This window comes from Acomys minous (assembly GCF_964271855.1).
Source record: "Acomys minous genome assembly, chromosome: 6".
Taxonomy (NCBI): Eukaryota; Metazoa; Chordata; class Mammalia; order Rodentia; family Muridae; genus Acomys; species Acomys minous.
Window position 1 is genome coordinate 113,917,893 of NC_140487.1, and position 134,081 is coordinate 114,051,973.

General features: G+C 51.2%; 5 protein-coding genes across 20 annotated transcripts; 3 read left to right on the forward strand and 2 right to left on the reverse strand.

Annotated features, from left to right (window-relative positions):
* The first annotated feature begins 2,735 nt into the window (after nt 1-2,735).
* On the forward strand, nt 2,736-10,064 carry SH2D5 (SH2 domain containing 5). Of its 6 annotated transcripts, none has more exons than XM_084786849.1 (9): nt 2,742-3,047; nt 3,393-3,473; nt 3,791-3,865; nt 4,631-4,777; nt 5,752-6,027; nt 6,156-6,330; nt 6,681-6,789; nt 7,275-7,434; nt 8,307-8,642. In XM_084786849.1, exons 1-9 carry the CDS (start codon nt 2,961-2,963, stop codon nt 8,508-8,510), a joined length of 1,314 nt encoding a protein of 437 aa, XP_084642975.1. In that variant the 5' UTR covers nt 2,742-2,960; the 3' UTR covers nt 8,511-8,642. The 6 variants fall into 6 exon arrangements, with proteins under 6 accessions (XP_084642974.1, XP_084642975.1, XP_084642971.1 ...); XM_084786850.1 differs by having other exon boundaries at nt 2,744-3,047; nt 5,752-6,003; XM_084786848.1 differs by lacking the exon at nt 8,307-8,642 and having other exon boundaries at nt 2,736-3,047; nt 7,275-8,299.
* Nucleotides 10,065-10,879: 815 nt separating this feature from the next.
* On the forward strand, nt 10,880-47,858 carry KIF17 (kinesin family member 17). Of its 11 annotated transcripts, none has more exons than XM_084785626.1 (15): nt 10,880-11,869; nt 18,457-18,603; nt 19,287-19,388; nt 21,673-21,862; nt 24,840-25,292; nt 28,059-28,171; nt 34,451-34,604; nt 37,156-37,703; nt 38,652-38,735; nt 39,996-40,213; nt 40,657-40,888; nt 41,260-41,518; nt 43,129-43,199; nt 44,744-44,864; nt 47,112-47,858. In XM_084785626.1, exons 1-15 carry the CDS (start codon nt 11,294-11,296, stop codon nt 47,288-47,290), a joined length of 3,447 nt encoding a protein of 1,148 aa, XP_084641752.1. In that variant the 5' UTR covers nt 10,880-11,293; the 3' UTR covers nt 47,291-47,858. The 11 variants fall into 11 exon arrangements, with proteins under 11 accessions (XP_084641752.1, XP_084641755.1, XP_084641756.1 ...); XM_084785629.1 differs by having other exon boundaries at nt 43,132-43,199; XM_084785630.1 differs by having other exon boundaries at nt 38,655-38,735.
* A 2,292-nt stretch (nt 47,859-50,150) lies between these two features.
* On the forward strand, nt 50,151-57,180 carry DDOST (dolichyl-diphosphooligosaccharide--protein glycosyltransferase non-catalytic subunit). The gene is made up of 11 exons (XM_084785638.1): nt 50,151-50,434; nt 50,554-50,664; nt 53,048-53,134; nt 53,782-53,885; nt 54,019-54,113; nt 54,483-54,576; nt 55,166-55,314; nt 55,728-55,875; nt 56,413-56,533; nt 56,620-56,726; nt 56,814-57,180. The coding sequence occupies exons 1-11, from the start codon at nt 50,275-50,277 to the stop codon at nt 56,961-56,963; spliced, it is 1,326 nt and encodes a 441-aa protein (XP_084641764.1). The 5' UTR covers nt 50,151-50,274; the 3' UTR covers nt 56,964-57,180.
* PINK1 (PTEN induced kinase 1) lies at nt 57,002-73,551 on the reverse strand. Its single transcript, XM_084785637.1, has 8 exons — nt 73,050-73,551; nt 68,101-68,364; nt 67,262-67,362; nt 64,710-64,892; nt 63,739-63,902; nt 60,585-60,712; nt 60,096-60,332; nt 57,002-59,004 (listed from the first exon to the last, which is right to left on the reverse strand). Exons 1-8 carry the CDS (start codon nt 73,434-73,436, stop codon nt 58,747-58,749), a joined length of 1,722 nt encoding a protein of 573 aa, XP_084641763.1. The 5' UTR covers nt 73,437-73,551; the 3' UTR covers nt 57,002-58,746.
* Nucleotides 73,552-84,018: 10,467 nt separating this feature from the next.
* CDA (cytidine deaminase) lies at nt 84,019-110,198 on the reverse strand. The gene is made up of 4 exons (XM_084788181.1): nt 109,995-110,198; nt 95,769-95,880; nt 88,081-88,138; nt 84,019-84,495 (listed from the first exon to the last, which is right to left on the reverse strand). Exons 1-4 carry the CDS (start codon nt 110,146-110,148, stop codon nt 84,379-84,381), a joined length of 441 nt encoding a protein of 146 aa, XP_084644307.1. The 5' UTR covers nt 110,149-110,198; the 3' UTR covers nt 84,019-84,378.
* Between the last annotated feature and the right edge of the window lie 23,883 nt (nt 110,199-134,081).

The following is a 134,081-nucleotide window of genomic DNA, read 5'->3' on the forward strand; positions in this document are numbered from 1 at the left end:
CTCCGGGGTGTGCTGGGCTTGGGAGGAGTCTTGTCTTTCTAAACAGTTCCATCCCTAGTACCTGGCTATGGGACCATCCGCTGCGCCTGTTTGGGAGCCCTATAGACTGTAAAGACTGTCGTGCTTGGCGGATAGTCCAGGGTTTGCCAGCTCCCCCTGTGGTATGTGTCTTTGGTCAAGCTGCTGGATAGCCCCAGTAACCTGAGTGGATGGATAGCTCGGCTATGTGGTGCAGAGGCCCAGTGACTGAAGTACAGAGTCAACCTGCCCAGTCCCCTGCTCAAAGAGAACCTTCTGGAAAACTAACCTTTTATTTAGTTCAAAGGGCTGAGATGGCCATTCAGTTGTTTCCAGGGTTTCAGTGAGCCCTGGTCTTCTCCTTGGTTTGAGACAGGATCAGACTGGAAGGGAGGCAGGAGAGGAACAAAGTTGCCGTTTCTGGGGAGGCTGAATATGAGGAGCAAGTAGAAGGACGAGGTGCTGGGAGAATGCTGTCCATCCTCTCTGTACTTCTAGCCACCCACCCCCCTCCAACCTCCCCACCCCACACACAGGGGACTAGGGGAGCTGGTCTCTCTGCGTGAGTATGAGGTGTACTGACCCTTGGCTCTCTCCCTCTTTACCTGGTTCTTGCCGGCAGTGTGCCGCAGGCAGGGAGTGAAGGGCTCTTGTCAGCTCTCTTTGTCTGCTTTGCAGTTGCTTTTCTTTTTACCGTCTCCCACCCCCTTCCTTGCCGGTCTCGTTGCCAGTTATGTGTCTTGTAGTCTTTGCCTGCTTGTTGTCTTCTGCCTGCACTGGTTGGTTAGAAACTGACAAGGCCCCTTCACTGCCTCCTTGGGAGCCCCAAGGGGGCAGGCAGCACATGGTGGGAGTGTGGTTTGCTTTCTGTAAACGTCAGATGTGCCATTGGGTTAGAGTAAAGGGTGAGTCAGAACACAGGTTGACAGCAGCCTAGCAGAGTTCTAGGTGGGCTCTGAGGGGATGCTGCAGCTTTTGTTTGCCACTCTTCCTGGCTCAGAGTTGTAAATGCCTGCTGGCCTCTGCTCTCTGGCTTGAGCCTGGACTTGAAGGTCACTGGCAGGCAGAGGTGTAGGGCCCTTCCTGGCTTCTAAGAGCATCAGTTCTAAGGCACCCAAGCCCCTCCCTTTCCAAGCACTCCTGCCACAGTGGCACTAATCCCTGCTCTCTACTGGGGAGTCAGAGCCTCCAGGCCACATTCCCAGCCTGACTTTCACAGTTGGTGACGGTCTCCAGGTGGTATAGCCTGGACAGGAAGAGTCTAGACTTCCCTGTTTTCCCAAGATCCCTTCCTGCCAGCAGGTTTGAGGGCCCTGGCATTACCCAGGGTTTACAGGTGAAGAAGTGAGCATAGCGAGATTAGGCAGCTGGCCCAAAGCCCCACAGAACTTGCACCCCGGTCTCTCTGACCCAAGCCAGTAATTGCAAGAAAGGCTGGTGAGATTAGGAGCGTCCTTGGGTCTGCAGGGACCCTAACAGAGGCCTGCATCCATTCTGAGTAGCTGGCCCATTGACGCATCTGTCCCACATGACCTCTGCCCCCTACCTCTGTGAATGTGGCTAAGGGTCAGAGAGAAAAAAAAAAAAGATGGGGGGCAAGGCCGGAGTGTTGTTTGTCGATCTCCTGGGCACTTGTCCCTCCTCTCCACATCCCACTTAGCACCAGTACCTCTTTGGGTGGGTTGTGGTTTTCATACCCTGCAAAAAAAAAAAAAAGGCGTTAGGATTCAGGAAGGGACTGGAGTGAGGCTGAGCAAATGATCTAGCAGCCTTTGAAACAGGTTTGTAATACCCTAGCTGTCCAGCTCCCAGACACCCCTATGTACTGTTCCCCTGCCCCCATTTTTATTCAAGTCTTTTTTTTTTTTTCCGAGACAGGGTTTCTCTGTGTAGCCTTGGCTGTCCTAGACTCACTTTGTAGACCAGGCTGGCCTCGAACTCACAGCGATCCGCCTGCCTCTGCCTCCCGAGTGCTGGGATTAAAGGCGTGCGCCACCACGCCCGGCAAGTCTTTTTTTATTATTTTTTAAGATTTATTTATTATTTGTACAGCGTTCTGCCCCTATATGTGCCTGCACACCAGAAGAGGGCACCAGACCTCATTATAGATGGTTGTGAGCCACCATGTGGTTGCTGGGAATTGAACTCGGGACCTTTGGAAGAACAGACAGTGCAGTTTAACCTCTGAGCCATCTCTCTAGCCCTAAAGTCTCCTTCTTAAGGCTGATCTTGAGTCATATGCAGCCTGCTGCTTTGGCAGACTACCTCAGGCCTCAGCTCACCTTTTTCTGTGGCTCCCTTCTGCTCTTCAGTGGACTCCTCCCAGATTGTCCTGTTTTCCCTATGAGACCTTTTTTTCTCTCTTGAGTTGGGGAGAGGGGGGGGTCTTGAATTGTCCAGACTAGCCCTGGACTCCTGGATTCAAAAAATTCTGGCCCTCCTGCCCCGGCTTCCTAAGAAGCTAGAGCTACAGGTGCCCACTTCCCTCTGGGCACTAAGAGCTGGATGCAAATTTCTACCAGCTTCCCCCACCACAGAGAGCCCAGCTCCAGCTCAGTGGCCCGCGAGCCTTGAGCCATCCTACTTCCGCCCCTCCCCCACACCCCCTCCTCCCCAGTGCAGCTTCCAAACATCATGAGCCCCCAGCGCCACCTGTTGCGCCTCTCCATTTTGCTACCTGTCTCACCTGTTTAAGACTTACTAGTTTCCCACCTTGCTCCCCAAGGATGCTGCTGCTCAGGAGCAGGCAGAATATATCTTTTGTCTCTGTCGTGCATGCGCGCAGGACATTGATGGGCACGTAGTGCATTTGTTGGTCGGCTGAATGAGTGAGTGAGCGAGCCCCTGACAGGGAGCCTTCAGCCAACTGCCTGAAATCCAACCTCTCCTCTGCTCTTTGTAGCCTTCTTCCGTGGAGCTTGAAGCTGGGCGCGCTGGGAACCATGCAGAGGGCTGGGGCCAGGGCCCGCAGGGCCTCCGACTGTGGGCCTGCACCTTACCGGCCCAGGTGCATTGCCAAGTTTTCCCAGGTGGGTGGGTGCCCGTCTTGTATGTTCTGGAAGGTAGTTGCTGCGGGGTGGCTGCTCCCTGGGGTTGGGCGGGGCGGGGGGGGGGAGGGGGACACCTGGAGCCCAGGGACCTGACTCCATCTGCTTTGGAGTGGATATGTGTACCTGAATGTCTGTATAGGCCAGAGGATGAGGCCCATGTGACCTGACCAGGGTCACCTGCTTAGAACTTGAGCAAAGAACACTGGCCTCCAAGGACAGTGCTTGGTCACTGCCCACAGCTTGCCTCCAGGGTGGAGTTTTGTGTGCGTTGTCATTATGGGCCTTACTTCCTTGTCTCACTTCTCCCCCATCACCACCAACTAGTACGTGGGATCCTTTCCCGTGGAGGACTTGGACACTCAGGAGAGCGTGTGCCTTGTACAGCAGCAGCTGTGGGCCCTGCAGGTGAGGAGCTTGGGGAACATGGCTCAAGGTTGGGCACCATGAATATTAACCTTGGGTGGAACTCTGAGGGTACATGAGGCCCAGGGGGGAGGGGTCGGCAGCGTCTTCTGAGAGGTGACCCGGTGACTTTCAGGCTAAAGTAATCTTCCTAGATGCCTGGGGACGCATGCCCCACTTGTCATAGCATACCTGGGGATCTGCCACCCAGGCCTCTGTCAGACCTGACTGAGAAACCTTGACGAGGAGCTCTGTGGCAGGACTACACAGGGCCAGGCCTGAGAAGTGACATCTGCCTTTGCCAACTTTCTTCCCCTCAGGACTGTCCCCGACGCCGGGCTGTCATCCTGAAATTCAGTCTTCAGGGTCTCAAGATCTACAGTGGGGAGGGCGAGGTAGGAGGGGGTAGGAGGGGCTCCGGTAGTGAGGAACAGATGGGGTGTGGGCTGCCTGCAGTTTACACCATGGCCCCCTAGGACAAGCTCAGACAACAGTTGCTTACCTGGCCCTGCAGAATCTTCTCTAGAGGCCACCTCCTGTCCTAAGCTAATGGGGGGGGGGGCGGGAACGGAGGGACATCCACTCCATGAGATTTTCCAGTGCCCAGCATTGGCCAGTGGCTGTGGACAGCCATGAGCTAGAGATGGTAGGGAGGTTCTTGCATGCTTACCTGTCCCTCCCTGACTGCATATTGCACAACCAATATGGCTGCTCGTTGACTGCCCGGCCCAATGGGGCAACCCACAGCTGCAGGCTTCTTATATAAGGCCGAGGGCTGGGCATGGTTGTGCTGTGGGGGACTGTTAAACACATGGAAAGCGAGTGGCAGAGCTGGGATTTGAAGTCCCAGCATCCTACCCCAGAGACCAGGTGTATAACCCCAGGGCCTGCTGCCACTCTGTGTGGTTCCAGCCAGAGATCACTGGGTCACTGTTCTGTCTCTCAGTTCTATAACTTGGGGTGGCCCTTCTGACCTACCTGTCTGCAGCAGGCCCAGGGCTGTGAACGCTGAGGGCCGGGGCTTGGCAGGCCTTGGGGGAAGAAGGAAGGGTCTCTTCACCACAGGAGGTGGGTGGCCTCTGCCAGACATGCTAGGGACCCTCAGGCCACTGCCACACAGGTGAGTGTCTGAGGCCTGCTGTCACTGCCACACCTCACAGGTGCTCCTGATGGCCCATGCCCTGAAGCGCATCCTCTATGCCACCTGGTGCCCAGCCGCCTGTCAGTTTGCTTTTGTTGCCCGGAACCCACGCAGCCCAGCCACCAAGCTCTTCTGCCACCTTTTTGTGGGGAGCCAGCCTGGAGAGGTACCTGTGACCCAGACCTTTGTTGTCCTCAAGTGGCAGGGGTGAATCCATGCCTTCACACTGGCTTTTGGCTCTTTTCTCCTAGGACTGTGTGTAGCAAGTCATCACCTTTGACATTCCCTGGCTGGGGGCAAAACTAGCAAGGACTCTTCTCTGTTGTAGAGTGCCTGCCTGCCCTCTTCCGGGCTACTTCCCATCACCCTTCAAAGCCCAGCCCACCTGTGACTTGACAGACACTTGAGTCCTTTAACAGCAGGGGCTGGGTCCAGGTTTTGAGCTGAGTCCCTAGGTGGCCCTGTCTAGACCTGTGTAGTGGATGGGGTAGGTCATAGGCAAGGTATACTAGAGGTCAAGGCTGGTGTGGTCACGTGAATGACTGTGGCCCGCAGTCATTTAGTGAGTTCCGGCGTTTGGTCTCAACCTCTGGGTGTGGATCCTGGGTGACAGGCAGCTGAAACTGATGGCTCCAACATGCAGGGTCTGGATTATGTTGAGTGGTGGGGTCCGTGTTCAGGCCCCACACAAGTGCTGTGAGTCTTCAGGGCCCAGTCTCACTAACTCCTCAGAGGGGTTGTGGGAAGGCACGGACAGGGAAGCAAGTGCACATGTTCTGCCCTGAGGTCCAGGGCAGATCCAGGGCCAAGGCTCTTAGCTACTCCAGCTGGTGGTGTGGCAGGTCTGAGCACTGGGAGGATGGTGTAGACATCAGTGGGCACAGGGTGGTGCTCTCTGCTCCTAACGTGATGCTTGCCACAGAGTAGTTTAGTAGTAAAGTGACTAGAGGAAGCTGGTAACAGAGGCTGCGTGGGGTGAGATTTTGAGGGCTAATTAGTTTTCCCAGGAAGTTTGGGAATAGCACCTGGGGACAGCACCTGAAGTTAAGGGGCCATTTGCAGCCCTGGAAAGTAAGCTGGAACCCAGGGCACCTCCCAGGAGGCTCATGCTGCGTGCTGAACCCACCCCTCTTGTCCTAGGTCCATATCCTACACCTGCTGCTCTGCCGCTCCTTCCAGCTTGCTTACCTCTTGCAGCACCCTGAGGAGAGGGCACAGCCTGAGCCCTGCCCGGGGCCTGTGGAGGACATGTCCCCGAAGCCGCTCTGTAGCCCTGGGGCACCCCCTGCCCTGGTGCGAGAGCCCTTCAGCCGGGATCAGCTGTCCGAGAACGTCCACGCCCTGGTCTCCTTCCGACGGCTTCCTGCAGAAGGGCTACTGGACAGTAGTGGGGTACACAATGCCCCCAGTCAGGAGGTGGATGGGGGGGAAAAGGGTCAAGGGCTGAGGGGTATGGTGGAGGGGTGGGCTTCTTGCCAGGTTCACCTGGCCTCAAACAGACAGGTCTGAATCTGCCTGCCCATGGGCCTCTCTTGGTGCCCTAGAAGGAGCTGCCGGAGTCAGAGGGCCGTGGGGGCACCCGTCACACTCGCCTGGGAAATCCCTACTGCTCTCCCACGCTGGTGCGCAAGAAAGCCATCCGCAGCAAGGTGATCCGCTCTGGAGCCTACCGAGGCTGCACCTATGAGACACAGCTGCAGCTGTCAGCCCGGGAGGCCTGTGAGTTGGAGGAGGAGGCTGGGGGGGGTGGGGGGGAGGGAGGGCCGTGCGTCCATGTTGGTTTTTGAGGCTGTGACCTCATGCTCTTGTACCACCCTCCTCCCATGGCCGCCTGTGCATGTGAAGGGTGCATCAGGCTTGAAGGCCTGTGCGGGTGATTAAGCAGTTGTGTATGGGCTTTTAGCTGGGGACTGGAGGATTTCTGCTAAGGGACCATATATGTGGCCGTTGGGCTAAGGAAGGGGCGTGGTGGGGGGACAAACTACAGGACAGGGGTGTGAGGCAGGGAGGGGTAGGTCTGGCTGGGGGAGGTTCTGCTATGCTTCCTTTGAGATCTGTGGTCTTCATAGTTCCAGCTGCATGGGAGGCATGGCCCCGAGGCCCTGGTGGCACCTCGTGCCTGGTGGAGAGTGAGGGTAGCCTGACAGAGAACATCTGGGCCTTCGCTGGCCTCTCCAGGTAAGGGAGTTCTGCCCCGGCCCAAAGTTCAAGCCCTTAGGTTGGGTTTAAAAACGTGAGGTCGGCTCCTTGACACCGGTGCGCAGGGTGCATCGGCAGCACAGGCAGAGTGTACGTGGACGTTAACTGGTAAGTATGTGGTGCTCCCAGCCCAGGTGACCTCAGGTCATGGACTTCTCCTCCTGAACCTCAGTTTTCCAGAATATAAAACAGGGCCAGGGAAAGAAGCTGGTAGGAGACACAGATGAAACCCTCCGGGCTCTGGCATGTCACTGCCTGTCTTCCTGAGGTTCCTCAGACCTCTCCTGACCAGGGCCTTGAAGTCAGCAAGTCAGGTCCCCAGAGGCCATGAGTTCCTGCAGCTAATGTCCACTGAGTAGCCACTCTGGTTCAGAACTTCTGAGGGCATATGTTCAGGCCTGACCAGGACAACAGTCTGAGTCTAGGGAGAGGCTGGTGGCCTTAACCTTGGCTCTCTCCCCTAGGCCCTGTGCTCTAGCCCTACTGCGGAGAGATGTGCATGGGGCCTTCCTGCTGTGGCCAGAGCCAGGTACCAGTGGCCAGTGGAACCTGTCTGTACGGACCCAGTGTGGTGTGGTGCCTCACCAGGTCTTCAGGAACCACCTGGGCCGGTATTGCCTAGAGGTAAAGACTGTGGGGTTAGCATACGGGCTTTCCTGCTGCTGCTTTCATTTCTTGGACTTCTTTTTAAGATTTATTTATTTATTATATATACAGTGTTGTGCCTGCAGGCCAGAAGAGGGCACCCTATCTCATTATAGATGGTTGTCAGCCACTGTGTGGTTGCTGGGAATTGAACTCAGGACCTTTGGAAGAGCAGCCAATGCTCTTAACCTCTGAGCCATCACTCTAGTTCTTACTCTGCACTTTAACTATCTTTGAGCTCCTGAACCCACCTCACCTTCTGTTTCCCCCACTGGGTGCTCTTTGGCCCCACCCACTCCTGTCTCGTTGGCCCTGCTAGCTCTACTTCTGTTCTTTTTGGTTTTTGTTGTTTTGTTTGTTTGGTTTTTGAGACAGGGTTCATCTGTGTAGCCCTGGCAATCCTGGAACTCACTCTGTAGACCAGGCTGGTCTGAAACTCCAAGATTGGCTTGCCTCTGCCTCCTGAGTGCTGGGATTAAAGATGCCACCACACCAGCCTTCACTTCTGTTCTTGATGGCTGTTGAGGTTCTCTCTCTAGAAGTGTCTTTCAGAGGTTACCTCGAGGAGAGCTGATCCAAACCCACACAGCCTCTGAGTCGCTGGTTTCCAGGACTGGGCTGGCAAGGCTTTTTCATGGCACCTGTACTTCCAAGCCAACTGCCTCAGGCCTGCCCAGGCTGGGAAGAGCGAGGGCATGGTGACTGGTTCCACGGTTATCACACATTCTACCTGTCTGAATTTACCCCCCTGCTTTCCATGGGGGGTATGATGGGAGACCAGGCTGGGAGTGGGGTACTGGTATATGGCATGAACTATGGGGGGACCAGAGCTAAGCACCCCTTCTCCCTAGCACCTACCAACGGAGTTCCCCAGCCTGGAGGCCCTGGTGGAGAGCCACGCCGGGATGGAGCGCAGCCTCTTCTGCCCGCTCAGCATGGGCCGTCTCAACCCCACCTATGAAGAGCAGGACAGTGGTCCCGAGGGCAGGCTCCCACGGACTCTGCGGCCCCTCAGCCATGCCAAGTCCGAGGCCGAACTGCAAGGTCTGGGCTAGGACGCAAGCCCTCAGTCCCTTGTGGGCCCAGCTTTGCCTTGGCCCCTGGTGTGCAGCGGTCACTCTGCCTTTCTTGCACCCCACTCACTGGTCACCAGCTCCAAGCAGGTCAATCTGCCCCTTGATCGGTCTTCCATCATTTCTTTGCCCATGGGAGAGGAGCCCTGAGGTTGGAGTTGGAGATAACAGGACCTCTCCCAGGGACCTGGGGCCAGCTGAGATACCAGGACGAACAGGTTAGAGCCAGGGCTCTGGTAACTAGGCCATTGCCAGCTTCCCACTGTCCTCCTTGTGCAGAGGCTTTCCCGGCAGTTCATGGATGTGGGTGCAGCTTCTGCTGCATGGGGAACCCCAGACAGAGAGCTCCCCATAGGGAACCGGATGCTTAGGGAGTTGTAGATGTACGACCCTCAGCTCATTTCCTGGAGTCACCCTAAGTGAGCCAGCAGTGAGAAAACCACAGTCAGTTTAGTGGCTACTTTTGGAAGCCACCTCATGCTGGTATTTCCAAAACACAGTGCTGACCATTGGGCATGGCTGGCCCTGGTCACCTCAGCCACAAGTCAGCCCTACTTGCAATGAACACTACAACTAATGCCCACAGAGGGGCATGGCCTTAGCAGTGGACGGTCCAGGGACACATTGTAGAGGAAGACAGTGGCCCAACCAGTGAATGACAAATCCAAGTGTTCCTTAAATCAACCCCGTAGAATATATGAATCTACTCAAAAGAACAGACTTCTTAGGCAGTGGTGGTGCATGCCTTTAATCCCAGTAGTCGGGAGGGGAGGCTGTGAGTTTGAAGCCAGCCTGACCTTACAGAGCAAGTTCCAGGACAGCCAGGGCTACACAGAGAAACCTTGTCTCAAAAGAACAAACAAGAAAACAGATTTCTTTTGGATGCTGAGATGCAGGCATGGGTGAAAGAGGATGTCCTTGTTCAGTGCCTTGGATGCCACAGGTTTCAGTGGAAGCCACAGGTTTTGGGTTTTGGATCCCGTGGGAAGGAGGCAGCTTCTACAGAGCAGAGGAGACAAACCTGGGAATAAGATGGCAAGCCAGGACTGGTGCTTTCATCTTCCAGCATGTCCCCCTTGCAAGTGCCCCCAAACTAGGATGAGTCCTTAGCTTAGGACATTGCCATTTCTTCCAAGTCTTGGGAGGGATGGAAAGAAAGCTGTGAGACCCTTTCACAGGAGACACCACCACATCGAGACTGGGTGGTATTCCTTCCGTGGTCATGTCCACTGGCATGCCCACTCCGTGAGTAGGGCCTGGCCCCCATGGGAGCAGAGGGATTAGCAAATCATTAGTCCAACCTCCGAGAGTAACATCTTAGGGAACCTAGTAACTAGTTAGCCTAGACTTCAGGCCAGTGCTCCTCTACAGGAGGGTGTGTTCACGGTGTGAATTGCCAATGTGTATAGTACCAGAAGATGTTCAACATGCCCACAGGACCAGCCTTCCCTGTGCCCTTTAGCATTTCTTCCAAAGCATTTATTGATTGCATGGTACAAATGGCAGAGTCTGGAGCCCATGTTCAGATTGTGTCAGGCCATAGTTTTGTCTTTGCTCAAATCATCACCACAGCTCTACTGTGTGGACCTTGAGTCAAATAAAACACATTTCTTCAGTCTGTTGTAGAAGTTTCTTGAGTAGCTAGGTCTTCATCAGTGTTTTCCTGTTTTGCTTTTGTTTGCCAAACATACTGCAGTGGGTATGGGATTATGGTGAGCCTGCCTGAGGTCCTGGCCACAAGGGCCCAGAACGGTCTGAAGGGATTGGCAGGTGAGGCTTCATAGAGAGGTCTTTTAAGAAAAGATTGGAGGACTGGTGAAATGGCTCAGTGCATTTTGCCAAACCTGCTGACCTGAGTTTCATCCCCTGATCCCACATGGTGGATGGCAGAAGCCGTTTTCTGCAAGTCGTTCTGTGACCTCCACATTCAGAGCACGTTTGTGCTTCTATGCAAGCGCGTGCACACTTGTAATTTTTAAAAATCCAGACTATGATAACTTGGCCCTGCTTACTGCCTCAGCAAAGCAGCAGGTGCTTTTCACAGCCCGGGTCTGCGAAAAACCTGACCCCCTACAGCTGACACAGAATCCTCTAAAAGATGATCCACAAAGTTAGTTCATTTGTAGTCACTCGTGTGTGTGTGTGTGTGTGTGTGTGTGTGTGTGTGTGTGTGTGTGTTTTAATGTTAGTTTCCCCTACTAGTGTTTCTCTGCAGAGGGACTCGTGGGAGCATTGCAACTGGGTGGCTGGCGGCTTAGACTGGACCAGGAGGTTAGGCTCTGTGGCCTTTCCAAAAGAAAGACTAACTCCTAAAGTTAAAAAAAAAAACAAACATTTATTTCTGTGTGGGCCCACTTACAAGAATTTTTTTTTTCCACCACGTTGGCCCCAGGAGTAGAATGCATACAGGCTGCCAGCCTTGACAGCAAGAGCTTTTCACTATCTGAGCCATCTTGCTGGGCCAGTTTTCGTGTCTTTTAAAATCTGGAGTCTTAAGATTGGCCCTGTCATCAGGAAGCTTCGCACTGTCAGAAGGCTGTGGATAGGGGACAAGTCTTTGTCACCTTCTCAGTCTCTGACCCCTGAAGGAGGTGGAGTCAAGCGTGGGCTCCAGGCCATCTTATTTCGGCTGCTGAACCACTCTGAGCTGGAGCTGCGAGGCCTGAGAGAGAAAGCAAAGGGGACAGGGCTGTCCCTACTACTGGGAGCATCCCAGGGGGCCAGCTAGCCTCCTTCGCACTTCCCATTCTTCGGTCCGCCCTGTGATGTCACGGACGTTGCCCGGCAACGGCGAACGCCGAGAAGGCGTGCACGAGCGCGAGCGTGGCCCGCCCAGCTCTGGGGCTCAGGTCGTGCGGCGGCGCCTGCAGCGCGGATCCCCCGTTCCCCGCCCGGGCCCGGCCTCAGGGACGGGCGAGCCCGGGCGCGGGAGGCGGCGGCCCGGGCTCCAGCCCGGAGACTTGTCCGCCGAGCCCCTGCTGCTCCCAGCGCGCCCCGCGCGGAGTCCCGGCCCCCTGCTGCGGGCCCGCCCCCGCCGTCAGGCCCCGCCCCTCGCGGGCTCTGGCTCCACCCCCTGGATCAGGCCACGCCCCCGGGGCGCTCGGGGCGCCATGGCCTCGGAGTCGGTGAAGGTAGTGGTACGCTGCCGGCCCATGAACCAGCGCGAGCGGGAGCTGAGCTGCCAGTCGGTGGTGACGGTGGACAGCGCGCGCGGCCAGTGCTTCATTCAGAACCCAGGAGCGGCCGACGAGCCCCCTAAGCAGTTCACCTTCGATGGCGCCTACTTCATGGACCACTTCACCGAGCAGATCTACAATGAGATCGCCTACCCGCTGGTGGAGGTGAGGGCGCCCCGAGACTGCAGGGCCAGGCTCGGGGCTCCCCAAAGGTGGAGACGGGATAAGTGGGTTAGCCCAGCTCCTGCCGCCCTAGCCAAGCGAGAAGGCTCCGGGCACAGGTGGATAGCGGGCAGGTTAGTCTGAAGGCTAGTCCTAGCTGTAGACACATGGGACCTGCCTCCATTGGACCGGGCGCCCCAGATGACCCACACTCCCGTCCTTTGCAGCGTTTACCACAGAACACCAGACCCAAGGCCCCTCAGCTCCCGCGCCCCGCCCCCCTCCTTCAGCTGCCCACCCCCACGCCCCGCCCCTCATCCTCTGCCTTCATTTCAGACCTGCAGGATCCTGAAAGCTCCAGCCATTTCCCTCAGCCTCCTTCCCTCCCAAGAGACGCAGGGTTCTTCTCTGACAGGTGGTGGTTTTACAAACTTTGCTCCCATTTCAGCAAAACTCTGAGCGCACTCTCCTCTTGACAGTAGTGGAGGAAACACCTGTCTTTCTTTCCGAAGAAGGAACAGTGTGGGATTTCCGTGTGCTCCCTCTGTCACTTCGAACTTGCTCCATGATCTGAGGTTCGAAGAAGTCCCTGCCGCAAAGAAACCCATTTGGCTTCTTTGACCTAGCATTCCCAAAATATTTAACATGGACGCTTTCTATTTTGACTGGCAGGCCCTTTTAGCTGTTGCACCTCTCCTGCCTGTTGAGAGGGTTGATGTGTTCTGAAGCCTACAGCCTGCCTGGTGCTGAGCCAGGAGTAGATGCATCCTTAGAGTCTAGGGTCAAGTGTGCATCTCTGCCCTGTTGAACTCTGACCCCACTTCCAAGGGGCTCTGACTGAGGATATAGACCTCAAAACGCATGGTTCCCTCTCAGTACTCAGAGGACAAGGGACAAGGGACAGCTCCCCCAAGGGGACAGTCCCAGGCTCTGAGGATGGCTCAGTTGTCCATCTGCTGACCCCGCTTTCTAGGCTAGAAGGGAAGGATCTGAGAGGTCATCTGATTCAGTCCCTCTTGTTTGAACGGTCATCAAAATGGAAGGCCAGCTGTTGCTCGCATGTCACAGTGGCTGCGGCTCATGCTTCCCAAGCAGCCTGTTCCACCTTCGCTTCTCTGTCTCCAGAATGGTCCACCCACTCAGAGGCCTCCTGGGAATTCTCAGCCCTAGCTCCGTCCAAGGACCTTGCCTCTCATTGTCTAGAGTTGGCACCTTGAGGATTGTGCAGTGTCCGTCCCAGTGACAGGCCTGTTGGACACTCCCCCAGACCTCAGATTTGACCTCCGTCCATTCATTAATCCATTTGCCCATCCACGAAATGAAACATGGGGAGGGTGTGTGAAGGAGACAGACTTACCCTCATCGAGCTCAAGGTCAGAGTTCAGCTAAGCTAACAGCTAGCAATCAGTGGCAAGTGGGAGGGCAGCCCTGGGAGGCCAGCAAACCTTGGAAGGGAAGGAGGGGCGAACAGAAAGGGAAGTCTAAGACGAACCTCACAGGAGGCCAGGCAGGGAGCTGGAAGGCTGTGGGGGAAGAGACTGGCATCAAGCGTTTAATCTTTACCAGAAGAGCAAGAGTCGTGCTTGTCAGAGAAATGACTGAGGCCAGAGGAGTCATGGAGCAAATTAGAGACAGTCCTAGTTCCCTGGGTCCAGTTTCCATGTTCCATCTCCCATCAGAGGCCCTGGCTGCTTGAGCGTGGAGCAGGTGCACCATTGAGACCAGGGGCTGCATACACGACAGGTCTGCTCACTTCCTCCCTTCCCAAGGGCTTTCTAGCAGGTAGCTTGGGCCATACGCCCAGCCTCCTCCCTTCTAGTCCTATCCCATGCTGCCCTAGTGCCTCAAATGCCACTTTCTGCCTTTCTCTCCCCCCCTCACCCCACCCCCACCCCATCCCTTCAGTCCAGGCTCTGCCCTTCATCTCTTGCCCCCTGAAACTTCCTTCTCCACACCCACCCTTGACTGACTCGCATCCCCTCCTACCTGGTCCAGCTCCCCAGCCCCCACCCTTTTAACCAGCAGCCTCCTGACTTCCAATCTACCCCAGGACCACATACCCACAGCCTCTGTCATGCCCAGGCTGAGAAGGGGCAGGGACAGCCATAGAAGGCTCACCCAGGGGGGAGGGACATTTGGGAGGGCGCATCCGGGAGACATGGTACAGTTCAGGACAGGTATTTTCATTTTAACTGATGGAAGGAAATACGTGGCGTGTCTGATCCACTATTGTGAGGATTATGGCTGAGAAGCACACCAGGTTACAGCCCCTTGCTCGGCTTGGGGTGCAGTTCAGGGGTGGGAGCCCTTGCCCAGCCTGTGTGGTACTCTAGGTTTGATTTCAGTACGGGGTAGAGAGGAGATATCAACAGTCAATTTCATTAAGAAAAGCACTAATAAAGAGCTGGGTGAGGTGGCGGCACACCTGTAATCCCAGCACTTGGGGAGGCAGAGGCAGGCTGTTCTCTGTGAGTTCAATGCCAGCCTGGTCTACAAAGCCAGCTCAGGCTACACAGAGAAACCCTGTCTTGAAAAACTAAAACCAAAACCAAAACAAAACAAAAACACTAATAAGTTTCATAATTCAATAAGATAGAATGGGATGGCAATATACAGTGACCAAGTGGCAGACACTGGGGACCTAGTCCACATGTGCTTGTTCGCTGGGACGCCCCTCTGCCAAGGGTATCAGTTACTGTGTGAGACTTTTTTTTCCCCTAAGACAGTGTTTCTCTGTGTAGCCTTGGCTGTCCTGGACTTGATTTGTAGACCAGGCTGTCCTCAAACTCACAGAGATCCTCCTGCCTCTGACTCCCTGAGTGCTGGGATCAAAGGTGTGCGCCACCACTGCCTGGCTCCTGTGTGAGACTCTTTTGAAATCTTTGTTTCATCTCAGAAATATACCTAAGGTTGTTTCCTACTTAACCTAAGGGCAGTGCTGTCCTGTAGAACATTCTGGAACAATGGAAATGCTCTGTGTTTGCACTTACCAGTTAGGCACCCACTAGACATAGGCGGCAAGTGGCACAGGAAAGAGGCTGGTGCCTTGAGGAACTGAAACGTATTACTTTTTTGTCACTGTGGGCCAGATACCTGAAAAAAGCGGGGAGGGGGAGGCTTATTGTGGCTCACTGTTTCAGGGTTATCAGTCCAGCAGGATGAGGAGCCATGGCGGTATCAACAACAGCAATGACTCCTCACACAATAGATCAGCCGGCCGGCCATGGGCCAGAACTGGCGAGTGTGCTAAAAGCTTCAAAGGCCTATCTCTAGTTACCTGCTTCTGCCAGCTCAGCTCCTGAAGATTCTGCAGGACCCCCAAACAGTGTCACCCCGCAGGAAACAAACACTCAAGACATAACCTGTGAGGAGCACTTGAGTCAAACCATAACATTTTGTTTGATTGTTTGGTTTTTCAAGATAGGGTTTCTCTGTGTAGTCTTGGAACTCACTCTGAAGACCAGACTGGCCTGGAACTCAGCTCCTGAGTGCTGAGATTAAAGGCATGCCTGGCTATAATAATTTTTAATTAAGCTAAATAAATAAATAAAACTTTTATATTGCAGACTTGAGCCACATGCATAGTTTTAGCTCCCCCAGTGGTGGCCTTTTAAAAACTAAAAGAAATGAAGTAAAACCATAACACAGTTAATGCAGTGTATCTCTATAATAAAAACAATTACAGATATTATGCCTAATGACTAATAGTTGGTACTTTATGTTCTTTAATTATATTAAGACTGTGAAAAGCTAGGCGTGGTGGCGCATGCCTTTAATCCCAGCACTGGGGAGGCAGAGGCAGGAGGATCTCTTGAGTTCGAGGCTAGCCACAGAGCGAGTTCCAGGACAGCTAGGGCTACAGAGAGAAACCCTGACTTGGAAAACAAAAAACAAAGAAATTTGAGGCCAGTCTGAAACCAGAGAGAGTAAAGACGGGCTGGGTAGGGATATGGCCTTGTTGATAGCATGCTTGCCTAGCATGCACAAAGCCTTGGCTTCAACCCCAACACTCATAAGCCCCCATGGAGGCCTTTGCTCTGGAAAGTGCACTGGAAAGTGCTTGGAGAGGTTATCAATAGCTCAAGGTCATCCTCAGCTACTACTGATATTGATGTCATTTTTGGCTGCATGAGATATTGCGTCCCCCCGCCCCTATAAGACATATAGTTCAGTGATAGAGCTTGCCTAGCGTGTGTGAGATCCTGTGAAAATGAAACTCAGTCCCCCAAGGTGCACTAGGACCTTTCCAGCATGGCTGGTGGCTGCCCAGGAGAATGGATCATCTGCTGTGTGACTGCCAGCGTTCCTACAGTGTCCTTTCCCTGGGCTCAGGCTACAGTGACATGCCCCAAACTGCTTCATCTTTTCCAGAGGGGCCATGTGCCTCCCCGCTTCAGCATGTGGGATGGAGAAGCTGAGGGTCCAGGTTGGGCCTCTCTCTGCAGCTGTTTCTCCCTACTTCAAAGGACCCCTTAGGGGCTGCAGGTCCTTGCTCATTTCCACTGCAGAAAAGGAAGCTCCTGTCCTCTGAGGCAAGTAGGGAGCTTTGAGTGGGTACCAGCCTTCCTGAGAATCCCGGCTCTCAGGGATTCCTGCTGAGCACTGTTTGGGTCACGGATTTTTTTTTTTTTTTCAGTGAAAAGGTGTAGGTATCACATAGGCGCTGGGGCCTGGGAACAGGTTTCTGTGCCTGCATTCTAACATAGGATGCTGTGTCACTTGCCTGTCTTGCTGTGACAAAATGTGGCAGAAGCAACTTAAAGAGTAAAGGGATTGCCCGGTGTGGTGGCGCACGCCTTTAATCCCAGCATTCGGGAGGCAGAGGCAGGCGGATCGTTGTGGGTTCGAGGCCAACCTGGTCCAGGACAGCCAAGGCTACACAGAGAAACTCTTGTCTCAAAACACCGCCCCCCAAAAAAGAATAAAGGCATTGTTTGCCTCATGGTTTAAGGGTTCACGGTCCATTACAAGGAAGGCATGGAGGTAGGAGCATGAGGCAGCTGTCACCTTCATCCCTCAGGACACAGAGACACATGAACGCTGCTGTTTAGCTTTTTTCTTTTATTCAGTCTGGGACTCCAGTACATGCGATGGTACTGCCTGTGTTTAGGGTAGTTCTTCCCACCTCTGTTAACCTAACCTTGACCATCCCACCTCTGTTAACCTAACCTTGATCATCCCACCTCTGTTAACCTAACCTAGATACCCCCTCCCAGACATGTCAAGAGATTTGTATCCATGGTAACTCTAAATCAAGTTGATAATATCAACTGTCACGGGTGCCCCATAGTAACCGGAGAGCTCTAAGGGCAGGGACTGTGGTTACCTTGTTACACTGCTCTCCCTCTAACCTGAACATGGTTCCTGACAGAAAAGACAGCCAGTACAGGGTGACTAAATGCATCCAAGAGTGAAGAATGGCCTTAGCAGTGGAACCCAGTTTGTCTGTCTTCCTTCTCAGCCTCCTCACCTTGGACCACCTGCCACTATCAGCCAGCCACTCTCCTGTGTCCCCTCAGCCTGGATGGACACCCCCTCTTCCTCGTCAGCAGCTCTACCTCTGCCCTGCTCTCTCCTGCACAGAAGGCTGTGCCTGCTTCCTCCCACACCTTCCTGCTTCCTTCCCTCCTTTGACTCCCTCCCTTCACTGTTTGCCTGACTTCCGCCCTTGGGTACACCTCCCTGGCCCGGGTGAGAAGCGTCTGCCCCCTCACCCCCCGCCACCATATTCCCAGCAGGCATTAGGAAGCACCTATCCATGCATGCTGGCACTTGCCATGCCTAATGTACGAGATGAGTCGGCTTTAGGAGGGGCTGTGTTCTTGTCGTTTGTGACAGATGAGATGGAGACTCTGTGTGTGTGTGTGTGTTGCTGTGATGATGAAAACACACCATGACTACAAAGCAAGTTGGGGAGGAAAGGGTTAACTTGGCTTACATTTCCAGATCACAGTCCATCATTGGAAGAAGTCAGGACAGGGACTCAAGCAGGGCAGGAACCTGGAGGCAGGAGCTGATGCGGAGGCCCGGAGGCCATGAAGGAGTGCTGCTTACTGGCTTGCTTCCCCTGGCTTCCTTAGCCTGCTTTCTTATAGCACCAATGACCACCTATGTGCCCAAGGATAGCACTCCCTGTCCATCACGAACTGAGGAAACGCCTTCCTGCTGGATCTCAGGGGGAGGCATTTATTTCCTTAACTGAGGCTCCTTTCCTTCTGACGTTTCTAACTCGTGTTAAGTAAAGACACACAAAACCAGCCAGTATATCGTGTGCCAAAGACCAGTTCAAGTGGTAAAGAGTGGAGACGGGCTGAGGGTGGTAGAGCCATTGCCAAGCATATACAAGACTTTGGGCTTTTTCGGTACATGAAACAAAGCAACAAATTTGAACTGAGTTGGTCCCCTCGCACAGGCTCTTAGATGCCCTCGGTTTGGCACAGTGTTTAACCCCATCAGACCATTGTTTGAGGGCAGACTGGAGCCCTGTTTAGTGGAGACTCAGGCAGGGGACCCTAATCTGTGGACTAGGGGCCGTGGCACCCACCAGGACTTGTCAGCTGAACACCTAGCTTTGGTTTCCTCTCATGCAGGGTGTCACAGAAGGCTACAATGGCACCATTTTTGCATATGGCCAGACAGGCAGTGGGAAGTCCTTCACCATGCAGGGCCTGCCGGATCCTCCCTGCCAGAGAGGCATCATTCCGAGAGCCTTCGAGCACGTGTTCGAGAGCGTCCAGGTACGGGCCTCGCATGGGAAGGGGTGAAGCTAGTGTCACAGATGGTCCCCAGGACACCAGTGACTGAGGCATGGACCTCAGTTACAGCCAGAACCTGGCCTTGACCCTGCACACGGGTCAGCGGAGGCAGGACTTCTTGGTTCTAGAAAAGATGACAGGTGAAAAACATAAAATAGAGAAGAGGCATCATGTTTTTCTCCTGCTGCCTTTGAATGTTAAAACTCATTTAACATTTCGTGAGGTTGAGATGACGCTGACCATGGTAACTACAGCCATGGCTCCCCCGTTTATTGAGCCCCGAGCGAGGAAGCCCTTTGTGTACGTGTGTCTCATGGACTCCAGACTGGTCAACTCCCAGAGGTTCCCGTCCAACGGCCAAGAGCCAGGGCTTGCTGGAACTCATCTGTGGTCTCTCCCTTGAGTAGTGGGAAGGCTTCCATCTCTCTTCCCGTGAGGTTTGCAGCTAGCACACGGGGCAGATAAGCCACAGCACAGCGTGGAGGCCGGAGGGCCCTGGAGCCGGAGAGGAAGATTTGCCAGCAGGGCAGGCAGGGCAGGGAAGGGATGGGGGCCCATGTGGCCCTGACATCCCCCCTCTCCCACGATGTCCCAGCTTATAAAGGCCTGGGCAGCAGGTGGGTTTGGCATCCGCCAGCTTTTCGTGCTCTGTCTACTCCCCGCAGTGTGCAGAAAACACCAAGTTCCTAGTCCGGGCTTCCTATCTGGAGATCTACAACGAAGATGTCCGCGATCTGTTGGGTGCTGATACCAAGCAGAAGCTAGAGGTGGGTGCAGAGCCCACGGGAAGTGGCCGGGAAGGTCACGGGGAGAAGCTAGTATCAGGCTGGGGCTCGGGATCCTGCTACCTGTCCACCTCAGCTTCCCTAGTGCTGGGGTCCTGGACAAACATCACTGTCCAGGGTGGGGCCTTTTGAGTTGAGTGTCCTCAGAGTACCTACTGCGTGGGGGCTGTTACTGTGTCTGTTGCCACCTTGGTTGAAACAAGGTGTCTATTGTAGAAAACACCTTGGCTGAGAAAAATTATGGTGATGGCTCACACCTTTAACCCCAGCATTCGGGAGGCAGAGGCGGGTGGATCTCTGTGAGCTCAAAGCCAGCCAGAGCTAAACAGAGAAACCCTGTCTCAAAACAAACAACCAAAAAACAAAACAAAACAAAACAAAAAAAACCCTGAAAGTGGGTGTTGCAGATTGGAGACAGCACAGAAGGCAGGCCCCTCAAGTGGGAGGTAGAGTCAAGGGCAGAAGAACTGTTCTTGATGGTCAAGATTGGGCTTGGCTTCATCAAGCATATTTTATAAGTTGTCCTCAGTCGTCTCAAAGACTGGGTTCAGGACAGAAGAGAGTTGCTTCCTAACAGTGGGAGCAAAGCTAGATACTTGAGGGTTCAGTCCGGGTAGGTAGAACTAGCCTGACTATTTTGGGCACGCAGAGAGATCAAGAAATCTGGGTGTAATGGCACAGCCCAAAACCCCAGCAGCAGTGGGGAGACCGAGTCAGGGAGATTGCAAGTTCCAGGCCAACCTGGACTACATAGGGAGGCTGTCAAAAAGTAAGGAAGAAAACCTAGGGAAGGCTGGAGGAAGAGAAAAGAAGGAGGGAAGCAAGGGGGGGGGAGGAAAGGTGAGGCGGGGAAGGGAGGAAGAGGGGAGGGGGAGGGGAAGGGGAGGAAAGAACGAATCTGAACAAATACTACCAGGACCGGAAGCCAGTGAGGAAGCAAGGGATCCCACCTGGGACCCTGTGGCCTTAGTCTTGGCCAGAGGTCTTGCTCCTGCCTGAGGCTCTCACAAGCCGGTGGCCTGGTCCAGGGAGGAGAGGCCGGTGTGAGGTGGGGCCCTCAGCTGTGCTAGGTGTCTCTAGATTCTCCCTCGGTGGTGCTGCTTCTGAGCTACCCAAGCCTCCCCCACCAGAGTCCACCAGGAAGCCAGTGATCCCAGGGTTAGAAAGCAAGGGGGCAGTCATCCACTGGTGGTTTTCAGCAAAGACTTACTGGGAAGAGCCGGCCTGTGCCAACGTGCCAGGCCACACACTGCACCGGACCACCCTCCTCTCTCCAGTCTCCATCCATCCATCCAAGACCTTGCCCATCCTCCTGCAGCTGGCATAGCACAAGCCTAGCAGCTCTTTGCCCTCCCTGCCAGAAACCTCTACCACCAACCTGCAGCATCCCCCTCACCAGAAGAGGGTGTTGGGAGTCATGACTCACCCTCAGCCAGAGACACAGGCAGCAGAGTTGGGTGGGGGCTGGGAGCCCCAGAAGGCTAGGCTCAGGGGCATAGGCCTACCTTCTCACAGACATTCCACTGACTTGTGTGGGTACCCTGGGGACTCTGTCCCTTTCTGGCTACTCTGGACACTGGACAGGCCTCACTTAGTGGGCTCATGGCCTCGGGGGCTGCTGGTGACAGGTACACTCAGTGATGCTCAGCCCATGGGCTCCAGACCTTTGATATGCCGCTTTGTGGGTGACGTGCAGATGGTCTTATGTAAGCGGAAGAGGAGCATTCTCATCATCTGTGATTCAGGGACCCATGTATCTCCCGGGGAGCACAGAAAGTGGATGGATAGGAACCCGAGGTGCCACAGCATAGCTTAGTCTGTGTTTACCATAGAGCTCCATACATTTTTATAGGAGTTACTCAGTCAGGGAAGGTGAACAAGAGATTTGGGGAAGCCAGTTCCCCTCCCCACCTCCCAAGCTAGTATAAATGCCACCCCAGATCTCCACCCAGTAGATCATGGTGGAGTGGGGGCCTGCCGGGGGGGCCTCCCAAAATTCCTCCCCAACCCATGCGTGAGGGAAAAGCATAGGAAGATGCCTTTCCGGCTGGACCTTGGTCATGGCCGTGTGCCTGTGCCCCTCTCCATCCTTGCTGTAGCACAGCTGGTTGCCATGGAGATCTGGCTCGGGGGCGGGTGTGTGTGTGTGTGTGTGTGTGTGTGTGTGTGTGTGTCTTGCAGCCTAGATGAACAGCTACTGAGGAGTAGGATGCTCAGCGGGCAGCCATCGTTCAGCTCCTCCCCTTGGTGGCCCTCCCCCCTGCAGCTGAAGGAGCACCCCGAGAAGGGCGTATATGTCAAGGGGCTGTCCATGCACACGGTGCACAATGTGGCCCAGTGCGAGCGTGTCATGGAGACTGGCTGGAAGAACCGTGCGGTCGGCTACACCCTGATGAACAAGGACTCCTCCCGCTCCCACTCCATCTTCACCATCAACATCGAGATCTATGCCGTGGGTATGGGGCCAGGCTTGGGCAGAGGGTGGCCCAGACATCCCGAGCTGGGGTCCCGCTCCCGCTAGGAGGCTGCCTCACCTCCCTGGAGCCTGGAGAGCCCCGTGGCAAACTGGGAAAAGATGTCCCTGACTATCTGGAGGAGGAAACAGGAAACAGACCAGGGTCCTCCCAGTGCGAGGATCTGTTTCCTGAATCAGCACCAGCAACCACAGACCCTGTAGATAACGGGAGTACTTCCTGTGCCTTGCGGCAGGCACACGTCATCTGTCCTTTGCGACCACCCCGTGAGGCAGATGTTAACAGGCCCATTTCACAGGTGGGAAGGCTGAGGTTTCAGGGCTGGGGCTGCAGCTCCTGGCCCTGGGTTCCATCCCTGGGGAATACCAAGGGCCAGGGGGTTTGTGTGCCGTTCGGTCCTCATGACTCGTCTTTCTCAGCGATGGTCTCTGCCCTTCATTCATGTGCCTCTTCCTCTTCCTTGGAGAGCTGCTGAGAAAGAGGAAAAGGCCCCTGGGGGCCAGCTGCTGTGTAAGGTCCCCCCCTACGCTTCATCTGTGTGACTCTGTCTGCCGCAGTCCTCCAGCTGGATAGTATCTGCCTTCTTTCACATGTAGGAAACTTAGGCTCTGAGAAGGGAGGAGACATGATCATGTAGGGGGAAACCCCAGTCATGAAGTAGAGGAGCCAGTATTTGAACCCAGGGCCTCCTGGTTTCTTGGCCGCTAATGCTGCAGCTGCATCGGTCTGCCGAGCATAGAGCAGGAAGCAGCCTGGCCAGACTGGGAACATAACTCTGAAGAGACCCCTGACTCAGAGCCAAGGCCAGAGCTGATGTAACCTCCCCACATACTGTCTCTTCAGCACCCTGGGCAGCCCGTTCCCAGGCCTGTGCCCCTGGTGCTCGCTTGAGTGAAGGACATCAACCTAGGTGTCCCCCGGGGGATTCCTGTCTGAAGAGGTTATGACCTCACAGTTGCAACCAGGGTAGGGATAGCTGCCTGACTCAGTGGATGAGGACATGGACGCTCATGAGTTTACGCTGTTGTGCCTTCTGCAGGAGAAGGTTTGAAAGACAGGCTGGTGCCTAAACGTAGTCACCTCTTTTCTAAGCTGGCGTCCATGAGCCACTGACATCATTTCTGGTTTCGCAATGCTGTGGACAATGATACATTGTGTACAAAGCTGGTTTTACTCTGAGACTCATTTGCTCAGGCTAGACCTGGTGTGCACTGTGAAAGCACAGAGTGCACAGAGACTCAAGGCTCATGACACATTCTGGTACATTCTACAGAGAGCCCTCCAAAAACAGTACAGGTCTCTTTCTTTCTTTTTAAAGATGTATTTATTTATTATGTATACGGTGTTCTGCCTGCCTGTACACCTGTGCACCAGAAGAGGGCACCAGATCTCATTATAGATGGTTGTGAGCCACCATGTGGTTGCTGGGAATTCAACTCAAGACCTTTGGAAGAGGAGCCAGTACTTTAACCTCTGAGCCATCTCTCCAGCCCAGTACAGGTCCCTTTTTTGCTCCATTAAAAAATAAAACAAGCCAAAAATAAAAAATAAAAAATAAAACAAAAAAGGTCTTAGGCACCCAAGTCCTTCAGACACCCATCTAATGCCAGCAAACATTTTATCTCCCTTAAGAGTGTGTAGCCAGCCAGGCGGTGGTGGCGCACGCCTTTAATCCCAGCACTTGGGAGGCAGAGGCAGGTGGATCACTGTGAGTTCGAGGCCAGCCTGGTCTACAAAGTGAGTCCAGGACAGCCAAGGCTACACAGAGAAACCTTGTCTTGGAAAAAAAAAAGAGTGTATAGTCAGTCTTTGCTACCTTCTCCACCCATTTATTATCCTCCCAGTTACATCAAACAAGGATGGGGGGTTGCGGGGCGGGGGGGGGGGGGAGAGGAATTAGGAAAATCCCTGAATCTGATTTCTTTTGTTTATTCTTTGGCCACAGGCTACTAGCAAACAGCCTTGCTAAATAATCGACAACCACTGACCCCACCTACTGGAGCGCTAGCATCTATCTACCCTCTGAAAAGCTCCCAGAGTTCCAAACATCACACAATCATAGAAACTGTCTGCCGCTGGCGAAACCACGCCTCTGCCAGAGCACGAGGCAAATCATAGTCAGCTGGGGACACTCCAAAGCAGCTCCATAGCCCACACCTGGGACTAAATCAAAAACATTAATATTTCTGGGTTTTAAAAGAAATCCAACCATAATTGTCACTACAAGATTGCCGTTCACTGGTCAGAGAATGTGTGGCCAGTTGACCCTACATATCCAGCTCTGATAGGGAGCCAGTCAATGGTTTCATCTCTGGGGGATTAGAGAGGTATGTGGCCTTGCTCATGCTACACAGTAAGGAAGGGGCAGGGCTGTACTTCAAAGCCAGTACTTTGAGCATGGACTGATACAGTTCCCCAGAGGTCTTTTCATCTCCCCTTTACCATCCTCTGCCTGTGGCCTCATAGGACATCGGTCCAAACTGTTGTAAAAGAGACTCTCCTCTCCTCAGCAGATGGACCCTTAACCCGTGGCGTCAAGCAGCCCCGAGTTCCTATCTTGCCGCCCCTCCTTGGTTTCTCTTTTCATGATTTATTTATTGTTATGAGCATTAGTGTTTTCCCTGCATATGTGTCGGTGTATGGGGGTGTTAGGTCCCCTAGGACTGGAGTTAAAGATAGTTGTGAGCTATCATGTGGGTGCTGGGAATTGATCTTGGGCCCAGTCCCTCCCCCCTTTCCTTGCCTTCTGTGTGGCCCTGGGAAAGTTCCCATGCTATCCCCAAGCCTTAGTCTCCTTACCTGTACCATGGCAGCCCCCTCCTTTACAGACTCCTGATAGGCTCAGATGTAGCCCCACTGGGTGATAGGCCTTGAGGACCTCGGTAGCCAGCCACCTTCATCTTAGAGAGATGGTGGGGGCTCACCAGCTGTTGCTCCCTGCCTGCCTCTCTGTTTGCAGATGAGCGAGGTAAGGACCACCTCCGAGCAGGCAAGCTCAACCTGGTAGACCTGGCGGGCAGTGAGCGGCAATCCAAGACCGGGGCCACAGGAGAGAGGCTGAAGGAGGCCACCAAGATCAACTTGTCACTGTCAGCACTGGGCAACGTCATCTCGGCCCTGGTAGATGGACGTTGCAAGCATATCCCTTACCGGGACTCAAAGCTGACAAGGCTGCTGCAGGACTCACTGGGAGGCAACACCAAGACTCTGATGGTGGCCTGCCTGTCTCCTGCTGACAACAATTACGACGAGACCCTCAGCACGCTGCGCTATGCCAACCGGGCCAAGAATATCAAGAACAAGCCACGCATTAATGAAGACCCCAAGGACGCCCTGCTTCGAGAGTACCAGGAAGAGATCAAGAGGCTAAAGGCCATCCTAGCCCAGCAGATGGGTCCTGGCCACCTGACAGGTGGGACAGCCTGGGGCAGCAGGCTAGGGTGGGCCAACTAGATTTCTCACCAACACGTCCCTGCTTTCTCAGACTCTCCATAGGCAGATCCTTTGGCTCCCATTCAGTTCAGGGCACCCTAGGGGTAATGGCCCCAACCTGCCTGTGGCCCCAGGAAGAGGCCTGGCTGGCTGGCCTGCCCACGCCCCATCTCAGGATGCTCCTCTGCCATCTACCAGTCCTACCCAATTGTCTCCCTAGCTCAGTGGCTGGGACATCATGTTCTTAGTTAGCGTCTGGGTGACTCACCTCCCCACGTCCCACCCCAGCTCCTGTCATTGCAGCTTCCGTTTGTAGTCTTGTCATCTGGCAGGCGTACAAACTCGGGTCTGGAACAGAGGCTCTGAGGGCTTGAAGACACACCAGAGTGTTCTGTTGCTGTCTGTTAGGGACAGTGCGCATAGAGGAGTGTAGCCTCCACTCCTTGGGCCTGCCTCCTGCCTGCCCACCTCTGTTCACGCGTTCGGCACAGAGTTGTCTGCCCATTCCTCGCCCCTAGCCAACCGTCCCTCTCTCCTGCCTTCCCACATGCTTGCCTCCTTCCACCCACTCCATAGCTCACACAACCCCTGCTCATCCGTCCTTCCGACACCCACCTCCCCTCCTTCACTTCCTCCCCTTTCTCCTGGCCATTCACCCGTTCAGATCCCATCTGCCAGTTGTTCACGTATCCACCCATTCGTTCTCCTAAATCCTCCCACCCAACCATCCAAAGTTCCGCTAGCACCTCTTTATATCTGGAGACCAGGGCTGGACCCCGGGGACACACATGACTCAGACCCTCAGAGCCCAGGCTGTGACTCTCTGGGGGAACAGACTTTAAGGGAGAAAGCTACACTGGGCAGAGAGGGTCCAAGCCTGTCTGAAAGGCTGTGATCCATCATAAAAGGCTCCATAGAGAGGGTAAAGCAGCTGGACTGAGTCCTGGGCCATGAGAATCACCCTTGCTAGGATCCGGGGGCAAAGTGTGAAGATGCCCAAACACCACTCTGCTTACTCTGCTGGCTGCCTTCGAGCAGGGGGAGGAGTGGGTGAGCAGGCAGAAGGGGGCAGGGTGTAGCAGAGTGCCCATCACCTTCCCTCTCCTCCCCTGTTCCTCCCAAAACTGGCAAAGGGATGACAGGAGTGGAAGAAGTCCCCAGAGGGTCCCCAACCCCGCAGCTAACACAGCCTCCCTCCAGGATGGGGGGGGGGGAGTGGGGAGAGGTACAGAGTGTGTGTGTGGGGGGCTTCTTGGATTAGAGCCCTGATGCTCAGCAGGCAGTGGTGGCTGGCCTTGTCCAAGTAACATGTTGAGGCCAAGTAGCAGTTAATAGCTTACCTGGTCCTTGGGCAAGTGACCTAGCCCCCAGGAGCCCCCAGGAGCTTGCGTTCTTAACCAAAATGAAGTCAGGACAGCTGCCTGACATCTGCTGGAGGGGTGGACAGTAAAGGAAACAGCTGAGGCCTTAGCACCCAGATGGCCAAGGTCGTAGAGCATGGGCTGTTCTGAGTGTGCGCGAGACTCCTAGCCTAGTGTTTAGTGACACTAACACGGGGCCTTGGCCTCCCTCTCTCCGTCTCTTACTGTGTATTTCTTCTTTCCGTCCCTTTTGGAAGATGTGGAGTGTCTGTCTGCCCCTGCTGGCTACCCCGACGGGCTCCTGTTTCTCTCCCTGACAACCTCTTCTCACCCCTACTCCAGGCAGGCTGCCCCACCCATGGAATAACCCTGTCTCTTGGCCTCTGCTGTGACCTGTGACCCTTCTCTCTAAACCCTTACTCTTGGGGCTGGAGAGGTGGCTTAGAGGCTAACAGCACCGACTGCTTTCCCGGAGGACCAGGGTTTGAGTCCCACCAACCACATGGGAGCTTACAACATGTGTGACTCCAATTCCACAGGCTCTGACACTCTCTTCTGGCTTCTGTGGGCACTAGACACGCAGGAAGTGCATACACATACATACATACATGCAGGCACCATTCACATAAAAAGTCAATTTAAATGAGCAAATAAGCCAGGCATGGTGGCACATGCCTTTAATCCCAGTACTTGGGAGGCAAAGGCAGGTGGATCTCCGAGTTGAGGCCTACTTGGTCTACAGAGCTAGTTCTAGGGCAGCCAGGGATACACAGTGAAACTTTGTCTCAAATAACAACAACAGTACAACAAAAAAACCCCAATACAGTGAATAAACACTCTGCAGTTGCCCTCTGTCCCCTTTTTCCTGTCTCCCCATACACTCCTTCCCACTCCGTGACACCAATGCTGACTGTACCTGGGCCTCTCCCCTGACTCCCCCCTGTACCCACTACTGAAGCATCCAGGACACCTGGCCTCATTCTCCACTCTGCTGTCCTCACCACCCTAGACAACCCCAGCATAGGTCTGGACCTGCCCCACAGCTTTTCCACTCACTCTGCCCCTCTGTCTGAAAGCTCTTGCCCCGTCTCTGCCTCTACCCTCATATCCCACTCCGTGTACTCTCCACAGAGTCCTGACCACAGTATCGGGGCATGTTCTTCATCCTGAGCACCCTCCCTGCCTTTCCTGTGTACTCAGTGCTCATTTGCTCGCTCACTTCCCTTTGTCTCCTCGTGCATAGTGCACGGGGTGTGAGTTCTGTCTAGGGCCACATCCCCAGTGTCCTGAACTCTTGGGTGTCTGGTTGATTGCATTTTATATAGAGATGCTCTTATGCTTGGTTCCGGGGTACTCACGCTCAGCTCATGTCTCTTTCTCTCCAGCCCTGCTGTCCACTCAGACACCCCTGGGCCCTGTCCAGCCCGAGGAGAAGCTTCCGGCCCCTGCTACTACTGTCCAGCAGGACACGGAGGCTGAGAAACAGCTGATCCGGGAGGTGAGACCCTAGCAAGCCACCAGTGTGAAGGAGAGTGTGTCCCAGGGAGAGCCAGTGCCTGTTGAGTCACCCTGCTTAACACCCATGGGGGTTGGCACCATGTTACCCCCTTTGTTTCTGAGGAAACTGGGGCTCAAAGGGATGCCATGACTTTTCCAAAGCTACACGGAAGATAGGAATATCAAAGAGTTGGATCCAGCCAGGCGGTGGCGGCACATGCCTTTACTCCCAGCACGTGGGAGGCAGAGGCAGAGGCAGGTGGATCTTTGAGTTTGAGGCCAGCCTGGTCTACAGAGTGAGTTCCAGGACAGTCAGGGTTACACAAAGAAACCCTGCCTCAAAAAACAACAAACAAGCCGAGCGTGGTGGCGTACGCCTTTAATCCCAGCACTCGGGAGGCAGAGGCAGGCGGATCGCTGTGAGTTCGCAGCCAGCCTGGTCTACAAAGTGAGTCTAGGACAGCCAAGGCTACACAGAGAAACCCTGTCTCAAAAAACAAAACAACAACAACAACAACAACAAACAAACAAACAAGAGTTGGATCCAGGATTTGAACTTGAGTTCCTGAGCAGGGACATCCCCAAGAGAAGGTCTCCTTGGTAATGCTGGGAAAGGTGGCTGGGGACTGAATGGAATAGAAAACGTGTCTCTGGAATGGGAGGGTCCTTGGCCAAGGCCAGGATATCGGAGTGGGAAGGAGCCTGTTTGCCTTTGGCACTGAGCCTGGGCCTGACAGCAGCTTGGCTTGTTTATCCTAGGGTGAGTGTAGCATCTGATTTCCCATGGCACCTAGGTCCTCACACCATGTGCCTCCAGCATCCCAGGGAAGCAGCAGGGCAGTTCTCCAGGGATACATACATACAAGACATGACAGAGGTTCCCTCTCAACTCCAGGCTCTGTGGGACTGCCTGCTTACTCTGGTTGCTCCTGAGGGGGAATCCTGACACTAGGCAGAAGCCGCTCTTGGGAGCTCTGGCCTGGCCTTGTCTCACTGGAACCCTTGCCTTTCAACTATAACCTCAATTAGGGGCCAGTCCTCAAGACTCTTGTCAGGCTGTGGGACCAGGGCCTAGCTTGCTGACTCCAGTCCTGGGAGCTCTGGCCTTTGAGGCCATCTAGGGTAGGTCTGGGTGTTGAGTCTGTCTCTAGGACCCAGGTCTTGCCCTTTGTGGAGGTAGCACTAAGAAGAGGCCCTCAGATGGGCAGTGGTGGCTCACGCCTTTAGTCTTAGCACTCCAGAGGCAGAGGCAGGCAGATCTCTGAATTTTAGGCCACCCTGGTCTACAGAGTGAGTTCTAGGACAGCCAGGGCTTCACAGAGAAACCCTGTCTCAAAAATTCAAACCAAGCAAAAACAAAGCAAACAAAAAACAAAAAGAAGTGGTCCTCTGGGAAAGTCTAAGCTTATAGGCATCCATCCCACCAGGGTGGCAGCCCTTCCTGCCTTAGGAGTGTTGGGCCTCTGCAGGTCACAGTGAGCAGGAGGCACACGGAGGGACTTGGAGTGGCTGTGGAATCCCATAATGACAAGTGAATTTAGTTCAGAGACCCTCAGGGGAGAGGAGAGCTAGACAGTACCCAGAATGGAACCTTCTGGGTAGGCTCCCTCAAGGTCTGGTAGGTTGAATGGCACCTCCCCCTAGTGGTCTCCAAGGAAACCACAGCTCACTCTGTACAGGCAGTTCCCCGTAAGGTGATGGAAGTCATGGGCGTTGCCTGCCTCCCTCGCCTATCACCTAGTGGACAGCGTAGGCCATCAGAGGAGTCCGCCAGACAAGGCTGTCCCAGGATTCCGTTTCTGACACTGGAATTTCTGCTTTGAGCTATGACGGGAAGCAGAGATGTGGACGTCTTTCCCTTCCCTTCCAACCTCCCACGTGTCTTTCTCTTCTGAGTCGTATTCTCTGAGTGACTACTGCGTACTGAGAACCAGGTTAGATTCCAGGATAGTCAGGCCTTAGGTTGAAGCTCCTGTGTGTACAAAAAAGGCTCTGGCCAGGAGGGAGGCAGCTCAGCTCCAGGCCCAAGGCATGCCTCTGGGTTCCAGCCTCCAGTCAAAATGGGGAAGTTTGGACTGGAGGATTCCCAGGGTTGTCTGGTTTATTGTTGTAAAAGTCCTGTTCTGACAGGATCCATGGCTGGTAGATGGTTTGCGCTCTCTGGGCCTCTCTTTCGTCATCTGTAGAATATCTCCTATGGCAGCCGTCCTGGTGTTTTGCACAGACCATGTAAGGGCGGAACCCCAGGCCTCTTCTCACCCATGAGCACCACGCAGAAGCAGAGCTCAGCTCTTGTATTCCAGCTCATCCTTGCTCAGCCAGCGTGACCTGAGACTTGTTAGGGACTGGGGCCATAGCTGGAGGGCACACAGCCCAGGAGGAGGTTCTTGTTTTAAACATCGAAAGGGCCAAGCATGTGGTAACTGCCAAGCAATGGCCCAGTGCAGAGGGAGACGGGGGGACTTAGTATGCAAAGGCCATGGAGGTAACTCCTGTAGCCTGCCGGACAGACAGGAAGGGTAAAGACTCAGGAAGTATTCCCAGCCACACAAAATGGGCATCCTGTGATTCAGCCCCCCCCCCATTTAATAGTGAGAGTGTAAGTGGGTACATGTGCCTGTGTGTGCCCATGCAGATGCGTGTGCATACCTGCGCACGTGTGTACATGCATGTGTTCATGGGCTCTTGCGGTTGCATGTGTTTGGCTGAGGTGCTGGTGGCTGGGCTGAGGGTCAGGGGCTGTGTGGAGAGGAAGCAATAGAAGCTGTTGAGGCTGTTGAGTGGCCAAAGACTGATCCAATGCCTGGATGGGCTCCCCAAGGAACAAGGAAGCAGGTGAGGGTGGGGATGGTGACAGAGCATACGGGGACTGAGCTGTTGCTGACAGAGAGTGACCTTAGTGGTACTGCATGTGTCGAGAAGTTCAAGTGCATCTGAAGACTAGTCCTCAGGATGGTGAGGAAGCCTGACAGTAGCTCTCTAAACAGAGACTGATGGACTCAGACAAGATGAATGGCAGAGTAGCCGCTTAGTAAGGAGGCCTCTGTAAGCCTTGGGAACGAACTTGCCAGGAATCTCCCAAGGCAGGAGAGGAGTCGGTATTTCTGGGCAAAGCAAGTTACCGGAAGCCCAAATGTGCTTAATAATAATAATGATAGGCCGAGCATGGTGGCACATGCCTTTAATCCCAGCACTCGGGAGGCAGAGGCAGGCAGATCACCGTGAATTTGAGGCCAGCCTGGTTTATAAAAGAGAGTCCAGGACAGCCAAGGCTAACACAGAGAAACTCTGTCTCAAAAAAAAAAGATGATGATAATGATATTATTATTATTATTATTATTATTATTATTATTATTATTATTATTTATTATTATTATTATTGTGGAAGTAATAGTAATAGTAGCAGTAGTACATCAAAACAACAAACAAGGGGCGCTAGAGAGATGGCTCAGAGGTTAAGAGCACCACCTGCTCTTCCAAAGGTCCTGAGTTCAATTCCCAGCAACCACATGGTGGCTCATAACCATCTGTAATGTGATATGGCGGTGATATGGCGCCCTCTTCTGGCTTGCAGGAGTACATGCAAGCAGAGCACTGTATACATAATAATAAAACAACAAACAAGCCAAAACCAGGTGCGGAAAGGCCGAGTGTACACATTCTGAGTACCACCCTAGCTTAGTCTGTTAAGAGCTTCTTTGTCACTGTGACAGAATAGCTGACGCAAACAACTTTAAAAATGAAAAATTTGAGGCTAGAGAGATGGCTCAGAGGTTAAGAGCACTGCCTGCTCTTCCAAAGATCCTGAGTTCAATTCCCAGTAACCACATGGTGGCTCACAACCATCTGTAATGAGATCTGGTGCCCTCTTCTGGCATGCAAGCATACATGCAGGTAGAACATTGTTAACATTAAAAAAAAATCTGGTCCGGCGTGGTGGGACATGCTTTTAATCCCAGCACTCAGGAGGCAGAGGCAGGTGGATCGCTGTGAGTTTGACACCAACCTGGTCTACAAAGCAAGTCCAGGGCAGCCAAGGCTACACAGAGAAACCCTGTCTCGAAAAACCAACAAAACAAAACAAAAAAACGAAAATTTTGTTTGGCTCATGGTTTCAGAGGTTTTGGTCTAGGGTCCAGTGGCTCTGTGCCTTCTGGACTGTGACCAGGGAGAAAGTCTCAGTGGAAGGGTCTGATGAGAAGAGGTGCTTGCCTTGTGGTGCCAGGAATCAAAGAGAAGGAAGAGACTATGCTAGCAGCGTCATTTCTTCCCCCTCTGCTCCCGGCCTGTAGCTGATGGGATGGTGTGGCCCATCTTCAGGCAGGGAGTCCTTCCTCAGTCCTCTCCGGGAGCATTCTCACAGAGGTGTGCCCCCTCACTAGCCTGGGTGCCTCTCAGTCTGCTCTCACAGGCACACGCAGAGGTGTGCCCCCTCACTAGCCTGGGTGCCTCTCAGTCTGCTCTCACAGGCACACGCAGAGGTGTGCCCCCTCACTAGCCTGGGTGACTCTCAGTCTGCTCTCACAGGCACACGCAGAGGTGTGCCCCCTCACTAGCCTGGTGCCTCTCAGTCTGCTCTCACAGGCACACGCAGAGGTGTGCCCCCTCACTAGCCTGGGTGCCTCTTAGTCTGCTCTCACAGGCACACGCAGAGGTTTGTCCCCCTCACTAGCCTGGGTGCCTCTCAGTCTGCTCTCACAGGCACACGCAGAGGTGTGCCCCCTCACTAGCCTGGGTGCCTCTCGGTTCATGTTGGCAGCTATTCTAATTCCATTTCTGTTGTTGTGAGGAAATGCCCTCACAGAAAGCAACTTAGGGAAGAGATGGTGAATTTCAGCTTACAGTTCCGGGTCGCTGTCCGTCGTTTTGTGTGGAAGTCAAGGCAGGAACTTCAAACAGCCAGCCATCTCATGTCCACAGTCAAGAGCAGCAAGTCATGAACTCATGCGTACTTGATTGCTTTGCCCAGCTTGATCTCTCTGGGTCTTCCTGCCTAGGGAATAGTGTCGCCCACAGTGGGTTGTCTGGGATGATCCTCAGACATGGCCACAAACCAACCCAATGTAGACAGTCCCTCACCGAGACCCTTCTTCCCAGGGGAGTCTTCCCAGGTTGTGTCAAGGTGACAAAGCTAGCCGTTAACAACAGTCAAGGTGACAAAGCTAGCCATAACAACAGTCAAGGTGACAAAGCTAGCCATAACAACAGTCAAGGTGACAAAGCTAGCTGTAACAGCAGTCAAGGTGACAAAGCTAGCTGTAACAACCGTCAAGGTGACAAAGCTAGCTGTAACAGCAGTCAAGGTGACAAAGCTAGCTATAACAACAGTCAAGGTGACAAAGCTAGCCATAACAACAGTCAAGGTGACAACCATTACACCCACCATGCATGAAGACCTGGGTTCCATAGTCAGCACAGGAAAAAAAAAAACCACCACCACCAACAACAATAACAACAACAAAACCTTGTTTTTAATTTTAAAATAAATTTGATGGCTCAGTGGCTGAAGGCATTAGTTATTGTTCCAGAGGTGCAGGGTTCAATTCCCAGCATCCCCAAAGTGGCTCACAATCTCTATAACTCCATCCCAGGGGACCTAACATTCATTCTGGCCCATGTATATAGTGCACAGATCTATCCACAGGCAAAACAAGAACAAGAAGAGAGAGAGGGTGTCCAAGGGCCAGCAGCGTTCCATCACATGGGGACTCGGGTTTAGTCAAGGAGCTTAAACTACTTGAACCTGGAAACCACGCCCCCTAAGCAGAGGATATGGTATCATAGGGCAGCAGCAATGTGGGGGAAATACCTGAGGTTAGAACAAGAAGGGGCAGGGCACACGTGGGATGCTATTGAGACAGGAGCCAGTGGTGGTGGTGGCACTCTTTTAATCCCAGCACTTGGGGCAGAGGCACATGAACCGCTGAGTTCAAGGCCAGCCTGGTCTACAGAGCTAGTTCCAGGACAGCCAGGGATACACAGAGAAACCCAGTCTCAAAAAACCAAAAGAGAAGAAGAGAGGGAAGAGGAAAGGCATTCATGACGTAGGGTAGTGTGGAAGAATCAGAGTGAAAACACTCATGGAAAGCATTAGTCCCTCAAAAGTGCATGCAGAACAGTACAGAGGGGCTGTCGCCAGGGAAATGTCAGCTCCATGTGACAAAGGGACTTCCACCTCATTCTCTCCTGTGCTCTCTGAGTATCCAGAACTCGAGGTCAGTTCTGAAGGCCGGTTCTGAGTTGGGGTAGCTAACCACCTCTGTGTCTCTCACCACCCCAGGAGTATGAGGAGCGCCTGGCCCGCCTGAAGGCAGACTACGAGGCAGAGCAAGAGTCCCGGGTCAAGCTGCAGGAGGACATCACTGCCATGCGCAACTCATATGACGTGAAGCTGTCCACGCTGGAGGAGAATCTGCGCAAGGAGAAGGAAACAGGTACGCTCTGCCCTGGGGCAGCATGGGAGTCCGCCTCCTGCTTTCCCTTCTAGCACAGGCGTGGGAAGGGCTCTCTGCCTGGTAGGCTCAGGTCTCTCTAATCCCATACAACAATTCAGCCAGGCAGGTCCCACGGTTTCCCTCCTCCTAGAGAGAGGAAAGAGGCCCAGAGAGGATGGGTAGCTTGCCTTTGGCCACACAGCCGGGGAAGCCGAGTCAGGATTGCAATCTAGGTAGCCTGGGCCCAAAGCTGATATTGTCACGCAACACTATCTCTGGTGCTCTGTCCGCAAGCTGGGCTACCTCTGGGCTTCTCAGAGGAATAAAGGACCCCATGTAAAGAGGCCAGTTCCTGTCCCAAGATTCTGCATTCGCTAGTCACTTACTGTCGAGCCTCTGTAATGACAATACTGGAATTTTTGTGGTTTTTTTTTTTTAACACAGAAAGATTATAAGACTATGCTTTCATTTTAATCCCAGGTGTGGGATATGGGGCTGGCTTTGCAGCAGCTGACTGTGATTTGCCTCATGCTCTGGTGGGGGCGTGAATTTGCCAGCTGTTGATAGTTTCTGCGATTGTGTGATGCTTAGAATTCTGGGGACTTTTCAGAGGGAATATAAATGCTAGGGCCTTGAGAGGCAGGGTGAGTTGTTGGTGGGTTGTTGGTTGGTCAAGGTTTATTAAGTAGTCATGCACAAGAAGAAAGAAGAAGGAGGAGGAGGAGGAGGAGGAGGAGGAGGAGGAGGAGGAGGAAGAAGAAGAAGAAGAAGAAGAAGAAGAAGAAGAAGAAGAAGAAGAAGAAATAATAATCAAGTGGCAGTGGCACACACCTTTAATCCCAACATTTGGGAAGCAGAGGCCTACAGAGAGTGTCCAGGACAGCCAGGCTACACAGAGAAACCATGTACTGAAAAACCAAAAAGAAGGCAAGGAAGCAAATTAAATATCCTGATGGGAAGATCAAATTTGCTCCAAGGAGCTTGATGCCCCTAATCACCAGGAAGTAGTCTAATGATAATGTCGCCCCCTTTCTGGCCCCTGACTTTATTCAGGGATCTCTTTCCTTTCCTCTCTATCTTTTTTAATTTTAAAGATTTATTTATCTATTTATTTATTCATTTATCATGTATACAGTGCTCTGCCTACATGACAGAAGAGGGCATTAGATCTCATTACAGATGGCTGTGAGCCACCATGTGGTTTCTGAGAATTGAACTCAGGACCTCTGGAAGAGCAGTCAGTGCTCTTAACCTCTGAGCCATCTCTCCGGCCCCTCTCTATCCTTTTTTCTCTCATATCTAGTGTCAGGGGGGTTGAAAGGGTGGGAGAAAAGAGATGGAGGAGGGTGGAAGAAAGAAGAGCCCACAAAGTAGTTAAGACAAGCTACGCCTGTCTGCTACCAAGGCCACCACATCCTACAAGGACATTAGCAGGAATTGTGTACTTGTGTGAAGTTTCTAGGATGTATAGTTCAACCCTCCACGCTGCTGGGAGGGAGCCAGCTTCCTGCTCTTCACCCTGGGCCTGGCAGAGCCAGGCTGCTATTGGTGACAAGCTAGGTGTGTAGTCTGATGTTGGGGGTACTGCTGTGTGCCTGGTGCTATTGTAGGGGGGGGTCTTTACTTAAAACCTTCTACCCCTTTTGGTAAGGTTAGATTCCCTGGATCATCACATAGCAGGTGAGGAAATTGAGGCCGGGAAGAGATTCTGTACGTGCTGTGCTTCAGCACAGGGAGTCTGGACCTCTTTAGGGCCGTCCAGGACATAAGTGACAGCATTTAATCCTTTAATCCCAGCATTTAGGAGGCAGAGGCAGGCAGATCTCTGAGTTCAAGGTCAACCTGGTCTACAGAGTGAGTTCCAGGACAGCCGGGGCTACACAGGAAAAACCTGTCTCAAAAAAAAAAAAAAAAAAAAAAAAAAAAAAAAAAAAGAAAGAAAGAAAGAAAGAAAGGAAAAGGAAAAGGAAATGGATGGTGGGTGGGATGTAGGGGAGAGCCTCGAGGCCTGAAGTGGGAGCAAAGCCCTGTCCAAATGGGGAGGGGAGACCCTCCTCCCAGTAGACACCCCAAAGAGGAAGGAAGCACAGCTTCTAGCATCTTCTGCTCTTCTCACAGTCCCTCCAGTTTGAACATTAGGCTTCCACAAGGTCACTATTTTATTTCTAGAACTCTATCATGCACCCAGTATTCATTTCTTCCAGGGCATCAGGCATAGTTGGTGGACTAGAGGAGAATCTAGGGGTCTTACCTGAGTGCTTAGACATGAGGGGACCTCAGCCTGGGGTGGGCAGAGAGACACATGGAAGGACCATTCCAGGCAGTGTGGTGAGAGCCCAGCCATCAGTGGGTGGGGAGCCAGAGAATGGTGAAGCCTCCATGCTGCTTAGGGATGGCTTCCTGGGAGAGGGGGTGAAGGCAAGTAGGGCAGGGACGCAGGGATGGCTGACGTGTGATCTTCAAGGTTCTGCCTCAAGTTGGTTTCTGAGACCCAGTGGGTACAGGGCCGTCTTCCCCTTGGGAGCCTGCCAGATGTTCTTGTTCGTTGCAGAGGCAGTTCTCAAGGCAGAGGTGCTCTATAGGACAGAGGTCATGTCCAGGGCAGAGTTAGCCAACGGATCCGAGTGCTCATCAGCTCTGCAGTACGAGACTGCAGTGAAGCCTACCATCCTCTCCATGCCCGACGCGCTGCCCAGCGACGAGGTCTCCAAGGGCCAAGCCCCCCTCACATTTGAGGAACTGCCCCACGTGGAGCCCTCCAGGTCAGAGATTTCTTTCGGGTCCAATGAGTCATCCACCCTCGAAGACTCCTCCACGTCGGAGGCCTTCCCCGGACCCGAGGAGCTGTCCAATGTGGAGTTCTCCATGCCTGGTGTGCTAGCTGAGAACAGGTACTTCTCAGATGGGTACCTCAGCCCCGAGGCTGCTGCATCTCCGCTGGAGGCAGAAAACTATGTGCAGGAGGACGAGCTGCCGCTGCAGATATTGACGGGCCTGCAGGACCCCTTTGCTGAAGTGGAGGCTAAGCTAGCCAGACTCTCCTCTACTGTGGCCATGACAGACTCACCCCAGACAGACGTCTTCCAGACAGCTGAGCAGGTAGCTACTGCCCTATGGAGCAGGCAGGATGGGCTGGGAGCACAGGGGTCACTGTACACGGCAGGGCTGCTGGCCTCGGCTGCTCAGCAGTGTCCACCTGTGTCCTCTCTGACTCGGTGACCTGTTTGGAGACCCTGCTGTCCTGTGGCCTGGGAAGGAGATACTGTCAGACACAAACTAGGAAAGCTGGGTTGGAGATCCCAGGTTATGTAAGGCAGGTTATGCGCCTTTGGCAGGAAGGGGGGTGACTTGTTGTAGCCATCCTGAGCTCTCAGCCTAAGAGGACTGGAGAGCCTGGGGCTGCCAGGGGCACACACCTTTAATCCCAGCACTTGGGAGGCAGAGGCAGGGGGATCACTGTGAGTTCGAGGCCAGCCTGGTCTACAAAGTGAGTCCAGCACAGCCAAGGCTACACAGAGAAACCTATCTTGAAAAAATAAAAACCAAAACCAATGAGGAAAAACCCCACAGGGCTTAGGGTTTCTCCTCTGTCCCTTCCTGACCAATCTCAGGTCCCTTCCTGTTTTTTTTTTTTTTTAAATGTTCTTCTTTTCTCCCCATTTTTCTGTTTTCCTCATGTCAGTACATGTGTACACACACACACACGTAACAACACGGGCCTTTGAAATCCCAGCCCCCACTTCCATCCCAGCTGATGGTGCGACACCAGCCACTCGCCTCTCTAGACCACAGTTTCCTCCTCCAAACAGCAGACGCGCCAGCTTGTGCTTTGCCTGAATTAACACACAGAGCACATCTCGGGACACCATAGGTGCTCACCTGTGCCCTGTCTCCCCCACTTTCCTCTTCATCCAGTGGGCCGTGGAGGCCACGGGTGGGTCCAGAGCCCCCAAGGAGGCAATGTGAAGTGGGTGTCATGGCAGTGATAAAGTAGAGGATTTCTGGCCCAAAGCATCCCTTTTATTCCCACCCATTTCTCTCCAACAGCAGCCATCCTCGGCAGACCTGCTGGAGCCCAGTGACGACACCAAGTCAGAAGCTGAGGTGGCTGACAGCCTCCTCCTCGGGACTGTGAGTACCTGCCTGGCCCTCCCTTCTTGGGACTAGGTTAGTTGCCTTGCTTCCACACCCCCAGGCAGGTGCCCCATGGCTGAACAATGTTTAAGCAGAGGACTAGCACTCAGCACAAGGGTGATGTGAATAGGAGGCCTTCTGTAGACAGAAACACTGGGGCCCTTATCCTCCTGCCCCCTTTGCTTTTCAAGACAGGGTTTCTCTGTGTAGCCTTGGCTGTCCTGGACTCCCGTAGACCAGGCTGGCCTTGAACTCACAGCGCCTGCCTGCCTCTGCTTCCTGAGTGCTGGGATTAAAGGCATGCACCACCATACCCCGCTAGGAGGCCCTTGTCTTAAAGGAGCAAAGGCAGGGTGTGCACTGAGGACTAAGGCTGCAGGAAGGCCTGGTGGTTCTAAGGCACTGACAGGGACCTCCTGTAGGCCTGTGGCATCCAATTCGGATACTCTTTATCTTCTGCTTGGGACATAGTAGCAGACCAGGGGAGGGAGAGGAGACCTCAAAACCTCCACATCCCCAGGCAGGTGCCCTATGGTTTTTTCAAGACAGGGTTTCTCTGGGTAGCCTTGGCTGTCCTGGACAGGAAAAGGATGCTATGGTCAGTTTATATTTTTGAGAAGCTTATCCTGCCTCCTTGGTGACTCAAGAGAGGAGGCTGGGAAGGCCATTTGGTGAAGATAATTGTAGTAAGAGTTAGTTTGAGTGCAAAAAAAATTTTTTATAGCTTGCTATAAGTTGTGTCCCTGTTATGTTAAACCCATAATGATCTGACATCTGAACTCCTCCCCCTACGTCCTATTCATGTGTGTGCATGTTTTACATGTATGTGGGCCCATGTCTGCAGGTGCACATGTACGCACATGCATGTGGAGGCTTGAACTTGATGTTGGAAAGCATCTTCACTTTACTGAGAATGGGGTCTCCCTACCAACCTTAGAGATCACCCACAAGGCTGGTCCCAGTCACCAGCTCACTCGGGGGGAGGGGAAGTCCCCTGTCTCGGCCTTCTGAGGCTGGGACTATAGGGAATTTACATGTGTTCTAGAAGGCTAAACTGTAGTCCTTATGCTTGTAACCACTGAGCAAACCAGCCCCTGACACAGGGAGCTTCCGGAGCACCCTGTAGCTCAGAGCTTTTCAGATTTCTTTGCACGCTGGGTTTTAGACTTTAGGGATGCTTAGCCTGCATGTCTGAGCCAGAGGGGAGCTAGGCAGTTTCATTCATGACTCCTTCTGACTTGTTTCCTCTGTGTCCAGGAGCCTGATCTAGGCCTGAAAGTGGCCGAGGAGGTGGTGTCTGAGGCAGAGCCTGGTGTGTGGATGGAGCCTGAGGCCCACGTGGCCCAGGTGGCCGAGGTGGCCCAGCCTCAGCCTTTGATGGCCATGGCCAGCGTGAGAAGGGAGAGTGGAGGCGTGGAGGCGGCTGTGTTGACCGAGGAGCTGCAGCCCGTGGATCAACAGCGGGTGCTAGCTCGGTGAGACCCAGGGGTCAGGGGTCAGGAACCTAGGGGATGATGGGAAGAACCCTGGCCAAGGCTGGAGGTTGAGGAGTTGTGGCCCAGGCTGGGGTGAGGGGAGACCCACTTCTCACCCTCTACTGAGCGCTCAGCAGGCTCCTCCCCCCTGCAGTGGGGAAGGCGAGGTGCCACAGCAGAGCAGAGCTCTCAGACCTGGAGCTGCTGTGGACACCAGTTTCTGCTAAGTCACCTGCTGGGATACAGCTGTTCCTTAAAGGAGGATTAAAAACTGTTGAGCACCACCTCTTTGCTGAGGAAGCCCTTAGGACACTTCTTAGAGTTCTGAGTGAGCAGCTTTAGCCCTTTGCACCACTCTGTAAAGGGGGTCGTGGGAGCGGGTGGCAGCAGGTGCCTGCAGACCAGTGGGCTCTGTCCCACTGGCCTTCTCCTCCTGGCCACAGCCTGCAGTTGCTGGAGCAGCAGGTGGTGGGGGGCGAGCAGGCTAAGAACAAGGACCTAAAGGAGAAGCACAGGCGGCGGAAGCGATACGCAGACGAGCGCAAAAAGCAGCTGGTGGCCGCGCTGCAGAACTCGGACGAGGACGGCGGGGACTGGGTGCTGCTCAACGTCTACGACTCTATCCAGGAGGAAGTGAGGGCCAAGAGCAAGCTGCTCGAGAAGATGCAGAAGAAGGTGAGGCCCTGCCCCCACTCACCGCCATGGCCCAGGTGGGCATCAACCTCACAAACAGCTGGCAATCCTGTGTTCTTCACGTGAGCATTTAAGTGCCTGTGTGCAAGCATTTAAGTGTGTCTCTTCTGATTCTCCAGAATAGGGCATGGTGGCTGAGGCTGGGGCGCAGTGGGCCTGTGCATACAGGAGGCACTCATTACATGCTGGAAGGGAGGGTTGTACATAGTGGGTCAAGGCTCAGAGGGCTGGACACCGTGTCGATGGGGCCATGGGAGAGGGAGAGCTGGTGAGCAGCTGTGAGTGGCTGCGGAGGCGGGGACCGTTTGGGGACAGGTGCTGAGCTGCACCCGTCACACGCATCCTCGGCTCAGCTCAGGGCAGCGGAGGTGGAGATCAAAGATCTGCAGTCGGAGTTCCAGCTGGAGAAGATCGATTACCTGGCGACCATCCGCAGGCAGGAGCGGGACTCCATGCTCTTCCAGCAGCTTCTGGAGCAGGTGCAGCCGCTCATCCGCCGGGACTGTAACTATAGCAACCTGGAGAAGATAAGGCGGGAGTCCAGCTGGGATGAGGAGAACGGCTTCTGGAAGATCCCGGATCCCATCATTCTGAAAACCAGCCTCCCAGTAGGTCAGGCGCTTGGCTGCCCCGCCCCCGCCCCCGCCCCCGCCCCCGCCCCACCGCCCCGCCCCTGCTTCTTTGACAGCTTGCCACTTTGCAGAGGGACAAAGCCTGGCCTCTTCCTGCAAGCTGTGACTGTGTTACAGCTCGGTATCCCTGAGGCTCCAATGCATCGGGGCTCTGAGAAAATGTTGTGCTATGGAGGTAGACAGGTCTGTGTGTGTGTGTGTGAGGGTGTGACCTCTGTGGGACTGTCATCTGTGACATGGGGACAGCCCCTCCCTTAAAGTTGCTGTGAGGCCTGTGGTATGCTGAGGCATGTCAATGCCTTAGAGCTGCCAGGGCACAGAGTACCTGGCTCTGTCGCTGTTGCCATTCCATCCTTTGCCAGTCCCACAAAGGATTGTGATTAAAACTGGATCTCAAGATCTGGGCGTGGTGGGGCATGCCTTTAATCCCAGCACTTGGGAGGCAGAGGCAGGCGCTGTGAGTTCAAGGCCAGCCTAGTCTACAAAGTGAGTCCAGGACAGTCAAGGCTACACAGAGAAACCCTGTCTTAAAAAACAAAACACAAAACAAAATAAAACAAAAAACTGGATCTCAAAACAGGGCATAGTCACGCATGCGATCATCCCAGTATTTGGGAGGTGGAGGCAGGGGGACCAGAAAGTCAAGGTCATTATTGGCTACATAGAGACGTGGTTTTACATGAGACCCTACTTCAAGAACAAAGCAAAACAGGGGCAGGTGGGATTGCTCAGTGGTTAGCACATGCTGCTCATGTAGAGGAGCAGAGTTTGATTGCCAGCACCCCCAATGCCAGTAAGTGCTGCTCTAATGCACCTTCTTGTGGCCTTTGTGGGCACCAGGCATGCACATACTGCACATACATGCACACAGACAAAACAATTACACATACAAAATAAAAATAAACTAGTAAATAAAGCCCCAAAAAACTAAAGCAAAGAAAAATTAAACTGCATTTTCTAGGGTCAAGTTCACAGCCAGAGCAGTGAGTCATAATAGGACCGTAGATAGAACCAGCTGTTCAAGGTTCAGTCTCTGCTTTGGCCATTGACCGCCTGTGTGATTTATGAAGACCACTGTCCCTCTCTGAGCTTTACCAAAGAAGGGGTTAGATCCAATGACTGTAAGGACCGATCCAGCTCTGATGAATCTCAGAATAGAGTCAGATTTTCTGTGGGTTTTTTTTCCCAGCTAGACATAGCTGTGCTCATTTCAGAGGTGGTGTGTGTGTGTGTGTGTACCTCTGCTTCCCTGTAGTCCTTTTCCTGGTCAGCTTCCATTCACACCTTCATCCTGAAGTGACCGGTAGTCGCGGATGCCAATCATTTGATTAAAGCCCCAGCCAGCTCCATTTCCCATGAGCTCTGGGCAGCAGCCTCCCCGGTCCTTCTCACCTGATGATGCTCAGCTGGGAGCAGCCGCGTGCCGTCCTGTATTTGAATCCTCTTGCTGTCCTCTGCTGTCTTCATCCCTTGGCTAGACTGGCCAATGTCCCGTTTCTAGCCTCCAGCCAAGCCTGAGCACCCCACCCCAGCCAGGGCTGCTCCCGCTGCCACCCACTGCCCGGCCCCTCAGTTTCTGTTTTCTCATAGCAGTTCCAACTGGGCCACAGAACAAGCCAGCCCGCAAAACCTCTGCAGTAGACAGTGGCGAGCCACACATGGTAAGGCCCACAGTGGAAGGGAGAGAGAGCTGTTGGGGTGGAGATGGGGGTGAGGGGTGGGGCAGAGGGTGGGGTTTGCCCATAATGTGCTGGGGGTCAGTGGGGCACAAGCTGCTTTTGTCTTGCTTGGGGACTAAAGCCATGTGCTGAACCTGGACCCTTTTCCACCACTGTATTAGACACCTGGACCCTAGGTAGACCCTCATTCGAAAGCACAGAATAAAGAGAGAGTCTGTCCCAACCAAACGCCCTCGCAGGCAGCTCGTGGTGACCACCTGCAGTGTCTCATGCTAGCCTAAGACTGGAGTCACCGCAGTGGCCTAACTTCATAAGAAAGAAAAAGCTTTGAAACATTTTTAGCCCGGAATTACAAGGGAGGTTATGTCAGAACACTTTTAAGTCCAAGTGGCAGATGCCAACAGTCAACACAAAATAGAGACCTCACTGGTCCATGCAGGTGGATCAGTTGATGCATGGCTGGGTCTCAGGGTTCCGTGAGAGTTCTGGGTCTGGCTTTGCCCTGTGTCTTTTCCTCTGTGCTAGCTAACTTCAGGCTTTCTTCCCATGGAGGGGTGGGGCAGTTAATCCAAAAGGAAGAAAGCTACCATCCTTAACCTGTGGGGTCATGACCCTTTTGGGGTCAGACGACCCTTGCATAGGAGTTCCTGTCCAATACCCTGCATAGCAGATATTTACAGTTATTCATAACAGTAGCAAAATTACAGTTATGAAGTAGCAACGAAAATAACTTTATGGCTGGGGGCGGTCACCACAACATGAAGATCTCTATGAAAGGGTCATGGCATAGGGTGGAGAACCACTGCCTTAAGCCATCTGTACATCAAAGCTCGTGGGAAGGCTGAGACTGGTTCTGCCTGGTCACAGGCCTACTCTTGGACCAGTTCCTATGTCCAGGTAGATGTAAGTCTGTGATTGGGGCCCTACATCTGGCCCTGTGAGTTTCTCTCTCCACCTGGATGGGAGGAAATAGTTACCCAGTGCCAAAAATTCAGACCAAGGAAAACAGGCTCATCATAGCGGTTTTGAAAATGAACCCTCCAGGGCCTTGTGAGATGGCTCAGCAGTTCAGAGCTGTGGCTGCTCTCCCAGAGGTCCCGAGTTCAATTCCCAGCACCTACATGGTGGCTCAGGACCATCTATAATGGGGTCTGATGCCCTCTTCTGACACGCAGGTGAACGAGAACCTTCCCAGGAGAGGGAAGGGGAGGAAGCGTAGGCCACAAAAGTAGCTGACAAGTTTGGTTTTTTCTTATGGTGAGGTGTGTACCTGGAGGGATTGGACCACATAGTGTCGTTCACCCTTGCCCCTGGTGAAGCTGGAGAAAGGAACATGTACCGCCCATCTAAAGGAAGGGCAGGGGTCGAAGCTGCTTGGGTCCCTCCCCTAAGAGTCCTGTGAGTGATGGAGCCCTGGAGATGCCCAGCATGGCGTCGCCCATCCCCTAACCTCCTGAGTCCAGGGTAGGGCCCACAGCAGCTGCACAAACGAGGGGGCTGTCACTCATGAGGTTCTGAAATCGCAGCAGGAGGAAGACCGGTATAAGCTGATGCTGAGTCGAAGCGACAGTGAAAATATCGCTAGTAACTACTTCCGGTCCAAGCGGGCCAGTCAGATCCTGAGCACCGACCCGATGAAGAGCCTCAGTGAGTGCCCCGCCCACTGGGCGTCAACTTCCCCCACAACCACTAAGAAATGAGGAACCTTTCTCTAAGCCGCAGTTTCCTCAGCTATAAAGTAAGGATTAGAGGAGGTGGGCTGGGGAAATAGGGCCACATGGTAGGTAATAATGATAGCCAGTGCCTATGGCTACGGGGACTACCTGAGACAAGCAACTTGGAGGAGGAGTGCCGGGGACGTGGCTCAGTTGGTAGAGTGCTTGCCTGGCGTGCACAGAACCCTGCGTTCAGTCACCAGCACTGTATAAAACAGCTCATAAGAGCTGGGCATGGTGGCACACGCATGTAATCCCAGCACTCGGGAGGCAGAGGCAGGCGGATCACTGAGTTCGAGGCCAGCCTGGTCTACAAAGTGAGTCCAGGATAGCCAAGGCTACACAGAGAAACCCTGTCTCGAAAAGCAAACTAACAAACAAACAAAAAACCAAACCAAACCAACCAAACAACCAAACAAAAAACAGCTCATGAAACTTGCTTGTAATTCTAGCATTTGGGGAATTGGAGGCAAGGGTCAGAAGTTCAAGAAAGTATGAGACCAGTTAGTGAGACGCTGTCCCAAGAAGGGAAGATTGAAAGATCAGTTTGGCGGATTGACTGCTTTGGACTGAGACTGAGCGGGACACAGTGGCAGTGGAGACCTGTTGCTCACTTGCTCACATCATGGTGGCCAGGGGAGGCAGCAAGCTTTTGACAGGGGCTTCCTCTCTCTGCTTTTTGATCCATCTGAGCTTCTAGCCTGCTTCTTCAAGGCATGCCTTTCTTCCTCATTTGCTACCCCATAGACCACTCTACTCTGGAACCTGCCCAGACACACAGCCTCTCAATACAGTCGAATTGACAAGACTGACCCTCATGGAGGTGGTGGGGGTGGCGGCAGTAGGTAAGGGTGGGGGGTGGGGGCGTGGGGCAAGACTTGGGTTCCTAGCACCAACATGGTGGTTCACCACAATCCATTCTGTTCCAGGGGATCCAGTGTCGTCTTCTGACTTCTGTGGGCACTTCCACACACATAGTGCACAGGCATACATGCAGGCAAAACACTCATACCATTTTTAAAAAAATTTTTAAAAAACTGATATTACGGATCGCTGTGAGTTTGAGGCCACCCTTGTCTACAGAGTGTGTCTGGGACAGCCAACGTTACACAGAGAAACCCTGTCTTGAAAAAAACCAACCAACCAACAAACAAAAAACCAAAAATTTAAAAACCCTTATACTAACTTTTTAAAATTTCTAAACTGAGCCGGGCGTGGTGGCGCACGCCTTTAATCCCAGTACTCGGGAGGCAGAGGCAGGTGGATCTCTGTGAGTTCGAGGCCAGCCTGGTCTACAAAGCAAGTCCAGGACAGCCAGGGCTACACAAAGAAACCTTGTCTTGAAAAAAAAAAATCTAAGCCGAAATCAGCGACAGAGTGAGTGAAGCTGGGGTTAGGAGAGGGAAGAACGGGATTTCACTGAAGGCTTGGCACTGTGCTTGAGTGACAGATAAGGAAACCAAGGCTTAGGAGCAGAGACTTGTAGGAAGTGCTGGGCTGGGCTTTGTGCCCGGGCTTACCAGCTTTAGGTACCAGGCTGGAGCCTGTTAGATGCTTTAACAGTCTTGTTTCTTACCCTGGATCCTTCAGACACAGAAGGAGTTCTCTATTTCTAACTGCATTTCACTCCCAAGGTGGGGACTCCTCAAGGGTAGCAATGGTTGCTATGAGACCCTGGTCCAGGACTGCAGCCAGGGATCGTCCGTGGCTGAAGTAGTTCTGTTTCTCTTCCAGTTATTAAATGAGACATGACTAGAAATTAATCACTAGTTACTAAGTTATACTATGGCCTACAAAGAAATGGAGTATTTCAAAAGATTCCAGGTAACAGGAACGTGAAGTATAGAATAGGGAAAAAACGCCCTGGCACACAGGTGGCACATAGGTACTACAGCAGAGCAGCCTCAGAGGGTCCCGGCTGCAGAGCCAGAGCCTCAGGTTGGCAGGTACTGCCAGACCCTTCTCCTTGCCCATGTGGTGCCGTCCTGGCTCACAGGCGCGCCCGGGTGGTGCCGTCCTGGCTCACTGGCGCGCCCGGGTGGTGCCGTCCTGGCTCACTGGCGCGCCCGGGTGGTGCCGTCCTGGCTCACTGGCGCGCCCGGGTGGTGCCATCCTGGCTCACTGGCGTGCCCGTGCGGTGCTGTCCTGGCTCACCGTGTCCTCTGCTTCCTCTCCACAGCACATCACAACTCACCGCCGGGTCTCAATTCGCCTCTGAACAACAACTCTGCCCTGCCGTCCACCCAGACCCCTGAAATGCCCCAGCCCCGGCCCTTCCGCCTGGAGTCCCTCGACATCCCCTTCTCCAAAGCCAAGCGGAAGAAAAGCAAAAGCAGCTTCGGTGGGGAGCCTCTGTGACCCAGCTGCCTGCTGCTACCTGCCTTCAGGCTTCCAGAAACTTCTAAGTCCTCCCCCATGAAACCCCAACCAGGCCTCCTCTCCCCTACTCCACAGAGTCCCCAAACCCAAGGGGATTTCATCCCTGGGAAGACACACTCTCTTCCCTGTTCCCTAGAGAACTCACTCTGCCTCAGGGCCTGAGCTCTGTGGAAGTTGGACTACCCTTCTCAGAGAGAGAAAGAGGCCTGCTCCAGCTGTGCACAGCAACCAGTGTCCCACTGATTTTCCTGCCACAGAGCCTACACTAGCCAGTGTGGGTCTGCCTCCATGGGCTCAGATGCCCCTGGAGTTTCACACGCATCCTCAACATTGAGCCCAGAAGCTGCCACATGGACAAAGCTCAACATCTTGGTGACTAAGATTTGGGCCTCTGTGTGATGGGCCCCTTCCGGGGAAACCTGTGCCACACAATGGACACAGATGGCGACCTGGAGCCAGCTGCTATTGCCTGGCCTATCCTTGGTTGGACCGCAGCCCAGAGAAGGTGCTTTACAGTAAGCTGCCCAAATAAACTGCCTTTTAGAATAAGCTCCCCTCCCCAACCCTCCGATGCTTCCTGGGGCCTACCCTGCTGCCCTGGAGAGAGACTGGCAGCAGCTCCAGGGTTTCTGTCGCCAGCACAAGTGACTATAGAAACAAAACCTTGTCTTGCTGAGGCAGAAACAGCCTGGCGTGCGCACATGTGTGCGTGCGTGTATGTGTGTGTGTTTGTGTGTGTGTATCAGAAGACAACCTCAGGTATTACTCTTCAGGTACGTTACCGACTGACTGAGGTATCTCCCTAGTTTGGGTCTTTTTTTTTTTTTTTAATATTTGTTTAATTATTTGAGTTGGTGGGGACACATGTGCTGCGGTGTTTATGTGGAGAGCGGAGAATAACCCATGGAAGTCAGTTCCTTCCTTCCTTCCACCATGTGGGCCCCAGGCATTGAATCCAGGTCAGCAGGCTTGGTAGCAAGTAACCCCACCAGTGAGCACGCTCCCCTGTATTGTGTGTGCCGGATTGGGGGAGCGTACGTCATGGTGTGGAGGTGAGGGGACGGCTTGCAGGAATGGCTTCTCTCCTTCCACTGTGAGTCCTAGGGATTAAACTCAGGCTGGTGCAGCTCCTGCTCTCCCACCTGGGCCTCAGTTTTGACAGTCCTCAGTGCCTGAAATGGAACTGGGTGTCCTGACACAGCCAAAAAAAAAAAAAAAAAAAAAAAAAACAAAAAAAAACGAATCCAGGTTGCCATGGCAGCCCTCCCCTTTGTATTCCAGGCCTGGCCTGTGGTGTGCCCACAGTAAGGGAGATGATGGGTCCTGAGCCACCTCTCTCAACAGTAGCACCCACCAGCCCTCCCATTCCTCCCTCCTCCTTTATATCAGTGACTGTGGTAGGCCCAGGAGTTCACTGAAGTAGCCAGGGCAGAAGGTGAGGCTACAAAGGGTCGCTGCACTAGAACCAGTCACGGGAAGCCACCTCTGATTTCTATGGGAGCAAAGCTCCACTCACCCCTCTAAGAAGGGTGGTGACAATAGACTGGTGGGGGCAGCTGAAGAGCAGCAGGTGGGAGATGGGCAACTCAGGGTGTGTGCTCTAAAGGCTGGCAGTGCTCAAAGCAAGGACGACACTTGGAAGGGGACCCCCAAGCAGTGGCACACACCAAAAGTCACTGTCACTGGGTGGTGGGGTTGTGCTGCAGAGAAGTTGAGGGCAAGGCTTTTTTTTTTTAGGCAAGGTTTCTCTGTGTAGCCTTGGCTGTCCTATACTCCCTTTGTAGACCAGGCTGTCCTCGAACTCACAGCAATACGCCTGCCTCTGCCTCCCGAGTGCTGGGATTAAAGGCGTGCACCACCACTTCCGGCGGGAGCGATAATTTTTATAGAGACAGGGTCTCATACAGCTAGCTCTGAACCTGGCATGCAGCTGAGGATGACTTTGAACTAATTATCCTGCTGTTTGCACCAGGAGTGCTCAGATTACAGGTGTGTGCCACCATGCCTCATTGTGTATTATACCGGTGATCAAACCCAGGCCTTCGTGCGTGCTAGGTAAGAGGTTACCCACTGAACTACATCCCTCGCCCTTTACGTTTTATTTCTTACCCGAGGCTTGGGTTGGTGTGTAATTCAGAAGACAACTTGCAGAGGCCGGTTCTCTCCTTCCACCGTGTGGGACTCAGGGACTGAACTCAGGTCGTCAGTCTCGGTGGCAAGCACGTTTAACTAGCTGAACCATTTTGTTTTGCTCTTAATACGTAACCCTGGCAGGCCTAGACTCGCTATGTAGACCACGCTGGCCTTAAAGTCACAAAGATCTGCCTGCCTCTACCTCCCACTCGAGCGCTGCAATTAAAGACATGAGCCACCAATCCCGGGTGTGAAGGGCCTTTTAATCGCTAACCTGTCTCTTGGCCATCCATTCTCTTTCCCGTCTGGTTAGGAGCCTATTTCCCAACCCCATTGCTCCCTAGAGATAAGGGCCTGCTTCCTAGCCCAGTAGACCAGTGAGGGACAAGGAGGTGACTTCGATTTCGTCCAAGTAGCGACAACTACGTCCTGCGCGGGGAAATAGGGACCAGCAGCCTAGGAAAGAAACAGAAAGTCCAGAAAACGATCTGAGTTTGAGACCCACGGCGGGAGCTGGCACGGGCGGAGCTTAAGGGCACTCGGCTTTTCTGATTGGCCGGAGCTACGGAGCTGTCTCTCTTGAATTGGCCCTTTTTCCTGGGGGAGGCGGAGCCTCAGCATAGTCCACCAATAAGGTGCAGAGAATCCGGCCCGACGCAGCACTTCCGGCGGCGTTCCCTGCTTCTCAGTCCGTCCTCGTCCCGGCATGGGCCGCCGGGGCCACGGAGTACCCGGACCACTTCCAGGTGGTACTCCACCGCTGCGAGCGGCCATTGGGCATCCGCGAGGGACACTTCCGGCGTCCAGGTGCTGGCCCTTCTGAGTGGGAGATGAAGATGGGTCCCCGCGTCGCCGTCCGTGCCTGGCCCCTCTGCGCGCTGCTGCTGGCTGCTCTCGGCTGCGTCTGCGCCAGCGGCCCCCGCACCCTCGTGCTGCTGGATAACCTCAACGTGCGGGACACGCACTCGCTGTTTTTTCGCAGCCTGAAGGGTGAGCGCCTCGGCGCGGGCATGGCGGGGGGGTTGGGGCGGGGAAGGCGGCACCCTCAGACGGCGACAGCAGGGATTCCTCTTCTGACCGTCTGCCCCAACTTCTGTTTTCTTCTCCAGACCGGGGCTTTGAGCTCACCTTCAAGACCGCAGATGATCCCAGTTTGTCCCTCATTAAGTACGGGGAATTCCTCTACGACAACCTCATCGTCTTTTCCCCGTCGGTGGAAGGTAAGGGCGTCACGTCCCCCCCAGAACTGAGATTTGAGGCTCAGGACTCCGTTGTCTTCTTATGGGTCGTGGGCATGTTCTGTGTCTCGAGATTAGTTGCGGAAGTACAGTAGAGGAAAATGTTAATTCCAGCCTGGGCCTTGGAGATTTCATCTTTCAAAAAGGATATCCGTTAAAGGATAGAGTCAGATGTCGGGATAGACACTTTGCTTATGGAGAAGGGGGTTTTCTCTAACAAAGATGACAAAGAAGCCTTTGATTTGACGTGTTTGTGTGCCAAGAATTGTCCTGTTAACATGAATTGCTGTAAAACGTCATTCTGCGGGTGGTAGATCATAAGAAATCAAATAGACACATACACGTGTGTCCTGACGGATGTGTCTGGCCGAATCACACAGGCTAATTGGTATTGGTGGTGGTGGGTGTATGCATGTGTGTGTGAGGTTGTAGACGGACATGGCGATGCCAGAGAAGGATGTGTTGGGTCACTTAACTCTGTCACTCTCCTCCTTACTCTCTTAAGACAGGGTCTCTCACTGAACCTGAATTTTGCCATTATGACTAAGCAGGTTGGCCAATGAGCTCTCAGGATCTACCTATCTCTGCCTCCTAATGCTTGGGCTATAGGCACTATCTGCCATTTTCAGCTCTTACTGGAGATTTGAACCAGGTGCCCCATGGCCGTGCACTGAGCTATCTCCCCAGCCCTCAGAGACTATTGGATGGAATGAATGTTTCTAGCTTACCTATTTCTATCTTACGAGGCAGTCCCCTCCACCACCGGACATTTCTGTCAGGAAGTTATACCGAGCTGAAATTTGCCTCCTTCCTCCACCTGTGTTTTTGGAAAAGTGTTCTTAACTCCCCTGGGCCTGAGAGTCTGGTGTTCCCACACCAAGAGCAGATAGCTGTCTTGCATAGCTGTCACATAGTTGTAGCCTCCTCACATGTGTCTTTACCTGACTATATCTGGCTATATCTCATTTATTTATTTGGTTTTTGTGTGGGTGTTTGGCAAGCATATCGGTCTCACCATGTGTATGCTTGAAGCCTTCAGAGGCCACCAGAGGGTGGCACATCCATTAGGCCTGAACTTACAGACGCTTGTGAGCTGCTGTGTGGGTGCTGGGAATTAATTAACCCTGGTTCCTCTAGAGGAGCAGCCAGTGCTCTTAATCACTGAGCTGCCTCTCCAGCCCTGTTTCTCTTTTGCCTTGCTGTTTTGCTGAGCATGCTAGATAGCTTTTTTTTTTTTTTTTCATTTTGTCTTTGACCCAGGTTGTCCTTTGTATTCTGTAGTTTACAGAGTGGGTTCTGCCTCCTGTCTTAAGTGTTTCCCTCTGGCTCCTGCTGGTTCCCTTTAGGTCTCATGGGAAGGTCCCCCTCTCCCAACAGCTACTGGTTTAGGAATGCTTTCACAGCCTGGCCTCACAGTACCTTCTAACCCGCATGCCACCTAGCTCTGCCTTGGAACTGAGGAAGTCACATTCTTCTGCTCAGAATCCTCCTGGTCCTCAGACTGGCCCTGTGGCTCACCCTACCAGGCAGGCTGCACACAGTCATGTACTCTGCCTGTGTGCTGTTCCTCTATGCCATGCTCAGGCTCACCCTGCTGTCTTCTCACGTGTTGCAGGCTCTCCTCACTAACTTTAGCACAATGGCTTCCTTTCCTCATCGCCCTTTTCTTTGTTCCCAGCCCATAATACTTAGCATGTAAGTGGATTGCCTTGTGTTGAACACAGACTCACTCTGGAGAGAACCCTAGCGCTCCACAAGCCCACTGGTGCTAGTTTGGAGGCTGGTGGCAGTAGTGAACTAAGTGCTCTGGCCAGAACAGGATAGGATTGTGTCCTTCAAGTGCCAGAAACCAGCAAGCCCTTTGGATGATGTTTAAAGCACTGAATGGATAATGAGACAAGGAAGCTGTCAGGGTTAGGCCGGTGAGCCCCACAGCCAAGTGGCAGTGTCATCTGTGGATTCTGCAGTGCCTTCTCAAATACTTTAGGCGAATGACATTGATAGTGTGCTGTAAGGTGACCCCAGGTGCCAGCTACAGGTGCTGAAGGCGCCTGAGCATTTGAATAGCATTACTCTGTGAAATGTGGGTGGAAAGGTCAGAGTTTCTGTGGGAATAGATGGCACGGAATATGTGCTCTCACCTCAGCAAATGTGACTAGGATGAGTGTGGCGACTCCATCTGGACGCCGAGGCATTGCTTTGAGCACGCAGGTCAGTGGCATGGAGCACACAGGTGAATCTACTCTCTCATTGTGGGATCAATGGGAACCGCTCACATCAACTGTGGCTGCTCTAGAGGGTGTCTCATCTCCAGACAGTGGGGACAGGGTGCCTCTCGTCACTGTGTCTGGGGGCTTTCTTTCAGATTTTGGAGGAAACATCAATGTGGAGACCATCAGCGCCTTCATAGACGGTGGCGGCAGTGTTCTGGTGGCTGCCAGCTCTGACATCGGTAAGTCTGTCCTAGGGTGTTCCGGGGTGTTCCACCAGTTCTGCTTGGATATCAGAGCATTGGCTAGCTGAGCCCTGGCCAGGGAGGCAGTGGGAACCGCAGGACTTACCTGGCCCTGGGTCCCTCCTGTCCTGTCCTGTCCTGTGACAGTGACAGTGAGGACAGATTGGTTTTCTCTTTGTTGTGTTCTATTGGATGGCAGTGGGTAGATTTGGTTTCAGATTCTGGTTTTCAAAGTTGCAGAGTTGTACAGGAGTTGGGAGAGAGTCGCATCCTTGGCTCCTGGCCTGGTCCCACATCTCCAGCAGTAAACAGCTCAGGGCCTGGTTTTCATCAGTGACAGACTTTCAGCCATGCTCCTCTCAGTAGGTCTGGCGAGGTCATACGGAGCATGGTGAGCTCAGGCCTGTGGACGTCAGCATTGCCTGTGGCTTTGCTGAGTTTGCTAAGTGAGCATGGGCTGAACCAAATTCTATCTTTGTGCAAGGAAGCGCATAGGGGAGGAGCACTATCGTTTACTTCCACTAATATCTGAACCTTGGAGGTGGTGCCCTGCCTGATGCAGCACAGGGTGAGCAGTGAAGCCATGACCTGCGTTGAGACCTACCGACCAGGACTCAGCCAGGCAATCTCTTGGGTCTGTGCAGGTGACCCTCTTCGGGAGCTGGGCAGTGAGTGTGGGATTGAATTTGATGAAGAGAAGACAGCCGTCATCGACCATCACAATTACGATGTCTCAGACCTTGGCCAGGTAATCAGGCTCGTTCCCCCAGATACCTGGAACTCAGAGCAATGCTCAGCTCAGAGACCAGCTGGGAGTCAAAGGACCCCCTGGCCCTACAACCCTTCTCTAGATCCTGCTTGACCTGTCTGTACCTTTGCAGCATACGCTCATCGTGGCTGATGCTGAGAACCTGCTGAAGGCCCCAACCATTGTTGGGAAGTCATCGCCCAACCCCATTCTCTTCCGGGGAGTTGGGTAAGCGTGCAGGGGATCGGCAAGACTGGGAGGGACAAGGGCCACTTGCTGTTGGTGGACCTTAAGGCAAACTTAGGGTTGAGAATGTTCCTTCCCCAGGTGGTACCAATGAGTCTACTATAAACAGGGGGAGCCCTAAGTGCTTGGCTATTGAAGAATCCTTGTGCGTGTCTGACTTAGGCGGCTAAAGCAGGGGGATAGGGGCTTCCAAGCCAACCTGGCTAGTGAGACCTTTGAACGAGTAGATGATGAACAGATGAGAAAGGAAAACGAAGTTTTTTTTGGGGGGGGGGGGAGGAGATGGCGTGGGGTCCCCGTGTCTTGCAGCCACCTGCTCAGTGCTAGGATCCTCTCTCCTTTCCCTTGCAGAATGGTGGCAGACCCTGACAATCCCTTGGTTTTAGACATCCTAACAGGCTCTTCAACCTCTTACTCCTTCTTCCCAGATAAGCCCATCACCCAGGTAAGAGCCTTGGCAGCCTCTGCACTCCAGAGGCCCAGTGGGAAGCACTTTTTTAAAAAAATTATTTTTTATGTACATGAGTGCTCGCTCTGCATGTACACCTGCATGCTGGAAGAGGGCATCAGATCCCAGTATAGATGGTTGTGAGCCATCATGTGGCTGCTGGGAATTGAACTCAGAACCTCTGGAGGAGCAGATAGTGTGCTCCTAACTGGTGGGCCATCTCTCCAGCCCCCAGCATGCACTTTTTACTTGAAAATCAGAGCAGAAGCCGGGTGTGGTAGCGCACACCTTTAATGCCAGCACTCAGGAGACAGAGGCAGGTGGATCTTTTTGAGTTTGAGGCTAGCCTGGTCTACAAAGAATGTCCAGGACAGCCAAGGCTACACAGAGAAACCCTGTCTCGAAAAACCAAAAAAAAAAAAAAATCAAAGCAGGAGAGGTGGGCTTTGCTGACACTGATGAAGAGGTGATGGGACTGGGGACAAGTAGTGGGATCCTAGTCTAGTCTTCCCTCAGGTGAATGTGGGACATAGCTATGTAGCTGTCCAGATGTGCGCAGCTCTGGATTGCCCTCTTCTTTCCCCAGTACCCCCACGCCGTGGGGAAGAATACACTTCTGATCGCCGGGCTCCAGGCCAGGAACAATGCCCGAGTCATCTTCAGTGGGTCTCTTGATTTCTTCAGTGATGCCTTCTTCAACTCAGCAGTGCAGAAGGCCACACCCGGTGCCCAGAGGTAATGCCAGAGCTTGGAACATGAGGTCTGTGTTAGGGGAGAAGAGCCTTTTAGCCAAGTGTGTGAAATGTGTACCTTCAGGGCTCAGACTGTCCATAGACTTTGTTGTAGTGCCGCTGGCATTGGTGCCCCATGCTTATCATGGTGGTGGTGGCTTGTGTGAAGCCCTCTAAGTCGTGTGTGAGCACTCACCCCACAGGCACTAGGCCCAGTTCATTCTCCAGTACAAAATGGGTTGGGGTTGATTGTGCAGATGACCCATAGCAGCACCACCTGCAACCTCACTGTTCAGTGTCTGCCCATGGACCAGTAGGTGTGTGCACCTTCCTTTTTGTGGCCCGGGAGACAGGAGTGGTCTGGCCCATCAGCACCAGCAGCAAGTGGCTGCAGCCTCACCTTTCCTCTTCCTCCAGGTATTCTCAGACAGGCAACTATGAGTTGGCTGTGGCCCTCTCCCGCTGGGTGTTCAAGGAGGAGGGTGTCCTTCGAGTAGGGCCCGTGTCCCATCACCGGGTGGGTGAGACGGCGCCACCCAATGCCTACACTGTCACCGACCTGGTGGTAAGAGCTCCTGGGGAGGGTGGGTCCTAAGGATCTGACCTGGGTGGCTCAGGTAGCTCAGCCACCTCAGGGGCACCCAGGAGTAGGAGGTACTTGAATCTGTCCCTAAGAGTCAGCAGGGTGTGGAGCAGGCCACCAGTGCTAACTGAAGGCCCAGTGGCAGCACAGCAGTCGGAGGGCCTGCTCCACTTAACAGGGAAGTCAGGTTTACCAGAAAAGTGGCATTGCAGTTGGAGCTTTGGGTTGGATTTTATAGGCCGAGGAGAAAAGGCAGCCGCCTCACTTGCCAGTCCTTGCAGTCAGGGTAGAGTGCACTCCTGAGTACATCGTGATGCCCATGGACTCCGCTAGGGACCTTAGGCCGAGAAAGCAGAGGCGCTCCAGCTGTTGACCCTGCTGAGGAGTGGTCAGCCACAGTGGCTGCAGGCCTCCTGGGGTCCCTGCCATGGCTGCGGGGTGGGAATTAAGGACAGTTCTGCCTATAGGTGGTGGTACCCTTCCACAGCTGGCTCCTAGCTGACCAGCCTCTCACCACAGGAGTACAGCATTGTGATTGAACAACTCTCCAGTGGCAAGTGGGTCCCCTTTGATGGTGATGACATTCAGCTGGAGTTTGTGCGCATTGACCCCTTTGTCAGGACCTTCTTGAAGAGGAAAGGTGAGTGTGACTTCTGACCTGGGCCTGCCCCAAGGTGCACTGGCCTCTGGGAAACCCTCCTGGTTTTGAGTGTCGCTTCTTCCTAGGTGGCAAGTACAGTGTCCAGTTCAAGCTGCCAGATGTGTATGGTGTATTCCAGTTTAAAGTGGATTACAACCGGCTGGGCTACACACACCTGTACTCTTCCACCCAGGTAAGCAGGGGCAGTCCCTGTTTCTGGCCAGTAGGTGTCCGCCTTAGGCTTCTCAGCCACCAGAGCTGCCACCGTGTCCTATTACAGGTGTCAGTGAGGCCACTCCAGCACACACAGTATGAGCGCTTCATCCCCTCGGCCTATCCCTACTACGCCAGTGCCTTCTCCATGATGGCTGGGCTCTTCATCTTCAGCATCGTCTTCCTGCACATGAAGGAGAAGGAGAAGGCTGACTGAGCCTGGGGCTCCACACGGCAGGAGACGGCCAGAATGGATTGTTTTGTTTTTTAATGCCATGGGAAACTGGCACAGCCTTACCTCAGGGGGTGATGACTATGGGATGGAGGGGCAGGGAACATTTTTTTCTGGTAAATTTTCCCACTTTGAATCACTTTGGTGTTTTTCATATGTGCAGCCACCCGTTTCTAAAATAAAGAGAACCACTGCCCTCACACATCACCTGGCCCCGTCACACTTGGTGAAGGCTTGGCTGCTGTCTAGGGATCATGGGCCAGAGACTGCGGGTCTTCTAGCTCTCCTCACAGAGGGAAGGTGGGAACCACAAAGTGGGAACTACATTGACAGTGATGGTCTAAGACCTTTGAGGGCCTGGAAGAGATTTATTTGGTGGTTAAGAGCACTGGATCTCTTGCAGAGGACCCAAATTTAAGCCCTAGCACCCACAGCTTTCAACAGTCTGTGACTCCATACCTAGGAGATCTGATGCCCCTTATCCGGCCTCCGTGGCCACTGGGCATTCAAGTGGTGCATCGTAAGGTCAAGCAAACATATACATAAAATAAACAATCCTGTTTATGTTGATTGGCTTTAGGCCATATCTGTGTTTTGTTTTCTGAGACAGTGTTTCTGTGTGTGGCACTGGCTGTCCTGGAACTTGCTCTGTAGACTAGGCTGGCTTTGAACTCTTGAGATTGCCTGCTTTTGCCTCCTGAGTGCTGTGTTCTTAACAGTGACATGTTAAATACATGTGACTTCTTTCTCACTGTTAGGGTCTAACAGAAACTCAGATCAGCACACTGTTCTCTGCTCTATGTTGTAAATTTGCATTTAACACTTCTCAGCTCCTGTAAGGAATGCTGGCCAGAAACACAGTCACTCTCTCAGTGCCTGGGGAGAGGAGTATTCCAGAAGCAACTGGGAACACCGAGAAACAGATTTCTGGGCGTACCTTACCCCTGCCATTAGAGGATGGCTTTTCCTGTTGGTCCCTGAACACTGTTGCACACATTAGTTGTCCTCAGCCTCAGAGGCACATTCCAAGCAGCACTGGCCAGACAAAGCCCATTCCTGGCACAATGGACAGATACCATAAACTGCCACCCACTGTCTCATCTTGGATCTCTGACAGGGAGCGCAGGTCTGACCCCGCAATCCCTCATCTCCCGCACAGCTACACTGAGGACATACAAGGACAGGCAGTGCTTTCTCTGAGCAATTTCTACTCATTACTTCTGGTGTGTGCACAGGGCTGCCCCTCATACTGTGTTTAGCATGGACACCCTTTAGAGGTCAGGGAACATGCTTTAAGAGCTAGGCGTTAAGAATACATCTAGCCCAGCCATTGGTAAGCTCACCTGTGATCCATGCTGGCCTGCCACTTACAAAATGAATTTATTGACAAGCACACTGCAGCGTCAGTGGTGTTGTAGTACTTGTCCTTTTGCCTCGGTGACAGGCGAGTCATTTCCTGTCTGGCCCTTCTGCCGCTTGCCAACTGATCTGGACTGATGTTTTCATTCTCCTGGAGACTTAAATAGGATGGGCTATAGGATTCCTACAAGCCCGCACAGCTAGCCAATGTCTACAGCTTGAATTGTCACGGTCGCTCTTTGCATTTACTGAACCTGAGGCTTCCTCTGTGGCTGACCAGCCCCTCCTCCACTCGGCTTGTCTCCCGACTCCCACCCCACCCAGCCAAGCTACCTCCTTTGGCCTTCATATACTATCATGACGTCACAACACAGATGTCCCGAGTTTTAGTAACAGCACAGCAGAGGCATCACAGGGCTGCCCTCCAGGAGCGGAGAAGGAGGGCTGCCTGGCAGAGTGCCTCACACTCCAGGTTAGCCAGAAACAGCATCTGCAGCTTCGTTTGCACACAGCTCTTCTCCGACAGCCTGTCAGCCAGCAGAGTGGCTGCTGATTGCTGGAGGAGCCAGCCAACCATCTTGTCCAGTTTCAGATTCTTCAGGGCTAGAAGATGCTCACCCCAGAGGCTTAAGTGCAGCACGTTTGCAGCCACACGGGCAGATGGTCTCTGCAAAGCAATGGAAGGTGCAGTCAGAATGCGTGCAACAAGCACCTGCTGCACACTGCTGCCGTGTGAGCGTCGTTTCAGGCCTGCCCCAGTTTGACTCTTCCTCCACCAATCTTCCCTCAGCTGCTCCCTAACCAAGCCCAGGCCCTTGCCCATGTCAGCTCTGCTGGGACACCTTTGTCACGGAGGGGACTCACACACTGCTGTCTGGGCTCTAGCATGGGGCAAGAAGCCTTTGCACCTGGTGTAGTTGCTGATTAACGCTGTCTGTGCAGCTGCTGCAAGAAGACAGCTGTGAAGACTAAGGCGTGGAGGCTGCAGAACAGCATCAGGTCGGTCAGCCTCAGGCTTTTCTGCAGCAGACCTGCCGCTGCACGTTTGGCTCAGACAGATTGGCCTCCCTGCTCTTGCTGCTTGAGAACAGGGTTTCCTTCCACATGCTGCATCTTTGTTACAAGTTTCTCAGAAACGTCCTTTTCTTTCTAAGCCACTCTCCTTTAAACAAAATTAAAATATTTTACCACATTATTTATTGGGGCAGGGCTGTGGGAATTGGTTCTCTCCTTTCATAGTGTGTGTCATAGGGATCAAACATGTCATCAGACTTGGCAGCAAGTGCCCTTCTCTTCTGAGCCATCTTGCTGGCCCTACAGTTTTCTCATTATTGCTATGTATGCTGTGTATGGGTGTCCGTGCTGTGACACACGTGTGAGGTCAGCTCTCTCACCTTCATGTGGGTCCCAGGGATTGAACTCAGCTTGTCAGGTGGGCCATCTAACCACGCTATCCTAAGCAACTTCCTACATAACCAAAGCCAAGAGGTCTGGGAGCACGGGTGCCACAGTGCGTGTCCAGCATACAAAAGCCCTATGACTAGGTAGTAAAAGAGACCCAAAGGGTGCACTGCCAGGACTTGCTGGCCAAGTTTCCTACTCCTGTTCTCAACCCTACTCTGTTCTGTGGTTGGCCTTTGCCTGACGTGGCGGAGGCTCTGTTTAACCCTGTAGAGCATGCCTACACTTAGCCTTGACTCAGACATGAACAGAGACCCTCATCCACACAGCCCAAAGCTTGGTTGGAATCAGCCTCACCTTGCTGGCCTCGCGCTGGAGCAGTGACCTCACCAGCTGTCTTGCATCTGAAGGCACCGATTTGGGCATCTCAGGCAGCTGAGCTTCCTGGTAGCTGCGGCTCTCAAGGTGGGCTCTGCCTTGGCCATAGAAGGGATTAGGAAGCCCAAAGATTTCATAGGCGATGGCCCCCACAGCCCAGATGTCAGCCTTGCTGTAGTCAATCACTATACGAGGGCCAGGTTGGGCTGTGGACACCTGCAAGAAACAGTGTGAGGTCAGAGCCCATTTGGTTCATGCATGTCTCCTAAGCTGGGATCAAATCTGAACCCAGAATGTAAGGAACCATGCATCAAGCCCAGAGCGATCTGCCAAAACTGCCCGGTTGATGCTGACAAACCTCCCACGGACCTCAGGTCAGCCTAGTGAAAAAGGAATCGGGGCAGGAACCCTCATTTACTGGGAATACTAAGGAAATACCCACTGATGGCAGAACACAGCAGGACTCACCTCAGGGGCCCTCAGGGAGCTGTTCCCACCGATGTCCACATACCAGCTAGTGAAAGGCAACTGCAGGCCAACATGCTTGTCAGCCAAGCAGCAGCCAAAATCTGAGATCACCAGCCAGGGGCAGCTGTCTGCAGAGAGGTGGCAGAGATAAGCAGCAGGGTCTGTCCCTGCCCCCAACAGTCCCTCCAGAAGCCACCACCAAGACATGGATGTATAGTGATAATTCTGGAATTTTGGTTCTTTAAAAAATGGAAAGGGGGCTGGGTAGTGGTGGCGCACATCTTTAATCCCAGCACTTGGGAGGCAGAGGCAGGTGGACCAGCCTGGTCTACAAAGAGAGTCCAGGACAGCCAGGGCTCAGTTACACAGAGAAACCCTGTCTCAAAAAAACCAAAAAATAAAAAACAGATGATGCAGTGGTGTACGCTCGTTGATTACTCAGGAAGCAGAGGCAGGTGGATTTCTGTGAGTTTGAGGCCAGCCTGGTCTACAAAGCGAGTCCAGGACAGCCAAGGCTACACAGAGAAACCCTGTCTCGAAAAACCAAAACCAAAACCACCACCCCCCAAAACCCACAAACTATAAGAATGCGCTATTGTTCTAATCCTGGGTGTGGGATATGGGGCTGCCTCACAAGCAGCTGACTATGATTTGCCTTGTGCTCTGGCGGGCCATGATATTGCCAGCTACAGATAGTTTCTGTGATTGTGCAGTTTGCAATTCTGTGGACTTTTCAGAGGGTGTATAGATGCTAGAGCCCAGAGAGACGGGGTGGGTGGGTGGGTGGGCTTAGTAAGTCGTCATGTGCAAAGAAACAAGAAGGAATTACATGTCCTCACAGTGAAGCTCATTCTTGCCCCAACGAGCTCCACAGCCTGCTCAGCAGGGAGTAGCTAACCACAACCTGATCAGCAGCGAGTAGCTAACCACGTCGTTGCTCCCCGACTTTATTCAGGGATCTCTTTACTTTTCTATCATTGTTTCTCTCCTACCTAGTGTTGGGGGGGTCACCCAAAGTGGGGTGCCACTTGTATCTGGTCTTTGCTATTTTGTGGGTTCTTCTTTCCTTCCTTTATCTCCCACTCTGTTTTACTCCCTATCACTAGATAGGAAAGAAACAGGATTGAGAGGAAAGAAAAGAGCTCTGTGCATGAAACAGGGCTGGTATTACTGTTACACTGCTCCTGCTGACTAGGGGCATCCAGCGTTTTGGGGCAAGTTTAATCTTCACCATCAGGATATCTAATTTCTCCTTTGAGCACGACTACTTAACAAAACCACCCACCCACCCACCCACCTCGCCTCTCCGGGCCCTAGCATTTATACACCCTCTAAAAAGTCCCCAGAATTCCAAACATCACACAGTTGCACAAACTATCTGCAGCTGGCAACAGTCAGCCATGACTTGACAAAGCACGTATGAAGCAAATCATAGCTGCTACAAAGCAGCCCCATATTCCACACCTGGGATTAAAACAAAGCACATTCTTACAATCTCGTGTGTGTGTGTGTGTGTGTGTGTGTGTGTGTGTGTGTGTGTGTGTAAGATTTATTATGTATACAGTGTTCTGCCTGCATGTACGCCAGCATGCCAGAAGAGGGCATCAGATCATATTATAGATGGCTGTGAGCCACCATGTGGTTGCTGGGAATTGAACTCAGAACCTCTGGAAAAGCAGTCAGTGCTCTTAACCTCTGAGCCATCTCTCATCTCTCTAGTCCCCAATCTGTGTATTTAAAAAATATTTTTATTTAATTTTAATTTATGTGCATTGGTGTGAGGGTGTCAGATCTTGGAGTTACAGACAGTTGTGAACTGCCATGTGGGTGCTAGGAATTGAACCCGGGACCTTTGGAAGAGCAGACAGTGCTCTTATAACCACTAAGCCAACTCTTCAGGCCCCTAATCTGTGTTTTTAAAAGAAATCAAAATTTCAGAATTCTCACTACATGGATGAACTAGACTGTGTCCAGGAGCTCAGGCCAAGACTGGGATGGGAGTCTTTATGAGCAAGCTGGAGAAGCAGGGCTGCCAACAAGTGCACGATATGCCACACAGGGCCCAGGAAGGGGACTAGATAAGGCGTGGGGTGGGGAACTTCATGTGGAAAATGTTCTAGTTAACTAGATAATGCCAAGAGACCAAAGGACCGCACCTTCGGTTGCATCACCTCCAAGGATCTTTATACTCTAGTTTGAATTTGTAATGCCGACAGTCTAATAAATGGGCCTTGGAAGATAAAGGAGTTCAGAGTTCCTTGAAAAAGCCAATTCACTTAGCTTTCCTTTTCTTGGTTTTTTAAAACAAGTTTTCTTTGTTGTAGCCTTGGCTGTCCTGACTTGCTTTGTAGACCAAGCTGGCCTCGAACTCAGTGATTCCCCTGCCTCTGCCTCTCTGGGTGCTGGGATTAAAGGCGTGCAGTGCACTACTACGCCTGGCTTAAGTTTAATTTAAAAAATATTTTTATCTGTTTATGTGTGTCAAGTGTATGTAGGTGCCCATGGAGGCCACAAGAGGGCAGCAGGTCTCCAGGAACTGGAGTTCAGGCAGTCGTTTCCATGTGGGTCATCCAGGAGAGAAAGCACCTAACTACCCAGCCATCTGGGGCTCCTTTAGAGCATCCCCAGGAGGTGCTGGGTGTATGCAGGTAGCTCTCACTGACCGAGAGGCTACGTTCCTCTCACTGGTTTGAGAACTACAGGATGGACTGATGGTGGTGTTCTGCAAGTGGGCCAAGAGAGGATCCCAGAAACTAAAAGAGCCTGTCTCACCCATCAGATGGAATTCCTCTCCTGTACTGGAGCTAAAGAAGACGACAGTACAGAACAGAGCACTCAAGGGCTGGAGAGATAGCTCAGTGGTTAGAGTTATGAGGACCTAAGCCTGGACCCCCAGCACCCAGGTAAAAGCTGTTATAGCCCTGAGGGGTGGGTGGAGAGAGATCCCAGGGGCTCACTGACCAGCCAGTCTAACTGAAACAGAGAGCTCTGGGTTCAGTGAAAGACCCTGTCTAAACACATAAGGGGAAGATGGAGGAAGTGGCCTGGTACCCAACTCTGGCCCCTCACATGCGCACTTCACATGCACACATGCCTTGCCCTCGAGGGCTATCTTTCCCCTCCCTGGAGCACTGAGGCTGTGGTCAGCACCTACCTGAGTCCAATTCCACAAGGATGTTGTCAGACTTGAGGTCCCGATGGGCGATGCCCTGCTGAATCAGGTAGTCCACGCCCTCCAGTAACTGCAAGGTCATCACGGTGGCCAGGCGGGGACTGGGAGTGCGCTCCTGAAGGTACTGCTGCAGGGTACACGGGTAGCTGGCAGAAGAGAGCAGAGGGTCTGGGAGTCACAATTCCCAGAGCCTCACTCACTGCCAGGACGGGCCCTCTCCTCTCCAGGAGCTTCTGCTCTATTTCCATTCGTCCTTTCAGACCACACCCAGCCTGACCCTGAATCTCGGAAGCCATGACAGTGCAGCCCCGACTCCTCAGATCCACCTCTGCTGTTAGGTGGCACAGGAGGAGGACGCCACAGTGAGAGGAGCCACAGATGTGCCAAGAGCACCGGTTGGGAGGAATATCCTGGAAGATGGGGTGTTTCACTCTAGCCCAGCTCTCTCCTGCACACAGCCCTCACCGCGGCATGCTTTGTTCCTCCCAGAAGTCCTGTGCTCCAGGGACAGGGATCAGCTCCCACGAGGAAGGAGAAGCTGCTTCAAGATCCTTAAACCCCATCCCCCCACCCCTCCATCCCCCCCACCCCTCCGTCCCCCCCACCCCTCCGTCCCCCCCACCCCTCCGTCCCCCCCACCCCCCCATCTCCCCCACCCCCCCATCTCCCCCACCCCCCACCCCTCCGTCCCCCCCACCCCTCCGTCCCCCCCACCCCTCCGTCCCCCCCACCCCTCCGTCCCCCCCACCCCTCTGTCCCCCCCACCCCCCACCCCTCCGTCCCCCCCACCCCTCCGTCCCCCCCACCCCTCCGTCCCCCCCACCCCTCCGTCCCCCCCACCCCTCCGTCCCCCCCACCCCTCCATCCCCCCCACCCTCCATCCCCCCCACCCCTCCATCCCCCCCCCCACCCCTCCATCCCCCCACCCCTCCATCCCCCCACCTCCTGCTTACTTCTTCATAACGAGGAACAGTGTGCGGCCATGGCCCAGGCCTTCTGGGTAGAAGCACGGGGGCAGCATATCTGGATAGTCAGCCAGGGCCCCTGGGAGGAGGGGCACAGATGAAGTGAAGGCTCGGAAAACCCGGATGATGTTGGGGTGTGGCCCCAGCTGCTTGGGATTGCCTCTGGATCTCCTGTTTGGGAAAATGGAACAAGAGATGAGCGAGCATCAGAGACAAGTGCTGGGAAGATGAGCTAAGGCCACCACGACAGGCACGCACCTCACTCCCTCAGTCCCTCAGTCCCCAACATCCCCTGCAGGTCTGTCCTGTCGCAGCTGCTGTGCTGCTTGAGGAGAACGTCAACAGTGGTGACTCCTCACTCTCAACGGCTCCTCTAGTCCACCAGTGGCCCAGCTCTTCATCGCACATGGCAGAACACAGTGGCTAAGAGACCCGGAAGCTGCTACGCTCAATCCTTGACCGTGCCGCTCATTCCCTCTGAGCTCGGGGTGGAGGGGGAAATGGGGCAAGATCTCGATGCCCTGCGCAAGGCGCTAATGCACAGAAGCACTGCAGTCGTGCTCACTCTGGTACTGGGTGCGGATGCATTTATCTGTCACACTGAGAACCAGGCATTAGCTACAATGCTCAGAACTCCAAATAGAGCGGTCACCACCCTGAGATCTAACACAGGAGAGATCTTTAGCTTCATGAGGACAGGGACCCAGCCCCAAATCATCTCCCTGACCCCAGAGACTAGCATGCCCTTTCCCAAGTAAGACCCCAACACAGATGCAGTTCATTGTAGTTGGTGCCACCTAGTGGTCCGTGTCCACTCCTACAGGAGGCTCCATAGCCATGGCCACACAGAGGCACAGTGGTTAACACCGGGGACAGGGTGGCTCTGGCCCTCAAAGCTGACTGGATCAAGAGTGGGCATTTGGAAGCCAGACATGGTGGTCCACACCTTTAATCCCAGCACTCAGGAGGCAGAGGCAGGTGGATCTCTGTGAGTTTGAAGCCAGCCTGGTCTACAAAGTGAGTCCAGGACAGCCAAGGCTACACAGAGAAACCTTGTCTCAAAAAACAAAAACAAAACCAAGAGTGGGGGGCTGGAGAGATGGCTCAGAGGCTAAGGGCACCGACTGCTCCTCTAGAGGTCCTGAGTTCAATTCCCAGCAACCACATGGTGGCTCACAACCATCTATAATGTGATCTGATGCCCTCTTCTGGCCTGCAGGTGTACATGCAGGCAGAGCACTGTATACATGATAATAATAAATCTTAAAAAAAAAAAAAAAACAAGAGTGGGCATTTGGAACCAAGGGCAATGTGCTCATGGGTTCATCAGAGATCCCGATGGCTGGTGGGAAGACGAACAGGCCAGGAAGTCACTTATCTTAGGGGACAAGGGACAGGAAGCAAAAGCCCGCAGGAACATAAGAGCCACAGGGAAGAAACGTCAGTGCCTAGGTGGAGAGGAGAATGGCGGAACACCCAGAGAGGAGCCAAGTTCAAGAGGATGCCTGCCGTGGCCTGGAGCCCTGTGGCCTGGTGCCCTTGTTCTGCCCCTTCTGTGTTGTGTCACAGGAGTGGGCCCCTGCACTATGCAGCATAGGCCTTGCCCCTGGGTCATTGGTGACTGGGAGAGTCAGGACCCCCGCAGGAGGCTGGCAGCGCCCAGGCAGGGGTCATACAAGCTCTGAGGCACTGTGGAGAGATGGGCGGGTGTGTCTGACCTGGGTCTGTGTGCAATGTACAGAGAGCAGCCCGAGCCAGCAGGCAGAGCTCGTCCTTCTGGGGAGGAGTGGGGAGAGCACAATGGTCAAGGATGAGACACGAGGTGGGAGAAGCAGCAAGGAGCTTCTGGATGGGGCCAAGTGGACATGGCTCCGAGTGCTCCAGAGGAGTTCCTCTGGAGACCCAGCAGTGCTTCCGCTAGTACCCTTAGCAAAGGCACTGGGGGTACAATGCAGAACTAACTGCCACTGTCACCTGGAAAAACAGGAAGACACACAGGACTGAAGGCCAGATAGCTATGAAAGTCATGGAAACAACTAGAGGGAGGGTCAGGGCTATTTCTGATGGAGTCTGTACACCAGGCTGTGGCCACTGTCTATAGTATTCCCACCTGTGGAGATAGGGCACATGTACCACTAGGTGGCGCTATGTCCACACAATGCTTTTGTTTTGTTTTTTGTTTTCCAAGACACGGTTTCTCTTGTAGTCCTGGATGTCCTGGATTTTTGCTTTGTAGACCAGGCTGGCCTCAAATTCACAGCAATCCGCCTGCCTCTGCTTCCTGAGTGCTGGGATTAAAGGAATGTGTCACAACGCCCGGCTTCTCTAGCATTCTGAACTGGGCCTGTTTGGATGGTGTTCTCTCCAGTTCCTTGTGTGAATCAGGCATCCACATCATTAGCTGGTGTGAGAGGATCTTCCGTCTTTCCCAAGCATCATTCAATAACTGTGTGGCACATTAAACATGGTGCTGAGGATACAAATGATGTGTTTGTTCCCAAAGAACCCGTGAGTGCTCTGGTGGGCGGAGGGGTGCTTACCTGAAAGCCACTGCTCCGTACTCTCCATCCAAGGCCACCCGGCTTGCTGGGACCAGCTCATGGCTCATTTTGTTTAAGATGGCTTCAGTGGAGGAACCTGCCTAGAACATACCCAAAGTGCACATATGAGGACACTGACCCCTGCGGAAGGTCAAGTTCAAGCCCTGCCTGGGTAGCTGCAAGGCAGCTGCAACCTAGAGCTGGCTTTCACCTCCATGGTGAGAGAACGCAAGCCAAAAGCAATTCCTCCTGGAGACTGGAGGAAGGTCCTACTTGGAGCAAGCCTCCCACGCCTCAAACTCTTGGTTGTCAAGCGGCCCTGGGAAGGCACAGAAGCCACAGCACAGAGTCCAGGGAGGGCTCTGGTGGCCATCCGCTCACAGCTAACCACAGGGAGGGGACAGTAAGTCCTGGATCAGGTGGTTGGGCATGGGGAAGACCAGGACTCCTGGCCACAGAACCTAAGGGTCAGGGGAGAATGGTCGTATGACTGATCTCAAATGAAATAACTATTAGCTCAGAAACCTGTGGGTTAGCCAATTTCCACTCAGAGGGGTTCACAGGCCAGAAGCCAGGGCACCATCAGAATTGGGGGGAGAAACCTGGATGGTGGGTAAATTACAAACAGAGACTGACCGTGCCAGACTCTCACAGGACAGACTCGATGCCTAACTCTACAGGCCCTTCCTGTGGAAAGCCTGTGACAATCTCCCCCAGTCCCTGGACACGGTCTCGTTGAGAAGTGCCCTTCCTGTGGAAAGCCTGTGACAATCTCCCCCAGTCCCTGAACACGGTCTCGTTGAGAAGTGCCTTCTGAGAAGAGGAAAGGTCATCCTTACCGAGATATTCCACATCATCTTGATGGCGAAGGGAAAGGCAGGGGCCCCCGGAGCCTGCTCCCCATCTGAGCCTTTCCTTAGAAAGCCGGCACATTTGGCCTTCTCCAGGTGCTGGGGCAATGTGGGCACGGTGGCTTCGTACACAGCAGCATTGCAGCCCTTGCCAATGGACTGTCCAATCAGATAATCCTCCAGGCGGAAGCCCTGCCAGCATCGTGTGTCCAGTGGGTCAGACGCCAACTTGTTTTTCTGTGCAAAAATTGCCTGTGAGGAAAAAGGATGCACTGTGATCTGGGGGGCTATAGTAAGGCCACCATGAAGCAAACACAGGAGGGGAGGGCACAGTGGGGCAGGGTCCTCACCCAGACTGCCACCTTGACTTTAAGTGTGGGCTTGCCCTGGTACATGCTACCTGCCTCTCCTCATTGGCTAAGACAGTTCTGTCTCACACGTTCCTTCACTGTGATCATCTGTGGCTCTAACCAACTGAAGATGGAAAAGAGTCTTTAAAAATTGCAACTGAGTGCAGGGCATGGTGGCACATGCCTTTAATCCCAGCACTCAGGAGACAGAGGCAGGTGGATCGCTGGGAGTTCGAGGCCAGCCAGTCAAGGCTATACAGAGAAACCCGTTTCCTTGCCACTATTCTATCAGCGCTCCAGTCAGCAGCTCCTCACATGGCATTTGCTCAGGACTGTGCACCACCACACTGGGCCCTGTAAGCGATGGAGACACACAATTTACAGCACACAGGAGCTGTGCACAGGTCCATCCAAAACCGCCATCTTGTTGAAGGGATGTGGATTGGCATATGTGGGTTTTGGTATCTGAATGGGACCTAGAACCTATTCCCTGTGGACACAACTGTGGCTTGGCCAGGCTGGGCTGCGGTCCTGGGCCTCACCTACAGTAGGCAACTGCTCTACTGACTACACCCCACCCATCTGTACCCATCTGTACTTTCCCTCTCCGAGTCCCTTCAGGCACTCTCCCCCAGGCGTCGGCTGCATTCTTGCTGTGCCCGGCACACCCCAGCTTAGGCCATCCTCCTCCCTCCATAGCCAGCCCAGGACCAGCTGTCACACACGCCCTCTGCACCCTCCTCAGCACAGGCCCCTAGAAGCTGCTCTACTTTGACCTGAGGCTTCTAATAGTTTAATGCAATGAAAATGGATGTTCCTTGCCAGTAGTTTCACAAAGCCCAGGGGGCAGGAGAGAGGAATCCCCATCAACCAGGGTTTGGAGCCTAAGACACTTTTAAACTTCTTATTCTGAAGTAACTACACTCACAGGAAGTGGCAAAAATAGCATAAAATGTCCCTTGTGCCCTTTCCCCACAAAGGGACATTGTGCAGTGGTGGCACAATATCACACTGACACGGGTCCACAGTTAACTACAACTCATACTGAACTGTCACTACATTTGGCAAACTTGCACAAGTATGCAGCTTCACACAATCTTCATGTGATCACCTCCCAGTCAAGATGCAGGGCAGCTCCATGGCCACAGAGCTCCTTGGTTCTCCCAGCACCTGTGTCACCATTGTGCCTCCCTGGACAGCCCATGTCAAGAGAGTTAGAGATGAAATCGTGCAGTGTGGAGCTTTCTAAGCCCCAAGTTTACACATTAAGCCTGCTGCCCCAAGGTACATTCAGGTCCCTACCTGTACATATAGGTGGGTGCCTGTTACTGTGGAGGAGTATTTCATTATGACTATACCATGGCTGGTGTTACTCTTCACTCACAGATGGGTATTTTGGAGATAATATGAATAATGTTGCTACCATCATTTATATACAACACTAAGTAGATTTATATTTAAATTATGAAAAAAAATGTTCTTTTGAGACAGGGTCTCGCTACATATATCCCTAGCTAGCTAGGAACTTGCTATGTAGATCAGGCTCTCCTCAAATTCAAAGATCTGCTTGCCTCTGCCTCCTCTAAGTGCTTAGACTAGAGGTATAGGCTACCATGCCCAGCATTAATTGTATGATATATATATATATATATATATATATAATAAAATTGGAGCATTTTAAATGTATTTTCATGTTGCTAAGCAACCACCCAAGCACCATTCAGCTGAGAGAGCTAAGACTCTACAACTGCACTTCATTCTTCCTCCTGTCTGTCTGGGAACACATAGACACCTGGCTCTTAGAACTAGAGCCAGATACTGTCTTCAACACTCACCCATGTGTAGCAGGCTGGGTGATGTCCTCTAGTGTGTGTGTGTGTATGTGTGTGTGTGTGTACTTTGTTATCCACTCCTGCACTGATGCACTCTGGGGTCACTCTCTCTGGCTAGTGGAAGAAAGCTGCCTTGAGCGTCAGTGGATAAAGCTCTGTCCATGCTTCCTATTATGCTGAATATATGTGCAGAAGTGGAATCCTGGCTAGAATGAATCTATTTTTAATCTTTTGAGGATTAGGGCTAGGGTTACCGGTTTCCATAGCAACTGCAGCACACAGGTTTTTGTGTGAATGCTTCTGTTTCCCCCAGTAGATGCTGATGGCTTCTATGACAGGCTGGTGTGGTAAACACATATTTTTGTATTACTTTCCATTTGTGATGTAACAAGAGAGCCCACTTCCCTTCCCTCATTGGCATCTGCTATTGTCCTAACTTTTATTTTAGCTATTCCAGTAAGTATGCATGAATACCTCATCTCATTTTAATGTGCCCTTGTCAAATGGCCAGTGGTGTTGAACACTTTCACATGTGCTTACCTGTCATCTGTACTCATATCTTTTTCTACTTGGCTGTTTGCTTGCTTGCTTGAGGCAGCGTCTCCCTGTGCAGCTATGTAAGACACAGGAATTGGATCCCAGTCTTAGGAACAGGGAGTAGAGAAAATGCTTGCCTGGTCCTGCATCAGTGTCTTTGAGCATGGTTCCTCACCCTCTGCCCCTCATCCCTACCCTGTAAGATGCAGGGGCTGCACTCTCTCAGCAAGTGTTCCCAACGCCTAGGAAAAGGCTAGCTTCCCCAAGAAAGGCTGAGTTCTGGCAGCCAACAACCTACAGTTTGAACTGCAGAGCTGGCTCTTTGCTGGGCCTGCCTGCCGCTTTTAGCTCAGCCTGCCCAGCATGAGCCAAGTCCTCACAATAAGCCCTGTCTCTAAATACACACAGCTTGTTGGTTTTGCTTGTCTGGATGACCTTGACCAGAAGACTTTGTGAATAGAAAGAGAGGTCTCTGTGCTATTTTAAGAGTTTAAGCCGGGCGCTGGTGGCGCACGCCTTTAATCCCAGCAGTCAGGAAGTAGAGGCAGGTGGATCTCTGAGTTCAAGGCCAGCCTGGTCTACAAAGGGAGCCTAGGACAGGCAAGGCTATACACAGAAAAAACCGAAACACAAAACAAAACAAACCACCAGAGAAATCCCATATATCCAGACATAACTCCACTCTAGTTAACTAAAACGTTAGAGCTGCTGTGTTCTCCCACAGCTCAGTCTTCTCTGCTCAGCCTCTCACATTGTTTGGCTAAACTGGGGTGATAGTCTGGCTCAGCAGAGGGCACATACAGGCTTTGGGAGGCTGAAAATCGGGCACTACCTTTTACCAAGAGTGTGATTTTTGAGTGAGCCATCTCGACTTTTTTGACAATGGGTCCTCCATAAATTGGGATGACAACTGCATCAAGGCATGGAGCCTTATGATTTTAGAAAAGGTATACAAAACACAGTAGCGCATGCCAGTAATCCCAGCACTTTGAGATGAAGATGGGAAGGTCAGATGTTCAAGGCTACATATACAAATTAGGGCTCTATCCTCCAAAAGAAAAATCACTTAAAGCCACTTGCCACAGCACAACAGGAACTAATAATTAGCAGTACTCTTTGTAAAAGAAATGCAAAGTGTTGGCCAATTAGGCCATCAATGATGGGAAACAGGTCAGCTTTCTCCTCTCCCTGTCCCTTCCCCTGCCCTCGTTGGTTTTACAGACATGGTTTCTCTGTGTAGCCCTGACTGTCCTGAACTCACTACGTAGACCAGTCTGGCCTCGAACTCATAGAGATCCGCCTGCCTCTGCCTCCTGAGTGCTGGGATTAAAGGCGTGCGCCACCATGCCCGACTCAGTTTTGTTTTGTTTTTTGTTTTTAAGACTTATTATGTATACAGTGCTCTGTCTGCATGTACACCTGCAGGCCAGAAAAGGGAACCACATCACATTATAGATGGTTGTGAGCCACCATGTGGTTGCTGGGAATTGAACTCAGGACCTTGGAAGAACAGTCAGTGCTCTTGACCTCTGAGCCATTTCTCCAGCGCCCAGGTCAGCCTTAACGGATGATATCCAGGGAATTTATAGCCCAGTCAAACAGAGACCTTAATCTTTGCCTTATATCTTGACCACTACCATGTCTAGGCATGCCCTCAGACAACTAAAATGCCACCCGCAGCTTAGTCCGGTCTTCAAGTACCCCACCCCTTTAATTGTCCAATCACGGCTCAGGGACCTGCCAGTCCCAATGTCCACGCTCTTACCACGCCCTGGTTCACCCTCAGACCGACCTGCCCCTACAACTGTCCAGCTAGCCCCGCCCCTGCTGCTGGTTCTGTGCCCGCCACCAATCAGCAGCGCCAATTTAACGGCACTAGAACCGCTTTCCAGACTCGTCCCAAGCCCGAAGCCACGCCTCCACCCTAAACCCGAGTTGCCGATTCCCTCCTTACTCAAGGAGTCCCCACGCCCCTGCTCCCGGCTGTGTTTTTAGTGATAACCTCTCCTTCTCTAGCCCCAAGTCTGGCCAGATTCCCAGCTAGCCTCGCCTCGGCCCAAGCGCCAGTCAACTGTGGCTCCGCCCCCTCCGGCGACCACTCGCTCTCCTAACCCCGCCTCCTCCTGCCCCAGGCCCCGCCCTCTCCCCGCCCCGTCATCCCTTCGGGCTGCTCTCGGGCCTGGTTCGGCCAGCTCCCGGTGCTCCCAGCTGTGCTCACCTGGATCTCCTGACAAGCCTGGGCTGCCCGCCGACCTTCCGCTTGCTTCTCCTCGATCAGCCCCAGCCCCAGCCCGAAGGCTAGGAAGACTGCTCGGCCGCAAGGGCCTCCGCCGCCCCGGGCCCGCAGCACGAACTGCCGCTGGATCCGCGCCGCCAGCCCGGCCACCGACTGGCGGAAGAAGCGGTAGCGGTCGGGGAGGGGGAGCCCGAGCGGGCGCGGCTGTGCTCCGGAGCCTGAAGCCCGGGTCGGGCGCTCTCCGCGGCCCCAGGCCGCCGCGGGGCCGGGCCTCCCCCAGCCTGACACCGGACCGGGCTTGGACGCGAAGCGCAGCAGCAGTGCTCGACCCAGCTGCAGGCCCCGGCCCAGCGCCTGTCGCACCGCCATGGTGGCCCCGCGACCGGACCCGCTGCCACCGCCACAAACGTCCCAGACGCGGAGAACAACAACAAACTTCGGGGGCGGTGCCTATGTGCGCAAGCGCGGGGGGCGGGGCCTCGGCAGTTCTCCCGCTCGGCGCGCGGGGGCGCTGAGCGCTCACTTGCGCATCCTCTTTTTTTTTTTTTTTTTTTTTTGGTCTTTTGAGACAGGGTTTCTCTGTGTAGCCTTGGCTGTGCGCATCCTCTTAAATGTTTGCACTTTGAACCCCAGAAGGAGGGGTTGCTAACTTAACTTCCCTGGTCCTGGTTAAGATGAGAAGTTGAGCCAGCAAACTAATATTTGTTATCATTCACCTATCCAGGCCCTTTACACTTATTAACTGGCTTAACTTTCCCACCAGTGATATACGGGCGTCAATTTTGTAGATAAGAAAGTGCTGTGTTACCAGCTTGTATGCAGGTATTAGAGCTGGCTAAGGTTGAAGTTCACACTGCCCTGGCTGTTGAGGGCCTTGTCTCTTCTCCCCTATTCCCAAGTGCCCTCATACTCCTGTTAGACATTTCAGGGCTTAGATCTTGGAGGGAAATCTTGACCAAAGTCTACAATTTATGCATCAGTAGGTTTGGGAGGCAAGGTCCAAGACACCGGAGCACTTAACCAGAAGCCACACAGATGCTTAATGGCAAATCCCTGTTATTCAAACATCCTGTTAGGAATAGCTAGCTGATAATGAGGTTATTAATCAGGTGATTGTTTATTTTATTTGAGACAAGGCTTTGCATAGTCCCGGCTGGCCTGGAGTTCTCCGTGTAGACTAGGCTAGCCTTCTGGAGTGTGAGGATTACAGGTATATGCTACCATATCAGACTGAATAGTTCTTGTCTCTGTTTTAAACATTATATATAGTCACATAATACATCCCAAACATCAGTCATTCAGCTCCACTAATCAACAAATATCCATTATAAATTTTCTCCTAAGCCGGGCGTGGTGGCGCATGCCTTTAATCCCAGCACTTGGGAGGCAGAGGCTGCGGATCACTGAGTTTGTGGCCAGTCTGGTCTACAAAAGCGAGTTCAGGACAGCCAGGACTGTTAAACAGAGAAACTCTGTCTTGAAAAACCTAAAATAAAAAATAATAAAAAATAATAAATTTTCTCCTGAACTCTATGCTCTCCTACTCCATTTGCATGTGTGCTGACTAGAAGATTAAGTGGAGTTTATTGCAAAGTAAAGCGTTCTCGGGGTGTGAGCCCAGACAGCTGCCAAAACCCAGCAGTGACCATGCTCCACTCTACCTTTTCTGAAATAGAGTCTCAATATATAGTAGCTCCGGCTGGAACTCAGTATGTACAATAGGCTAACCTCAAACTCAGAGAGAGCCACCTGCTTCTGCCTCATGACACTGGAACAAAAGATATGAGCCACTACACTTAGCTTTCCAGCCTTTTATTATTTTATTTTATTTTATTTTATTTTATTTTTTGGTGTTTTGAGACAGGGTTTCTCTGTGTTAGCCCTGGATGTTCTGGACCAGGTTTTAGACCATTTAGACCAGGCTGGCCTTGAACTCACAGAGATCCACCTGCCTCTGCCTCCCAAGTGCTGGGACTTAAAGGTGTGCCTTACCACACCTGGCAGTTTTCCAGCTTTTAAACAAACAAACTCAAAGAGGCTGGAGAGATGGTTTAGCTATTAAGAACACTGGCCACTCTTCCAGAGGACCTGTGTTTGTTTTCCACAACCCTATCAGCTGCTCACAACCATCTGTAACTCCAGTTCCAAAAGATCCAAAACCACCTTCTCCTCAGGCACCAGGCACCACGCACCACACACTTGGGGCATAGACATACATGCAGGCAAACTGTACATATAAACAAAACAACCCTGAGTTCCAGGAATCTAACTCAGGTCTGCAAGGCAAAGTTTACCAATTCCCCCACCCTCCTGCTGTGTGTGTGTGTGTGTGTGTGTGTGTGTGTGTGTGTGTAGTTTACCTGTAGAATTCAGGCAATGGCTGGTCGTGGTGGCACACGCCTTTAATCCCAGCACTCAGGAGGCAGAGGTAGAGGCAGGAAGATTTCTGAGTTCAAGGCCAGCCTGTTCTACAAAGTGAGTCTATAATATCAAAGGCTACACAGAGAAACACTGTCTCGAAAAAAAAAATTCAGGCAATGGTAAAGAAATTCATATTTGAATTGGTAAGTTTAAAGTCAGTGTATATAAGACATATTCATCTAGATATGCAAATAGGAACCCAGTAATTTCACACTTGTCAAATCACAGAATACACACTTAACAAGGTTCACAGTATTGGGCGAGGTAGCTAACCACCTGATCTACGTAGAGAGTTCCACGCTAGCCTGGAGCCCTGAGGCCTTCTCTCGAGTGGTTCTCTCTAGGAGCATCTCGAAGTGGAGTGATGAACAGACCTTTAAAAAAAATGCCTTAAAACATCATTCCACAGAGCATAACGCTGAAGACCCCCATTGTAGGTACAATAACAAAACTGTAAGGATATCAGTTCCGAGGAACGATTCTCCCGGCGTAATCAGCAGGATTTCTTCTGCTGGAACCTGGAGTACCCAGAACCTGGAACCTCCGCAGGAGCCCGGAGCCCCGAAACCTTCTCTTGGGTGGTTCTCTCTAGGAGCGTCTCGAAGTGAAGTGATGAACAGCCAAAACTATTCCAAGTCTCCAAAGGCCCCGCCTCCAGTTCTGGGCTCCTTTATATATCTCCTCCCAGAGTCTGTTCACGGGATCTTTTCAGCTGGCAACAATCAAGCTCCCGCACGAGGTGGCTGGTCTTCTAGTGGATTAACCTCACCTGTTCTCTCACAAGACCGTTCTGATCCCACACTTGGAATCATAAAAAACAGGTTTATCTCTCCTTCACCCCATAGGAATGAGGGGCATCTAAATACATGTACAGCATTTTATAAATGTAGTAAGGAGTAAAGGCAAGAATAAAAAAATGAATGTTACTCCATTCACATAAGGTTCAGAGGCAGTGAGTGAGGCTGCTCTGTGGTGTTAGAGGTCAGGACACAGGTGCAGTTACTAGAGCAATGTGAGGAGACTTAGATGCTGGTGACCTCTCACGATCTGTGTGTTGATGGGATGAAAATTCACTTCACTCACTGGGCAGGGGTGGTGCACACCTTTAGTCCCAGCACTCAGGAGTCAGAGGCAGGCAAACCTCTGAGTTCGAGGCCAGCCTGGTCTACACAGAAAAACTCTGTCTCAAAAAAAAAAAAAAAAGAAAAGAAAAAAAAAAGAAAAAGAGAAGAAAGAAAAAAAAAAGATTCATTTCACTCACTGTACACACAGAAATGTACAATGCAATTTTCTGTTGTCCTGCCCTCCTCACAACATGATTTACCACTGAGCCCTTGGCCTCTAACTATAATATTTTATCCTTTCTTTTCTTTCCTTCCAGACAGGGCTTCTCTGTGTAGTCTGTCTGCCTCCGCCTGGGATTAAAAGCTTGCACTACCACAGCCTGTCCTGAGTATAATCTTTCCTTCTTTCTTTTTTTTTTCTTTTCTTTTCTTGAGACAGGGTTTCTCTGTGTAGCCTTGGCTGTCTTGAACTTGTTTTGTAGACCAGGCTGGCCTCAAACTCACAGTGATCTGCCTGCCTCTGCCTCCGAGTGCTTGGATTAAAGGCGTGTGCCACCACCACCAGGCCTGAGTATAATATTTCAATTAACATTTTGTGGTAGATATTTTGAGACAGGGTCTCCTGTAGCCCAAGATACATTAGGTGGCTAAGGATGAACTTGAACCTGCAGATCCTCCTGCCTCCACCTCCCCAGTGCTGGGATTAGAGGAACCTCTACCACACTCAGTTGCAGTATACAGTGTCGGGGTTCAAATCCAAGGTTTCGTTTGTGGTAGGCTAGGTCTCTAGCCACTAAGCTCCATCTGCAGCAGGATGTGTCCTCTAGTCTCCTGTGGCATAACCCTTTACCATGAGGTTTGTAAAGAGTCCTTAGCCTGAGAAGGACGTGGCTTGGAATCCAGAGTGCAGGAGTGCATTTGTTTTAAGCCTCCGGATTTGTTCTCCTAAGCCTGTGGGGTAGTCCCACTAGACTGGGATATGTAGCCCGCCTGCTGGAAATGAAATCTCCAGACTAACGTTAATTAACCTGCTGCTGTAAATTGGAGGCCTTCACGTCTCTTTCTGAGAAAAGCTTAAGTTGCTTCTGACAGGTCTGAGGCAAGCACAGCATGAATCCTGATTGCTGGCAGACATCTTATGGGAAGGGCAGGCAGGTGATGTCTGTACACAGAAGCTTCTGGCAGGGCCTGAGGGCCTCTGTGCTCGCCACCTGCAGTCTTTGACAGGGCCTAGGAGATACCTTTCTTTCCATCTCACCTCACCTCTAATTTTTTTTTTTAATTTATGGGGAGGTATGTGTTCCTGTGTGCACATGTGCACGTAGAGACCAGAGGTTCACCATCAGGTGTCTTTTTCTATTGCTACCCACATTTACTGATTTATTTACTTATTTGTGTGTTTATCTACCTACTTATTATTTATTTCTGAGACACTGACCTTGAAGCACACCCATTTGCCTAGAGTGACTGGCCATTGAGCTCTGGGGATCTCCCTGTTCCTGCCCCTCCACTCCTAATGCTGGGCTTATAGACATGCACTGTTGTACCCAGCTTTTATGTAGGCACTGGAGATTCGAACTCAAGTCCTCATGCTTGTGCAGTAAGTACTCTACCCAGTAAGCCATCTCCGCAGCTCCTGTTTGTCCTATGATGGGAGCCTTTCTGTGGCACCAAGCATCTCAGAGGGCAGATAATCCCTAGTTCTCCTATGATGTCTCCCAGCTTGGCATTGGTACCCAAGAAGGTTAAAATGGGGATGTGGGATATGACCTTCTGGTGAGAATCCTGCTCACATCCTGCAGGTTTCATGTTCTTTATGAGAGAGTCGTGCATGCACAGCACAGCAGGTTATGTGCTGGAGAAGCTTTGATCTGCTCAGAGGCAAGAATCAGAAGACAGAAGGGGTCCCAGGGAGACCACAGGACCCATCTCTAGTCTACTTCCTGCCATGGCATCCTTGTCTGCATAGCACTCTCCCACCATGCACACAAGACATCAGAGCTTTGGTAAAGTACATGCTACTCCTCAGAAGCATCGTTTAACCTTCTCCCGAAGGACATGAGGAAAAAAAAAAAAGCTGATGCTAATGTGAAAATGGGAAAGGCGGAATTGAAAAAAAAGAGCCTTTGAGTGCATTTGTCCTTTCCTTTCTGGACAGCATCCCTTGGCACTGGCTCACCGGCTCATTGTTGTGTCCTCCTGGCAAAGACAGACACATTTCCCCCAAAGCTTCAGCGTCCTCTAACCACAGCCCATTTCAGAACTGCTGTCTGTTAACTCCAGCAGAGGTGGAGGAGGGCGTGTGGTTCTCCTCCTCCCTGGGGCACTGTTGGCCACCAGCCCACCGAGGCCAGTGGAGCAGAAGACAAGACACAGGGCCTGACAGGCAGTAGCAGGACCGAGATCGAACATTCTGGGCACCACTTCTGGAGCTAGTTCAACTTTAAGCAGGGAGAACAAAGGCTATATAGCCACTGGGGAGTAGATGGGGGGCTTCCGGGATGGGTGTTCATAATTGGTTGGAGTCAGGCACTTTTATGGTGCTTGTTCGGCATTTGGCAGCACGCTCCTATCATATGAACAAGGCTATGGTACCCAAGGCCCAGGGAGGGGAAGAGCCAGCAGGGAGCTGTGTCAAGGGCCAATTATCAAATGTGGTTAGGGGCACTGATGTCTAAAGACACTTTCCAGATGGAGTTAGGGAATGAGCAGGAGGCCCAGCTAACACCAAGCTCAGTGGGAGGACTGCAACCTCAAACAGCAGGGTTCTCCCCCACAGGGGCTGGCTGCTGCAGCTTTTGACAGAGCCAGGCTGAAGCCAGGTCCAAATCCTGCCCCCTACAAGATCTTCTTGACGGGAGGTCTGACGGTTCCCATCAGAACACAGAGGACGGAAAATGATACTTCTCTAGGAGGAAGGAAGCCATCACCGTGGTGCCTGGCCCAAGAGGGACAGAAACAAGGTGGGCAGTGGAACAAGGAGACGCCACGTTGTTGAGAAGTTCGGCCGTGTGTGGTTTGTGCCACTCAGTTCCTGCCGCCCTGTTGTGACCACTCACAGAGAAGACAGCCGTGCCACCTACTGCCAACTCCTCCCGAGGCCTCTTTGTCCCAGCTTATTGGTCTTAGGGCAAAGTCCAAGCTCCTCAGCAGGGCACAGAACAGGTCTTTGCTATACATCCCAGCAAATATTGTGTCCCCTGTCCTTCCCTTTAGGGTCCAGCAATACCAGGATCATTTGCTGTTGCCCGAGTCATCTTATCCCAGTGGTCTGAGCTACCTCTCCAAGTCTCCGTCCATACTCAAGGTCCAAGAAGCCTCCCTTGACTTTCTCCTCTACATTTCTGATGCCTTTCCCCCACCTCATTTTTTTCCCAAGTAGTCCACCCTGACCCCATATCATATATATAGTGAAGGATGACCTTGAACTGATTCCCTCTCCAGGGCTGGGAATACAGGCATGAGAGCCACACCCCCGAGCCCTGCAATTCCTGATTTAGAAGAGGAGCTATTTTAGCTGCAAAGGTGGCCATGCCCCAGCCTCCCTGCCTTGGAGCCCATGGTGTCCTTTGCAGTTAGGTCAGACTCCCGTGCAGGTCCAGCCATGCTTGCTTCTTCCCACCCTCCTGCACTGGTAATCTGTTCTTTCTCCTTTCCTGTTCCAACAACCCCACCATCCTGTTTTTCTTCTATTTTCACAATACTGTGGACTGAACTCACATGCTAGGTGAGGGCCCTGCTGCAGTTACTTTATAAGCAAGGCCTAGTGTTTATAATTAGCCCTATAATTATTGTTACAGTGGCATTCTCTAACCCGCTAGCAATCAATGAAGACACAGACACCTGTTACATTTTAAAATAGCCTTAATTAACCTGGGGCAAGGCAGATATTAATCCCCATATCCCCACATGGGGGCAGGTACCCCATACCCTGCCTCAATCCCATGCAATCTGCTTCTAATAATTTCTATTGAGCTACCTCCCATTCATAATCCCAAGAACTTGCCAATTATTGTCATCTGGGCCAAGTCTCCATCCACACCGGCCCTGTGCATCTTCCTTTGTGCCATCTCCGCCTCTTTTCCGGTCTCTCCCAAAAGCTGGAGAACCTTAGCAATGCCTATTCCCTTTGCCCTGCTCAGGTTGTGTTGGCTTTTTATTGGACAAACAGGAACAACATTTTAGGCAAGGTTACAAACATCCTGGGAGCTGGGTGTGGTGGCGCACGCCTTTAATCCTAGCACTCAGGAGGCAGAGGCAGGTGGATCTCTGTGAGTTCGAGGCCAGCCTGGTCTACAAAGTGAGTCCAGGACAGCCAAGGCTGCACAGAGAAACCCTGTCTCAAAAAACAAACGAACAAACATTCTGGGTACGTGCGTCTGCTCATTTGGGCAGACCAGATCAACTCCCAACTCCCTGCCACTGGGTTATGTCCTCAGCCTTTAAATGAAAACACAAAACAAGACTTTATTTACTTTTGGGTTTTCGAGACAGTTCTGGCTGTCCTGGTCTCACTTTGTAGACCAGGCTGGCCTCGAGCTCACAGAGATCCACCTGCCTCATTCTTTTTTTAAAATTTATTTTCATGTATTTGCTTTCCTTTCTCTATAAGTGTGTCCCTGTGTGACATGATGCACATCACATATGGGTAGGTGCCTGTGGAGGTCAGAAAAGGAGGGTAGGATCCCCTGGATCTGGAGTTAAAGGGAGTTGTGAAGCACCTAATGCAGAGTCTAGGCTCTTTGTTAGAGCAGTGCATGCTAAATGCTCTTAACCGTTGAGCCAACTCTTTAGCCCCAACCTTTCTTTTTTAGATGGCAGTCTTGCTAAATTTCCCAGGCTGGTTCTCAAATCAAAAGTAAGCCTGACTGGCCCCGAACTCACATCCCTCTTACCTCAGCCTTCAGGTAGCTGAGCTTCCGGCCCTACACCACTACACCCAGGCACTTGTTCATAAACAGCGGCTTTCAGCTGAGACACGGGCGCTGCGTACACACTAGTATCCGTCACCGTAGCTGTGACCTTGTTCCTCAAGTTTCGTGGGACTGAAGGAGGCAGGCGGCGGCAGCTGGCGAGAGCAGAGGAGGCACACATGTTTCTATTTTTTTCCATCAGAATCTGGGACTGCGCCTTAGGGGTCTGCAGACACCAACACACTGAATAATAGAGCACACAGGGCTCTGAAAACTCCGCTTGTCAGCGTGTGCTGCGCAGCCGGCTGCCAAGTGAAAATGATCTCGTTTTAACATCCCTGCCTCTCTTGGGCCAATAACTACAGCTCTTCCTAAGGGATGCTGTTCAACTAATTTCTAGAAGCTTCCCTTGAGTAATTCCTGCTTCTGCCTGCTTTCATGAAGTGCCTCATCCTGTATTTGTGCCTTGTTCTTACCCTTTCCAGAAGTTCAGTGTTTCATGGGACAATCCTTTGCATACCTCTAACTGGAAGACCTGTCTTGACCCTTTTTTGTTTGTTTGTTTGTTTGCTTTTGAGACAGGGTTTCTCTGTGTGTAGCCTTGCCTGTCCAGGACTCACTTTGTTGACCAGGCTGGCCTCGAACTCACAGAGATCCACCTGCTTCTGCCTCCCAAGTGCAGGGATTAAAGGCGTGCGCCACCACCGCCCAGCAACATCCTTTCCTAAAACAAAACCAAAACCATAACCCCTGGCTCAAATATGCCAGTCTTCTTTGGGGAGCTCCGTGCCATCTGTTCCCTGACTTTGCCTTTTTCTGGGCTGACATGAAACACCGCCATCTTAAACCTCACTTTCCCACCATGAGGCTATGAAGCCAGGGGCTTCCCTTTATCCCCTGCTGTGTCCCAGCACCAGCACAGCGCTGTTAATGTATCAGTAAAGGAACCACAGGCTGGCACGTGGCTCAGTTAGTAGAGTGTTTACCTAGCAGGCGTTAATCCCTAGCACCCCATAAAACTGGGCACCATAGGGTATGGTTGTAGACATAGCACCTGGGAGGTAGGGGCAAGAGGAGGAGAAGTTCAAGGTCATCTTTGACTACACAGTGAATTTGAGCCCAGCTTGAGCTACAAGAGAGCAAGAGCGAGAGTGAGAGCGAGTGAGTGGGGGGGGGGGGGCAGGGAACGAGAATCAAATTGGTTGTAAAAGACAACCTGCCTGTAAAATTCATCCTCAAAGGACCAAACTCTTTTGCCTTTGATTAGGCAAACAGCAGCTATTTACTGACAGCTTACCGAGGAGGACCTAACATTGAGCTGTTTGATTTTTAACAGGTTCTTACCCTATTGTCCAGGCCAGCCTTGAACTTGCTATGACTCTTCTGCCTCAGCTTCCCAAGTGCTGAGTGTCCGAGGTAGTTTTGTTTGTTTGTTATTTGGGCTTTTCAAGACAGGGTCCTATGTAGCCTTGGCTATCCTGGACTCGCTTTGTAGACCAGGCTGGCCTCAAACTTACAGAGATCCGCCTGCCTCTGCCTCCCGAGTGTTGGGATTAAAGGAGTGCGCCACCATGCCTGGCTCAGTTTCTTCTTTTTAAACTTCTTCCCTCCCTTTGAAGCCATTTTGAAGAGCCCCTGAGCCTCCTGGGCTGTTTTGCATTTTGTCCTATTTTACAGCAGGGATCCAGGGCCTTTGCACAGGCTTTGCTTTCCCCTGAGCACCATCTCCAGCCCCAAGGCTGTTTGTTGTGCTCTGACATGGCTAAAGAGCAAGCTCGCAGCTACTGTGCCCCATCATCTAAAAAGAGAAGTGGCAGCAAGTCCCAGAACCCCTGAGCACTGAAAACAAAGAGTAGTACAAAGGCACGTGGCACTAACCGGATCTCAAGAGCAATCTTCTCTACTTTGCCCACACTTAACCCTTCCACTGTGCAGTCTCTCAAGGCTGTGGCAGTGGGTGGCTCCGGGATGCAGGTCTCAGCCCAAACCAGCCCCTAGCAATTGTGTCAGTCGGCTTTCTGAACTGTAACAAATACCCTGAGGGAATCAACTTATAAGGAGGAAAGGTTCGTTTGGGCGCAAGTTTTGGAGGGTCTGGCCTGTGGGCTCCATTGAGTTTGAGCCTCTGGTTGGGGTGGGGCACATCACTGTGCCAGTGTGTGGTAAAGACCAGTTCACCTCATAGCTAGGAAGTGAGGAAGAGAAAGTAGGAGAGAGAGAGAGAGAGAGAGAGAGAGAGAGAGAGAGAGAGAGAGAGAGAGAGAGAGAGAGAGAAGGTCTGGAAGCTTCAGTGTCCTTCAGGGACACACCCCCAATGACATCATGTGTCCACACTATAGCAAGTGGGCTCCTATGATCAAACCTGCCTAGACACCCCCCCCCTCAATCCAAGAACAGAGGGGCAAGGGGCCTCTGACCTCAGATACCACATAGAAGGGTACAGTGGGAAGCACCCATATCCTCTACCAGAAGAAACCAGCTAAGACTCCCCCAGAGACAAACCCCCTCTAAGAGCTCCACACAGGGATTAAGAGCAAAAATGCGTCCTTCTGATTCAGGGTCTTCTGTGATGTTTATAACCAGAAAACTCACACGGGACAGGACAGAGTCTTGAAAGGCTGGCAGGGAGCCAGTCCAGGCCTGGAATGCCAGGGCCCATGGGAGAGACAGGAAGGAGTAGAGTGATCTGAGTCCCCAGGAGGTCGTGGGCTTTGGCTCAGGCTGAGTGGCAGCTTCCATCATTCTGGGGGAGACTGTGGTGGTAAATCGATGTCACCCTTGCCCAGCCACTTGGGGCCCATGTGGCAGGTGTCCCCAGGGCCAGCCAGAGACAGTGTCATTATGAAGTCTTGCAGGGGCTGTCCCTCAGGCAGGGAACCCAGGCCCTCATAGGCAGCAGATAGTCTCCAGCCTTCACTGAACTTTCTGCAGGTCTTCAGGCCCGAACGAGGCGGGCAGCAGCTCCCGGACTGTCCTGACTACATATGTGCCATCTGGTTTGGTCATGTATACGGCCCAGTCGGTGCCAAACTGGAAAAAAAAAAAAAGAGGGCAAAGTTATATGAGGGAGGCCGTGGGACTGAGGTGGGTGGAAGGTGTGAGTTTGAATCTGACTCTACTATTTTCTATCTAATGGGCTTCTTCTTTGTGCCTCAGTTTTCCTCACCTGCCAAATGGGAATGAAAATAATTGCAGCTCACAGTGGAAGAGCATTGGTCAACCGCAGAGCACATGGCCTGTTGTCGATGAGCAAAATTCCCTAGAGGACGCCCCCAGGAGCTTTGTAAAAACAGTACCATTTTCATGTGTGTGTGTGGTATACACATGTGTATATGCATATGTGGGAGCACATGTGGGTACATGTGCGTGTGGAAGCCCAAGGGTTGGGTCTCAAATCCTCCTCCGTGGCTCTTCCACTTTATCTATGGAGGCATCAAACCCCCAGAGTTCAGCCATTATGGCTAGTCCTGCCAGCCAGTTTGCTCTGGGGACCCCTGACTTGAACATTTGTTTGTTTGTTTGTTTTGTTTTGTTTTTCAAGACAGGTTCTCTCTCTGTGTGGTCTTGGCTGTCCTGGACTTGCTTTGTAGACCAGGCTGGCCTCGAACTCACAGCGATCTGCCTTGCCTCTGCCTCCCGAGTGCTGGGATTAAAGGCCTGGGAACTATGTTTGAATGGGCGGGTCCCCTCACAGACACAAACACAGACTCAACAATAAAATCTTCTTCAAACATCTATGCCCCAGAGCTAGGCTTCCTTCTGCTGTGAGAAGTGACAGCTAAGACCTGCTGCCCCTTACAGGTTCCCCTTTGTGCCTCATCCAAAGAGGAGTCCGTGTCTCTTCCAGGACGGTGCTCAACACACTGTTTGCATTTTAGCAGTACCAATCAGCTGTGGGGTTTGAAAGAGATGTCTCGTTTGAACACTTGGTTCCCAGTAGGTAGGCTTGTCTGGGGAGGCTTGGGAAGTGTGGCCTTGCTGGAGGAAGTGTCACTGGAAGCAAGCTTTAAGGTTTCTAAATCCATGCTTTCTAGCACATTCGCTGCCTCCTGCTTACTGGTCCAGATGCCAGCTTCCAGCTTCCGGCTTCCGGCTTCCAGCTACCTCTCTCCTCTGTCTGCACTATGAGCCCTAACCCTCTGGAACCGTAAGCCCCAGATAAACTTCTTTTTGTTTGTTTGTTTTTTTGGTTTTTCGAGACAGGGTCTCTCTGTGTTAGCCTTGGCTGCCCTGGACTCGCTTTGTAGACCAGGCTGGCCTTGAACTCACAGCAATCTGCCTGAGCAAAGATGACCATGTCTCCGGAACTTTCTCCCACATCCCACCTTGCTGTGGATCCTCTGGGGCTTCCCTGTTGTTATCTCTGAGGGGGTCTAGTTATAGGAGAGGATGCCAGGGGGATGGGTAGGTGGGAAGCTAAGTCAGTGGTAGAGATGAAGTCAAAAGACCCAGCCTCTTCCTGGAGGCCATGATGAGCGCCACAGACCCTGGCGCGCCTAGTAAGAAATAGCCCAGTTCACAGAGGCCTTGGCATTGTGACTGATGTGTGGGCTGCCAGCTGAGGCTGGTCCTTGGCCTCCTGTTCTTCCACACGTCTGTCTGAATCACTGAGCTGTTACCAGACACTATCAATCCTTGGGATTTTTCAGAATTAAGGTTTCAAGGGAGGAAATTTTTCTGCTTGGCAGGCAGTGCCTGAGGGTGAGGGTGTGAGCTTGATGTAGGCGGGTTTAGATGCCAGGTCCCTGGTACCCAGGCCTCATGGCTCACTGTTCACATTTGGTTTTATGTTTCCTTCTCCCCTCCAGCTTTTTTCATTTGCTCTCCTTCCTCTGCCAGCATCGAATCTGTTTAGAGAAAATGGCCGTAAGCAAGCGGATCAAGTTGGGGCCCTGAAAACCAGAGACTTGGTGCTCGGTGATGGCATCCTTAGGCACGGTCACTGCGCTGGCAGCTGCGCTAACCCCTCTGTGTGGAGGTAAAATTCACTGTGTGAATTAAACGCCTCTGGGGGTAGCTTTTCATCTGGATGCGAGAGATGGGCTCTGTGAACTGCAGGGTTGGGACGCAGAAGACAGATGAGCCAAGCTGCCCCGCCTGCCAGCACTGGTTCCAAAGCAAGAATGCTCACAGAACAGGAGGCACACAGCTGCCCTGTGGCAAAGCCCCTCAGACTTTCCTGCACACTTCGCCCAGCGTGTGGATACAGGAGGTGTCTGAACTGGATCCCTAAAGCCAACATGGTACAGAGTCTCAAAAGTTGTACTCTGACCTCCACATTCCTACTGTGGCACCTACTTACAAACACACACATACACCAATAAAAAATAATAAATACATAAAAAACAATACTTGCTTCATATCCTTCTTGGCTTCCCCTTTATATATTCACTCCCCCCCCCCCCACTTTTCAATTTTGTTGTTTGTTTGCTTGTTTGTTTTGACACAGGATCTCCCTGGATAGCCACAGCTGTCCTGGAACTTGCTATGGAGCCCAGGCTGGCCTCAAATTTGCAGGAAACCTCTCACCAACTTCTGAGTGATCACAAGAGTATGCCTGTAATCATGCCTGGCTTTTCTTGGGTTTTGGTTTGGGTTGGTTTGGTGTTTTGAGACAGGGTCTCTCTGTGTTAGCCTTGGCTATCCTGGATTTGCTTTGTAGACCAGGCTGGCCACAAACTCACAGTGATCCGCTTGCCTCTGCCTCCCAAGTGCTGGGATTAAAGGCATGCGCCACCACGCCCGGCTATACCTGGCTTTTCTTGACTTTCTGAAAATACTAGTAAAACGCACGCTACATATAACTTGTGATTTTCATCATTTTTTAAGCACATAACTCAGCTGCCTTTATTCTGGAACAAACATGCTCTCTGTTCCCTGGCTGGCTGGTATGGCCACGTGACCCGGCCCCAGCCCACACCTGTGATCCCATATCCCATTGCTGTTTTCCCCACTGCCCTTTGCCCCGCAGTCCACACAGCACAATGCTAGGCTAGTGTGAAACTCGCTGGTCCTTCCATGCAGAACTCCCTGCCTCATCGCTGTTCATGATTTATATTTCTACTAAAACGTCACCTTCAAAGAGAGGTCCTTCCTGGTCACCTAGAGTAGAAGCTGACAAAGATTTTGCTAAAAAAGGCCAAAGAGGAAATATAAGCTATGTGGTTTTCCTCTAACTGATCACCCTTGCTACCACGGGCCAGAGTGGTTACTGCCAATGCAGCAGCAAGTGGGAGTAGCTGTACCCCTATCAGACTTATCTATAATCAAGAGGCATGCTGGGATTGGCCTACGGGCTGTAGTTTATTGTTCTCTGTCCCCTGCTGCCCCTCTGTCCCCGAATTCTCTTCTTATAGCTGCTTGAAGCTCTGTGAGGGCAAACCTGGCCTGGCTTGGCTTGGCTTGTCCCCAGAGCTGACTCAGTGCCTGGCAGCAACAACGGCGAGTGTCACGTATGTCGAAAGAGGGACTCATTTCCAGTGACTCACGAGAACCCAGGCAGATCTTGGAAGTCAGCCAGCCAAGTAGGCTGGACAGCAAGTGTCCACACTGGTAGTCCGGTGTGGCCCCGAAGAGACCTCAGGCTTGCTTTCCGGGAAGGAACCAAGCTCTTACCTCTCTCATGACTTGTCGGCAGGCTCCACAGGGAGAGATGAACTCTTCTTGCAAGTCACTGGGGAAACAAAGACTCAACTCAGAGCAGTCTATCACAAGGCTCTTGGCCGATGGCTGAGATTCGCATGCGTAGAGTCCCTGTCCTGTTGCAAATCAGGTCACATCCCATCAGACAATTCCTGATTCCGAGAATCATTGTGTCCTGGAGGCTGGGAAGGGGACTTGGCGGCTGGCCACAGTGGCAACGCTGCCCTCATCAGTGTCCCAATAAATGTTTAAGGGGTACTTAGCTGTCTTGTCATTTACACCCCAGGAGACAGGGGTGAGGGAGAGCTTGTCTCTATCTTCTATAGGATGGCTCGGTCCAGAGAGTGACACAAAAAACCAGATGACTTATTATTTAAGGAAAATGCACTAAGAATGCACAGTAAGAGAGTAATAATAACCCCGTCACTGAGCAACCCTGTCACATCTCCACAGAAGGCGGCACCAACTGGCCCTTACAGGAAGAGTAGAGTCACTCATTCCCACTTAGTGAAAAAAACTACTGTGCCAGGCATTTTACCTCATCATCTGGTTTTACTCCTCCGAACAAGTGGGAAATCGGTATAGCTGTTTTATTGGTGAAGCCATAGGTTTGGTGAAATACAGAGCAGAATGGCTATTCTGAAGCCTGCACACACATGTACACACATCCACACACACACACAGAGACAACACACACATATAAAAATGTTGGTTAAAAAGAAAGAAAGGAGCTGGGCCGGTGATGGTACATGCCTTTAATCCCAGCACTTGGGAGGCAGAGGCAGGTGGATCACTGTGAGTTTGAGGCCAGCCTGGTCTACAAAATGAGTCCAGGATAGTCAAGGCTACACAGAGAAACCCTGTCTCGAACAAGCAAAAAAAAAAAAAAAAGTAAGAAAGAAAGAAACAGGACTGGAAGAAAAAGGAAGAAAGATGACACACAAAGGGCCTGGGCATGGACAAAACTGTATCAAAGAGAAAAATGGGCTCCTGGCATCCGAGAGAGACAGAGCAAGACACACATTTGCAGGCAGATTGCCTTCGAGAATTCACGTGTCTTTGCGTAGTCCTCTGGCTCACACAGAGGACCATGGATGGTGTCTAGAGAACCGAAGTGGCTGGAGGGACCTTGGTGCCTGCTGCCACCATCCCTGACCTTCTGTGCCCACAGTTTAGTGACTGCTCTAAAAGAGCATGGGATTTTGGCAAGCTCCCTATTTTGCTCTCTGTGGCTCTGAGTCATCTTAAGTCACCCAGGGATTGTCCCTTTGTCTGTAATACGTGAGGAGTAACAGCGCTATCTGCATGACAGGATCTCAACAAAGTGCAGTAGACTGCGTGAAGGGCGTGTTAAGCTTTATTTTCAAGACAAGGTCTCACGTAGCCCAGGCTGGACATGTAGCTGAGGATGACCTTGACCTTGTGAGTCTCTGGCTTCCGCCTCCTGAGCTCCTGTATTACAGGCATGCGTCGCCATGCCTGGCTTCATGCATGCTAGGTTGGCGTCCTTCCAACTTGGCTAAATTTGTGCCCCAGGGTTTCACGAGTCTCAGAATGCTGTATTGTTATTGCCGGGCCCAATTTCCACACACCTGTTCCCTTCCATATGCAACCTCTGCCATCACTTTAGCACTTCATCACAAAAATGCTTTATTACATAGTGTGTGCTCTGTGCTGCTTATAATTATTCTCACTATGTGTTAACAGTAGCTGCTGCACTGTGCACTGTGTGCCTAGCATGCTGAGCTCCCTGCAAGGGGTTCTGTAGATGTTGGCTCATTTCAGATGACATGCATTTATTGAGCACTTACTATGTGCCTGGCATTATGTGCTGCCACTGGTGCTGGGGGCACAACAATGAAGGAAACACAGATATTCACTGTGACCAGAACTTTATAGGCTAACAAGAGGAAGAGGCCAATTGGCCAGCCATCAATGGACCAAGTGGAGGCAAACAAAAGCAGGACAGAGCAACTGAGGGCTGTTTTTTAGATTCGGCAATAGCTGACTTATATCTGGGGTCCAGTCAAAGAATGTTTCTGTTTTACATTTTCGTTTTTGGGCTGTTTTTTTGTTTGCTTGGTTTTTGAGACATGGTCTTACTCTGTAGCCCTGGCTGTCCTAGAACTTGCTATGCAGACCGGGTTGGCCTCAAACCCACAAAGATCCATCTAGCTCTGCCACCTAAGTGCTGGGATTAAAGGCATGCTTCACTGTGCCTGGCAAATTAAAAAAAAAAATGGTTCTGCTCCATGAAAGGGTGGGGTTCTCCCAAAGAAGGCTCCCTGCTCCAGAAGAAAACCCGTGGGAACACGGGGGAACGGGATGCTCCGTGAATCAAGTCAAACAATGCCGTGTCTGGGTGGCAGGTGTTACAGGGTTAGGGTTGTCTTACGTTTTGTTTCCTTCTACCTGTGTTGGTGCCAGGCAGGCATGGGAAAGGAGCAACAGGCCCCCAGAGTGATCCTGCCTTCAGGGGCCTTCACCACCACATAGAGGGACAAAGCAGCCTGGAAATGCTGCTGCAGAAGCCAACTGCGGGAAGGCCTCCGCTTCCCTCCCACAGCCGGTGACTCCCTATAGACATGGTGACCTGAGTCAGGAGTCTCCAGGGGACCAATCCCGCATCCTACCAGGAAGCTGGATTGAACTTTATTTTTAAGTGCCAGAAGTTCTAAGCTGTGCTAACTGGCTCACTTTCCTCTGTACCGCAGTAGCCATCGCCAAGCTGAGGCTCTTCAGAGGAGCCAGCCAACCAGCTCATTTAACCCCCCCCTGACACTCCAAAAGATATGAACCGGTGGCAGGCTCTGTTACGCATTAGAGGTCATGAGAGAAGCAACTTACTCAGGGTCACAGAGCCAGTCAGGGGCAGAACCAAGATTTGAACCCAGAACCCAGGGACTCTGTCTCTGCTTGCAGAAGTAGTCACAAAACCCGCCACAATGGTGCTTCTCGCTGATGACACACTAGGTGCCAGGGAGGTCACAGAAGTCATTTCAGGTGACCTGCCAACAACTCGGTGGAGGGTTGTTCCTTTCATGAATTTTACAGCTTAGAAAGCCAGGCTGAGGACTAGGACTGTAGCTAGACTGTGAGAATGCTTGAGTGTAATGCACAGAGGCCAGGGCTTTGGCCTACAGCACCATGCAAAGTGGGTTTGATGGCACAGACATATGGTCCCAGCACTCAGGAGGTAAAGGCAGGAAGATCAGAGTTTGGGTCACAGTCTCAGTTACAAAGTGAGTTCGAGGCCAGCCCGGCTTACATGAGACCTAGTATAAAAAAACAAAATAGCCAGGCTCAGAGGCTTCTCACAGGGTTTCTCTGAGTAGTCTTGACTGTCTTGGACTTGCTTTGTAGACCAAGTTGGCTTTGAACTCACAGCGATCCACCTGCCTCTGCCTCCCAAGTGCTGGGATTAAAGGCGTGCAACACCACTGCCTGGCTCAGAGGCTTCTAAATACCTTAGGTAGACAGTAGGACAGGCCTCAGCGACCCTAGATATGGAACTTTTAACTGCCTGGAGTGAGTGAGCGCTAGGCATGGTGGCGCACACCTTTAATCCCAGCACTCAGAGAGGCGTAGGCAGGTGGATCTCTGTGAGTTCGAGGCCAGCCTGGTCTACCAAGCGAGTCCAGGACAGCCAAAGCTACAAAGAGAAATCCTGTCTCCCACAAAACAAACCAACAAACCGACAAGCTGGCTGAGTCTGGATATCTCTCCCATGCTTCTCTGCATCTCCTCCCTCCCCTGGGCTACCTTTTCCCCAGGAGATCAAGGGTTTCCTGTGGTTTGTGCAGACCTGGCTTGCACCCTGAAGTCACACTTAGCTTGGTGAACTAGAAGCCTGCCGAAAGAGGCTAGGAGCCCAGCGCAGCCTCAGAATCTCACGTGGCTCTGCCAACGCCCACAGCATTTTCATCTTCTGTGATCCCAGAGAGAGCACTAGACTGTTCGGTCCTGTTCTTTGCCAATAAGAGCTTGCTGGCATTTCCCATTCCTCCTCTAAATCCGTGCTGTTTAATAAGTCATTAGTGTGGTAATGACTGCATTGCTGGCTGGAGGATATGGTTATGGGGTAAAAAAAAAAAATCCAGAGTAGGCCCGTTGGGTGCTAGAAAGTGCAGTTGTTGTGTAAGGACCGTAGAAAGACCCGGTTGGTCATGTTTAAAAGCAGGTGATGGGGAAGAGGAAAACGCCTCTCATGAGGCAAATGCTAACAGGGCGGGCAGGTGACAGCGCCACTCTGCTGGCTCTGACTTCTCTTCTCCCAGAACACTCTAACTTTCTTGGACCAGCTTGGAAATTGAGTTATTTCTCGCCATTCCTTCACAAAGTGCAGCTCATGTCCTGATCTCTGCTCATTTGCACAGAATGTTCCCAGCACAGGCTCATTTATTCTCCGCAAACCGAAGGGAAAGCCAGGCCAGCCCTGGGCTCCAGAGAATGCTGGGAACTGCAGCCTGGCTTCCCAAGGGCACACCTGGCTTCAGTCACTGCGACATGACATTCAGGTGTTCTGGACTGCCTCGGGGTCAGACTGGGGCAAAAGACAGGGTCTTGGACAAGCCACCAGGTCCTTTTCTGCTGCATAGACCATGTCAGCCTTGCTCTAAGGCCCTGCCTTGCTCCCAGCCTGCAACTCCATTCCCAGGAAGAAAAGCTCTTCGACAGTCTGTATCACACACTGCCAAAGACCAATGTTTGGGTCAGCCCGCTCTGCTGGCTGGGTTTGCTGTGTCCTGCGTCAGTCTCCTCAACCATGACTTTGCCAAGATTACTTCTCTCCCAGCCAACACAAAAGGGGCACCCAAAATACAGACCACCACAAAGGCATTAACTTGCTGGGGTCTAAACCAGGAAGAGAGTCCATTCATCCAGGCTTTGGTCTTGAAGGCACGCAGTCTACCTACGACCAGCGCCAGCAAGGCCCCACCACACTCTCACTGCAGGAAGGCTGAGTGAGCTAGAGCGACCACATCTGGGGCACCAGAGAGCACTGACTGGGGCTCTAGTACAGCCAGGGCCCAGCTGGAGTTGGGTTAGCTTGAACCCTAGACACCAGGTCACCGCGCCAGCTTGTTTTTGTACCCTGGTTTTGGCACCTTCACTTGGATGCTGGCTTCTGAAGTTAGCAGGGCTCAACAGCTAGTTCTGGACCTACTTAAGGAGAGCAGGGGGTGGGGGTGGGGTGGTGTCTGCCTCCTGGCACAGCATGGCACGGTGGACTGTGCCCTGGACTACTGAGACCTGGATTTTGTCCCAGCTTTACCACTAACACCCAGGAAAGTTCCTTAACTTCTTAGGCCTCAGGGTTTTGTTTGTTTTGTTTTGTTTTTGTCTATAAAAGTGGGGTGGTGGTGGGGGAGCTGGAGAGATGGCTCAGAGGTTAAGGGCACTGTCTGTTCTTGCAGAGGTCCTGAGTTCAATCCCCAGCAACCACATTGGTGGCTCATAGCCATCTACAATAAGATCTGATGCCCTCTTCTGGTGAGCAGGTGTACATGCAAGCAGAGCGCTGTATACAAAATAAATATAAATCAATCTTTAAAAAAAAAAAATGACTTTCAGGTCCCCTGGCTATGAGTTCCTGTGATATCTTTCTTTTGCATCTCTGGGGGATTGTGTCACACTTGGTGGTGTTGGGATGGAAACACCCTAGGGTTACCAGCTCGGTAAGCTAACTCCGATGGTGGAGTCTGAGGCCGACCAGAAGGACCTGGAAAATCACAGGGACACAAAAAGAGATGGGAGCCGCTCACTCAGGAGTCTGGTTGAAGCCTCCCTGCAGCTGGGAATCAAGAACACCAATAATTAGCCAGGCATGGCACACACCTTTAATCCCAAAGGAGGCAGAGGCAGGTGGAGCTCTGTGAGTTTGAGACCAGCCTGGTCTACAAAGTGAGTTTTATAGCTGTGTAGACAGCCAGGGAGACACAGGGAGATGTTGTCTCAAAAAACAAAGACAAGAACAAAGAATAGATGGTGCAGGGGTTGTGGGGGGGGGGGGAAGGAGGGAGGGAGGGAGGAGGAAGAGAAAGATAGAGGAGGGGAGGAGCCCCTAGAAACCAGATGAACCCTGACATCTCAAAGCCCCCAAATCCCTCTGGGTTTTTTTTTGTTTGTTTGTTTGTCATTTTTTTGGTTTTTCGAGACAGGGTTTCTCTGTGTAGCCCTGGCTGTCCTGTCCTGGACTCTCTTCGAAGATCAGGCTGGCCTCAAACTCACAAAGATCCACCTGCCTCTGCCTCCCTGAGTGCTGGGATTATAGGCGTGTGCCACCATACCTGGCTCCAAATCCCTCTTATAGTCACCACTGGGACAAGAAAGTGTGCACTTCCTTTGAGAAGCCCATACCCAAGCTCTTAGGTGTGTCTACTCTTCTCCTGGTGCCTCTCTTTCTGCTTAAAGTCTAAAGATTAAGGGGACCTCCTCAGGATCCCGGTGGAATTCTGGGCTGTCTCCTGTGGCACTACTGCTGACTGAATCCATTTTAAAATTATTATTATTTTTCCTTATGTGTGTGTGTGTGAGTATGTATATATTTTTGTGTGTGCATTCATGCATGTGTGCCCGTATGTACACATGTGTGAAGGCCAGAAATCAGTTTCAGGCCTCTTCCTATGTCACTATGTACCTTATCTATATTTTTCAATTGTTTTATTTTATGTGTTTGGGTATTTTGCCTACATGTATGTCTGTGTGCCATGTGCATGTCTGATGCCTGTAGAGACCAATAGAGGGGGTTGGGTCCTATGAAGCTGGCGTTACAAATGGTTGTAAGCTGCTACCAAGTCAGTGCTGGGGATCAAACCGCAGGTCCTCTGGAAGAGCAGCCACGACTCTTAAATGCTGAGCCATCTCTCCAGCCCCCGCCTTATGTTTTTGAAACGTGTTTTCTCACTGAACCTGGAGGGCACTCTTTTGACTTGACTGGCTGACCAGCCAGCTCCAGGGATCTGCCTGTCTCCACCTTCCCAGTGCTGGGATTACAGGCATAAGCCATCATGACTGGGTTTTGTTTTTTTTTTTTTGTTTTTTTTGTTTTTTGTTTTTTACACCTAATTTGTTCAGGGTCAGAACTCAGGTCCTCAAGTGTGTGCATTCATCAAGGGCTCCCCAGAGCTCCACCATCTCTTCAGCTCTTCCTGCCTTGCTCTTTCTGAGACAAGGTCTCCTGTAGCCAAAGCTGACCTTGAATTTCTGATCACCCTGCCTATATCTTCTGAATGCTAGGATTATAGGGGCCTACAAGTATGTCCAGTTTTATGCAATGTTGGGGTCTTTGCATAATACCAACTGAGCCAAGTCCCCAGCCTCAGACTCTATTTCTTTTTTTAAAAAGATATATCTTTATTTAATCTGTATGCATTGGTGTGAGGGTATCAGATCTTGAAGCTACAGACAGTTGTGAGCTGCCATGTGGGTGCTAGGAACTGAACCCGGCACCTTTGGAAGAGCAGACAGTGCTCTTAACCACTGAGCCATCTCTACAGCCCCAGACTCTATTTCTTATTTACCTCCACATCCCTGGCACTCAGCCTGCCAGAAAGAACGTGTACAATAGTCACGTGTCTGGTGAGTGACTGAATGAGTTGCGTGGGGGCCGTCAGCTGGAAATATGGTGGATTCTGTTGTAACCGGCCTATTCCACTCACCTGGCAATAGCAATAGCCCTGAAATCTTTGTACCCTTCTGAGATGGCCTTCTGGATGGCAGTCCTCTCGGCACACACGCCCAGTGGGTAGCAGGCGTTTTCTACGTTGCACCCTGAGGGGAGAGAAGAGACCAACGATATAGGCAATACGGTGACACAGAACTATTTCCTGGTGCACCCTGTGCATCTTTTATGTCAACCTGACGCATGATAGCGTCATTTGGGGAGAGGGAACCTCAGTTGAGAAGAATGCCCCACCCCAGCAAGTCTGTGCGGTATTGACTGATGATTGATGTGAGAGGGCCCGAGCTCACTGTAGGTGGAACCACGGCGGGGCTGGTGGTCCTGAGTACTATGAAGCAGGCTGAGTAAGCCATGAGGAGCAAACCTGTAAGCAGCCCGTCCTCTCTGTCCATGGCTTCTCCTCCAGTTCCTGCCTCCAGGCTCCCGCTCTGACCATGTGAAAATGTGGGTGGCGCGGACCCTGTCCTCCCCAAGTTGCTTTGGCTGGGCCTTATCACAGCAACAGAAAACATAAGGAGAACACTCCCACAGCCCAGGCCTGGGAGGGGCCCACTGTTATGAACAAAGTGGGAAAGGAGGGGGTAACGTATGGGGAACACTGGGGCCCCCTGGGGGAGTGGATTTTTCCAAGAATGCTCATGTCTTCTTCGTTTCCCTGGTGCCTCATCCTAGTTCCCAAACTGGAAGCGGAGGACACTGCAACTGGGCAGGTGGGCAGCCTCATCATCACCCCTAAGGTCAAGGTCAAGGTGAAGGGAGATGCTGAGGCTGGATAACAGAAAGCTGGCCGTGGCAGAGTGCTCACCTATGTGAGGACAGAGACTGCTTTCCCAGTACTGCAGAGGGAGAAAACAGATAGAAGCTTCTGGTCCGGGTCTAAGAGATGGAAGTGATGGGGGTGGGGGGTGCCTCAGTGTTGGTCTGAACGCTTTTGCTTTTTACATTTCATTCATTTTTATTGTATGTGTATGAATGTTTTGCCTACACGTATGTAGGAATACTGCATGTGTGCCTGGTGCCCACAGAGGCCAGAAGAGAATGCTGGATCCCCTGGAACTGGAGTTAGTGATGGTTACGAGCCACCACGTGCGTGCTGGGAACTGAACCAGGGACCTCTAGGAGAGCAGCCAGTGTTCTTAACCTCTGAGCCATCCCCCCAGCTCCCCAGCACTTTTAGCAACTGTGTCATCAGTTGTGAGGAGCTTCCCAGACCTGACCAAGGAAGAGGTTTCCAGATAGCTTAGCTACAGACCCAAGCAGAAAACAGAAAAGAAATGTGCCAGGACTGGAGACCTCTCATTTCTTATCTTGGGGTTCATTAACTTCCATGGCTGGTGACTATGTGTCCCCTTTCCTTTCTTTTACCTAGTGGGACATCCTGTCACTATCACTGTTTATAACTCCACATGAGGTGTAGTGGGAATGGATGGGAAGTGGCGGCAGAAAATTAATTCAGTTCATGGACCACTGAGCCAACAAACCTACATCTGGACAGGAGGAGAAGCAAGCGGCGCAGCTGTGGGAGTCTGCCCTCAGAGGCCTCCCTTAGGCAGGTGGCAGGTGGGTGCTTTGTGTATGGGAAGAAGGAATGTGTGTAGATCTGTACCAGGGGGCCAGGTGACAGAGGTTGCTAACTGCGCCCCATTTGGGTTTAGCTGGGCACAGACAGGGCTACTCAGCTGGAAACCACATTTTACAGGCTCCCTTGGAGTTTCCTATAGTCCTGCTTTGTTGACTTGGGTGTGTGCATTGGGGGCGGGGGAGACACATGCATACCTGTGCGCATTTGTGGAGGCCTTAGGAGGCTATAGAATGCTTGCTGTGTCATTCTTTGCTTTAGTCCCTAGAGCTAGGGTGACAGGCAGTAGCCTGTCAAGGATCCTCTTGTCCCTCCCCCCCTACAATTCACAAACAGCCCTGGGATTACAGGCAAATGTGACACACCCACTGTCTACATGTATGAGAGCTCGGGATTTGAACTCGGGTCCTCGTGCTTGCACAGGTGAGCCATCTCCCTAGGCCAGTTACGCAGTTTAAGCCAGCGGGTGTGAGTGGATGCAGTAAGTACGATGAATGACTTATGGTGCTGTTTCTAGGAGCTCACTGCTAGCCCTCTACCTCCTCTTTGCCTTCCTAGGGCTCGAGACATGATTTTTTTTTGTTTGTTTGTTTCATTGAGAGGGGTCTCACAACGCAGCTCTGGCTGGCCTGGACCTTGCTATGTAGACCAAGCTGGCCTCAGACTGGCAGAGATCTACCTACCTTTGTGCTGGGATTAAGGATGTGTGCCACCTTGTCCAGCAAAGGGCTAAGACTTGAATGCGACAGCGTGCCAGCTTGACCCTGTGCATGATGGGGGCCACTCTAGGGATGGTGGGACACCTGCACAGATTTTTTTTTTTTAATTTCCAGACCAGATTGCAGAACAAAGCAATGCAGCCCACATGCTTGGACTCCTGCCCCACTCCTGGTCTTCTGGAGAAAAGAGAGCTCGGCAGCCATCTTCCTGCAGTCACTGGGTCCGTATTTGTCATGGCAACTCAGTTCCTGTCTGTCACAGTCGCCACATCCGAGCCTGAGTGCTCATTATGACTCTGCAGTACTCTGTCCCTCAGGTGTTTATCGGGTCTAGAAGCCATAAGAGAAGGTCCCTGAACGTCCAGTTGCCAGAGTCAGTATCTCCTCTTGGATTTTCCTGTCCCTTCACGATCTACATTAGCACATCGGGAGTGAATTCATTTATTATGTAGCTCAAAGCTCTTGAGATCACATGAATCCGTGGTCCAGGACTGATGGCTGTCACTAGACCTTTGGCAGGAGGCCACAGCTGTAAGTCTGCTGGGAGGAAGGCCAGCGTGTTTCATAGCCAGGTTAAGGCTGACCCTGCACTGTCAGGGAAGAAGGGCAGGTGTATACAGTGGGCACCACGGGAGAGTGCTGTGGACACTGACTGCTTTGACATCTTAGCATCTCTTCCATTTATGTATGTATGTATGTATGTATGTATGTATGTATGTATGTATTTATTTATTTATGTATTTATTTATTTATGTGTGTGTATGTTTGAATATATGTATGCATATGTTGTTGTTGTTGGCTGATACTGGGTGTCCTCCTCATTCTCACCTTATTTTATTTATGTGTATATGTGTGTGTGTGTGTGTGATGTCTGTGCACACGTGCGTGCAGTTGCCTGTGGTGTTCAGAACAGGGCATTTTTGTCCCTGAAAGCTGGAGTTTCAGATGGTTGCAAACTGCCTGACATGGAGGCTGGGTACAAAACTCGGATCCTCTGCAAGAGCGCTATGTGCTCTTAACTGCTAAGCCATCTCTCCAGCCTTATTGTTTTCTGGTGTTTTGAGAGAGGGTTTCTCTGTGTAGCCGTGGCTGTCCTGGACTCATTTTATAGACCAGGCTGGCCTCGAACTCACAGCAATCCACCTGCCTCTGCTTCCCGAGTGCTGGGATTAAAGGTGTGTGCCACCCTGCCTGGCTGATTGACTATTATTTTTTTAAGGCAGGGTCTCTCACTGGACCTGGAGCTTATCCGTTCATCTGGTCTGGACGGCCTACAAGCCTCAGGGATCCTGCCGTCCTGGATCTGCATGCCTCAACATGGGATAACAGGTTTCCTCGTATGCTCTGCCAGCTATTTTACGTGAGTTCTGGAGAGCTGGACCCAGGTTCACAGCAAGTAATTTAAGGACAGAACCCCCCTCGCCAGGCTCTTCTTCCTCTGTTTTATGAAGGGTCGCCTCATTCCCAGCAAGCGATTTAGACGGAAGCTGCCATCTTTTCTCACACGGCCTTCCTACTGGCTGGCCTATAGCTGAGCATCTGACCCAAACTGGCCAATCAGGGACTCTTCTCTGTGTAGCCCTTCTGTTCTGCCCCGAGGCTGGCCATATTCCCATTTGTTCTGGAAGGGACCATTAGAGGACCTTTGCGCAGAGGAACGAGAGACACATCTGTGCTTAGGCAGCTGTCCCCAAGGCCTGGATAGTCTCCAGGTCCTTCCACGGGGCGGCTATGTGAGCTCTTGCATTTCCTCAGTTTACAACAGTTCATGTGTATCCCTCTCATTGCAGACACGAAGCCAAGGAATACAGCTAGTACTCAAGACCTGCAACAACGTGAGTTCGAGGCCAGCCTGGTCTACAAAGTGAGTCCAGGACAGTCAAGGCTACACAGAGAAACCCTGTCTCGAAAAACAAAAACAAAAACAAAACAAAACAAAAAACCTGCAACAAGGCAACCCTGAAACTAATACTCAACACTTGGTGCTTGACATGAAGAAAGGAATGAGTCTCTTTTTCATAAGAAAATGGTTTTGTTTTTGTTTTTGTTTTTTTTCCTATCAGAGGTAGCTAGCTCACCAAGGGCCAATATTACACACACACACACACACACACACACACACCCCTTGTAAAATTCTCTCTCAGCCGACCATGGTGGCACACACTTTTAATCCCAGCACTCGGGAGGCAGAGGCAGGCAGATAGCTGTGAGTTAGAGGCCAGCCTGGTCTAACAAACAAACAAGCAAACAAACAAAAAATACAGCAGGTAAATCCAGGACAGCCAGAGATACACAGGGAAACCCTGTCTCGAAAAGCCAAAACCAAACCAACCAAACAAATAAAAAGACAGCAAGTAAACAACTCAGAGTAGCTTCAGGAAGTCCCTGAAACCGACAAGATTCACTGGGCACCTCCCTCCCCAGGAGTAAAGAGCAAAGAATGCTGGAAGTCACTCTCAGACAAATGGAGCTACCTGGAAGACGTTTAGACCAACTGAGTCACCTGGAGAGGCCACGCTTCAATTGTTGAGCCCTGTGCAAAGTGTGCAGAGAGCTCCAGATTCCCCGCTTTGTGAGCTGTCACTCACGTCGGCATGGGCCTTGGTGATGCAGCTGTCTTTGAGTCATTTCTGCTCCTATGAGTGACCCCTCACCCATATTCCTGTAAGTAACCCCAATTAAACTGACTAGTTCACCAAACTGCACTTTGGTGGTATCTGTCCTTGGGTCTGTGGTGTGCTGCCTATCTGGGGTGAGTATATAGATGTGAGGGGTGTGTATGTGCACTGCTGGGGAGCAAGCCCAGGGCCTGCTGTGTGTTAGGCAAATAAACACCCCACCAACCAAGCTACAACTCCAGCCTCCTAAACACTCATTGTAATTATTTTTATAGGTTATCTTAATTAAAAAAAAAAAGTATGTGTGTGTATGTGTGTGGTGGTGGCCTCAAGGGTATGTGCAAACCCACGTGAGTGCCAGGAAAGGTGAGAGGCATTGGATCCCCGGATCCCTGCTATGGGGGTGCTGGGAACTGAAGTCCTCTCTGCAAGGGCAGTGTGTGCTCTTAACTGATGAGCCATCTCTCCAGCCTGTGAACAGACTATTATTATTAATACGTGAATTTGTTGCTAGAACCCAAAGTAAAGTCAATTAACGTCTTTATCCTAATGTGTTGTCCTTCTGGCCTTAGATGTCAGATTCATGTCTCCTCCTACTCACCCTTGTGGGAAGCCTTCCCTGACACCCTCCACAAGCCTGCTTCTTTGTTTCCTCCGTCTTTCCACCCTCTCTGTCCGCCTGCCCAGCCTTAACTTTCTTCACGGTGCTTCTTGGCTGAAACACATCTTCCTCTTAGTTAACTCTCATGTGAATGTTGTGACGACAAGCTTGGTTGTGTCGTGGTCATAGGAGAGTGACTGGGGTCCGGGACAGCAGGGGTCTTGGCTATACTACAGCCTGGATGTGTACCTGCCTCCCCACTTCCCCTGTTGCAGCCCTACCCAGCGTTGCTATGGAGTAAGCAGGAGAGGCCTTGGCAAACGGCTAGACTGAGATGAAGTCATCATCCTCCCCCTGATGGATAGTGGAAGACAGGCCCATATGGCGCCCTCAGAAGACACCAGAGACTGCTCTCTCCTCCTGGGCAAGGGCATGAAGAAAAGGTGGCCAAGACTGGAAGCTGAGCCTTGTAGACCGTGAGGGGATCAATGTGTGTGGTTGAAGTAACCCAGCCTGGGCCATCTTGTTATAGCCATCTGAGTGAAAATGATTTATTAATCCTGAGCAAGTAGAGCATGCCACTTCAGACCTAAATTTTTGAGATGAAAATAACTGCATTCAGGGCCTCTAGAAAATTGCATAATCTTAAGTTCCAAATCTATCTATCTATCTATCTATCATCCTGAAAGACCTGCAATTTGCTTTGCTTCCCTACGGTCACAAAACAGGCCACCGTCATCTCCACACGAGGGACAGGCTGAAGAGAGAGGCTATGTCCCTGTCTCTGACTCTGAGATGAGACTGTGGTATCCCACGGCCTCAGCGACTGGGCATGCGCCCACCAGGCCTCTGCGGAAGGCGCTTTGCCTTCGCTGTGCCCCTGAATCCTTTCATGAGCCAGGCAAGGTTGGTACCATTACGGCTCCCTCTTACAGGAGGGAGGAGCCAGGGAGCCGGGCTGCACACGCTTATTTTCCGTGGCTTTTGTTTTAAGCTGATTTCGTGCCAGGGTGGGATGCTACCACCACACCAGCAAGCAAAGAGACTCCCAGTGGGACGACCTGCCCAGAGAAGAGAGCAGAGCTGGACAGGACCACTGCTGTTCTCTTTACGGAGGGATCTCACAAAGACAACTCCTGCCTTGGTTTCCCAAGCAGCTGGGACTACAGGCACATGCTAGCCTACTCAACGGTGAGTTTCTTTTGAAACTTCACTCCTGGAGTTTTTTTTTTTTTTTTAATTAGATAGGCCTAGGCTGAAGCCTGCGAATTCTTTTCTCCCAATTCCCACCCCCACCCCAGCCACCCTGCAGCCCACCTTTTGAGATCGGTCTCACATAGCTGGTCAGAAACTCACAACCCTGCTTCAGCATCCCATTGCACCTAGTCCGGCCTTACTTTTTTGAAGCAGGGGCTTTCATACCCGGAGCTCACTTTGGCTAAAGAGACTTGGTCAGTGACCTCCAGGGAGCCATCTGCTTCTGTGTCCCCAGCCAGCACTGGGATTACAGACCTGTACCACTGTGCCTGGCTGTTTCACATGGGTGCTGGGGATTGGATTTAGGTCCAGAATTTCCCCTAGCATTCATCTCCTAGCAAAGTTCCTACATGGAGATGGAGAGAAGGGAGGAGACAGTGCTGTCCCAAGGTCACACACGAAAGAAGGAAGACGCACGTCTTTAATCCCAGCACTCGGGAGGCAGAGGCAGGTGGATCTCTGTGAGTTCGAGGCCAGCCTGGGCTATAAAGTGAGTCCAGGACAGCCAAGGCTACACAGAGAAATCCTGTCTCAAAAAATCACCCCCCCTCAAAAAAGAAAGAAAGAAAGAAAGAAAGAAAGAAAGAAAGGAAAATGCTCCATCTCTTAGGTCATCGGTTCTCAACCTGTGTTTCCCAATCCCTTTGGGAGGGTCAAACAACTCTTCTACAGGGGTCGCCTAAGTCCATTGGAAAACTCAGATATTTACATTATGATTCATAACCGTAGCAAAATTACAGTTATGAAGTAAGCAAGGAAAATAATTTTACAGTTGGGGGTCACCACACCATGAGGAGCTGTACTGAAGGATCACAGCATCAGGAAGGCTGAGAACCACAGCCTTAGGTGGTGCCTGCAAAGAGCTGGCAGGAACCACAAGCAAGTCCTTATTGGTGCATTCTCCCAAGGTCCTTTGTGGTGCTGGGGTAGTCTCCTGGAGCGCAGGAGGACAGAGATACTTCCTGGAGTGTGCCTAGGACTCTGAGTGGTCCTCCATGAACACTGGTGGAGCATCTTTCCAGTGGTTGCCTTAGTTTCTTGCTCCTCCTGTCTTGTCCTGACACTTGTGTCCATCCCTACCCCAGCCTCTTCCTTTCTCTGTCTGCCTCACGGTCCTCACCTGGAACTGCAGAAGGCTGCCAGTTGCTGCATCACCACAACACAACTGTAGTTATCAGTTACCATGTCAGACGACCCTTCGGTGAGGGGTACACGGCTCTAGGCAGGGTAGGTATAACATGGAGACTGCTCTTTACTCTGAGGTGGTGGCAGCAAGGTGGTCAGCAGGCAGATGTGACTTTGAATTGCATGGAATGCCTGATGCTGAGAGCCCTGGCTTCTGTTTACTGGGAGATTATCACAGAGCCAAGTAGACATCCCGCCTCCTGTAAGTTACAAACTCAGTATCTTAAGTGGACCATGCCTTTTCTGCTCCCTAACCTCTCTATTCACCTCATGATGTGCCATAGTTTCCTCCTGTTGCTTGGGAACCCCTTCCCTGTCCCCACCAGCCCTACCTGACCGCATGGGCCTGCCTTTTATGCACCTGGCCCCCACTTCTGTCATAAGGGAGGAGGTCTAAGATTTCTGCTAATGTCTTCCATTTGTTAACCTCTGAGCAAAATTCTGTTTTTTTTCATGCAGCTAGGGGAAACCAACTCTGCCTAGGTTTGGTACCTAAAGTATTGGTGCAAGCTTAAGGACCAGATTCGGACCTCCAGCACCAATGTAAATGTCAGGTGGAAATCCCAGCACTCGGGAGGCAGAGGCAGGTGGATGGCTGTGAGTTCGAGGCCAGCCTGGTCTACAAAGGGAGTCCAGGACAGACAAGGCTACACAGAGAAACCCTGTCTCCAACAACAACAACAACAACAACAACAACAAAAGCCAGGTGGGCGGCCCCTCTGTAACTGCAACCTCACTCAGAAGGTAGACACAGGATCTCCACAGCAAGCAAGTTAGCTAGACTAGAATGTGAGGAGCGTTGGATTCAATTGCGAGACCTTGCCCCCCCCCCCAGTGATTAAGGGGGACAGGGATGGAGGAAGACTCCTGATGTGCGCCTCAGGCCTCCATATGTACTTAAACACATGGTAACATACATACATACAACACACATATTGGGGGGGAAGTCGGTTGAGACAGGTTTTTTCTGTATAGCCCTAGCTACCCTGAAATTCACCCTGTAGACCAAGCTGGCCTCAAACTCAAGAGGTCCATGTGCCTCTACCTCCTGAGCCCTGGGACTAAAGGCGTGTGCAAGTACGCCCAGCAACACACACACACACACACACACACACACACACACACACACACACACACACATTTTTTTAAGTGCTATGAGATTGTTAGTTTTATATTGAGATGAACTTTTCTGGGAGACTGCTTTGATGTTTTCCTGTGTCTGAGTGACGCTATCAGGAATGCTCGCTCACCACTCAGCTGACCTTCCCTGCTTCCTGGCAGTCTTGAGCGAGGAACCCTTCAGAGAGTCCCGCCCTCTAGCCGCAAAGCCTAGCCTAACCACACCTACTGAAGTGTGACTTCTGCTCCAGGTACAACTCCAGCCACAGCTGGGAACCTTTACTCCAGGCAAGACAAGCCTCAGTGAACTTTCAGACACATCCAACCTGCAGCTGAGGATAACTGCGATGGTGACCCAACACCAAATTGTAGCTATTTAAGCATTAATGAGATTTTTGGGCTGAAGTGATGGCTCAGTGGCTGTGTATTAATTTGTTTGTTTGTTTGTTTGTTTGTTTTTTGTTTTTCGAGACAGGGTTTCTCTGTGTAGCCTTGGCTGTCCTGGATCCACTTTGTAGACCAGGCTGGCCTCGAACTCACAGTGATCTACCTGCCTCTGCCTCCTGAGTGCTGGGGTTATAGGCGTGTGCCACCACGCCCAGCTTGGCTGTGTACTAATTAACCTTGCAGAGAACCAGAGTTCGGTACCTAGCACATACATTAGGCAGCTCACACCCTCTTGTAACTCCAGGTCGAGGGGATCCGATGTCTTTTGGCCTCTTTGGGCACTTGCACTCATGTGTTCATACCCACCCATAAACATGTAGACACACAGACAGGCACACAATTAAAAATAAATCTTTTTTTTCTTTTTCTTTTTTGAGACAGGGTTTCTCCGTATAGCCTTGGCTGTCTTAGATTCACTTTGTAGACCAGGCTAGCCTTGAACTCACAGCGATCTGCCTGCCTTTGCCTCCCAAGTGCTGGGATTTAAAAAGATAAATCTTTAAAAACAAGAGACTTTTTTTTTTTGCAGTGCAGTGGTGGTGCATGCCTTTAATGCCAGCACTTGGGAGGAGGCAGGCAGAGAGAGAGAGAGAGAAAGAGAGAGAGAGAGAGAGAGAGAGAGAGAGAGAGAGGGAGGGAGAGAGAAGAGAGAGGGAGAGGAAAGGAAGAGAGATTTGTGTGTGTGTTTTGTTACGTAGATGACATCACTCATTTGTAATATTAGAAGGTTGGACATACCCAGCCACTTGACTCCCATCTACAGTTACTCAAGCAACCCACCTCAGGCTGCTCTGGACCCTGAGGAGGCTCTTTCCTGAAGGACACTCCCTTCGTGACTCAGGAAGGCTTGTGATTGCCAGGTGGGAGGGCTGAGATGGGTCTCGATAAAACCTGAACTGGCTGTGTGTTTCAATTCGCATGTCACACCCAGGAAATTCCTGCTGCCTGATTGCTCCTGGCTCAGTCAATTAAAGATTTGTCATAAGGGTCTTTTTTTTTTTCTAATTGGTGGGTGGAGACTCTTGCCATCATGGGTAGAGCAAGATGAGCCGTTAATGCAAAGAGAGGACAAGAAAAGCAGTGGCGCTCATAACAGGAGAGACACTGGTATAGGAGGCAGAGGCAGGCAGATCTCTGTGAGGTTTTTGTTTTTGTTTGTTTGTTTGATTGGTTTTTGGTTTTTTGAGACAGGGTTTCTCTGTGTAGCCTTAGCTGATCTGCACTCGCTTTGTAGATCCGGCTGGCTGTGAACTCACAAAGATCTGCCTGCCTCTGCCTCCCAAGTGCTAGGATTACAGGTGTACGCTACCACACCCAGCTTAGATCTCTGAGTTTGAAGCCACCCTGGACCACAGAGTGAGTTCCAGAACAGCCAAGGCTGTCTTGAAAAACAAACATGGACAATGAAGAAAAGTATAGAGAAGGCAGAAGCGCTGGCTGGTGGTTGCGCACACCTTTAACCCCAGTACTTGGGAGGCAGAGGCAGGTGGATCTCTGTGAGTACGAGGCCAGACTGGTCTACAGAGCAAGTTCAAGGACAACCAGTGCTGTTACACAGAGAACCCCCTGTCTCAAAAAATGAGAGAGAGAGAGAGAGAGAGAGAGAGAGAGAGAGTGAGAGAGAATAGAGAGAAAGCAGAAGCTTGTGAAAAGCCAGAGATGGAGAAATGTCTTCCTCAGGTTCAGAGTTCCAGGTAGTTGACGAACCTTTAAGGCCAAGGGTGCTGACACCTGAGGCTTGGGAGCCATCACGGCAGCTGGCAACTGATTACGGTGGCTGCTGTTCCAAGCCGAGGAACTCATTAACTGCTGAGCACTAGCCAGGGCCCTGACGATCAAAGCCCAGAACTATACGCCACCCACAAGAGCACTTGAAACTCTAAGTCTCTAAAGTCCTCGGCTGGAAGGGCCACAAGTCTCTCTAGTTCTTAGGACTTGGAGCGCTAAGCCCTTGGGTCAGCCTGTCCACACCACAAGCTCTGGGCACTAGAGGGCTCAGCACTACCAAGCTATTTGAGATATCCATCCCAAGAATCTGCCCAATCATATTCAGTTTGGAATGAGATCTAAAGTAGGGGAAGGGGGGTGTCCACTGGCTGTAAGAATGAAGAGCTGCCGTGTCCTTGTTCCCTCGTGGGTACATAAGACCCACCTGCCAGGTAACAAAACGCAAGCAGCACCCACTATAAGAGTGGCATGTCACATACCAGGTGGCGGTGGTGGCACATGCCTTTAATCCCAGTACTTGGGAGACTGAGGCAAGCCTGGTCTACAGTTCTGGGACAGCCAGATCTACATAGAGAAACCCTGTCTGAAAAACAAAACAAAACAAAACAAAACAGTGGTACGGCACCTGGGTCAGCTCCAAGCCAGTGAAAGACTGTCTCGAAGATGAAGGTAGATGTTTTAAGTTACTAATACTCTGTATTGACTGTAACAGTGTCAGAGTTCCTGGGTCAGCTGGCCTTGAAATTGGAGCTACCCTGAAGGTTTTGTCACTGACAGGGCACGCTTCCTGACTAATGCCCAGGACACTCATGTGCCTCCCTCCTGGCTGTGTCATTACAAGAGATCTCCTACACACAGATGACAGAAAGCGCTTCTTTCTCTTTGCTCTTGGCCCCTCCTTCCCTCAGCTCTAGCACAACCCAGCTCTGCCTTTGGCCATTTGCTTCATTTCCCTTCCCCTAGCGTCAAATCCTGAACCAAAGTCTTTCCTTTCATCCCATGGGGGGGGGGGGTGTCTCTCAACACATCCTCTGTGTGTGTGTGTGTGTGTGTGTGTGTGTGTGTGTATTTGTCTGTATCTCTGTGTGTGTGTGTCTGTCGCTGTGTGTTTCTTGGTCTCTGTCTATATTTGTCTCTCTCTCTCTCTCTCTCTCTCTCTCTCTCTCTCTCTGTGTGCAGGTACATGTGTCTGTCTGTCTGTCTCTGTGTCTGTGTGTCTGTCTCTCTCTCTCTGTGTATACAGGTACATGTGTATGGAGGCTAGACTGGGTCAACTTCCGGTTTCATTCCCCCAACACCATCCGTTCACCTTGTTCTTTGGAATAGTCTCTCGCTGGCCTGGAACTTTCCAATTAGACAGGGCTATCCAGCCAGTGAGCCCCATGGATCTGTCTCCATCTACCCAGCACTGGGATTACAAGTGAGGTCACTGTGCCTGGCTTTTTATGTGGGTTCTGGAGATCAGCACTTGACTGACAGATCACGCCAGCTTTTCTTTCCTCTTCTTCCTGTTCCCACAGTCCCGGCCCAAGCCACTTACTCAAGTACTCCACAAACCCCATCTAGAGATGAACTCCAAATAGCTTCAGGAAGTCCCTGAAACTGACTAGATTCACTAGACCCCCCCCACCCTACCCCCACGCACCCTCATCCCACCACCGCCCCACCCCCACCCCCAGAGTGAAAAATAAAAGCTGAGAGTCCCTCTCAGATGAGAGCTGCAAACAAGACTCCGAGACCAGGCCAGCTGCCTGGGAGAAGCACAAACCAGCTGAGGCACCTGGAAAGGACACTGCAACCCGCTGAGCTGCCTGCAGGCTGTGCAGTGTGCTCCAGGTTCCCAGTTTTGTGAGCTGTCGCTCATGCTGGGGTGAGCCTTGGTGATGTAGCTATCTTTGAGTCATTTCTGCTCTTGTAAGTAACTCCTTACCCATATTCCTGTAAGTAACCCCAATAAAATTCATTGGTTCACCAAGTTGGACTTTGGAGGTATCAGTACTTGGATCTGCCGTGAGCTCCCTATCTGGGGTGAAGAGCCATGTGTTGTGTCTTCCCAGGAAAAGTTTTGTCACACAATACCCAGGTGATTCATGAAACACACAGAAGTCAGTCAACAAGACACACAAAGGGGCAGGGGCACTGTAATTGCCCCCTGTCCTCACCATACCCAACTGAGAGTTAACCAAGATCCTTCCCTCTGTCCCTCATCCCTCCCTCCCTCCCTCCCTCTTTCCTTCTGTCCCTCCCTTATTCTCTTTCCTGTCTTCTTGCTCCCCCAAACCCAGACCTTTGTGATGTGAGCAAGCACACCACCATAGCTGCAGCCCACTCTGGCCTGGGCGTCTGTCTAAAGACTATGAGCTCAGGGTAGATCCGTGTTAACTCGGTGCAGACTGCTCGGTTCCCAGCCCAGGCCTGGATCCTCCCCTCCAAGGCGCTGTCTGCCACATACCTACCCCTCACTCACTACCGTCAGCACCCCAGGGTGCAGGACGGTGAGGCTTTAGGAGCTCCAGCCCTGGGTCCCCATCACTAGTACCTGGTGTGACTTAAGACAGGTCTCTGGTTTCAGCGTCTTCATCTAAAAATGGGTCTAACCTACGCCAGGAGGTCAGAGAAAGAACTAATTGATGGAATAAGTGAATAGCAAGCACATGGACAGTCAGAAAACTTTGATCCTGTCTTGCCCTGCCGGTTGGGCAGTCTTGATTTTGGCCTCGCCCTCCAGCCTCACCTGCAAACTCCTTTTCCCCACCCCAGACTTCTAAGAAGTGAGAGCCATTGCATAGAAAAGCAGTTGAGTCGCCCCACAGCTTGGGCAGGAGGTAGGAGAGGCCCAGTGAGGAGGTGACCACCTTGGTCTTTTCTCCAGCTGTACCTGGGCCCCATTCAGGCTGCAAGGGAGGGTCCCGTCCCCCCCACACCCCCCGCCCCGGTGCCCAGCCCTTACCAGAGAAGATCCTCCCGTCCCTGGTGAGCAGGGCAGCCCCAACAGGGAAATGGCTGTAAGGGCAGTAGGCCGACTTCTTCGCCTCACGAGAGGACAGCAGCAGCCGCTGGACGTGCTCGGGCTCCACGGTACAAGAGGGGCGTTCCTGGGCCATGTCCGTCCGGGGAGGGTGAGCTGGCGGCTGCAGACTAGAGGAAACTAAAGCTGGCCCGCTGCCTGCACTGGCCAGGAGAGGTGGCTCCTCCCCCTGGGGTGTGTCCCTGCGCCAGATTGGAGACCTGGAGGCTCCCTGGCTGGCGGGATGCTGGCCAGGACTTGGCAGCCGAGTCTCCTGGGGCTGGAGCCCGAGGATATGGAGTTTACGACTGGGCTGGAGAGCCCCAGGGTGGATTCGTGTGTGGTGTCCACGAGTGAGTCAGTCTCCTTTAACAACTTCATTCACTGTCAACACAGACCCACAGAGTGGGTCACAGGACAGATGCCACCTCAGTGGATGGCTATGGACACACACCCCAGGGAGAAGGATTCTAGGTGGGTCTATGTGACACTTGAGGTCAAAGTGTCCTCAGAATATCTAATGCCTTTTTGTTTTGTTTTGTTTTGTTTTTTGTTTTTTTGTTTTTCGAGACAGAGTTTCTCTGTGTAGCCTTGGCTGTCCTGTCCTCGAACTCACATCGATCCACCTGCCTTTGCCTCCCAAGTGCTAGGACTAAAGGTGTGCGCCATGATGCCTGGCCTGCCTTTTTTTTTTTTTTTTTAAACCAAGAGAAGGGATGAGGCAACCATGACAGTGTGCCAAGGCACAAGGTACGCAAAGCCTGAGAAAGGTCTTTATTTTCAGTGGTTGGCCTTCACTTCCTCCCTACCGTAACGCAGTAGTCTCAGTGTGAGGGACGCAATACCTTCCTTCCTTCCTTTCTCTTCATGGACGTCGTTGGGTTGGCGGTCCCGGAAATAGAATTACACCCTTGTTGTTCCTATTTTCTCATATACAAATGATATCTGGTTCCGTGACAGACGTCGTTGGCAGTTTCTTCTGTCTACAGTAGGGCTACCAAGGGCTTCATATTAGAGGGGGCTCTGACTTGGACTCCAGGTATCTGACCCGGGGAGAGCTGCAATACTTCTCTAAGCCTCGGTTTCTATATCTACAAAACGGGTGCCCAGTCGCCATTTCCTTTCTGTGATTTTGAAGATGGAATGATAATGTGGTACAGGGAGCCTGATGGGAGGAGGACCTAGAAATTGGCACGTGAGGACACTTTTTAAAAACCTGTTATTGTCCTTAAGTGACTTGGCCAAGCCCATATGGAGTGTGTCCAATTCCAGCCAGTGCAGCCAGACACATCCAAGTGTCCCTGCATGGCCAGCATACAAGAGGGAATCAGCAATTTCTCTGAGCAAGGGCTTGCGTTGGTGCTGACGACTGGAAGAAAGGAGGCAGTAGAGAAGCACAGAACGGGGGTGCGGGGGTGGGGGGGTTGGGGGGGTGAGGGGGCTGTACCTCCCCCCTCACGCAGACATGTCTGCCCAAGAGCCTAGAAACGCTGCATCCAGGACCCTGAGCTCCCAGCCGTACAGAGATGAAGCCCACACCTGGCAGTGCCAATGCCCAGTGGGGAAGATGGGCCTCACTTCCTCCCCACAGGTTCCCTCCTCAATTAGCTCCTCGATCCGCCATATCCAGATTCAAGAAGCTCTTGCCCCTCCAGGGGCACGTTCTCCCTGGATGGGGACTTTCGGTGTGAGGGCAGGTCTGTGGATCTAACTGATGCAAGACTTTCCCTAAAATGTGTAGGGGCCAGATACAATTACAGCCGGGAAAAGGGTCCTGGTGTCCGCCACACAGCAGGCCTGGCACAGAGTTCAATGTGTAGTCTCATCTGCTCACCCCACCCTTCGAGGATAAACACACACACACACACACACACACACACACACACACACACACACACACAGAGACAGAGAGACAGAAAGAGAGAGGGAGGGAAGGAGGGAGGGAGGGAGAGAGGGAGGGAGGGAGAGACAGAGACAGAGACAGGAGATATATAGGAAGGAAAGGAGCCCATTGCTCCTGAGGGCTGGGAGTAGTCATGTTCTTGAAAAAATAGCATCTGCATTCTCTCTTTTAAAATCTCATATTTTTTTTGTATGAATGTTTTGCCCTCATGTATGTCTGTTTGCCATGTGTGTGCCTGGTCCTCATGGAGGTCAGAAGAGAGCATCAGATCCCCTGGAGCAGGAGTTACAGGAGGCTGTGAGCCATTGTATGAATGTTGGAAATCAAACCCTGATTCTCTGTGAGAACAGGCAAGGCAGTGTAAAACCAGGCTAGCTTCCAAGGATATCTGCCTGCCTCCCAAGAGCTAGCTAGCATAAAGGCAAGCGCTTCCACACCTGCCCTGAGAGGGTCGAGACTTTTGACATAATAACAACAGAATCTCTGTGAAGGTGGCTGACATAAAGACCGAGCGCTCGGGTTTTCTCTAACACTCTCTCTCTCTCTCTCTCTCTCTCTCTCTCTCTCTCTCTCTCTGAAATGAACGATGCTGACATCAGAACATGTCAACTTTGAATTAGCTACACTTCTCTCTCATGTCTGAATCTGTACTTTTCCTTCCTGTAACTCACAACTTAAAAAAAAAAGATTTTATTTATTTATTGTATATGAGTGCTCCATCTGCATGTACACCTGCATGCCAGAAGAGGGCACCAGATCTCATTATAGATGGCTGTGAGCCACCATGTGGTTGCCGGGAATTGAACTCAGGACCTCTGGAAGAACAGTCTGAAGGAGAGATAAACATGTTTTTGTTTAGATCCCCAGTGTGGGATGAGGAACAGACTTGAGAGAGAGAGAGAGCAGGTGATATTTATCTCCTTAGAAGTCAAACCACTTTGTTGGGGGAGCTTGGCTGTTACCAGCTGAAACACATCCTTGAACAAATTGTGAAAGGAGATATAAATGTGAGCCAAAAACAGGAGGCAGGGCCTTTGGAGACTTGGGATTGAGTGCCTGTTCATCATTGGCTTTCGAGATGCTCCTCAAGAGACCCGCTCCAGTGAAGGCTTTGGGGCTCCAGGCTCTGGCTGAGGTTCAGGTTCCAGCAGAAGAAATCCTGCTGATGGCTTCTGGAGAGTCGTTCCTGGAAACTGATACCCAGAAGGTTTCATTTTTGTGTTCTTTAATCATCTCTTCCTCAGGTTTATGCTAGTCAGGTTGTAAGGGAGGTATGCTAGTATAATAAAATATAATTGTTAAGAAAAGTAGCCTCTGAGCTATCTCTCCAGCCCCCAACTCACAAATTTTTGAACCTTGTTTACAGTTAAAATGCAAGCCCTAATTTCCTTGTGACCTGTGCATAGTAGGACTTCTTCAATGCTGGGTGCAGTGTGCATGCCTTTGTTACCAGTATTTGGGAGACAGAGGTAAGCAGATCTCTGTGAGGTGGAGGCCGACCTGATCTACACGGAGAATTCCAGCCTAGAAGGGCTACAAAATCCTATCTCAAATAAATAAATAGATAAATAAGCAAATAAAATAAAGTAAAATAAAAGATTCCTTTGACCTTTAAAAAAGATTTATATGGGCTGGACAGATGGCTCAGCAGTTAGGAGCGGCACCTGCTCTTCCAAAGGTCCTGAGTTCAATTCCCAGCAACCACATGGTGGCTCACAACCATCTATAATGTATAATAAATAAATAAATAAATAAATCTTTAAAAAAGATTTATATTATGTATGCAGTGCTCTGCCTGCATGTACACCTGCAGGCCAGAAAAGGGCATCAGATCACATTATAGATGGCCATGAGCCACCATGTGATTGCTGGGAATTGAACTCAGGACCTCTGGGAGTGCAGACAGTGCTCTTAACATCTGAGCCATTTCTCCAGGCCTCCTTTGGCCTTTTTTGACCCATATTTTTATCTAAGTTTGTAAATCTGAGCAATACATTCCAGAAACAACCTTATAATGTCAGGTACTAAAGTTCTTACAACAAAAAATAGGTACGCCAAAACATTTTCCCTTAAACCTTAAATCCTAAAGTGGGCATGGTGGTGGATGCCTTTAATCCCAGCACTCTGGAGGCAGAGTCAGGTGAATCACTGTGAGTTTGAGGCCAGCCTGTCTACAGAGTGAGTCCAGGACAGCCAGGGTGACACAGAGAAACCCTGTCTTGAGAAACCAAACCAAACCAAACAAACAAACAAAAGAAAATACTCTTAAATCATTTGAACGATGTAACCATGTAGTCTGACAAAATATCATACACACACACGCACACAGGGTGCAAGCCTCACTCCCTGTTGAGTATGTACTATTATCCTTTTCTTTAAAAAACTTTTGATATTTATTTATTGTTTGTTTGGTTGGTTGGTTTTTCAAGACAGGGTTTCTCTGTGTAGCCTTGACAGTCCTGGGCTCGCTTTGAAGACCATAGATCCGCCTGCCTCTGCCTCCCAAGTGCTGGGATTAAAGACGTGCGCCACCACTGCCCAGCCTATTTTAACATGTGTGTTTGTGCGACGTATCTATGTGTGAACATGTGCATGTGAGTGTGAGTGCCAGTGGAGGCCAGAGGAGGGCACTAGATTCCTGGAGCTGACCTTACCGGAAGTTGTGAGGCATCTGAGACAGATGCTGGGAACTGAGTTCAGATCCTCTGGAAGAGCAAGGGCTGTCAACCTCTGAGCCATCCCATCCCCCCAGACACCTACACCATCTCTCTAGCACCTACCATCCTTAATTTCTTAATCTCTGTCCTCTCTCCCCCATGTCTGTGTCCCTCCCTCCTTTCCGCACTTAAGCCTACATTAAAAATATCTTTTAAAAAGCCCGTGGTAGCACACGCCTGTAATCCAACGCCCTGGAGGCAGAGGCAGGTGGATCTCTGTGAATTCAAGGCCAGTCTGGTCTATGGAGTGAGTCCCAGGACAGCCAGGGCTACACAGAAGAACCCTGCGTCCAAAAATAAAAAAACTCAAAACTTTTATAAACGAAGTCAAACTTGTTACATACTGGCTCATCCTGGCATAAATCATTTCTGGCATAAAAATAAGGTTCTTGCTGCTTCTGAGGGGAATGCTAAGGAGAATGCCTCAGAATCTATAGCTGGCAATACTGAACTGTGTCCCTTGCTACTGTTGTCAACCCCAGCCCTCCCTAGGCCCAGATCTGGCCTCCTGGATTCCACAGCACTAGGACTCTGGTGACCTCCAGTTATAGCCGTTGGCTTCTTCAAAGCTCTGGACCAGTGCTTTGTCACTGATGGGGACTGTACCCATGGCAACCCAGCTCTGCAGAGATTGGGAGCCAGCAGCGATTCCTTGTAGAAGGGATTGGGGTGTCTGGAATGGAGCATGAGTGGACTTGACAATTTGCTTAGAGATAAATTATAGATCAATGATACTAACCCAATGTCCTTTGTCCATGTTTGCTGGCTATCACTGAACCTGACTGTCCCCTTTAGCTTTAGCTTTCAACTTGATGCAACCTAGATTCACCTGAGAAGGGAATCTCAACTAAAGGATCCCCCAGATCAGATGGGCATGTCTGTGGCAGAGTGTCTTGGTTGCTAATTTATATATATATATGAAATTCCAGCTCACCATGGGCAGCGCTATTCCCTAGGTCTGTGGTACTGAGCTGTACGAGAAACCTAGCTGAGCACTGGCCCGTAAGGCAAGCCAGCAAGCGCTGTTCGTTTGCGGCTTCTGTTTGAGTTCCTGCCCTGAGTTCCCTCAGTGACAACCTGTGACACGGAAGTGTAAGCCAAATCAACCCTTTCCCATTCAAGCTGCCTTTGGTCAGTGTTGTATCACAGCAACAGAAAGGCAACCAGGACACTGCTTTTGTTTGCCACTGGATTTCTGGCCTCTCAACTACTCCTGAACTTCAGAGCAGCTGAGATAGTGGGCAGGTCAGGGAGTAGGCCTGTGGATCAGTCGCATAATTCTTCTCTTTCCGGTGCACAGCTGCCCCGAGCACCAAGCTGCCCCCACGCACCAAGGGGAGTGAGCTCTGTGTCCTCCTTGCTTTACTGAAAGTTAGGATAACATTAGTATGCCCACTGCTGAGATCGGTCCACCAGGCCAAAACTCTTCTCAGAGAGATGAGTCCTACATCTCTTGTGTTGGTTCTTTCAGAGGAGAGCCCCTGGTGGGCGGCCAAGCATTGTCAGCAGGTACCAGCAACACCAGCCAATCAGAAGCCTCCTCTTTCTGCTGAGTTGCTGGGAATCTATTTCCCATTGTGATTGTTAAGCCAGGGTGCAGCTTTCTGCTGATAGCCAGCTTCCTCTGGTCCAGAGAGCTGGCTTGTAAGGTGAAGTCACCGACAGAGACACAAGGCTGAGAGAGGGGGAAGAGAGGACCTGAGCCTAGCCAGGCACAAAGGCGTACTTGTCCCTTAGTGGAACCAATAATGATGGCTGTGGGACAGGCCCTGCCCTGGGCACCACCTGGCAACAAGAGGTGCCAGACGGATGGAGAACTTGGTTCCTGCCTTTGAGGTTCTCACACTCTAGTGAGGGAGACAGAAAATCAACAGGTATGAAACACCGTGACACACAATTAGGACCTGGGGCCTGTGGCAACGCTGAAGAACTGATAATCTCAGGAGAAGGGAGGGGTGGGCTGGGAAAGCCTTCTAGGTGACAAGAGTCCAGGAGAAGTCTTTCTGCCTTTGCCTCCCGAGTGCTGGGATTAAAGGTGTGCGCCACCACTGCCCAGCTCCAGGAGAAGTCTTAAATGACGTGGGCAAGGGTGTTAATGGCAGACAAAGTGGGTGTACCAGAAGATAGTATCAGAGTCGCCGGCACCTCTTTAACCATGCCATGACCACTTCCAGCTTTCGTGGGCAGACCTGGACACAACCATGACCCCTACCTTCAGCATTCTCTAGCCCTAGGAATTAAAGCAGCCTACATCTAGGATAGGCCAGATTAGCAGGGGGCTAACTTCATGGAGGATAAGGGTCTATAATCTATATTTAAAGACCCCCTAAACTCAATAAGAATTATTGAAGAACAGCTTCAGCATCAACAGGGTAAACTGAGTCAGGGTGTAGCTCCAGCAGCTGGCTGGTGACCCTGTAGACTTTCTCTGAGGGCAGCTTTCCAGGCCAGAATTGACTGTTAGAGGCAATGGTTTCCACTGACAGTGGCAGACTGAGGAGTCAGAATTAAATTGCTGGTGGCAGGCCAGTGCTGATAGCTTCCTGGTGGGGCTTACACTGGGCTTTGGATGTTGGCTCTAGCGTGTGGGCTTTCCACTGGTAGTGGCAAGGCATGTAAAAAAAAGAAAGGAAAGAAGGAGAAAAAGACCCCCCCCACACACACGATGATGAAGTAAGACCACTCCAGCAGGTATGTTCCAACAGGCTGCTCCTCTAACTTTATTCATACATACCTACACGCACATATACACACATCTTGATGGATGGAATAAACTCCAAAGAGCAAGTTCCAACTCAACCTTACACACATACATATATGCACATATACATATATGCATGGAAGATGATTCCAACCCAACCAGCTATTATACCTATGCATATATATATATATATATACATTTGGTGGGTGGAATAAACTCCAAGGACCAAGTTCAAACAGCCTGCTATCATACACACACACACACACATACATATGTATATACATTTGGTGAATGGAATAAGGTCCAAGGAACGAGTCCCAACGACTTTATTCTTTTTCCCACAGTTTATATATCTGTGGTTTATATATCTGTGGTTACATTCTAATTTTCTTTAAGTGAGCATTTACCATGAGCACACATAAGAAAGCATATTCCTAAATACCATCAGATGATCAAATGTTTTAGGTATTATCGGTGAGAAACAAATATGAAAAACCAGTTATTTTCAAGAAGCCATATACACTTGTAACTAAGCAACTTGGGTTTTTTTTTCCCTGAGACTGGGTTTCTCTGTGTAGCCTTGGTTGTCCTGGACTCACTTTGTAGACCAGGCTGACCTTGAACTCACAGTGATTTGCCAGCCTCTGCCACTCGAATGCTGGGATTAAAGGCGTGCACCACCATACCCGGCATGTAACTAAGCAATTTATTAACAGACTGTGAGCAAGCAAGGTAACTTCTTAGCCAGCTTCTTTTCACTGGCAGGTTGCAATTTGTAATTACAAAGAAAAAAATCAATTATCTTAAAAAGTAATCTTATAAAAATCTTAAAAGAATCACAAATCTAAATTTCTACATAAAAAACCAATCAGCCACCGGGCATGGTGGCACACACTTTTAATCCCAGCACGCAGGAGGCTGAGTTTGAGGCCAGCCTGGTCTACAAAGCGAGTCTAGGACAGCTAAGGCTACGCAGAGAAGCCTGTCTTGAAAAACCAAAACCAAAACCCAAAAACAAAAACAAAACCAACAACAACAACAAAAAGATAAACTATGTCTCGAAAAACAACAACAAAAAAGCTAACCAACCAACCAACCAACCAACCAAAAAACAAAACAAAACAATAACAACAAAAAAAAAACCCCAAACAAACAATCAGCCATTTCTATTTCTACTTTAAATCTTAAAGGTACATATCTACTCAATAATAATTTTTATTAAATCATATCAGGAAGCTGAGGGCAAAAATAAGTGTAAGGAATTAGTCACCATGATGTCCAGCTTCAGTGAGTCACGTCAGCCAGTGCTAATTAGGGTATTGTCTTTGCTCACCAACCTCAAAAAGTCCCTAACTTTACTATTAAGAGTACTTTTCAAATTGCTCCCTAAGATTTTCTGCATCAAAGCCATTAGCAAAAACATCTTTACCCAACCTTTCCAATCTATTTTTCCAAATTCTTTCTAAGGGTAGTGGCCATTGTTAACAATCTACACCTGCAGGTTCTTCTCAAGGGCGGTGGTTGAATCATTAATCTGCTCCAGCAGCAGTGCCTGAGAGAGATCAAGCATTAAGCATTGTTTTTTGACCACCCCCCCAACCCCTCCACCCCCACCCCCACCCCTCCACCCCCCCCCCCCCCCCCCCGCTTTTCCAGACAGGGTTTCTCTGTGTAGCCTTGGCTGTCCTGGACTCACTTTGTAGACCAGGCTGGCCTCAAACTCACAGCAATCGGCCTGCCTCTGCCTCCAGAATGTTGGGATTAAAAGCGTGTGCCACAACCGCCCAGTGAGATCAAGCATTGTTATTATGGGTGCCAGTGATACCGCCCAGTGAAGGGGCCATGGAAGCCCCCTTAGAGTACTCACACAATATTAGGAGGATTATGAGGACCGCAAGGGTAACAAGCAGAGCTATGCTCCGTAAGAGCATGAAGTTGTGGTCCTCAGGCTATCCCTCTCTGAGACACACCCATCTCGGGGATGCTCACTGGTGGATGGCGTTCCATTTGTTCTAGAGCTGTTTTGCTGTTCCTCCTGAATGACCCCCCCCTACATAGAAGACAGACTTTGCAATAGAAAAACAGAAAAAGCCTTAAACAGGCATTTCACAGAGGAAGGCAGAGCGATGGCTCACGCCTGTAGTCCCAGTGCTTGGGAATTTGAGGCAGGGGGATTGCTGAGAGTTTGAAGATGGCCTGGGCTATAGAGACACTGTTTCAAACTAAAAAAAAGAGCTTTCCAAAACCGTTAAGCCTTTGGACTTGGCCACACAAAATAAAGTTGTATTCAGTAAAGGACTTTGTAGACGAATATAAAGTCTGACGTTCTGCCGGGCCATAGTGGCGCAACGTCTTTAATCCCAGTACTCGGGAGGCAGAGGAAGGCGGATCTCTGTGAGTTCGAGCCCAGCCTGGTCATCAGTGTGAGTTACAGGACAGCCAGAGCTGTTACACAGAGAAACCCTGTCTTGAAAAACCAACCAACCAAGCAAACCAAAGACCAAAAACAAACAAACAAACAAAGCCAAAAAACAAACAAAAAGTCTGAAGTTTGAAAAACTGAAACAGGAAAAAAAAAAAAGAGAGAAAGAAACAGCAGATTTTTAACAGTGAATACAGCGACATATGGGACATCAGTAAGGAACATTGGGAAACAGAGTACTATGCAGACACAGGAAATGCTTGGTCAACTTCCTTAGCCAGTTTTCTCAGAAATGAAAGACTATGTGCTGTGACCATCACAGTGGCACGAAAAGCCAAGTGGCAGCGGCGCACGCCTTTAATCCCAGCACTCGGGAGGCAGAGGCAGGCGGATCGCTGTGAGTTGGAGGCCAGCCTGGTCTACAAAGTGAGTCCAGGACAGCCAAGGCTACACAGAGAAACTCTGTCTCCAAAAACCAAAAAAAAAAAAAAAAAAAAAAAGAAAAAAAAAGAAAGAAAGAAAGAAAGAAAGAAAAAAAAGAAAAAGAAAGAAAAGAAAAGAAAGAAAGAAAGAAAGAAAAACAAAACAGAGTGGCACGAAAAAGAAACTGGATAAGTGTTCCACCGCTGGAAGCCAGGCATGGTGGCGCACACCTTTAATCCCTGCACTAAGGAGGCGGAGGCAGACAGATCTCTGTGAGTTCAAGGCCAGCCTGGTCTACATAGTGAGACTTTGTCTAAAAATAACAAGCTGAGGGCCAGCTGGAAGCCTCAAACTCTTGCCACCCTACTGGGGACCATCTGCTGGGAGCTTTTGTGAAATGAGGGGTGTGTTGACCTTGAGATCACCTGGCAATTCCAGTCCTTTGTGTGCAGAGCTGTAAGACCATCTGCAGAAAGATGTGCTTTGGAAAGGCTTAGATCTTCACTGAAAATTGACTTTGTTTTTTTTTTTTAGTTTTTTGAGACAGGGTTTCTCTGTGTAGCCCTGGCTGTCCTGGACTCTCTTGGAAGACCAGGCTGGCCTCAAACTCACAGCGATCACCTGCGTCTGCCTCCCGAGTGCTGGGATTAAAGGCGTGCGCCACCACAGCCTGGCTGAAAATTGATTTCTATTAACTCTGGTGTGTGACGAAAGCCTAAGTTAACTCCTCCCACGTGCATATCCACTTACTCTGGTACTCAGTACTAGAATACATTCTCCTTTCTCCAGAGGTCTATTGTATGGTCCAGAGATTGGAAGATGATGATCTGAATGAGAAATGTCCCCCATAGGCTTGGGTGTTTGAACACTTGGTGCCCAGTTGGTGGCGCTGTTTGGGGAGGCTTGGGAGGTGTGGCCTGGATGGAGGAATTGTGTAACCAGAGGCAGGCTTTGACGACTTTATAGCTGTGCCCTACTGCCAGGTCTCTACCCTTCTCTCAGCTTCCTACTTCTCCTGCCACCATGGACTGCTGCTTGCTTGCTACTATGCCTCCCTGCCATGACGGAGTCATGGAATCTTCTGGAATCATAAGCTACAATAACCTTTCCGTTCTGTAATCTTCCTTGGTCATGGTGTTTTATCATAGCAACAAAACAGTAACTAATACACTTTAAAAATATTTTATTTAATTTTAATTTATGTGCATTGGTGTAGGGGTGTCAGATCTTGGAGTTACAGACAGTTGCAAGCTGCCATGTGGGTACTGGGAATTGAACCCGGGTCCTTTGGAAGAACAGGCAATGCTCTTAACCACTGAGCCATCTCTCCAGCCCCCCTAATACACTTTATATGTGTGAATAACTCTGGACTCTTTGTCCCACTGGCAATTCTGTTCATTTTTCCATACACCGTGCCTGTTGCCTTTCTTCTCCCTTTCCCCGCTCCAGCCCTTCCTTTTGTTTTGTTTGTTTGTTTGTTTGTTTTCGAGACAGGGTTTCTCTGTGTAACAGCTCTAGCTGTCCTGGAACTCTCTCTGTAGACCAGGCTGGCCTCGAACTCACAGAGATCCTCCTGCCTCTGCCTCCCAAGTGCTGGGATTAAAGGTATGTGCCACCACTGCCCGGCTGTTTGTTTGTTTGTATTTTTTTTTGAGACAGGGTTTCTCTGTGTAGCCCTGGCTGTCCTGTCCTCGCTTTGTAGACCAGGTTGGCCTTGAACTCACAGAGATCCGCCTGCCTCTTCCTCCTGAGTGCTGCTGGGATCAAAGGCATGCGCCGCCACACCCGGCCTTCTCTTCCTTTTCTTCAAGGAAATGTTTATTTAACTTTTAAAATTTATACACTTATTTATATTTTCATTTGTCGTGTGTGTGTGTGTGTGTGTGTGTGTGTGTGTGTGTGTGTGTGTATGCCTGCATGAGTTTATATGCACCATGTGCATGCAAGAAGAGGGTATAGGATCGCCTGGAGCTGGAGTTAAAGATAACTGAGCCTCTGTGTGGCTGTTGGGAACTGAACCTGGGTCTTCTGCAAGCGCGATGAACTCTCTTAACCACTGCGCCATCTGTCCGGCCCTTCTCTTTCTTTTCCTTTCTCTTTCTCCTGCCTCCTACCTTCTTTCCCTTCTTCCTTCTTCTCTTCTTCTCCCTTTTATAAAAATAAAAGCAAAGGTTTTACTCATACTGGCTAAGTGCTCCACCATAGCCGCTGTCCAGTTTGTCTGTCCTCTTGCCATGGCATGGAGTAAGTCTTGCTTCCTGGAGACCACACATTGTCACCATTTTCCCATTGGAATTTGCTCTTCTGTAAATTCCTACAGATTTTTTTTCCCTTTTGGAGAAAGGGGTTTTCTCTAGCTCTGGCTAGATATATTTTAAATCTTCTTTTGTTGTTGTTGTTGTTGTTATTGTTGTTGTTGTTGTTGTTTGAGACAGGGTTTCTCTATGTAACAGTCCTGGCTGTCCTTGCTTTATAGACCAGGCTGACCTCGAACTCACATCGATCCACCTGCCTCTGCCTCCCGAGTGCTGGGATTAAAGGCGTGCGCCACCACGTCTGGCTCGCTCTTCCTTTCTTTCTTTCTTTCTTTCTTTCTTTCTTTCTTTCTTTAAGATTTATTCATTTATTATTGTGTATACAATACTCTTCCTGCATGTACACCTGCAGGCCAGAAGAGGTCATCAGATCACATTATAGATGTTGTGAGCCACCATGTGGTTGCTGGGAACTGAACTCAGGACTTCTGGAAGAACAGCCAGCGCTCGTAACCTCTGAGCTATCTGTCCAGCCCTCTATTTCTTATCATTCAGAAAATATCAGGGCCAGAGAGGTGGTTCTGTGAGTAAAGGAGCTGGCTGATAGAACTATCTGAGTTGGATTCTCAGGACTCATGTGGTGGAAAGGAGAGAGCTAATTCCTGCAGTTTGTCCCCTTACCCCCACAACACGCCATGGCATGTGCTAATTCCCTCCGAGTAAATAAATTAGTAAGTGAAAAAAAGGTTTAAAATAAGTTAAAATTGATAATCCCCCTCCCTCGATGTTGATATTACTAGTGCCTTCATTTTAGGAGTCAGCATCCCTTATGGTGCCATCGGCCCTCTTGGTAGTCTTGTGAGGCCTAACGGAACCATTTTGAGAATGCTGGAATATACTGAAATAGTTGTTAGAACAGTTAAAATATTTGTGGTATTAGTGTATATAATTTTAAAAAATATATGGCCTTATAATATATCTTGGTTGGCCTGGAAGTCAGTATGTAGACCAGGCTGGCCCTGAACTCACGGAGATCCACTTGCCTCTGCCTCTAGAATGAAAGGCTTGTATCACCGTACCCCGGCTAGTATGCATACGTCTTAATTAATGTACCAAATAGCATGATCCAGAAATAGGCTTATTAATTTCTGTGGCTTTGAAGCAACGGTGAGAGTAAAAAGTATTTATGAGTCAATAATTTAATCACCGTAATAAAGTCATATGGAAACAGAATTTATATTGGGGTCAAAGTCACTGGAGCTGATAACTGTCCCCAGCTGCTGTCTACACTTACAAGGTGATGAGGCAAAGTGTTTGCTAGCAGCTAGTGAATTTGTCTTTCCAAATTCAGAGATTCCATAGGCTCCAAGAAGAGAGTTTGTTCTTATTTTTGGTTTTTTAGTCTTTTTAAAGCGGGCTCTGCCACGAATGACACTGTTATTGCCTAAAAATAAAGACAACTGACCGAGGTGTGGTGAAGCAACCTTTAAGCCTAGTGGTGGCAGGGATGGGGGGTGGGGTGGGCAAGGAGGAGGCGTGGGAGGGGTAGGGAGGGGTGGAAGGGTGGGGGGATGGGAGGTAGGGGAGGGGTGGAGGGGTGAGGAGGGGTGGGGAGTGGGGGGGGGAGCAGGCAGAGGCAGGCAGATCTCTGATCTCTGAGTTCTAGGCCAGCCTGGTCTACAAAATGAGTTTCAGGCCAGACAGGGTTAAGTAGTGAGAGCACCCATTGCACCAGCTGCTTTCACAGAGGAGCAGAGTTCGATACCCGGCACCCACTTGGTAGTTTACAACCATCTCGAACTCCAGTTCCAGGTAATTGATTGATCGCCCGCCCTCTTCTGGCAGGCATGCACATGGTACACAGCACAGACACATGCAGGCAATGCTCACTCATATAAAGGCAAATATATGTGTGTGTGTATACACACACACACATACATATCTCTGAAATCTTGTCTTTTGATTAGACACACAATCACTTAATTCTTTTAATACTTTGTTTTCATTACTGGGGATGGAACCAAGGGCCTTGTACTTGCTAGACAAATGGTCTGCTATTTATTCGTTGTCATAATCTGAGCCAGAGTTGACCAGGCTGACCTTGAACTCACAATCCTCCTGCCTCAACCTCTTGCATAGCTGAGATTCCAGGCTTGTGCCTTGCAGCCTGCTTCTTTTTACATTTATTGGCTTTGATGCTGTGTTTTTGAGAGCTTGTCTTGAGGCTCTCACAACCAAAAGGAGAGGAGCTGCAGTAAACCCAGGAGTGGATGCTGTGAACCCCAGGGTAGATGCTGTAAATCCTGGAGTAGATGTTGTAAACACAGGAGTGGATTCTGTAAACCCTGGAGTAAATGCTATAAACTCTGGGGTGGATGCTGTACACTCTAGAGTGCATGCTGTAAACCCTGGGGTGGATGCTATAAACCCTGGGTTGGATGCTGTAGACTCTGGGATGGATGCTGTAAACTCTGGGGTGGGATGCTGTAAGCCCTGGGGAGGATGTTGTAAACCCTGCAGTGGATGCTGTAAACTCTGGAGTGCATGCTGTAAACCCTGGAGTGGATGCTATAAACACTGGGGTGGATGCTGTAGACTCTAGGGTGGATGTTGTAAGCCCTGCAGTGGATGCTGTAAACCCTGGGGTGGATGCTGTAAACCCAGGGGTGGATCCTGTAAACTCTGGGGTGGATGCTGTAAACTCTGGGGTGGATGCTGTAAACCCTGGGGTGGATGCTGTAAACCCTGGGGTGGATGCTGTAAACCCTGGGGTGGATGCTGTAAACCCTGGAGTGTAGAGCAGCCCTCCTCTATCAGAGTCATTCTCTTCACCCAAGCATACAGGTTTAAGAGGCACAAACATGAAGCCACAAGGGAGAAAAGAGACACCTGCCTAGCAAGCCAGAGGCGTTGAGCCCACCTGGTGGCCTGTGGGATGACAGATGTTGCAGCCAGGTTGCCCTCATGGCCAGTTACTGCTACATTTTGGATTTTTCCTGACATGTTTTATTCTACGTCCTAGTAGTATTTAGTTGACTTGTGTTACAGAAAAGTCCAAGTATGTATGTATGTATGTATGTATGATGTATGTGTGTAGCTATTGAGATAAGGTCTTACTATATAATGCAGGCTTGCCTGCAAACTTGCAGCCTCTGCTGTACAAGGATTAAGGAGTGTGCCACCATGCCCAACCTGGTTGATAGCAAATATAACTTTATTTCTCTTTCAGTCTGGTCCCCATATTGTCTTCAGCAACTCAGTTCCCATATTCTTATCTTGTTCCTTCCATTTTCAAGTTCATCCCAGAGTCAGCGAGATGGCTCAGTGGGTAAAGGCACTTGCCGCCAAGTCTGATGCCCCAAGTTCGAGTCCTAGAACCCTTATTGCAGAAGGCGAGAACAGGCTTCCACGGGTTGTCCTGTGACCTCCCAAATATGCACCATGACACACCTTCCCCAAGTACATCTCAAGCTCTAAGGTGGCTACTGAAGTGTTAGCCTTCACAGACCCATTCCAAGGAGCAGGAAGGGCCTGTGGGGGGAATGGTAAGAAGGCCGCACCATCGTTTGTGTTTCATTGCCCAAAACTTAATAAGGTTTCATCTACAGCTGGGCGTGGTGGTGCACGCCTTTAATCCCAGCACTTGGGAGGCAGAGGCAGGTGGAGCACTGTGAGTTCGAGGTCAGCCTGGTCTACAAATCGAGTCAGGGACAGCCAAGGCTACACAGAGAAACCCTGTCTCAAAAAAAAAAAAATTCATCTAATCGCACAGAAGCCAGGGAAGGCTGTCTTTGGGCTGAGAACGTGGATGGCCTAAATGAAGTGACGGTTCTCATACTGAAGTGACTAGCAGTTTGTTGTTTAAGCTTAGTCTTCCCCAATACAGCCAAGCAAGCAGCCAAGATCAGTGACTCAGCCTTCAACGTGGAACCAGGTCCTGAGAGGGCCACTCTGCCCCCTGGTGGTCGGCTGGTCACACTTGGAAGTGGTGGTTATGGAAGTTACTCAGCTTGGTCCCCATGGGAGCTATTCTTCCTCTGCCTGGCTTACTTCTGCCAGAGATCTCAGGGGGAGATTAATAAATAATCTAGCATTGTGGTGGTCCAAACAGCATCGCTTCTGAAGAGAAGTCTCATTTCCTTTTTCATCAAAGAGGTAAAGGTGAGCATGCGATGTACTGGTCACGCTTGCCACATGTGCTCACCGTTAAGAGTTCCCTGTTTGACTTGTTAGTGATATGACCTCCTGGGGCTTTGTTAGTGTCGGCTAGAAGACCACCTTAAATCTGGAATTGGCCGGGTGTGGTGGCGTATGCCTTTAATCCCAGCACTCGGGAGGCAGAGGCAGGCGGATCGCTGGGTGTTCGAGGCCAGCCTGGTCTACAAAGCGAGTCCAGGACAGCCAAGGCTACACGGAGAAACCCTGTCTCGAAAACCTAAAAAAAAAAAAAAAAAAAAAAGATCTGGAATGAAGAATGTTCCAGCCAGAGTCTAGCAGGGCGAAGCATCTTTTCCATAACTCAGCTCAGGGACCATAAAGTTTTGTTCTCTTGGATGGTTGGCCTTAGTTGTCAACTTGCCACAATCTGGAATCACTGGAGAGAGAATCTCAGTGACAGATTGTCTAGCTCAGCTTGGCCTGTGAGCTGGTGTGTGAGGGATCTCTTTTTAATTGGTTTAGTTGAGGGGGGAAGGCCTGTCCAGCGGTGGACGGCATCTTCTCTCTGTTTGGAGCTTGGCTTGGAGAAGCAGTGAGCACTCATGCATTTATTTCTCCCTGCCCTTGATCGTGACGTGACCAGCTGCTTCAGCTCCTGTTGCTGAGACTTTCCCACAACGATGGACCTGGATTTAGTCAGCCCAACGAGCCCTTGTCGCTGCTGAGTTGCTTTTTGGCATAGTATTTTATCACGATGACAGAAATGAAATTAGGGCACTCCCCTTCTCAAGACCATGGCCTCTGTTTCTTTCTTTCTTTCTTTTTCTTTTTCTTTCTTTTTTTTTTTTTTTTGGTTTTTTGAGACAGGGTCTCTTTGTAGCCTTGGCTGTCCTGGACTCACTTTGTAGACCAGGCTGGCCTCGAACTCACAGCGATCTGCCCGCCGCTGCCTCCCGAGTGCTGGGATTAAAGGCGTGCGCCACCACGCCCGGCTGGCCTCTGTTTCTTTAGAGGTTCTGGTAGCCAAGGAATTATGTTTCCATCAGGGTACCCCCTCAGCCCCCCAAAAACCACTGGTTTGGAAGTTGAGACTCACATCTGGCAATTGCATATTCCTTATGCTTGGTGAGGGAGAGGGAGAGGGAGAGGGAGAGAGAGAGAGAGAGAGAGAGAATGAATAACTAACTTTGGGATGGGTTCTAGGTTGGCATAGTAACTAATTCTTCCACATGAAAACACAGAGAAGTCTGCCTCTGGGCCCTCCAAAGCTCCCCGAATGCCTTCAGTTTGCTTGGCTGCTTATAAAAGCTAATAGAAGATGACATCGGCTGAGCATGGCGGGCTCCAACCTGCCTCAGCATCCTCCTGAATGTCGTGTTGATGATCAACTCATAATGGCAAACCTCAGATTCTTCAAGTGGCACGCTGAAAGCCGAGGCCGTGGAGTGGGCAGCCGAGGGAAGGATGTTCGAATGCTTCAAGGCACTCACTCACTGCGGGTGCTTGACTTGCCACGCTCAAATTTCTTTGTTCTCTGACTTGTGGGGGTGGGGGGCGGGGGTTGGAGGTGGAGGGGGAAGGGAGGGGAGAGGTTCTTGGGTGGTAAACTTTACAATTTAGTGCATACCTATAGATTATCAAGATGGAGTTGTGATTAACCCGGGGACAGGAATATCACCTGGGACCCTTCACGCAGGAGCCGGATGCAGCAAACTGTGGGATGCCTCAGGATTCCATAGGAGCAAAGGAGAACGCTTTTTATTATACCCTTTTCAAGATAGGGTCTTTGTACATAGCCCTGGCTGTCCTGGGACTCACTATGTAGGCCAGGCTGGCCTCTAACTCACAGTTCCCCCTGCCTCTGTCCCTTAAGTGCTGGCGTTAAAGGTGTGCACTACCACGGCCAGTTTAACCCAGTTCTTATTTGATTGATATCCGTTTTACCTTAGGTCGAGTGACACCAGTTATGGTGTTTTCACGGAGGTCTAGAAAGGGAGGTTGCGATGAGTGGGCTGTGAGCAGATACGAAAGACGTCCCTGCTCGGTGTCCCCCGTGTCCGTGTTCCCCGCCCCCACTTGCCATCGTTGCTTCTTGTGCTCTAGACCCTTGTCAGCTGGAGAAGGCTCTTCCAGGCACCGAGGCAGTTGGACTCCTGTTCAGAGGAGTAGGTGAGAGAGGGACTTAAGCACCGGGCAGAGGTATCCCTGGGTCCTTCAGGACAAGCCATGGCGGACATGTTTCGGTTCTCTCATGGCAGCTGCAGAGAGATGGACCTGGTGCCAGGACGGTCCTGGCTTCTTGGTGCTGTGAAGGGCATTGGCGGACTCGTGTCCTGGGCAGGGAGGCTCTGGAGTTAGCGGTGGTGGTGGTAGCACTCCCGTCTGGCTCAATCTGCGGCGGGCTCTAGAGCTGTTCCCGGTAGCTCAGAGTCAGTCGGCTTCTTAGCCGTTCCCATGCGTCTATAGTCAACCTCATTAGAGCGATGTGCTGGTCCCTCTGCCCCTGCTTGTAGACTGGAACCTGCAGCGGAGCCCTTCGCCCCCACCTTGTCTTTTTATATTTTTTATGAAATGGACATATCTTTCTTTCTTTCTTTCTTTCTTTCTTTCTTTCTTTCTTTCTTTCTTTCTTTCTTCCTTTTTGTTTTTGTTTTTTGAGACAGGGTTTCTCTGTGTAGCCTTGGCTGTCCTGGATTATTCACTTTGTAGGCCAGACTGGTCTCGAACTCACAGTGATCCGCCAGCCTCTTGAGTGCTGGGATTAAAGGTGTGCGCCACCATGTCTGGCCATATTTTCTTTAAGATACTTGAAAAATTGTTCATTTTCAGTGAGATGGCATGGCAGGTAAGTGCATTTGTCTCAAAAATCTGGTAATCTGAGGTTCTATCACACACATATATGTATATATATGATTTAATTATATATATGATTAAAAACATATAAAAGGCAAGGCAGTGGTGGCGCACGCCTTTAATCCCAGCACTCAGGAGGCAGAGGCAGGCGGATCTCTGTGAGTTCGAGGCCAACTTGGTCTATGGAGAGGTTCCAGAACAACCAGGGCTAAAACAGAGAAACCCTGTCTCAAAAGAAATGAACAAACAAACAAACAAATAAACCCATATAGACAAAAACAAATGAAAGTTATTTCTTTGTCGTCTTTTAGCAGTTACCCACTGCTATTATTACCATGATAATTTCTCTAACCATTTCCATTTCTCCTCTCTCTTTCTCTCTCTTTCTCTCTCTCTCTCTCTCTCTCTCTCTCTCTCTCTCTCTCTCTCTCTCTCTTAATTATTGAGACATACAGTCATGTAGAACAGGATGGAGTCAGTGCTATGTAGCTGAAGCTGGCCTTGAATTTTTTTTGTTTCTCATTTTAGATTTTATTTACTTTTGAGATAGGATCTCACTATGTATCCCTGGGCAACTAGGAGCTCACTATGTAGTCAAGGCTTGCTTTAAACTCACAGAGATATGCCTGTCACTGCCTCCCCCGGGGGCTGTGATCAAAGGCATGCCCCACCACACATGGCTTTTTTTTTTTTTTTAATGTGTGTGAATGTTTTGCCTGCATGTCTGTGTAGCACTTGTGTGTAGTGCCCTTGGAGGCCAGAAGAGGGCACCAGAGCCCCTGGAACTGTAGTTACAGAGGGCTGCAAGTGACCCTGTTGCTGCTTGGAACTGACCCTGGGTCCTCTGGAAGAACAGTCAGCACTCTTAACTGCTGAGCCAGCTTCCTAGCCAAGAAGTGTGTTCTGATCATCTACATGCGAGTCCCTGAGCATACTAAAGAGGAAGGGTTGAAGAATACACTCTGCAGCTATTTAAAGAATGGTTAGACTTGAATGCGGGAAGCCGCGGGGCCAGGCATGAGGTAAGTGAAAACGCAGCTCTTTGCAGGATAATGTGTCAAAGGATGACTCTGTTTTTGTGGAAATAAACTGCAAAAACCTGTTTTATGTGCATGAGCAGGGAGGAGGAAGGCGGTCCAGGATGTAATATCAACTGTGTAGGCGTGTGCCTGCTGAGGTTTGGGGGGTGAAAATGGGACATCCGCTGTGGGGGAGGGGGAGGGTGTTCACCTCTTCTTATGTATATGCTATTACCATTTTCAAATAACAACATGTTGCTTTTGTGCTCTCGGGAGAGAGAATTTAACGAAATTTCATAGATCTCTAAGGAGCATAACACGTGGGGCTGCATCCTTGCGGACAGACATTCAGTCTCTACTGGGGCCTTGGCTGCTCCCTGGGTGGCGCTCCCACGGAGAGCCTGTTTACAGCAGACGTCCCAGGGCCCACCGCTGTCTCAGTCTGCAGAGTGGGAAGAACTGGGCAGGCTCTGGCTGATGTGGGAGGTGAGCTCTCTGGGTGTCTGTGTTGTGGGAACTAAGAGAGGCAGAGCCGGTTGGGAGGGCCTTCTCTTCAATCTGCAGCATATGCTGCTGTTCCCTTTCCGTCCATAGGGGGCAGAAGATCACAGGCAGCAGGGGTGGGGGTGAGTAGGGGTTGGTGGGGTGGGGGAAGGGAGGGAACGGGGCGGGGGGGGGGGGCGCTTCCCAACCATGTCCTGGGCTATTTCTCATATTGTGGAATAATGCAGAAATACACCCCGCCTCACAAGCCTCTTGTGGCCAGAAGGGATGGTGTGTGTGTGTGCGCGTGTGTGTGTGTGTATGTGTGTCCCCGCACATGCGCGCATGTGTGTACAATTTACAGTGGGATCTCCTTTTTCTGGTTTTCTTTTTCTCTCCTCTAGGAAATCCCCGCTATGGCTATTTTCATCCCATCCCCAAGCCTGATTCATTTCCTATGCAGTGAGTTCCATCCAGCCGACCGAAAACCCTTCAGCCCGGGGTGGTACTGGCTGGCTTCACTCCAGCTTCCTTTGATTTATTTATGTCTTTAGTTTTTGAGACAGAGCCTCCTGTAGGCAAGTCTGGCCTCAGAGTCACCACATAAGCCGTGTATAACCTTGAAGTACTGACCTTTCTGCCTCCAGTTAACGAGTGTTGGGATTACAGGCCGGAGCCACCATGCCTAGCTCTGCTGCCTTGTCGTAAAGCTGTTTTGAAGTCCCCTGGTGGGCCGTCTGTCTCATAGGGTGGCCTGTCTGACAAATCTCTAAGTACAGCTGCTGCCTCCCAGGAGACACTACGTAATCCATGGCTTGGCAAAGGACAAGGTCCCAGAACTTGGGTAATGAGGTTGGCCTGCTCCACTACTGTCCTGAGACACCCCAGCACCTGGAATGACTCCCCCAGTCAGGTTAAGAACCCTAGTGCAGAATAGATGCGGGTGAGTGTCCAGAGCTGTGACCACAGGGCGGTCACCCCTCTGCCTCGCGTTCTTGCATTCAGATGGAGGCTAGAGGTGGTGATGGACTGAGTGTAAAAGATGTGGGTGACGGGGCTGGAGAGATGGCTTAGAGGTTAAAAGCACTGCCTGCTCTTCCAAAGATTCTGAGTTCAATTCCGAGGAACCACTTCGTGGCTCACAGCCATCTATAATGAGATCTGGCGCCCTCTTCTGGCATGTAGGAGTACATGCAGGCAAAACACTGTATACATAGTAAATTAAAAAAAAAAAAAAAGATGTGGGTGAGCCGGTGTCAGAACAGGGACTAATAGGATTGATTGTCACCTCGGCAGGATCTACACTCAACCAGATGCATGTCTGTGAGAGAGTTTTTAGTTGGGTTGGCTGAGGTGGGAAGACTGTGGGTGATACTGTGCCAGGGGCTGGGACTGGGACCGAGTAAAGCAGCGGTGGCCAGCTGAGTGTCTGTATTAATCTCTCTCTTGCTGGCTTCTGGTGTAATGCGACCAGCCGCCATCTCTCCTGCTACCACAGCTTCTCCACCATGATCGACTGTGCACCCTTAAACGGTGAGCCAGAGTAAACCCTCCCTGAAGTCGCCGTGGTGGTAACAAGAAAGTAACTAATACCACACCAAAGGAAGCTGGTCCATAGAGAGGAGACCTGGAGGGCAGAGGAAAGACAGCTGGAATGGTAGACCAGGTAGCTCCAGATAGGAAAGGGGTCTGGGATTTCTAGATCCTGTGGCTGGCTGGATATCTCAGAGTCAGGTATTGCAACGGGCCCTGAAGCCCTGGGCAACATTCTTTTCCTAAAATTGCGATTTGATAATAACAAAACTGGTGAGTGGGGACCTGGACCCTCCTAGACATAGGAGACAGAGGGATACATATGAGTCTGTCACGTCGAGGAAGCGTGGCAACAAGCAGCAGGCACAGTGACAGGAACTGACTCCTGAGAGATCACATCCGGGACCTCAGGCACAAAGTAGCAAGAACACACCAGGAATGGCACAGGGTTTTGAAAACTCAAAGATTCCATCCCCTCCAGCCACCGCAAAGCCTTACCTCCTGAACCTACCACGATGGCACTACCAACTGGGCATTGAGTATTCAAACATCTATGGGGGCCGTTCTTGAGCAAACCGCTGCACAGCCTGGGCTCCACAAGCCCGTTCAGCCATTCGTTCTCAGTAAGCCAGTTTTTGTTTGTTTTTCTTTTTTTCTTTTTAAAAAATATATATATTTAATTTTATGTGCATTGGTATATAGGTATCAGATCCCTCAGAACTGGAGTTACAGACAATTATGAGTTGCTATGTGGGTGCTGGGGATTGAACCCAGGTCCTTTGGAAGAGCAGACTTTGCTTTTAACCACTGAGCCATCTCTCCAGCCCCCTCCCCCCTTTTTTAAAGATTTATTTATTTGTTATATTTATAATGTTTTGCCTGCGTATACACCTCCACACCAGAAGATCTCAGTATAGATGGTTGTGAGCCACCATGTGGTTGCTGGGAATTGAACTCAGGACCTTTGGAAGAGCAGCCAGTGCTTTTAACCTCTGAGCCATCTCTCCAGTCCTTGTTTTTGTTTTTCAAGACAGGGTTTCCTCTGTGTTGCTTTGTAGACCAGGCTGGCCTCGAACTCACAGAAGTAAGCCAATTTTAAAAAGGCAAGTTGGTAGTGAAAAGCAAAAAGCAGAAAGAGAAGATTTATCCAGCATGACCACATTAGGAACAAAGAACAAGAGGTCTTGGCTAGGGTTTCGATTGCTGCGATAAAACACCACGCTGAATAGCAATGTAGGGAGGAAAGGGCTTATTTCATCTTACAACTACCCCTCGGGTCATTCTCCATCACTGATGGATGTCAGGACAGGAAGTCAGATCGGGAACCTAGAGGCAGAAACCAAAGCCCACAGTGGGCTGAGCCCTCCCACATTCACCATTAGTCAAGAAAAAACACCCACTGGGCATGGTGGTGCACGCCTTTAATCCCAGCACTCAGGAGGCAGAGACAGGGGGATCTCTGTAGGTTTGGGGCCAGCCTGGTCTACAGAGCAATTTCCAGGACAGCCAGGGCTACACAGAGAGAACCCCTATCTCAGAAAAACAACACAACAACAAACTCCA

Bases quoted from the DNA above. Each gene is read 5' to 3' on its own strand.
- SH2D5 (XM_084786845.1), top strand. From the start codon at position 2,961: ATGCAGAGGGCTGGGGCCAGGGCCCGCAGGGCCTCCGACTGTGGGCCT. The intron at 3,866-4,630 runs GTAGGAGGGGGT...CACACCTCACAG, and splicing joins TCTACAGTGGGGAGGGCGAG to GTGCTCCTGATGGCCCATGC. The intron at 4,778-5,751 runs GTACCTGTGACC...CTCTTGTCCTAG, and splicing joins TGGGGAGCCAGCCTGGAGAG to GTCCATATCCTACACCTGCT.
- KIF17 (XM_084785626.1), top strand. From the start codon at position 11,294: ATGTCACGGACGTTGCCCGGCAACGGCGAACGCCGAGAAGGCGTGCAC. The intron at 21,863-24,839 runs GTATGGGGCCAG...CTCTGTTTGCAG, and splicing joins CATCGAGATCTATGCCGTGG to ATGAGCGAGGTAAGGACCAC. The intron at 38,736-39,995 runs GTGAGTACCTGC...CTCTGTGTCCAG, and splicing joins ACAGCCTCCTCCTCGGGACT to GAGCCTGATCTAGGCCTGAA.
- DDOST (XM_084785638.1), top strand. From the start codon at position 50,275: ATGAAGATGGGTCCCCGCGTCGCCGTCCGTGCCTGGCCCCTCTGCGCG. The intron at 54,577-55,165 runs GTAAGAGCCTTG...TTCTTTCCCCAG, and splicing joins CAGATAAGCCCATCACCCAG to TACCCCCACGCCGTGGGGAA. The intron at 56,727-56,813 runs GTAAGCAGGGGC...GTCCTATTACAG, and splicing joins ACCTGTACTCTTCCACCCAG to GTGTCAGTGAGGCCACTCCA.
- PINK1 (XM_084785637.1), bottom strand. From the start codon at position 73,436: ATGGCGGTGCGACAGGCGCTGGGCCGGGGCCTGCAGCTGGGTCGAGCA. The intron at 67,363-68,100 runs GTAAGGATGACC...GGTATGTTCTAG, and splicing joins AGATGATGTGGAATATCTCG to GCAGGTTCCTCCACTGAAGC. The intron at 63,903-64,709 runs GTAAGCAGGAGG...CTCTTCTGCCAG, and splicing joins CTGTTCCTCGTTATGAAGAA to CTACCCGTGTACCCTGCAGC.
- CDA (XM_084788181.1), bottom strand. From the start codon at position 110,148: ATGGCCCAGGAACGCCCCTCTTGTACCGTGGAGCCCGAGCACGTCCAG. The intron at 88,139-95,768 runs GTGAGTGGAATA...TTGTTTCCCCAG, and splicing joins AGGGCTATTGCTATTGCCAG to TGACTTGCAAGAAGAGTTCA. The intron at 84,496-88,080 runs GTAAGAGCTTGG...TTTTTTTTCCAG, and splicing joins GCCGACAAGTCATGAGAGAG to TTTGGCACCGACTGGGCCGT.